The sequence below is a fragment of the Atractosteus spatula genome, chromosome 3 (genome assembly GCF_055471065.1).
Source record: "Atractosteus spatula isolate fAtrSpa1 chromosome 3, fAtrSpa1.hap1, whole genome shotgun sequence".
Taxonomy (NCBI): Eukaryota; Metazoa; Chordata; class Actinopteri; order Semionotiformes; family Lepisosteidae; genus Atractosteus; species Atractosteus spatula.
In genome coordinates this window covers 54,467,261-54,611,439 of record NC_142708.1, presented here as the reverse complement: position 1 = coordinate 54,611,439, position 144,179 = coordinate 54,467,261, and the positions used below count along the sequence as shown (strand labels likewise).

General features: G+C 35.8%; 2 protein-coding genes across 2 annotated transcripts; one reads left to right on the top strand and one right to left on the bottom strand.

Moving 5' to 3' along the window:
* Nucleotides 1-584: 584 nt before the first annotated feature.
* Nucleotides 585-13,388, top strand: ggt6 (gamma-glutamyltransferase 6). The gene is made up of 4 exons (XM_088911923.1): nucleotides 585-902; nucleotides 7,059-7,411; nucleotides 7,902-8,015; nucleotides 9,798-13,388. The coding sequence occupies exons 1-4, from the start codon at nucleotides 778-780 to the stop codon at nucleotides 11,045-11,047; spliced, it is 1,842 nt and encodes a 613-aa protein (XP_088768049.1). The 5' UTR covers nucleotides 585-777; the 3' UTR covers nucleotides 11,048-13,388.
* Nucleotides 13,389-23,869: 10,481 nt separating this feature from the next.
* tmem8b (transmembrane protein 8B) lies at nucleotides 23,870-114,115 on the bottom strand (the record flags this gene model as incomplete). Its single annotated transcript, XM_088911150.1, has 12 exons — nucleotides 23,870-24,879; nucleotides 32,294-32,410; nucleotides 33,240-33,386; nucleotides 35,150-35,328; nucleotides 37,131-37,273; nucleotides 38,069-38,192; nucleotides 39,556-39,652; nucleotides 52,128-52,516; nucleotides 90,026-90,294; nucleotides 93,176-93,309; nucleotides 104,847-105,054; nucleotides 113,922-114,115. Coding segments are annotated over 12 exons (2,337 nt in total), but the record flags the coding sequence as incomplete, so codon positions are not given.
* Nucleotides 114,116-144,179: the final 30,064 nt, after the last annotated feature.

Genomic DNA, 144,179 nt, shown 5'->3' with positions numbered 1-144,179 from the left:
CAGAGAAATTAATTTTGAAATAAAGGTTATTTCTGACAGTTTGATAAGGTCAGGTCTAATCAGTTTCAAACATTCATGGAAAATGACAGAATGTTTATTCCTGCTTCTGCAAACTGACTGAGACCAACACTATAGTCATGCTAAGTGTTCTTCTGAGTCTTTACAATGTTTCAGGATTCAAATTACAATATACTGTGCATAAAAGTAACTTGCTCTCTTTAAAATCATAATTTTTGAAAGAAAAGGCTTCTATAAGGAATTTCAGACTTGCATAATTATTTCATATGGAGTGAACCAACACTTCAGAAATATTGCGCAATTATTTTTTATGCTATTTTACCTTGATATTCCTGAAAAAATCCTGTCTCCCTGTATTAAACATAATACTCTACTTTCTTAATTTAGTTTCGACGATAGTGAGCTAGCATCACAAATTGTAATAATAACCGTGTTTCAGTATGTGCAGATCTGATCTGTGCTGATAGCAACATATCAGAAAAGAATATTTTGTGACAAAATCGACCTCGTATTCAATAAACAAGAGCATTCACAGGTAAGGGAGGGGTTTGGAGTGCAGTTCGGTTACCGTAGAAACATATGTGACAGGTGCAAGGCAGGAAGAGGTAGGTTAGATAACCCAATACACATGCTGTACTTCAATGAAAGTAGATAATGAAAGAAAAACTAGATAATTCAACAAGATCTCAATAGGAGATAGAGCTTTAATAAGGTTTTCTAGATTGCTACCTGAATTTAAATAAGTTCACCACCAAGAAAATGGTTCATGGTAGCTCAGTTCGGTACGAGAAACTGCGGAGTGAGTGTCCTGAAAGTGGCGAAGAACAGGGAAGTGACAAAGACTCGGAGAAAGAAGACAATGAAGTCACAGTGTATTTATATCCGTAAGTTATATGTTGTCAATCCTATGGCATGTTCCGAGTCTCGAAATATACATTTTATTAAGCACTATAGAAATTTACGGCTGACTGTCCTGCACTGACTCGTAGTAACTGGCATTAGGTTTAGTCTTGAACTACGAAACAAGTTAGCTTATGTCCTTTGCAAGAAAAACGTCCTTGGAACTTTCAGTTACGTATTATTTATTTAATTAAAATTCGAGTTACATTGCATAAGATTTTACTATAATAAAGTTTCATGATCTATACTACAGGTGTAGATTGCAGTAAATACAACATTGTTGAGACGTTGATACGTGTACGTCATGTGCTGAAATAGGTGTTTCCGTATGTTAATGTGTATTCAATAGGAACAATAGTCTTCAGATGAAACCAGATGAAAGCAAATTTTGTAATCTAACAACAGCCACTTCTGGTTAACTTGTAAAACCGGCATACACCGAGGAATGTCTCTTACCAATAATGGCAGGACAATGATTCAGTTTCATAATGTACACGTGCCAGCTGCTGTTCGTCTGAAATCACTGAATTCCAATCAACATGTCCAGTTATATACTGTACAGTATGTCAAATATCTAAACGTGTTTCTTACGAATTTTAATAACAACGTCACAAATTAGTTAGTAATACAGGAAAAGTACTTTCTACAAAACTAAGACAAGATATGACTTAATAATACATTCTCTTTCTACATGCATAAAGTTGTTTGATTTCTTACTGTATGATATGAAACACTTACAAATATACAGTACTCTCAAATTTCACTGTTCTGATTAGCTAGCTACCCATTTAGTTGTCCAAAAGAAGCAAAATCCAGTCAATGTCAAGGAAAGGATGTACATCATAACCTTTTCTGTATTTGCCCATCCCTGTTTTATAGTGTGTCAAAACATTCTCTTTGTCCCAGGCCTTTAGCTTGGGGTTTTATTGACCTCTCAAGCTATTTATTTTACAGCTTTAACAAATAATTTGTTTGACCTTCCACAGTCCTGGGTGTACTTGTGTACTTGCACATTGTAACAACAGATCTTGCTCTCCTGATAGGAATGCCAAATATTCCTGCCAAGTTTAATTTTGGCATCTGCATAACTTATAATTAAGTTATTACATTTATTATTTATTTCTTATTATATAACTTAGAATTAAGGAGAGTGTGCCAGTTTCAGAGGCAGCCATGCTTCCCAATTCAGGCTGTGCTTCACAAATGAGGTGGTGTGATTTGTAACCTCTACAGTTCCTCTTCTCTCTAATGGTTCATTTTTTTACTTACAAGCGAATTATGAAACATTTCATGGCTAGAGGCTTGGCCATCTCTTGAATGGATTCACTTGTCTTTATTGATTACAGTATGTTAGTAATGATGGCTGCAGGAGAATGAATTCTGAAGTTTACAGAAACATTTTGTCTGCTACCTGTATGTACTGTAATAGATATTGGGCCTTTATCACAAAGCAAGACAACTATCAAAACACAGTTAATCCAAGCAAGGAATTCAACAGGGAAAAAAAGAAAAATCTTAGACTGTCCGAGCCAATTGCCAGATTTAAATCCAATTGAGCTGGCATTTTACCTGCTAACAAAAGTAAAGTCAGAATCTCCCCACTCAACGAGAATTCAAAAAGTGATTTCAGCTAATTCCATAATTTGGTTTATGGAAGTTTTGTTGGGCAAAATAGGTCCCAGGTTTCATGTACTTACTGTTTTGCTTCAAAGAGATGCACAACCAAACCAACTCTTAGACTCTGAAATATACTTAGTGAGTTTGTCCCAATACTTATGGTAACTTGAGATAACTGGCTTGAATACAATCTATGCTTTTAATTTAATATGGTAAAATGTAAACACAATTACCCCAAATAAAATTTATTTTATATTGTACTTATCATTAATGTTAATCTTATGATCTAAAATACAAATTGCTTGAATGTAGAGCAGAAATAAAAATGTTGACTTTGCTGTCGCTACACTTTTAGAGGGCACTGCAGGTTACTTTACAAATATCTTTTTGTCCTGAGACTCTAATCTACACCTCTGAGTTGTATATACACTTACTGTATATGGTTAGTGCTAAAAGGTTTCCATCTCCTTGGCAGTGACAGCTGTGAGAGTAATCTTGCAATTTTAAATTGCACATTCTTTGAAGCTCCATTATTATTTTTAATGATCATTTTATAACATAGCATCACAGTATTTACATAAATATCAAAAGACATGACCAGGTTATCATTTTGAAACTAATTTAATATTAACATATTTATTACTGTATGTATGCTCTCATGTACAGTATACTCACACAACAAATGGGCTGTTACAGTAGATTGTTTGTTGAGGTTTTGTAAAGATTGAAGTTGATTTTCAGTGAATAAGTGGATTTTACTTTATTGTAAAATGTAACACATCTAAAAGCATGTGAGTTTGAATTTTATTACATTGTATAGTTGTTCAGCTCTTTTGCAAATTTTGTACAGGATGCTGGATATTTTTAATATTTAACATGCAGACCTACAAAATAATTGCATCTGGATTTTACAGAGCTTCACTTTTATCAAATGTAATGCACATAATAGAAGCTGAATATAATAGTTATGCTAATATTAAAATAAAGCAACAAGCTGGAAATTTATTTTATTGTGAAATTTATGTAAAAAAATCAAATTTATGTTTTGAACACTAAAAAAAAACATTTTTTAATTACACCACATTTTTAGCATTGTAAACTCATTTAATTAAAACTCTTCCCATTTTGTCTTTTCTTGCATTTAAGGTTACATCATAACCATTGTTTTACAGTAATAAGACTGTCGAGTGAGCATGCTATTGGAGGATAACAGGTTTTGTTCAATGATTGAAGGCAGGCAGTAGGGATAGTCATGCCTTGCACTAAAACATCTCAAGATATCTGTCACATGAATTCAGTGAATCTGACTTGAACACATTACTCACAAACTATAAAAATATCCAGTAACAATGAATTGCAATTATAGTTAAATTCTGAATATATTTGTTAGCCGCTCTGGAATTACTGCAATATTACAGTATGCTGTATATAATTTACTTTTTGAACGTGAGGTGGTCATTCTGATCCAGTTATGACATCATGGAGTAATACATGCAAAGCATGCAATTAAAAAATAAATGCTGACAAAAGTGAGTCTTTTGGAAAATGGTGTACAGACAATGAGCTAGTTACTGTACTGTATATACTGTACATGTTTGTGTGCCTGATTGTGTTTTTTTATTTTGTTTTTGTTTCTCTTGAGTTAAGTTACATTTTAAAACTCAGTTCCTCCTAACTTAAAGAGGCATTTTCTTTTCATATGTGCATTAATATTGATGTCTCGGTAATGGAAGAAATTGTGGTCCAATGAATATTTTGTTCTTTTTGTTCCCTATAATTTTCATTTACGTAGGTGAGCTGTGCAGTTGAAATGCTAGAAGAAGCCTAAAAACAGATACTCATGTATATGTGACAAGAATGAAAACGTTTGTTTTTTGGTAGGAATTGTTGCTTTTCATTAAACATTCTCCACCTTTCTGAGAACATATACTAAGTATCAAAAGAACGTATTAACTTATTACAACATATTCAATAAGTTAACATTTGAAAAATGACCAAATATTTTGTAACAGAGCACGGACCTTTTATTTAACAGTATTGACCAAGTTAAATTCATTTTACTAGTCAACATTTGTCACAATTACAGGCTAGTAGTAGATGTGGCCACCACTGGAAATTAAGCATCTGCAACACATGCTTTACACCAGGATGTTGACTTGTGGGATTCTGACTTATTCCTCTCATAGAGCATAGATAACCCTGTGCCTATTCCCTGCTCTCTGAGCCCTAGATAACACATGTTGTCCCAGCTCATCCCAAAGATGTGCAATGGGGTTCAAGACTGGCAATAAGGACATCCAAGGTACGACTGTTAAATTGAGGAAAACCTTTGCTACACCACAACATAAGGATGTGCATTGTTCTTCTGGAATGTTGCCACATCAGGAGCCTGGAAGAGCAGCAGTTGAGGTCCCACTATATAATCAATATAATGTCATACAGTCAGGTTGCCCATTATCACTATAAGTGTAAGAACTGGACATTCCTGGTACTCCTTATTGATTGGTGTGTTGTACAATTTGCATAATGTTCTTCAAATCCACAGTACATCACATTTGCTGTTCAAGTCCAATATTGTAGTACAGTATACAGAAAACCTTTATTAATCATTAAAGAGGACTTTGCTCAACTATTGTACTAGACCTACTGATGGCACAAAGGCGTTGTTTTCTTGTTAAGCAGGGCATATTGGTTTCTTTCTGAGTTTATTTTTTTTTATATTAATTAAAATTCAAGTTCATCACCTGTGCCCAATCAGTAGTGTATCATCAATGAAAAAAAGATGCCAAAGGAATCTAATTAATATAAAAAATCTGTATGCCTATTTTTTATTACAGTACTTGCATAAATAAATTGAGATAAGATAAGATCACTTTATTAGCTATATACAATTTCTTGCATTAGGAATTTGTCTTTTCACATACCCCAGCTTGCTCTCCATGAGACACACAGACACAGAAGCTTGGGGTCAGAGCGCAGGGTCAGCCATTGTACAGCACCCCTGGAGCATTTGGGGTTAAGGGCTTTGCTCAGGAGCCCAACAGAGTAGGATTCCTCTGCCGGCCGTGGGATTTGAACTGGCAACCTTCTAGCCACAGGCACAGAGCCACCACTCCGCCCTGTATTGTGTATTATATTGTATTATTATTTTTATCTGTTTCACAATCATAAACAGGGAAACTAAGATGAAATACTGAAACTAACTAAATGAAAAATATATTTCAGTATGTTCCATTATATTTCATTATACTCATTACATTTAGTATGAGGTTAAACATGCATACATGATGCATAAGTATTATCAGGAGTCCAGCTGCCAAGTTAATTTAGACAAAATAAGAAATTCTTGTCTGGTTCCTTACATGAGTTATATTTTACGCTCAAAATTGCTTCCTCAATATGTAAATATTTTTATATACTGGGATTTGTTCTACTTTATCAGTCCTTCACTGTATTTAGTATTTAATACAACTTCATTTTAGAAATTGTCAGATGTGAATTTTCTGAAGGAAAACAGTTTATCAGTGTATGTTTAAAAAGAAAACTATTCACAGCATGATTGCTGCATCAAATTCACAATAATTGTCTCGATGCTTAGTCAGAAAATACATTTCATGTTTCTATTTTAAAAGGCACAAAAATCCATTTTGATATGTTAGAAAACAGCCAATTATATAAGCATTGAAAAATGTGTTAGTATTCAAAACATAGTTTCATATAGTCTAAAGTTTATGTGTATATACTGTATAATATACAGTATGATGTTTCTGGCAACGTTAGATTGCAGAAAAGCTTGATGTGTTCTTACTGTAACTAGGTATCAAGAGTACTGCTTTGGGGAATTTTCTGATGTCACATACTGTACTGAAACTCAAGACCAATGAGAAAAAAGGCACATTTAATCTAAAACATGCATGAAATATAAAGGCAGATTATGTTAAAACTAAAGCATTTGGTAGAAGCATATGTCAATCAGAGTTGTATTGGAAACTTGAAAGTATTAGAGTACTGTATATAGTACGGAAGATTAATAAAATATATTATTTCTGACATACATCAGATTTCCACAGAAAGGTGGTGGTATTTGTAAAAATTCAAACCAAACAATAGAAGGGGTCTTTTTTTACTAGCATTTTTACTAGAATTTTGCACAGTTTTGATTACTTGATTACATGTTATTTATGTTATGTTATTACACGTTACTGTTATTGCTATTGTATTACTGTCTATTGTCTTATCTTCTGTCCTATTTATATACTGCACCTGAGTGACTAATGAGAAACACTTTTCATTATACTTATGCACCTGTGTAGGTATAATGACAATAAAGTTGAATTGAATTGAATTTAATTTAATTTCGAATCTTGATGACATGCCCTCTCATCCCCTCTATTTTTCATTGCCATTCTAAAGTGTAATCCACTGTATCTTGATTGTACTTCACTTTTGTATTTGTAAGGAAACACACAACTGCTATAAGCATCTTTATTTGTAATCCCCTTTCTCACTTCTTGATCTTACAGATTGTCTTCACAGGAAAGAATAAGACAGAAAAAGAGAGATACTTGGATCCGGATAGCTGCAGCGGTAGTGCTTCTGACTGTGGCTATAGGGTTTGTCTTTTATGAGTTGTATGGATGCCTGGAGCCAGATAGTGACTCCCATAATCACACAGCACCTGCGGTGGATCATTGGAACAGTGAGAAAAAAGAAAGTCATGACCATTATCATGATGGAGGAGACCATCACCATGAAGACGAAGAAAGCCCAGAGCACCACAGCCACTCAAGAGAGGGGACAGATAACTCTGGAGAATATGAACATGACCACCATCACTCTTCTATGTATCATCATGGTGTACTGATTACTGACTCAGGTGGGTCGTGTAAACACATTCTAGAATTCATTCCTCAAAATCCCTACTGTACTTTTTGAATTATACTATTTTTTTCCCACATTTGTCTGTGCAGTAGAATGTAATGCAAGGTTTTTGTTTGTGGTTATTTGGTTGCTTGCTTGCACCATCTTTTAAGCATGTTGAAAAAAAACTATAGATTCTTTCCCTTGCATGAGCACTGCAAATATTCATTTAATAAAACAGTCAGCACAAAAAGAAACTATTCTTCTATTCTTATTTTCAACTGTGTTAAAAATGTATCTCAGTCGTATCTATTTGAAATGGCACAATACCTTAGTATTGTGTTGAATATATACTGTAGGTGTTTTAATTCATACAGTATTATTATTTTTCTCTTTTGAATTTTTTTCTGGTGCAATGAAGTTTATTTTAAAACTAGTCTTTCACCACAATTAATTCTTTAACTATCCGTAATGATCTCCTGAAAATTGTCACTCTTTCATTTTAGCTGTCTGTTCAGAGGTTGGCAGAGGAATTCTTGTTGATGGAGGTAATGTTGTGGATGCTGGAATAGCTTCTCTGCTTTGCCTTGGAGTAGTTCATCCACACACAGCTGGAGTAGGTGAGAAACTTCTCTGTTGGCTCCTGTATTACTCTTTTGAAAGTACTTACTGTATTTGAAGTTCAGTTTTAAAATTAAAAGAGCTTGATGTTGACATTCTGCTCCCAATTATGAATTCCTGTTTTTTTTTCTGAAGGGAGAAACATCTGTCCTAGTTTATTATGAGACAGGAAAACATTTGAATGTCTCATTTCTTTAATTGTGTAACATAACCTTGATGAATAAAGCTAACTCGTATTATTAAATCAACCAATTTGAATTCAATTACAAATTAAAAACATCTCAACATAGCTTTGTAATTACTGATCCTTTAAAATGTCCTAAGCATTGTAGTCAATTGAGTTGTGTACAATATGTGTCCAGCCCTTAGGAATACTACTGTATATTTATTGAAGCATTTGGCACAATGCAGGGCTACTCAGCTTGTGGTCCTTCTAATCTGTATCTCTGCAGTTTTTGATTACTGTCAGTTTTTTATTACTATATTGATGCCCTTAATTCTCAATTAAATAGTTAAGAATGTGATTGCAGCTAAATCTATATTGAAAAAATTGAAATGTACTAATGTAACAACTTAAATATAAATAATCAGTAAATTTCAAAATATATTAAATACATTTATAATATGTAATATATTATATTATAACATCAAGCATGTATTATTTAAAAAAATTAAAGCTGATTCCTTGGTTTTGTACAGTATATCAGTTTCATTGAGGATACTTCTATGTTTTTTTAAATTGTAAACACCTTGTTTATTTTAAGCCTGAACAAAACAGAACACTGGAAAACACAATGATGATTTATTGGCCCCAAGAGAACACTGGTATCATTCCATTACAAACAATTTAATCTCTTAAGTGATGAGCTGCTGTTGCTGGGGTTAAAGTTACAGCTTCTGTAGACTTTCTTTTCAAAACTTATTCAACCTGTTTTTAATCTAAGTAATGCAAGCACAAGCCTATTATAAAATAAGCATACTGTAGCTTACTTAACTTTAGAAAAAGACTAAGGTGATAATCATGTGTGGGATTAATAAAGAGTACAGAGTACGGTATAGAGTTCACATTCATAATCTCAAAGGGATAGTAAATTGAATTGTAATGTAAAGCAATTACTGAATGTTTTTCTTAATATTACTATTATTTTAGAACATATGTGCTATTCAGTTATAGTAATCAATTTACAGACCTTTTAAAATTATGTTAACGTTATGTTTACTTCACAGCTGTCAAGATCAGATTTTGATTTTTATGGGATTATTCATCAATCATTTTAAAATCAATCATTTTTAGTAGCTTGATCATGAACTGTGTAGTTTAACTAGCTTTCTCTAGGGCCAGGAGTCCAAATCGTGCAGAAAATGATTTAATGGGAAGTTACATTAGGCAGATCATATTATGTTAAAGTAAGGGCATGCATTGAACAACCCAAGAAATTAGGCAAATGCAAATATTCAAATAAGAAATAAAAGTGTTTGAGGTTTGTGGTTATATGCATGCTATTTTTGAATTATTGATTCAAAACTGAAACTGATTGGTGTGTAAATCTGATGGTCTCAAACATTTATTTGTCCAAAAGTGGTCTATTAATTTCCAGATTTCTGGGGTCTAGTACCTTTTTATTGGGTTAAACACAATGTCCAAACTGAATGTGGAAAACCCCAAGCTGAGCTGCTTTTAAAACAGACAAGGTGCTGTATATGAAAGATGTTTGAAACTGTATACAGTATTAACATTGCAGAAACTTTAAATATCTAAATATATGTTTTTTTTCTTCAAGGTGGTGTGTTTTCAGCCATACTTTTCAATGCAACCTCTGGAACATCAAAAGCAATACATTCAGTTTGTCCTGAAACATCTTCAAGCACTTACAATATACCAACTGTTCTCCAAGGCCTTAAACTGCTCCATGAAAACTTTGGCCATTTAAGCTGGGCAAAACTATTTGACAGTGCAATAAGACTTGCAAAGAATGGATTTTCCATTGATGAAACACTTGCAAGTGCATTAAAATCCGACATGGAAAAAATTAAATCCGATTTATGTGACCTTTTCTGTCATAAGAACGGTAGCATAAAAGGTCAAGGTTCTAAAGTCACTAACCAGAAGTTATCTGAGCTGTTGCAAACTGTCAGTGTTTTAATGGAAAATAACTCGCATTTCTCAGAAACACTTGGCATGAAATTGGCTGAAGATCTTCCCCAGACAGAGAAGCCAGATTTTGTCAAAAATGTTCAGCGGTGTAAAGGAGAAATCAATGACCCTTTTACTGTGAAAAAAGACAAATATACTGTCTTCACTGCTGCTCCACCAGTTTTTGGAGGGATAATATCTGATATATTAAAAAGAGCTGGTGAGCACAACCTGTCTCTTCAGAGCATTGCAGATCTTAACAGCAGAGCTTCTTCATACATCAATCTCTTAAATGCAGCCAAGCTAATTTATAGTAATAGCCTGGCTATGGAACACCAAAGCCCTGGAGATCTATTTGCATTAAATACAGTGGGGAGTCATATTGGGGTACTTGATAGCAGTGGTAATGTTTTAATAATCTCTGCCTCACTCAACAGCTCATTTGGACTGAAGCAGTTCTTACCTTCCACAGGAGTTATTCTCAATGATTTCACTGTACATTCTGCACCTAACATGCTTTCCTGGAATTGTCTTTCAGTTCTGAAGTTCCAAGATGATGATGAGATCATAGGGATAGGAGTTACAGGAGGAAAGTCTGTGCCTTATTTAGTGACTCAAATTATTATCAATAAAGTACACTATAAAATGTCTTTTCAAGAGGCAGTACGTGGTCCATTTTTCCATTTGGAAATGACAAATCCCAAATTGTTTTCAACATACATATCTGGAATATCAAACACCTCGGATATTTTTAAATTATTAATAGACAAAGAGCCACAAATAAAAACAATGGATGAGACAGGTGAGGACTTTTTGGCTCTGATATTAGATTCATACGCTGGTCATGTAGGAGCATTTGGTATTCCTCCAGCAAATGCGCATTCTGATGGGTATTAATGAAAATAAATCAATTCAAGAATGTAAGACAAAATCTTTTGTGTTTAAAAAATATTTTATTACCATTTATTGTTAATAGTTTTTAATCTTAATTACTGTATATTAATAGTTCATTAATAGACGCTACATGCAAGTACTGTAGGTATACTGTATGTATTTTTTTAAGATCCAAGATAATGTTTTGAAATTCTCTTTAAATATCCTTATATCAAGAATTTTCTACAAATGACACAGTGCCCTCAGGTAAAAATAAGCATGCATCATCATGGTTAAGGTAGAGAGTTCTTAGAAGACTGCAGGCAAATAGTCTGACCACAAATTGGTGGACTGCTGTAAAAGAATTCACATGAAGCATTATCAATGTACTTTCCACTGTAGTGTTTATTATTAAGAATGTATGGCAGAAATGAAAATGTAACTGTTTGGATATGGGCATAAATGTTATATTTCACATAAAAAGGAAAAGTTAATGTTCAGAAATTTCTCATACATATTGTGAAATATGGCCAAAGGTCTATTACGCTATCGGGTTGTTTTGGATCTACATGTCCTGGAGCCCTTGTTAATTTAAGGTACTGGCGGTGGTATCATAAACTCCAACATGTGCGAGGACATTTTGGTCAAACAACTGGTTCCCTCTTCCAAGAAATTCTGAAAATGAACATTCTAGCCTGACAACAATTTGATGTATTCATCCAAACGAACAAAGAAATGATTATCTGCACACAAAGTCGAAGATCTCATCCATCCATAATAATCTCCAGATCTCTAACAATGGAACATGTGTGGCCTGAACTCAAGGGGAAGTTCATAAGCAGGAACCAAAGGGTCTGAAAGATGGATGAATGGTCAGAAATCCCCTCTCAGAAGAGCCTGAACCTCACATTACACCAGAAGAGGTATCTTGTCAATGTACAGTATTCCATGGCAGAGGAGGATTTACAAAACAATAACCACAGGGGTGTGAATGAATAGGACCCTTGTGTTTTCTGGACTTCAATTATTTTGAACAAATATGACGAAAATACCATTCTAGAATTCGTTTATGTAAGAATAATGATAAAACTTGTAACTTATTCTGTTATACATTTTTGTTGTGTTTAATTGGGGACATGAATCAATCTGAAGAACATTGTATTTTTATGTTTGAAGTGTTTTTGAATACTGTGAACAAGCGTTGTATTTTTTTTGTTTGTATATATATTGTATATTTTTACTTATATTGTATTTTTAAATATTATGATCATTTTAAACATTAGAAATTTTGAACATGTCCAGTTTTGCAAAGAAGGTAAGAAGACAATTCCTGAGCAGAAGTGTCCTCGTTTTCTGAAGCAGATCATTTCACATTAGATGTTAAATGCCATCATAAAAAATGCTATACAACAGTTTAATATCGTGGTTAATCAGTTAGAACATTACTTTAGAATCTATGTAAGCTGGTCTGAGTGACAACAAAGTTAGGGTTATTGTAGTGAATATAGAATGTGCCCTTGGCAATATGTTATTTTTTATTCCCTCAGTTAAAAAACTGTAAAAATGGTTATCTTTTACAGCACAGATAAAAATCTATTTTGTTTTTCATTTAGTGGTATAAAGAACTGGAACAGCAACAGATGAGAAATCAAACAAATATTTGAGTTTCACCCACTTTTCTTACATTTTAAATGGCTAAGATACAGAAAATAGAATTTAAATACAGTACAGTATGTAATGTAGTGGACAGAAAATGCGCTACTGAACTGATTTTCATCAACTGATTTTCATAGTAATGTGGAAGAAGGACAGAAGTGTCCTTTTTGTCAGAAAGAATATCATTTCTGATTTGATTAATTTATGTCTGTATCCATGCACTGATGTTAATGCCTTCTACTCTATAATTGTTATTTGTGAATCAGTTTGTTGGGTTATTCCTTTCTCTTTTTACAAATGCCATGTTCATACTCTTATACAATGTTATTCTTGTATTATTTTACTTATAGGACTACTAATTAAGGTCACTTTCATTAATGATGAAGGAAGATATAATTGTATTATACAGTATTTACAGGAATAGGTACTGTTTATTTTTAATAAGAAAATGAAAAAAGATACTGTTATTTCTATAAGGAATGAACAAAGGAATTCTTTATTCATTCCTTATAGAAATGAATAAAAATGTAAATGAAAATGCAAAGTCGAAATGCTGAATTATTTGGCTGGAAGGAAAAAACGCCAGTTCTATTGTACAGTACCACCTTTTTAAATGTTTATACATTTTACTGTTATGTTTAATTAATAATTGCTTATTTGTTTATTGTTGTAATTTACTTAACTTAAATAAAATATACTTTGATTTTTTTCTTTGCTCTCAGTAGTGCTATTTGTTGAAGTAAATGAAGGCTTTTTATTTACCACCGTTTAATTTTGAAGGTGGCTTGGGAAGCAGATACTTTCTCTGTGTAACTAAATACAGAGGAATAATCATTCTGTGTTATTCTTGTTAAGGCCTTTTTTGTTCACAATAAACAATGAACAAGAATTAAATTTGTTTGAGGATAGAGGCTGTAGGACAAAGAAGCTACTGTAGGTAAGGCATTAACCAAGGGGTAGCTGCAAAGATGGGAAATGGGGCAGAGGAGGAATTTTAGTATTATACAGTATATATAGCTTTGAGAAATGGCATAAGAGATGATTATGATTTAGAACAGCAGACGTGAAAGCCTTGGTTTTGTCATCTCTTCCGAACTTCCAAGAACTTCCATTTTTAGAAGAGCAGAACCCGTGGGGACTGGGACATACCCAATTAATCTACAGGATGAATTTGAAGTTGCCTGACTCAGGAAGCCTGAATACCAGGGTTAGCATCCCTTGCCTGAGATTCAATTTAAGATCATTACCAGGTTCGGCCTTATTGAAGCTATGGAGATAAAAAAAAATGAATAGCCTTTAAGGCGGTATAGCTGTTAGCAAAACTTGAATTTAAATGTGTGTAATGATTCAGAAAATTTGTTTTTACATCTATGGTAGCGGTTTTAATAGCCCACACATAAAATACCAGGGAAAATAAACACTGCATCATATTGATAGATTACAAAATCCTCCCTGGAGCATACTATACTTTACAATTTTTATCATCCTTAAATCACTGTGAGTACACTATCTCTTTTGGCATGACTTTGAATTTCAATTGATTCATTGTACCTTGCAAAAAGTCACAGTACATATTTCCTTAACTTCATCTATCAAAAAAGGCATTATTCTTTGAAAAGCTATATGTTTAAGTAGTATTATATTTTTGTGAAGTGTTCTTACCATGTTTCTTCTGATTACATTTTTTATCTTTAATTTTTCTTCCTCTTTCCTCTTTCCTTATTACAAAGATAATTAAGCTGTGTTTTTTAAGACCACTCCAACACGAATACTTACACACCACAGCAGCCTTTGTATTTGCACAGGAGAGAGAAAATCTGTACACTTGTCCTCCAAGACACTAAACCATCCACTTCCATCTCTTTTCATTTGTACTCCAAGCCCATGGACCTCACAGATTGTTGTATTTACTGATTTTGCTCCATCTAAGCCTTAATTCGATTAACACTGTACTGTATTTAATTAAACCTTTTAAGATTGTTCTCATTTCTGAAACAGCTGGTTATGTCAGGGTTACATAAACTTTTCAAATTTAAATCTGTACTTTCAAAAAAAGCTGGGGATTTTATAAGGATCATATTTACAGTAGATATGTTAAGGCTTTAATTTAGTTCAGGAAGAACAAAATCCAGAAAACAGAATTCTCCAATACTGATTTGTGAAAGCAGTAGCTAGAGCAAAGATGGACATTTCTAGTACTAAAGAGCTGCAATCCTGCAGGTTCTTTTCAACTTGCAACTTTTTAACACCAGAAAAAGTAGGTGATTAGATTTTTCATCCAAACAATTCAGCCAATTTGTGAATTAAGGTCATCAGAGCACTGATACTGTACATTATAGGACCTTATAGCTGTTGTGAACTGTAGGTACCCAGTTCCCAGCTAGAGCGTAAAGTTCTGGATCGATCCATTGATAACACTGCAATTTAACCACGACATGGAGGTCACTGTTGCATGGCAATTAAGAATCCGCAGTAGACTCAAGTACACACAGGATCACAAGTTTGGGAAATCTTAGTTATAATAAACTAATGACATAACCAAAACTGTTCTGTCTGTATTTTAGGACTCAACCTGAACATGCAGACACCCATCTCTGTATCTCTGTCTTTAGCTGTATTTTTAATCAAATGGTCAAGGCTTTGAAACATACTGAATGGGTGGTGCTTGCTGTGACTGCCCATGCTGTGCCTTAACAAGGTGAATTTAAGACAACATATTCTGTCCAGTTAAACAGTAATATAGATGCTTCAGCATCTTTCCTGTATTGATTTCTTTGAGTACTCTGAAAGCTGAACAATGATGGGATCCGCCACCATCTAAGAGTAATTATTTGCTGTAACATCGGGGGGAATTTTTTTCCCATTTAATACAATGCACTAATAAAAGCATGAAAAACTACCACTTTGCCTGTCATTTAAAAAGCTATTAATCGTTCTAGGTGAATTGCTTCATGGCAATAATGGCTCTAGAAAGTGATTAAAATGATTAAAAAGAGGCACATGCAATAGTTGCTTTATTCCTCACGCTGTGATTGGTGTGGCTACTAAGCCCTCTTGCTAATGTTTTTTAATTATACTTTTATTTATACTCGCAGCACATCTTACAGCAATCAAACAAGTAAAAAACTTTAGCAGTAACAGATATACCGCAACAGTGAGAATACATAAACATTAAGGTTGTCATTGTCCGGATTGCATTTTTTCAGTTACAGGAGGCTCCTGAATATTCAAACTGTCTCTCAATAACATTTTTTTCTTCTTCATTCCACCCTTTGCAAACTGTTGTTAGCTGAGCACTAGGTGCTATTCTTGGATTGCTTTTGCGTGAAAAAGCAAACTAGTAATAAAAGGTAATGCACCTTGGTATTGAAACAATTTTCTTTGTCAAAAAGCTCATTTTTGGGGATAAATTGCATTTATTTTTTTTTTCATTTAGTATGGAAATGGAAATGGATACAGACATTTAATTGTAATACTAATATAACACTAAAACACTTTTGAGAACCTGTAAAATTGTGTTAAATGTTACATTTGCATGTGGTACATGAAATGTTTTGTTTTTAAATTATTTAAGATTTCTCATGTACAGGTACCAACAGATTATCTTTATTTAAGAGTTAGAGGCATACTGTATGGACCAATCAAATACCAAACAGTCAAAGTTTGTTCAGTCTAACCTTCAAAGGTGAGTAAAACCTTCAACAGACAATACAGTATCTGTCACAAACCGCACGCGAGCACTTAAACATCACCGCGTACCCACGAGCACCTCTCACCGTAAACTTTCCACTCACTAATTAATCAATTATCATTCCGCTTGCTCTTCCCTATTTATACCCTCACTCCACTCAGTCTCCCCTCCCTGCTGAGGTTCCCTCTTTCAAGCTTAACCCTCGCTTTACCTTTTTTTGGGGGAAAGAACATTTTAAACCTAATTGTCTTTTGGCTCTCGAAACCCTTGCTCAACCCCTTGACTATGGCATCGCTTTAAGTTTTTAGTATTTGGTTACTTTAGGAACTTAACGGAACCTTAATCTACCACAGCCTCGCATAGGGTCCTAACCAGTAGGTTTGCTGCAACTCCTGACAATATCTATTTCTTGAGAAGGCAGAACAACTTGTGAGTGCAAATGAAGTTATTGTTCTTTGACCATGTTGCAGCCATGTTTTCCTGGGCTTTACAATACTGGACCATGGGATTACTATGATCTACTGTACCTTGATCAAGGCTTCTAAGAAATGTTTACCGTAGTGTGCCATGGTACTGTATGCGTATGACCCAGTGTAATAAAAAAGTCATATAAAAAACAGGAAATTCAAGCACATTTCCCTTGCTTTAATCATGGTAAAATACAAAGGTCTTGAGGAAAAAATTACAAGGAAAACTTTCATTAGGGTCTTTATTATATCACTATGAAGCCACAACATTGCTGCAGATGGAAAATCTGCACAGGAAAATGTTGGGAGGAGGGCAAGTTCATGGAAAACAATTTACAGCTCCATTAATGGAAAAAAATATTGGAAGATCATCTGAAAGATTAATGAGCAATTTTAATATTGCAATATGCTGTGCACTACACTTAAAAATGTGTATATTTTAAACTTTGGTGTACCCCTTGATTCAGTAAAAAAATCACTATCAAAGGCATCTTAAAAGAGTGAGAGATTTCATATCAGTCCCCCGTTATTCAGACATGTGCATTTATATGTTTCCATTTTTCCACTGTGTGTAAATTACTTTTCTGTCAAGGATATATGATGACACAACAATTAGAGATAAAAAAGATGGGGGAAGAAAATCAATGGAACTGAAAAAAAATCACAACATATTTATAATTACATCCTGCAAATTGATCGGTGGAATTCTGTCTGATGCTTTGAAATCTAAAATCAAACCTCTCAGTTAATAGCTTCTTTGATGTGATGGTTTCTGAAGAATCCATTTCAAACATTATCATATTCATCATTAATCACGAGTTTCATGTTTCCATTTTACTTCACCTCGGCTCCAATTGAGAATGATGTCAAAACTACAAGAAAATTACTAATGGAAACCATAAGGAGAATAACTCTGCACTTAGATAGTGTGAAAACATTCACAGCACCAGACAATAACAGGTTCAAAAGCAATTTCATTATCTTATGCATGTGCTTTTTAAACAACTGTTTTGTAATGCAAATATGGCTATTGTAAAGTGCATCATTTTCTTTTCTTAAATTTATATGAAAGTGCTATTATCTGATAACAGCCAATTTGTATAAACATTCGCCTATCTCATTGGTATGGATGGTAAGTGTCGACTCTGATTACAGCTCTCAGAACTCTCGAAGCCTGCTGCTGCTGTTTACCTACTTTTTAAGTTTCATATAAGAATCTATTTTACGAAACAAACTACAGTACAGACTTCCACAGTTTCCTCTGTATCATATTGCCAAAAATAAAAGCATTCTCCCTCCTGTGTAAACCAATCAAAATGAACAGTTCATTTTCGTATTACATCTAAAGATAAATGACAATTACTGTAATTTTAAAGTGTGAAACTGTTTCTATAAGAACATAAGAAAGGTTACAAACAAGAGGAGCCCTGACCAGCCTCTTCTGCCATTAGTGGTTAATCAATCTAAATATTTCATATAGCCATTTGAAGAAGCTATGGTACTGTAAATTGCGAACAGTTTATAAAATGCACACACCCGTTTGATTGCATAATATGGTAGTTTTCTACCTTTAATTAGCAAAATAATAAAGTCAAATTCAGTTCAAATAACAGCTTGTGGTTTATTAAGAACTGATATAAACCTGTACAGTGCCACCATGTTCAGTTTCGGATAAGGTAGGCTTATCATTGTAGGACTGTTCTTACTTTGATCATCATGTTTGTTAGTACTACAATTTTTATATTAGCATACTGTAAGTGTATTTTAGTATTTAACTGTAGCTTGCTGAGCTTGCTTTTATTAACTTACATTAAAAGAATTTTGTTCCTGTATTTTCTCCATGTTTATCTCTTCAAATAGAATGCCTTTTAAATGCCCAAAGCATTGTACACATAAATAAAAAAAAAAAAACACCTCTGTTGTCTCTAGCTTAACTGACATCTTTATACAGCACTTACACAAAGCATGCTTGGTGCAGTAGCTGCTGCCTTGCAATGCTGGGTTCAAGTTCTGGTTTGCTCTCTGTTTGTATGTTCCCACCAAGTTTATGGGAGTTTCTCCAGTTTCCTTCCACAGTCCAAAGAAATACGGGGAGATCTGGGAGATCTGGGGAAATCGGCCCTGCTGTGAGTGTGTGAACGTGTCTGTGTGTGTGCCCTGTGATGGACTGCAATGGACTGGCATCTCATTCAGGGTGTATCCTGCATTGTGCCTGGTGTTTGTCAGGATAGGCTCCAGCTCCCCCATGACCCTGTAATGGATTAAACAGTAGATGGATACTTATACAATTACATTCTCAAGAGCCAGACTTACATCCAATGATTCTGTGCTTGTCTGTGTATTATTATATTATCCAATGAACTATTAGATTCAGAAAAATGTTCTGTAAGTTCTTACTTTTTTGTGGAGCTATTACATAATTCTTCATGCAATGTACTGTATACATGTTTGCCTCGTTTAAAAATGTCATCTGGTTTCTTGTAGTTTTCAACAGTTGAACTTGTACTTTTATAAAGGGCCATCATTTCTGCCAGTTTTGTTCAGTTTTTGCTTTTATACTCTACACGATACATGCTTTACATGATTCTGTAAGTAGTCTCGCCAGTTATTACAGAAATAATTATATTGTTCCTGAAGACTTAATGAATTGGATAACTTCGTGATATTTATTTGCAGGCTCTGATAATAAGCATGTGTTTTTAGCTAACCTTTATAAAATAATTGTGTATCCAAAATAATATAATGCAGTTTTATTAAAAATCTGTACTTGTTTTATTGATATTATTTCTGTAATGGTGCTTTATTTTTATTCAACTTTAAATTGAATTGTAAATTGAATCCTTGCATATTCCTCATTTTGTGCAGTTTGTACAGGAAGATACATTTTAGTTTTACTGCATTTACCATGTATAAAGTGAGATGATCCTAAATACAATAAATCTGAAAAAAGGATCAAGCTTGTATAACCAAATTATTGAGTATCATTCGTTCTACGATTAGCATTCATAAGTGGGTTATGAGGATTGAGTACATTATCATTATTCTAATCAACAGACAAATAATAATTATTTTGATTATTTTGCAGATTGTGTATAGGTTGGTTGTATTGGTTAATAACAAGTTTCTATAAGCTGTTTATATGAGTACTGTGAGCATAATGTGATGGATGTTTTGCGAATTGTGTAGATTAACTACCACACTGAGAGATATAAAAGGTACTGCAGATTAAAGCACCTAGGATTAATTTATATGTTAAAGTAAACACTCTGTCATTAAAAGGTCAAAGAAAACCAACTGGTCAGACTAATTTGTTCTTTATTGCCAGAAGTGAAATATATTTATTTATTAGTTTGCATCTATCATTTATCAGGTACAAACCAAATGTATAGGCCAAATTTTGAAAAAAAGTTCAGAATAGCAGACAATAAGATGTGTGTGTAGAACTGCAGAAAATGTCTAAAGGTTCTTTTGGAGAGTGAAATAATTAGCAGTTCTCTTAAGAAAAGTGCTTTAATATTATGTTCTAGGCACTTTTGTTCTTTAATTCTCACATTTCCTGTGTTTCTTGGACCATAGTAGTAGGTTGGTCCACATTCCATGAGTGATTACAGGTGCCACACATTGTACTATCGATTTAATTACATCTTCACAGATATCCACGGAGATAAGGGACCACTCAGTCTCCAGCACAATTATGCATTAGATGTGGGTAGTATTTCAGTAAGTTCTCTCAGCCTGAATTGCACATGCTGTGTTCTTATCCTGCAAACCCTTGAGATTATCAGAATTGACAAATTATTCAGGTCTGCAGTTACCATCAGCAATGCAGCACAGGGCACTTGCTCCAACAATTATGCCTCTTGTCAGGTCACTTCTTCTCTACAGCCTGAGTAGATAGCAATGATTACAAATTTACTGTATTGTATATCTGCATTTGATAAACCAGCATGAAGCTGCAGAAGTGAGCTGGTAAATGTTTCTCAGGCCCCAAGCCCTGCCAAGAAAAAAAGGCAACACTCAGATGGAATGTGCTCCACCACTTATGCTGGGTGAACACATTCCCACACAGATGTTTCCAGATTTTCCATATGAGAACAGCTTGCCCTGAAGTGGTTCAGTGTTACTAACACGGGTCAAAACACAATGGGTCCTCAACAGTAAACATCTTCTGTTTGTTCATTTAGCCACTCTTGTTTTTCTTTCAAGTGGTTGAAGCAGTCTGTGAGGTTCTCCACTGACCCTCAACATTGATAGTGATAGACTGCACACAGATCCATACAGGATCACAGGATTTTAATCTTTTTTGGGGGGTTCTGCAGATCATGGTGCAGAGCAACCTTCATTTTTGCATTCACCTGGTTGATGAAACAAGAACTGTGGCCAGTTCTACTGATATGTAATGACCTGATCTGGTAAGTTCCGTTGAGTAGATGGAGCAGTAGATAGAGCAATTCCATGACCCTGCTGGTGATGGAAAGAAGAGAGATGTGGCAGGAGCTGCTGAGATTCTTTGGGAGTTTTCTAGGCTTCAGGAAGACATTGAGTGCTGCCAGCCTGTTGGCAATTTTCTGGTTCTGTACAGAAAAATGTGTCTCCCTACCATTCCCATTCCCATCAGCAAAGTTTTTCGAGAAACTCTGAAGAAATGTACAATAGTTCACTTCTGTGAACTTCCAGTTTTCGGTGTATGACAGCATTGAAGTCCTCCACAAAATATACAATGGAGAGTGTAGATTCTTCTGGGTATTGTCAGAGGCACTTAATGTACTTTACCTTTTTTTCTATTACACAGCACATGGAAAAAAGTTCCTGGTCGTATATTACTTATATTATTTATTAATAATGAAACATACCAGTTGCTGGGTTATTAATACTACATTAGACAGTTTGTGTTGCTCCTATGGAACTCATACTGTATATATACAATACTTACATATTGCATGTTACAGCATCTTCATTTTGCTTTAAAAAATATCTGTCTTTGTAAGAGATCTCAGTCCACTGTAATAACAACACCGAAGGTTTAATAGAAATCAATTTTTGACATTAATGTACTGTACGGTGGATTTTAAAATCAGATTTCACAGTCAGATTTGGTGTTCAGAATAGCCTCTAATGAGTTTAAATACAGCCAGAAGTGCATCTAGACAGCATAAAATGATAGTGAATTTAGCTATTTTAATATGCAGGAGTCATACAGTGTTTAACAGAGAGAAAGATGAATCTCCCTTGGCATGCATTAGACCACTGCCAGACGTTTCAGTGTGTCAAAGTCTGTGTCAAAGTCTGTCATTATCTGACGTCAACAAGCCAGAAATGTGACTGAGTTGCCTTGTTCCAAGCATCCACTTTTCATCAGGATCAGCTACTGGCAAACACAGCAACGTAAGAGACAGTCCCTGAACACCACAGAACTGCAGCAACACCTTCATCAGGCTGCGGGGATAAAGTCTTTATCCAGGCAGTGAGAAATCACTTTCACGGTGCTCAGTGACCTTACTTTGCCTATAAACATCAAACATCACCAGGAAAAACAGAATGATGTAGATACCAGTGTCCTCAAGGTCTGGGACTTTCACGATGGCCACTGCAGGCCTCCTCAACAGGACCTCCAGGAGCCTAGAGTCTTTCTGCTAGAGGAATGGGACAATATTCCCCTGTATTTCAATACAGTATGTTCATCAAAGTATGAAAGTACGAACCAGAGGAGAGGGACCAAGACAGCACTGAAGCAAAATGAAACCAATTTAAAATTAAAATGTGAAATTTAATTCTTTACCTCACAAATACTTGCATCGTCTGTGCCTTTACTTCAGTTTGACTGTTATAATGAGGTTACTTGATTGTTAATATGCTAACTGGGAATGAAAGTTCAATCAGGTTTGTTTTATTCCAGATTTCTATATCCTATACGTTTTGTATGCACTATTGAAAATGAGAGAAGTGTTTAACTCTAAACAAATTCATAGTTTCTTGGTAAATTTGCAGTTTAAAACAAATCACAAAATATTTGATTCCGAGTGCACATATACTGTATATGGGTCCTGGTCCAAGCTGATATTCTGCAACCCTTTTTGTATTTTGTTTGCTTTCTGGGGAGGGATACCCCTCACATATTTTTCACTCTCTGGGAGGGGTTACTCTTGCAGATCTTTTGCTTTCTGGAAGGAGAGGGGGAGCAGGGATGTTGATCATTCTCTGGGGATACTGAACTTGGATGCAGGCACATCTTTTACATCACCCTCTCAGGCCAACCCTGGCTTGATTTCACAGCATTCAATTTCTTAGTCATATTTGTTTATGGGATTCCTTCTGTTTCCTGCACTATTGAGCTTGTTAGGAATGTTCTTTGATGACAGATTTTGTATGTGTCCTCAAACAGCTTTTTGATGCTGTAGGGAATAAGATTTCTCAAAGAGAGAAACCATGTGAGAAACCACACTCACTGGAAGTAAACCGTTATACAATTATACCATTGTTCATATACCAATACAGTTTGAATCCTTGGTTAAAAGTATAAAATTATGGTAAAATAAAAGGTAAGGTTGTAATAAGGTCTCTGGCAATAAGTATTTAGGAAATGGCTTAGTATATTTGTTTTATTGTAAAATGCAGTTCTTTGCAGTGATTGCCCCCAAACTGCAATACTGACTGAAGCTCACTTTGATATTCAATATTTAATATTTAATATTGTGTCTATATGTACAGAACAGTTCTTAAAATAGGATAAATCTGCCTGTGTTAAAACTCATTTCCATACAGTATTTACATAGCTTCTACACTTTGGAGTCTAAACAGAATTTTCAATTGTATTGTATTTATTGCTTTAAGACACTTACAGTATGTAACAACGGTAATATCTGAAATCCATCAGGGCAGTAAGAATCATTAAATGAAATTATCCTGCCGTGATAACTTTAGTTAGGAACTTTGGTGTAAATCTTTGTTTCTGCACAAAGTACACTGTGACTCTTTAAGAATTTTCCGAGTTACTTGCAAGGAAATGCAAAAATAAAGAACAAAAGCTTGAAAACTGTAAAAAAATGTTTATTCATTTTGTTTCCAGTGCTACCTTCCCAGTGCTGGAGACCTCCGGTTATAAATAGCATACTGTACAATACAAGTTTTTACCTAAGCTTTTAAACAAACTTTTATCTTTTTTTTTCTCTACTTTTCTGTATCTGACAACTATACACATACAACACACCCATAAAAGCAATAAACTGCAGTCCAACAGACAATCAAACATACCACAAAAGGGAACTAGTTCTTACTTTTAAACACTGTGATGCTTAATATAGTCCTACATATATATAAAAATGTACAGTATGACATTGTTTGTGTCTCAGTGCAAAAGATATATCCAAAAGGAAAGCCGTGCCCTTTTAATTTTTTGTTCCTCCAAATGAAATTCAACATTTGGTCTATTTGGAAAACATCACATTAACAATAAATAATACAGAACCATTTTACAGTCACTGTGAATTAGCAGCAGTGGTTAGCTTAAATTAAAAAAAAATCAAAAACTATAGTGCCTTATCTTTTGCTCAAAAGTCAGTAATAAATAAATCGTAATAATAAATAATAATTATACCCCAAACCCGGTGTCTGTGTTGGTTATTTACAATGCTCTTCAAGTTCTCTGGCTTTTTTCCTAGTTCTAAAACAATAAGAAAAGGCAATAGCAGTCTCTGAAACCGACAGTATCAGCTTGTACAAATGCTATTAATGGATACAATGGCCGGATCAACCAGGCCCAGCTCCTCGTGTTCATTGACACACAGCTGATAGCCGCAGCCCCTCCTCCTCTGAATGGGAGTGACTTTGCCATCGGGCTTGGCACGAGGTGGGAGAAGGAACCCCACGCTGCCAGCAATCAGCATGTGCCAGATGCTGTGAATGTAGAAGTAGTTCTCCTCCGTCTCCACGAAGGCGTACAGAGCCACGGCTGAGGTGGCAATCATGGTGCCAGGAAAGAGGTAGAAAACCCATCGTTTCCAAGTGGGTGGGTAGCAGCGCCGTCTTCTGATCGTGCGTACAGTCTGAAATGAAATCCGTTAGACAAAAGCTTCAGAAATGGCTTTCCACTGCTGCCTTTTTCTCATCATGGGCATGATGAGAAGCATTAACTACCAAATTAAAATTAAACCTGCAACTTTAAATGCATCCATGCTAAAAATGGCGAGTAAGCCTCTGGTCTCATGACAGGTTGCAGATTTAAGTCCCTCCTACAGACCTTACTGTGGCACCCTTGAGTGAGGTACTGTACTGTTCAAGACTAAAAAGATTCCTTAGTTTAATACATGGCAGGGAGAACAGATAGAAAAATCGACTTCAGGGTCCATTGTTAGGGTGTTAGTTTTTCTTCTTGATAAATTTAATCTTATCTTTCCCACTTTTTATTAAATCCTTCACCCCACTGTTACCTTGAAATTTAACCAACGTTTTTTTCAATGCTTGATGTTACAGTATTTTTGTTACTTATTTGCTTTATTGCCAGGGAGAACTTGATAGCTTAGAGCACTAGTGATGGGAAAGTAAAGAAATACTACAGCATACATACTGTATGCTCCTTCATTTCCTTTCCTTCACACATCGTCTTACTGCCAAGTGAGTAGTAACTAGCACTCATTTCTAACTTAATCAACCGGCATTTTAAAGCATGGCAAGGAAGGGATTTATCTACAGCAGTAAACAATTCTGCTTTCTGTTAGGGTTTTTCCCCTTCTTCCCAGACTCTATGTACTTTCTTCCTTCTCTTAAATGGATGGAGGGACAACATACTCCCCCCTACACACACACCCCTTGTATTGAAAAAAAAAGAAAAGCAGTTCTAGTGATAATAAACTGAACTGGTGTTAAACTAAATACAAATTGAAAATCCTTTAATTTTCATTTTGATTTTCTCTATTGGTAATTGCAGTCTTAAAGATATTTCAAAACACTTGTGCCAATGTCTGCCAATTCATATAGTTCATGTACTGTATAAACCCCATATAAACTGTAATGAATAAGATAACATTGGTACTGTACCAGTAACCAGTACCAGCAAGGACAGTAAGTGTCAACTAGTAAGGATTAATTGCATGGTTATTAATCAGAGGTTTGGTTATTGGTTATAACTGAACATAAAAAGTGTAACTGGCACAGTTAATATGGTGTCAACAACATTGCAAAGTGCTTGAAACAACTCATTAGTTCTACACAAGACATACTGTAGGGATTAACATAATCCCTTGTTAATTTTGAATTTCTCTTTTCATCAATTCCAAAATGATACTCACCACCAAATTTCCCCCAAAACTTGACAAACATGAAAGTTGAAATGCTGTAAAACACCTATACTACACTTACAATAATCTTAGAGCTTAAATGTGAGCAATTATTAATGAGTTATTAAAAAAATTAACAGCAATGCAAAGTCAATTAACTACACTAGAATAAAATATATTCTGTACAATTCTCACTAATGTAAAAATAAAACCAAGTTTTGTTGACATTATAGACCTTGGAAAATGATTTGTGGACGTAGGGGAATATTCTGTCATCTTGATATTTTTTATATAATTATCCACTCATTTTTTTCCCTAATCAACTCTAAAACCTCCTATTAGTAGAGCAGCCTGTCACTGAAATTGTATTTAGCATATGTACCGACATATTTCAAGTAAATCACCTGGGCACCCTGATTTTAAGAAGGTGGGAGGATTGAAAATGAGCAAGAAAATAAAAAAGCAAAAAGTGAACTCTGAAATCAAAAGCTTTTAAGTAGGACAGCTCTCGATTAGACAATTCAATAAAGCCTTCTTTATGACATTTAAAGACTTGTTACAACTCTCGCATTCTTTGTCACTCAATAATGCTCGCCCCCACTGCCAGAACTTCCTAGCACAGCGCCCACACACTGGCTTCAGTAACAATCCTTGGTAAGAGAAACTTTCACAAATGTTAAGTTTCATACAGCATTATCTACATTCGGCCTTCAGTCCTTGCTTATATAAATACCTCAGCTGAAAGCTAGCTTATTGACATTGTTTGTGGAGGTACTTTAATGTCGTCCTATTTCTCTTTTTTTTGTGCTTATTTTGTTTGCTTTTTTCAAAGCTGCAATTTGTTTTCATGTGCAGCTCAAGGGATGCTATCAAGGAAGTCATAATCTGCACCTTAATTAGTTCTCTTTCTTTATTATCTGCCTACAAAACGTAGAATGATTTCAAAATATTTAATGAGGACACCTGTGACAACCTCTTATTAGCTTTAAAAGATACACAGACAGTAAAGAAAAACAGATTCATTCAGCTTTTGGTTCATACTCAGACTAGTAATATTGACTTGCTTTTGTAAATATTAATTCTTTAATAATGTGCTTTTGTAGAAGTTTCATGCAAATTAGACTTCATAGGGAAAAAAAAACATGTTGCACCCCCATAAAAGAATCAAAATAATTAGACTGTTTTTTTTAATTAAGGTAGTCTATTGTCAGAGTCAGTACTGAACACAAAATACTTTTTAACTTAATTACCTAAGCCACCACTTATCTAATAGATAGCTGTAAACACTTGTAAAGTGTGTTTTTTTGGGATCAGACATTTGTACAATATTTGTGCATTGTATTATGTACTGTACAGTATATAATGTAGACTTAGACTGCATGATGTAGAAGGACAATTTCTTTTTTTGTGTATATGTATAGAGACAGTCTATAGAATTTTACAAATGGCAAAAAAACATACCAATTCCACATTCATGAATGCCTCATGGAAATTACAGGAAAGTCATTTAACTTTGATAACTTTCATTTAGCCATAATAACTTTGAGAGATGAGATAAATAAATGAGCCCTTAATTAATGAGGTATATCAATGTGATAATACAGACCTTTACTGAGACTGGAGTATAACAGGCCTCAAGCCATGATGTTAACGCAAACCTTTCATATCTTTATTACCATTTCTGATAATGAAAAGGACTTATTCTTTGTAAAGAAAAGTCTGGAATTGTTTCTGCTAAATCAGGCAGGGTGAAGAGCTAAGGAAAGAAATCATTGGTCCCTACTGTTGTTTAGCCTTTACTTCTACAAAACTAAATAATAAAGATTTATTATGAAAGATTAGTTTTTATCTTTAAATTAAAGTTACTACCTGAAGTTTGGGAGGGATAGCAAGTCAATCTCACACAGCTGTACCTAATCACCATCATTACGAAACTATACATATACTGAACTCCCTTTACGTTCATCTCAAGCATCCCTCCTCCACCCCATCTCCACCTTGCAGCTACTCCTTGTTTCACTAAGTCCGAATGGAGTTTGAACCTCCTCATCCTTTAGCCAGGAGGCTGCCCATTAACCAAGTGGGTAAAGCCATACTTTTCTCACCAAGTATTCTAAGCATTCACGAAGCTTTCAAATTCATGGATGTTGTTGTCTCTAGTAACATAGAGTTCTGGTTGGCCAAACACATTTTGTCATGGAAAGTTACAAATATGTAGTTAGTGCTTTTGAGACAGCATTGCCTCTTTGTTCGAGCACAACATCACAGATTTAAAAGAGAGTCACAATCCATACATGGGATTGCTAACCATGTCCCTGCAGAGACACAATCCAGTGGGTCTTATAATTCACACTGAGATCATTAGTTTGTGAATGTGTTTGGAACACATGTGGGTTTTCAACATTTGAGTCAGTTAATGGGTTCAATGAAGTCAGGGGTGATCAGCTGTGGTACTTGAAACCTACAGCCTATCGGTATTTTCAAATTATAATCACTTAATTGACTCTAAATCATTTAATTGAACAAATCATCTGCTCAAGTGGTCAAAACAAAATTGATCGAAGTACTTAGATTTTGATTACTTAAGGGTGGTCCTGGTTTGTGGTTCTCCAGGACCTAAGTTGGCCATCTCAAATGTATACATACTGTACAGTATAATTGTACAACTTGTTCTTAGTACATACTGTACCTCACTCTGTTGGCAACACTTTAATTGTCTTGGTGTTGTGTGATATTTGATCCAGACTGTGAAAGACTGGAAGTCACAGTTCTTAATGTGGTTAAGAATTATATTCTATTACTAAAAATGTCTGAAGCAATGCCTGCTGTGAAGATGTAGTTTAATCAAATGCTAGACATTATAGTTCATAAAAAACTTGCAGTATAATTTTGTGTTAGTCTCTCTATATAATTAAATGACGGGAGAAGATACTGGAGTATATATTGGGTAACTGTAATGCCTTTGAGATTAATATACTCTGTATTTTGCTATTTTTAGTGAGACTCTAATGATTTCCAAATCTAATTACTTAAAATCACAATGAATGAGAATTTACTCAGTCATACATAAATGTGTGCAATATCTATACATACCTTTGGAAAATCAACAAAAATAACACAAACTAATGTCACAGACACATTTCAGTGTGTGTGTTTAATTGTGTCGAATTTTCAGTTTTCAAAAGAACTTTACCCCAGTACAGCTCAGTACAGATTTGTGCAGCACATGTGCATTCAAAAGAATTAGGCCAACATCAGCTGTTCCTCCTTCATTTATTTAACTTCCTAATTGACGTTCAAATCAACTTTTCCAGATCAGAATACTCTTGCTTCAAGGTTCAAAGTGATAAAATGAAAAGTAGGAGTTTGACAGTCAGGAGCTTTAATAGCACAATACAGTAGTTTCCCTTTAGGTTTTAAAGCATTACACACTGCCAATGCACCTCACCTGCAAACCTTTTAGTTATGTTCCACTTTGAAGAGCCATTTATGATGCATCATACAGTAACACCGACAACAGGTAAGCCCAGTCAAAACCCGTGGGATGGGATAAGGAAAAGTGAACTAAATCCATTTCATAACACTGCAGTGTAAAAATGTTGAGAAACTCAAAATGCACTTATTTGATTCTAATGTTTTGTTTATAGGCTTTGTTTGTTTTTCTTTTAAAATGTATATTTTAATATTCTTAGGTTATATATAAAATCTGGAAAGCTTCCCTAGAATTACTAGATAAATGAATGTGGAACATTAATGCAGTCCAAGGTTTTACTTATCACATAAAACCAAAACTGCACAAGATATAATTCGTTTTCACTATGTTATACTTTCCCATCCAATTTGTTCAGTTTCTGTCATATCTCAATCGTCATGCTGGACTGTCACATTAATGAAAACAGATTTCTTCTTTCCAGTTGAGTGACCTATTGTGAGAATGTCTGTGAAAATTCAAGACACAAGGCCTTGTGAAAGCATAGGTTCACAGAAAATAACCTTAATATGAGATGTGTGGCACTCATATTAATGTAAAACTCAACAGGCTTGATTCTTTGTAATTTCCTGCGTAGGAAAAAAAAGACCCTTTGGCCTAAAACAAATGATGACTTTCATCAATTCCATTGTCATGCATTTGTCATTTAAAATTGTGGCCTTCTGGGGACTTCAGATTTTAGAAAACAGGAAGCTGTTTAGTGAAATTAACTATTTAACTAGCCTTTTACCCATGGGACCTGTAGCTTCAGCTAAATAAATCTGATACTATTTGTATCGTCTGGCCCCAGTGGTGATTTTTCAGTTTCACAGCCTCACCCTACACATTCTGGCAGCCGGGTGCAGATATGTTCAGGAGGATAGGGAAGCAGGGTACGAGAAAGGGTGGAGGGATGTGGCTGGGTTTGATCGGTTATTTAATCTCTAATTTGACTCTCTGTGGTCATTAAAAATCCCAGGGCGTTTCTCGAAAAGAGTAGGGGTGTAACCCCGGCGTCCTGGCCAAATTTCCCATTGGCCCTTACCAATCATGGCATCTATGAATTGGCTTCATTACTCTGCTCTCCTCCCCACTGATAGCTGATATGTGGTGAGCGTTTTGGCGCACTATGGCTGCCGTCGCATCATCCAGGTGGATGCTGCACATTGGTGGTGGAGGGGAGTCCCCATTACCTGTAAAGAGCTTTGAGTGGAGTGTCCAGAAAAGCGCTACAGTATATAAGTGTAAGCAATTATTATTATTAATTAATCAGGACTTAGGTACTGTTCATGTGCAGAACCAGAAAATAGGAGAGATTTGGCCAACATACTTGATCAGAGCAAATACAATTACGGCTACAGAAGAAAATATGATAGGATTAAAAACGGGGTCATGAGAAAAGATCAAGGACTAATAAAAATCATTAACTGTGAATCCTAATTAAAATAAGGAACATTTTACTGTAGTTTCCCTTTGAAGGCCTTTTACAGTATATCTCATATTGTATCCAGGTAATTTACATTACATTAATTCTATACAAAAATACTGAATTTTGAAAAATAAAAATTGAACAAATGAACAAGTAGGCAATGAAAGAAAAAGAAACGGTAGTGCTAGCTATTTATTCATATAGATCCAAGACATAATGGTCAGTTTTGTACCTTGAAAAGAGGTTAGATTTTAAGACTAGAAAAGATACTTTGCACAGGTTGGTTTTTTTCCTTAATCTTATTATCTTCTTTTAAAAAATTGATTTATTTAGAACACATACAGTGTATGAGTTGTAGACATCCAGAAAAACACAATCAAGTGAGTTTGTTAGTGTGTAAATAGCAGAAAGTACTGAGTAAGAAAGCCATTTACAAATGGAGTGACACCCAGAAATGAACTGTTAATCACATTAATTCACGCCTAACCTTCACCACCTGAAAATGAACTTTCTAGATTTATCAGCGACATTTGACAGATGAAGTTAAATGTGTCTCACTATAAAAATCTCCATGCTTGAGTTTTGGTAATTTAATGCAATGTTAGAAGAAATGAATGTGTTGCAGTACTAACAATGTACAGTAAGTCAGCAGGAGTGGAAACGAAAAAAAATTGCATTTGTGGTGAGTGCAGCACAAGGGGACTTACGTTCAGACTGCATTGGAAAATGCTGAGTAAAAAGTGGTTTAAATAAAAGTTATTTTTCAATATCCTCTTAGTTCAGAAAGTACATTGGTATCCTTCAAACAGTCAGGATAAGAACATGTTGGCTTGTGATGGAACTAAAGTGCATGACTAATACAGGATAAAAGAAGTTTAAATGCCTTTCAGAGAGTTCATGTGCATTTGTAAGATAAATGTGCTGTGTTATTATGCACAAACTCATTTAAATAAAATGTATTTAGATGAGGAGTATCCAACAATAAATGACAGGCAATTATGACATTTTAAAAAATTATTTGATAAGAAAGATCTCTTGCAGGAAAATCAAGAGTTTTTAGGCACTTGTGAATAATATGACTATCTTAATATTGAATACGAACAAACAATAGGTTTAACAAAAAAAGCTGGTTGAAATAAGCAATTGCTTATTCTTCCAAGATCCTTTTACTGTTCACTCACTGTGTAATACGTGGTATTAGAATACATAATTCTTTTTAAACATAGTTCGCCAAAAAACTTGCTTCAGAAAGAAGCTTTTCCCAGGCCTTATGACGGAGCTCTTACCCAAGCTATTGCCATAATCCCTAAGGCGAAAAGGCTGGGTCCCAGGAGATTCCACAGCCCATGTCGGTCCAACTGCAGTGCCATGGACAGCAGCATTGCTCCAAGCAAATACAGCACCTTTAGCAGAACAAAGAAAGTCTTGGCATTACTGGCATTTGAATATATGTACAATACACATTTGCATTGCACAGCCCAAAACAAATCCTGTTCATGCCATCTGCTAGTCCCCAGGTTAGGGAAGCCCAATTCAATCAGAGTAACTGGAGAGCAGTCAATCAGTCTGTAACAGTGGGAGGCATTATCATGTGCCAGCAGGTGACTGGTGGAAATATCTTCCCTGCAGAAAAGCCATGTGCATTTTGATTAACCACCGGGCTTCTCAGTGCAGGCCCTCCTTTGCAACCTAGCGGCTGCCAGACAGTTTTGACAGAGGCTGTTCCAAGCTGTTGAGGGGAGGAACAGAATGATTGATCTAAACTCTGAGGTGCCCTGAAACATTCACACGCATACACAGGAGATCTGAAACGACATCAAAAACAGTGCTTTCTGGTATTTATGTGACAGTATAAAAATGAGTGATTACATATAATTTATGATGGGTAAAAATGCAAGATTGCATTGTAAGAACTTGTCAACTTCTCTGCCTTATACATACATTTATTTTTTTTTAGGATTTGCTCTACATTTTCTAGCAAGGTGCTGCTATTCATTTGTTGCCATCTTCGATTCTAAAAGCATAAATCAGAAGTGCCTAAAAATATTTTAGAGAGAATTTGAAATAGGACACATCCATCTGATCAGCAAAACCAATGCATTTGCAAATACATCTACTTCTCCAGAATGCCAATGCAATCAGAAAATGCACAAGTGTTACTGTAGACTCTCAGCAAGCCGAAGATGAAGGAAAAGAATCAGAAGACAAAGAAGAAGGTTGTACTCAATTTACCTGTTTAATAATGGACTTCAGTCTTGCCATGGCAATTACTGTGACCCACACAGACATGAGTGACCCCAGGAAGTCACAGAACTGCAGCACATCATACTCCATTATACAGAACACCACAATCCCAGGCTGGTCACAGGCATGGTAAAACTGAAAGCAGATAGTTGGACAGAAAGAAATAATGTTAATTAACTGTAACAATTTGCTATACATAACGTTCTCAGTTTCATTTCATTTAGCATTGAAGTGTAACCATAGTTGCCCCTACAGTGAGAAAATCAGTTTTGACTCTTTACAAATGGAATGTGCAGTATACAGAGTGGAATCTAAGCACTGTCAAAACATCTCTATAGTTTCCACTGCACACTGAAAGGGAGTATTGAAAGTGGAAAGTACTGTATATGAAGTGCATTATTAACATTTTCCCAGCAAATTTAGGAAAGTTACTTCATCAGAAGAAATAGAAAAATCTCCGAAATCCCAGAGACCATTTGTACTTTGGCAAGTTACAATATTATTATGCTTGAAATATCAATCCAATGTACCATAAATTACACAAATATCCTAGGCATTTCTGTGTTGACTTCTGTACAGTATGTGTGTAGACATGAGGGTTTGAATGTATTTTCAGCATGAAGTATTGTAATAAAAAGATTACTAATATTTTTACAAAAAACGGGCTTCTAATTTGAAACAATATAAGAAAATCATACATCATTGGACAGTATTGGACTAAGCAGTGATTGAAAATGGTTAGAAAGTACCCTAATTGTTTATAGTCATGTTATTTATTGTCAAAAACATTCAACGCAACTTGATAAAATGAGATGGCTCTGAGTTTTAATGACCTTACTTGTTAGGTCCTATTTGTGTTTGCACCATATTTTCTCAATCTATAATCCCTCAGATGTGGAACTGGAAATTGCAATAAATGCTAATACTATGAATATTAAACAATTATAGTATTATACTTTTAGCATACTAGTACACTGCTTTTCAATTAAAAGATACAATATAAAACTGTTTAATTAAAGTAAATAATTTTGGTTTAAAAAGCCAGTTGGAATTATTCTGTCATGTGGCATTAGGTTAAGTTCAAATAAAGCTTGTACTCATCTGCTCATGTTAGGATGTGTCTAGATGTTTCAAATATGTGATTAATATAATACCCACCTAAGCTAAATCTCCAGGCAAGAGTTTTTTTTTCCATCAGACCTCTAATAAATAAATAGAGCTTTTGTGGTCTAAACACCAGTTCAGTACTTTAATTGAGTTTTCCCAAATAAAAATCATAGATAACCAATATATGCATAAAATGCTCTACATTAGGTTAATTTTGCAAAAATTAAATAATTTAATATTTAAATTCAAATATTAATATTGTAGCAATAAAATTAAGGAAGAAAATGATTAAACTGTAACTGTGGTGATTATTTTATTTTTTTATTTACACATACAATTCGAAGAAATGTTCTGAATCATTTTACAAAAAGGTAATGTTTATTTTTCTTTCCATTCTGCATCTTGCTGGAAATTAAACCTTTGAAGCTTTAGAATTACTTTCAGAAGATTGGGAGCAAAAGGCTTTTAAACTAACCCCGTTAATGGAGTTACAGTGTAACACCAGGACATAATTTAAAAATTCTTTAAACCGAGCGATTATATATCTTTGCCCAATAAAAGGGATCCAATGTTTTCAGATAACTACAGTCCATGTTCAGTGTAAAAAGCCTAATTTAATGGCACTGACATGGACGTGTGTGTCATCAAACTGTCAGTCAAACCGAACGAGTGAAAAAAGAGTCTCAGCTGCTGCTGGTTAAGTGGAATCAAAACTATCCTCTTCTGTTCTGTGGTGTGGTTTGTGGAAAGGACTGCGAGGCTGAGGTGAAATAGTTCATTCATGCACTCACTGTGGAAAAAAACATGGTGAAGATGTAGACAGAGGCCTCCAGCAGGTAATGACTCCGGATGGCAATCGCCACCGGGGGGACAAACATCAGGTTGCTGAGACAGAGCAACAGGGTGGAGAGCAGCTGGAAGCCATAGGTGTAGGCCTCAGAGTTATCGGTGCAGCCCCAGCCATCCCACCCTGCACCAAGGAAAGAAGGTAAGAACACCTCAGTGCTTTGGAAAAGCCGCATTCTACACCAAATTGGTCAGGCTGAATGTTTATTTGCAAAAAGAGCATTGTCTCACACACCCATTTATCTTTTTCCACTATTGTACATATCCTGGTATCTGTAAATACTGTATAAAGTAGAGAGAGAATTTTGCCCTTTTACTGTTTTGGACATCTTTGGTTTCCCCACACGGCTGTCGTATAAATCTCAATCTTTTGGAATGAGCAGCGACACAAGACATCTGAATCACCTACAAGTTCAGGCAACAAGATAAAACTGCATTTTGGTCTCTGGCTGTTTTGCACAAACTGTTGTTTTGCATGTGCATTATCCTTACGTCAAAGATAGACGTTTTAGTATGATGTCATGTTTATTCAAACAGTTGTATAAGTAGTGTGTGCATCAGCTACAAGTACCTATTGAATTCACAGTGTGCGAGGTACATAAAATTACCCCCACCCCTATTTTCCCTGTTATTAAGTCAATTACAGTATTGCTGTTAACCCGTATTTCCAGTTGGTTTGTTTTGTGCCTCTATCATTATTATATGGTGGTTGCTGGACGGTTCTAGAGTTGTACCAATGGAGGGGGCATGAGGACTGCTCAGCATCCACATGCTGTTAGCGGCTGCAGTTCAAAACATGAGAAAACAACTGATCAAATTATCAAAATGTGACAGTTTTTACTTTTTAGAATAATAAAAGGGAAATGTAATTTTCAAATCAAACTTGTTTGAAGTGTTATTTTTCAAAGGGTAACAGACATGTATTGTACATGTACAGTATTTCATTGCTTGCTTGGTGTGTGAAGAAATGCCTTAAAAAATGCTAAAACATTTCCATGTTTTATAAATGGCTAATCTTTACAGGATACTTGAATATCAACATGCACCTCCCCCAACTAACTGCACTTGTTAATTACACAGATATTGAAACAGATTAGCAGTCATACTTTTTTAGGGATGTCAGAAAAATAAAAAAAAATCTGCCGTCTGAATAACAAAGCTCCATTGCTATGTGTCAGATAAAAGAAAGATGTAATGATTGTTAAATTTAGAGCAGATGGTGACTAAAAAAGAATAATTAACCAGCCATATTCATATGCATTAATGGCAGCACAGTTTACAATATGTATCCAAAGGGAAATAGTCAGACTTAAGCGCTGTATAATTTAGGTATAATTGAGAAATAGTAATTTGCATATTTGATGACATTATTACAACTCTTTCCTCTAATTAGGCATTTTTTGATGAGCTATTTTTTTATAAACAAGAGATGAAATGGCAAATTTAATTGTATAATTTACCATACCCAAGCCAATTATCTATGATGGGCATCCCATCATAACAACAAAGCTAAACAGGGAGATGAAAATATCATTGTGATTAAAATATCATTAGCTTTGATGTATAAAACGTTTTGAAATGTTAAAACGGTTAGAATTAAAAATAAAAACAGTTATATTAAACTAAAACGTTGATGTATAGTTTATATATAACTTTTTGAAAAAATTTTATCCTGTTAATTGATAAACACAGCAAAATATAGGAATATATGTTTTTCTTATAGGAACTGTTTTTTGCAAAAACATTAAGATATATATACTTTCCAACTACAAGAAACTCACCACTCTACAGTAGTGCTATGAGAAACTGGGATGAATAACAATTTCTATAGTTAAGTTTAGTTGCTAAAAGAATTCCAAGAAAATAACGACTATTGTCAGAGGCCTGATCTGCCTTTTTTAGAAAAGGTAAAATATTTTTCCTTACCTGCTTTGCATTCACATGCTGCATACAAGTAATTGTTTGTCCGCAGAAGTTTGCATTGTCCATAAGTCCCACAGTCGTTGATACACGGAGTGAGATATGACCTTAAGTACACTTCAGCAGTAACATTGCTGCATGCTTCAAACCTTTAGAGAAAGCAGGGAGCCATGAATTAATGCACAGCGACAGTCAGTCCATATGATACCTCTCTTTCTGTCTGAATTTGTTTACAGAGGAAATGATTTTCTAAGCCTCAGTAAGCTCCCAATAAAGAACAACATGGCCTGTATTCTAAGCATGTTGAATAATTAATTGCACACTACTTTTAGACCGCTTTATTATTTTCCTGATCTGGTAAGCAGACAATGACTGTGTCCTAGGCCAAAGCATCATTCATTTCCTCACTGAAATATATTATTTGGATGCTTCTTTAGTCGTTTATTTAGTTTACATTTGTAGACTTTCTGTACAAATGGACTCAGAACAATGTGTAAAGCTTTCACATTTACGTGGCTCAACTCACAGAATTCTTTACAAAAAAAAGAAATAAATGAGATACATACAGTAGGAGCTATTCCTAGCCTTATTTTGTGCCACAGCTGTTTTGATGTCAGTTTTATTGCTTTATGTGAAAAATCAGAAGCATTTTCAAGCATTATGAAAATAATGCTTCCCCAGCTGTTTGATTTAAGTGCTAATTACCAATCAGCATAATTTTTGCATATTATTAATCAAATTAAGTCCTAATGACGAGTGATAAAATCCTGCCCTTAAATAAATAAATAAATTGAAAGTAAAACTGCACAGATACGGTACAGTACTGTAACTAATCGGAAAGCTGGTTTCCATCTGTATTTCATAATAATCTTTCACTGTGCAATAGTGCTGCTTCTTAAGTTGGCATCATCTTACACTCTCACATGTGATTATGGGGATCTTACCCTCGCTCTGTGGCACAGAGGGAGCGCAGGCCCAGGTACCAGGTGCCAGTCTGTGGGTAGGGAATCCTCAGCTTGGTGATATTCGAGGTAGCATTGAGAGAGAGAATGAACCCTGCTGTGGACTCTTGGAACAACAAGTAGAAAATGGAAAGAAAATACTTTTTTTGTCAGCAATGACAAAGATCCAGAAATTATTTTTCTATGTGTTGACAGTGAATTCAGGGTGCAAAAGAAATAATTCTGATGATTATCACAGGGAAAACGAGATGTAGAGGGAAAAACAGTACTTGACATGTTATACTACTTGAAACCATAGTTACATCTCTAGGATGAGCTTTCTCAGGGAGTGAAGCTCAGTTAGATTTGAAGAAAATAATATATCTGTATTAACGATATAATCTGGGCCCTCTGATCTCTGCTTTGTTGCTTAGGCTCCACTTTGCAGTTTTGACTCAATCATTCAATTAACTGGGGCTTATTTAAATATCAATTAGGCCATTCGCATCTAATAGAGTTTAATCCTGTTTCAGATAAAGCGTTTAAAACAGTAGGGAGAATTGTCAACTCTGGTCCAGATACTGTAGTACACGATCCATCTCAATAGCCCCAGAACACGCTTACAGCATCCCAGAGACTGCTACAGCTAGGGATGCCTCTGATGGCAAATCCATACTTATTTGAGTGATATACTGTAGAAACTAATGGTTTATCCTAATACTGTAAATAACTTGTCTGAAACCTTCATCCAAGGTGACTTGCAAGAGTTACACATGAAAAATTACAAATGCAAGTTAAAATCTTCTGTGTGCCATAAACACTTGTTCAGTAATGTACATGATGCAGAATAGGAGTTTATGTAGTGGCAGAGAAAAATCAAATAAAGGGAGTTTAACACCAATAGAAAGCTGTGTAATGATACAGAAGTATACTGGAAATACAAAGAGAAGTATTTGATATTGCAATGATATTGCAGCCTTACAATTGCTAATAGGAGCAAGGTCTTTCATAGATCTTAGGCAACAGGTTTTGGCAGAACATGGGTGTTTTGAGGAAGTATTGGAAGCTTCTGCGAGAGACTGCAGAGCTTTGGGTTATTAGTAGATGGATCTACAGTAGGTATAACATCCTCCTGGGTGTCTGGTATAAGGAGAGAATGAAAGTAGAAAAGGGATGGAGGCATCAGAGCAGTGAAGAGAGTGGTAACCCAGAACAACCTGAACTGGATAGTACAGAGATGGTACAGGGATGGGAAGCCAGTGGAGAGTGAGAAACAGGGAAATGGATTGGCATAAGGAAGACAGATTGATGACAAGATATAACAACAACATCAGAAAAAAATATAGTAATATTAATAATATAGAGTATTAATATAGGGTATACTGTACCTAGATACAGTAAATGGTTCCATTTTCAGATTAGAAAATACAGTATGTTAGCTGTGAAAGCTGAAGTTGTATCATTGTATAAATAATAAATGAATGTCTTACCCGATTCACATTTCACTGTTGAGTTGTCTGATAATGACAGAGGCATGCCATGGTTGAGACAACCAAACACTGTGATATTTTCTCCTTTCAAAGACGACTGTAAAAAAACAGCAACTCAAGTCATAACATTTACTGTACACCACCTATGTAAAGGTGGTTAGGTTTAGTGGATATGTATAAAAGCCTACTCAAAAATGAATTATTTGACTGCTTTTATTACTATTAGACCAAAAGAAAATCCTGTTTTAGCTTTGAGGAAAGAAGTGCATAGCAGCCTTTTCTCTTGTCTTTAGACATGTGAAAATGAAGAGGTTCGGAGTCCAATTCCCAGATCAAATGCATTATTTAAGCCCTGAATTCATGACGTGGAAATTTCAAGGAATTAAGACAGTGAAGAAAAAAAAGTTGTCTTTCAAAATAGATCACATCTTTTAAGGAACTCAGACCAAGGAACCAAATTAGTTAGAGCAGTGATAGAAGGTGATTAAAGGTAAAGCTCATTAATAATTAACACTAAAGAAACTATGGGGATGCCAGCAGCCCCAGTTAACAAAGCAGCAAATATGTCCTTCACTATGCAGGTCAGTAAATGAGTACTTGAGTACCATTATTTGAAAACCAGACAGTCTTTTATGCATTTAGTGACAACATTGACTGTACTATTGTTGTACTGTAAAAGTATTTTAACAACCATTTTGATTAGAATTTTATCATTTAACTATACTCTCACCTAGACATACTTTAAGATAATGTTACAAAAAGTATTAATGTATCAGGCGCCTTAGTAGAAATAAGATCCAATGTGTTAGACTACAACAATGTTTCTGTTCCAAAACTGGCTATGAAGAAGTTTTGAAATATGCAAATACATATCTCCCAGGAATGCAACAAAATGGCTTGGAGTATGAGCAACATTACATCAGTGACTCTGTTGTCAAGGCTTCTGAATCATCCAGGTGACTGGAATGTCTTCCTTCTTTCAGTTGTCAGGAATACAATTTGCTTTTACTAAAGCAGGATGTCTGGGAGACATGTATAATTATAACGTTTTTCAAATCATAAATAATCAAATTTGAAGCAGAGGTAAGTCATGTATTAGAGGTCTTTAGGGTACTGTACCACCAGGTTTAATTCTCAATTAATTTTCAATTGGACAAAAGTAATATGATTATGATAAATTGTTAGGAAATCAGCTCCTATCACACCAAATTAATGTGCATTAAGGACCATAGGCTGTGATGAATTCTGAGATTTTAAACTGAAATTGCTTGGGTAATTCAGCCTGCTACTCATGTAGCACACACACAGCATTGGTTTGTGAGCTTTTTGAACTAGGTTCATCAGTGCAGTGTGGGACAGTGTTGTCTCTGGCCCAGATGAAGAGCAGAAGGTAAATATCTAGGAATTGAAAAGTTATCGTAATATCCAGAATATTTCCACATCCTCAGAAAGGCCAAGACAAACAACATCACTATCATCCGTACGAATTAGCATACTGGAATAACTATTTAGAGGGAAAGTGTAAAAAAGATTAAGATAATAACTGGAATAAATACTTGGGACATCGCGGATTATGGAATAGAAGACCAAGTAGTGAGACTCAGCTTCTAATATTTTCTATTTGGAGATGACAATTCAGCCAAGGCAACTTGATAAAAAAGATATGATCATGTACTGTAAATACAGTAGAACACTAAGCAACCACACTAATTTGGACCATCACAAGATGACCTGCAAGAACTAAAAATATAGCCTTTAAGTACAGTTTATGTACAGTCTTAAAACACAGTTCTGGTAAATTCAATACTGTAGATTTTGCCTATTGTGAAAAAAATAAAAAGATTAACTTCGCACATATGGAGAAGTTGTTATACAAATTTTGATTTGTATAACAGTGATTACACTGTTGCACTGATTTGCGCTTATTTGCCCTGATTGAACAGTGCAAAAGAGAGAGGAAGTGATTTTGCACTTCCTCTCTCTTTTGCACAAATATTTTAACTGCTTGTTTGTGTGCATCTTTTCTCACACCCTCCCTCCACCCCATCGTCACCCTTGCAGCTGCCTCCACAGTTTCTTCCTCACAAGTGAGAGGGTTTTGGCAGATTCAACCTTATGGACAAGCCTGTCATTGCCTTAGCGCCAAACATTAAAATATTAAGTATGCAATTCCTTTATATTCAATATCTTAGAGTGTCAATTAGAATTTAATCAACTAATCATTGCGTTAACACAAACAATAAGATTAATAATACAGTATAAGCATAAGACTACTCAGAGTTGGGAAACTATAGATTGTATTAAGGAGTTTTGCCAGTTGTTGACCATATTTAAGATTATAGTGATATTTGTGTCAAGTGAAAGCAACTCTTCTCTTACCCTCTCCATACTCTTTCATTTATTCACATTTTTAGTTCTGCTTGAGGAATAGCAAAATACCAAAGGGTGCTATTGTAAAAGACATGCCAGCCATGTATAGTTGACCAAAGGCTAATGAAAATGAGCAGTCGATAGCTATCATGTTTATTTTACTTAAATTGTGTTTATTTTACTTGAACATAGGGTTGCATCTGATATACAGTACCTAGGAAATCGTGCTTGCAGATATGCCTCACCTATCTCACAATTAACCAGATGCCAGTAGTTCAGTATGAAAAAAAACTCACAAGAACATGAGTTCAGCAGCTGGCAGATTAGTATTGGAATGTAAAGCTAATTACAAATGAGTCTATAACATCTTTAAAAAATTTTTTTTCTATCTAATTCACACTATATTCCTCCTAGAACTGGTTTTACTAGATACTATTATTGCAGGATTAGAACTGTTGTGTTTTCCATTGCCAAAACATTCAGAAATTAAATTAATCTTATTATTTCTTAGTCATCGTTTTATAGGTTTTCATATAACTCAGTGGTGTCAGATGACTGTGGAAGGGCCGATGTAGTAAGATTAATGAGTATTCAAAAAGATCTTTCGAGCCCTTTATAATCTACTTCTCTGGTGCAGGCTTTCAAAATAGAATATACTGTATAAACTTGCCTGCAATTACTTTTGTAAAACAGTTCAAGGCAGGAATTCATAATACTGTACAGTATGTGTTCCACAGATTTTTCACTGATAACACCTTATAATACAGTAGGCAACTCTTGAAAGCCAAGTCTAAGTTACTGTAAATATGAATAATATGATGCAATGTAACACATGTGGAACAACACCTGGCATGGGAGTTCTTAGCATTTTAACAAATTAGAAATGGAGATATTAAAATAAGTTTCTTCTCGCTTAGCATTGGAAAATATCTTTCTTCTTATTTTTTATGAAGTATTGAATTTGCTGTGCTTTAACCAATAGAACCGCTTGTGAACATTTCCAGACATTGAGGAGAATGAATAAATTGACAGCAGTTAATACTGCATGCAGTCACTGGAATTTTAGAGAATAACAGAAGGTATTTCATATGACAAGGAAAAAAATAGTATTGTCAGTTATTAGACCTTTGTAATTACCCATTCAGGCATTTGAGCTATTAACTTTTATTTTCTTTCATTTTTAAAAAGGCAGACATACTATAGATGTTTAAACATATTCATGCATAATATCCGCCTGAGCTGACCGTGTTCTCCTTTAAAAAGAAAGCTGTCTGTTTTATGCTTGGCGTAGTAGACTGTAAAAGAAAGATGAAGCAGACTGCTAAGGAAATTGCTCAGCTACTGAAGCTGAGAAATATAAAAATAGAAAAACGAAAAAAAAGTCCAAAAACACAATTACATTACTTACAGGAGCAATACATGCCAGTTGTGCACAGCATTATAAATTTGAAAGCACTTCATACTTTTATATCCAGCCATCCATTTTGCTGGGTCTTTGGATTGTGGGAGGAAACTGGAGCACCCAGAAGAAACCCATATGGACATGCAAACTCCACACAGATAGCACCCAAGGTCTGGAATTGAGCCCACATTCTCAGGGATGCAAGGCAGCAATGCTAACCACTGCACCACGTATGGTAATATTTAGGTATCAAGGTTATGCACTTGTGAGCTGAACTATCCAAAATAACTTGCAATGTAATAAAGGAAAATCAAGGTAAGATCTTTAGTTGCCTAAAAGGAACACTGCATAAAAACAACAACATATTTTTAATTCACTTTGTTCATAAATGATTTCTTGTTTGCCTTAATCACTAAAAAGGTCATGACTCAATATAGTGAGTCCAGTTTTAAACTCAATACTGCTAACTGCATTTATTCAATTTTTTACATTTTCATGACTATGAGCCATGCTCAAAAATAACGATCCCTATCTTGCATTAATGTACCAACTTCTTGTTTTGTTTACTGTAGTTATTGTAACGAAAAATAAAGCCCCAAACCAGTTGGACACAGCATGTAGTTATGGCAACACATGCTTTTCAGTGACTGTAACACTGACAGCTGTAAGGAAGGTTAAAATAAGAAAATGTTCAGTTAAACATACAGTATGATGATTTTCAGAGCACTGTACCATCTTATATGGTTTCAAGAGGAAAAACAAATGCGAATCTACAGTAAGTTCTGCTTTCTTTTGTTACTTTAGCAAGAAGCAATAAAGATTATGTCACGATTATAGTCCCCCCTCCTTAAGGGTGCTCCAGCCCTTTCACTAAGACTTTATTCTCTGCACCTGTTCCCTATTCCCAGCCCACCTTAAAAGCCAGGCGCTGACGCTCATCCGGGCTCTGCATCTGATTTCCATATCATGCGAGTCCGGGACCAGGAAGCGCCTGGTCCCGTTAAGGTTTTAACCTCTGTTCCCGTTCCTGTTCCCCGTCCGCCGGTTCCGACCCGGCCTTCGTGGTTTTTAATTCCTTCCTCTGATGGATCTCCTGGTTTTGGACTTACCTTCATGTTTTGGATACTCTATGGATTACTCTTTGGGATTGTTCGCCTCGGCCACGCCACGCCTCCCCCGTGCACCAGCGCACCTTGGACACGCCCCCTTGTCTTCAGCCCCGTTTTCCTGCATGACTTTTCCCTAGTGTTCCCCCACTCCGTCGGACTGTGTCGTCCGCATAGGGTCCGGAAAGAACTGTTCGTTACAGATTATTTTCATGGTGAAACTTCTTTCAGAGTGAATACTTCTCTATTTCTGGCCTTGTAGAACTATCTTGTGACCAAGAGGACTGCCTGCCCCATAGCAATCACTTTAGACTTGGTGATGACTGAGTCAACCTTGACCTAAAACTGTCTATAGGAACCACTTAAAGCATTCTGCTGAAAGATACAGAACCTCAGTGACACAATGTTCTGCTCTTCTAAAGCTTTTAATGGCTCTCTGACCTCCATTATACCTTAAGTATTTGAAGGTTTTTACCTTACTTGTATGTGTTTTAAAGATATCTCAGGATAATAAAACAACATCTTAGTGTTATTATTAATATTTTTTAAGTCTTGAACAAAAGTCATTCTTGGAAAAGAAAAAAAATATCAAGTCAAATGCTTGAAAATGTAAATAATACTAAGATTTTCATTTTATTATTCAGATGTATTTTTTTAGTGAGCTGCTGCCACAAATGGATGCATTTTCCAAGCCTTTGTTAGGTGAAGGGGTTGATGGCAAATACACTATTGCAAGGTACCATTAAAATACTAAACCTTCAGTTATTTCCTGCCTGTACATGTCTTTCCTATATTTCAATATAAAATCCAGATTTTAAATTGATTTAAATAGTTTACTAGCTAGCTATTTCAATTTTAGCTACAATAGAATGGCAAACACAAAGAAAAAAAAAGCTTTACTAATTTAGCACTGCTGCTTCATACCTCTTGGGTCCTGGAAGATGTTTTATTCAGAAATTTAATTCCAGAATAAATCATCTTCCCCAAAAAAACTCTTGTTCTCCCCCACTTTCCAAAAGCAAGCTGACAAAGTTAACAATTGTTTCTAAATTATCCATGTGTGCTCGTGTTTGTAAGTACAGTATAACCAGTAATGTAGTTCATGTAGTTCTGCTTTGCACCCTAGGTACCCAGTATAGTGGGTACCTCTCAGGCTTGTTGTGAATCTCATTAGAAATCAGTCACTGTTTAGTTTCAACAAGGTTTTAGGAAAGGCTCCAAAGCTATTGTCAATATGTACTTACCTGTAACACTTGGGGTTGTTCACACATCATTAGCAACTCCACAGGCAACAGACTCAAGGCTGCTTTCCGGTAATCACCTTATAGATTTATCTTTTTTCATACAATATCCTGAAGCATTTGATATACAAGTGCTTCAAAAATCTAGCTTTGTATTGTTTCATTGTAGTGGAAAATGAGTGCACTAGCACATTGCTCAGTAATTGGTCCACCTTTACTCCACAGATTTGATAAAGAGATAACTTTAAAAGATACTTATTTAACCTGTTTGAAGTAGGCGTTTGATGAGACTTTGTTGCTGAGCCTTGGCCTTTTTTTCATTTACTCTTGCTCATATCAGCTCATTAGTGTCAGGTAATTGCCTTTTCAGACTACAGCAGGTTGAATTCTTATGGCTGTCGGTTTCCATTAATTAGCATCTGGCAGAGCTCATCCAGGGAGCAAAGCTCTAGAGTCTGTGACTGGCTGACATCCAGCCCAGCCAGATTGTTCCCCCTTCAGTTCTCCCAGTCTCCCATAACCACCCAAAGGCTATACAAACAGGAAGTCATGTACCAGATGTGGCCTAAAGAAAATACCCCAAGCAAAATGTCTTCAGCGACTGTGTATGTATAAACACACAATTTTCTTTTGGGGGCTGATTTCAATCAAACATCAAAGAACAGTGGCTAATGAGAGTCAAAAGAGTTCCAGGTAACAGATCATAGCAATCCAGATGTTAAATTCAAACATTTGCTTTTAAGTCTTCATATCAAGTCTTGTTTAGGGTTGTATTGCATTTTTTTGGAGAACAATAAATTTAAATCTGCTAAACAGCCTAACAATTTATTGGAAGAGTAAAGTATCATTGTTATGCGATTTTGTGAATTGACTGAAACTTGCACTTGACGAAAAGGCACATAAGAATATACTTCCTTTTATTGTCCTATAAGGGAAATTGGCTTTGTTAGGTAGGTAAAAGATGTAACACAATATACAATACATTTAACACAATATGAACCCATTAAAAAATAAGAAACATGCTCATATGATGAAAAGGAAAAAAGATGAATAAAGTAAAAAGTTCAATTCAATTGTCCAAATGAAACAAGCTAATAACAGTGGGAATACAAAATAAGTTAGTTCTATTGCACTTTAAGAGTTGACCAGACTTGAGTAGTTTAAATCAAGATGAAAGGAGCTTAAATTCACTGTGCAAGGGGTGGTCATGACAGTCAATGATTATATTGGTCTTCTGCACTATTTGTTTGACATAGATGTCTGACAGCTTTAGCTTTTGCTGACTATCATCACTCTCCTGCTCAGTCTGTTTTTATTGCGTGTATTAAGGCTACTAAGAAGGTACAGTATGCATGCTATGTGTGTATTTTATAATCTTTCAAGACTGAAATTTGCCCACTAAAAACCTCGAGCAGCTCATTTACTGCATTCTTTATCTATTACCTGTTGGAATGATGGGTGACATGTCTGACTACTGCCCCTCCCTAGAGAAAAGAAAAATGCTGACAAGTCAGGTGCCCTGAAAGCCACTCTGTCCAAGAAACAGCCCCAGTGCTGCACAGACGCTGGGCGACAGTGAGCATCTTAAATCATTACTCGTAAAACTGTCAATATAGCTATGAAGTGGACATCAATCATGACAAAGTCCTTGGTAGATAATACCCAGATGGCAGCATATGGCAGCAGATGAACTCATTTGCTTTACACCAGTGACAGATATTCAAATGTTACACTTAAATGGAGTTAAATTGTGGTTTTTCATGACCACATTGTGGAATTCTGTCTTTCATAATCCCTCCGGCTACACTAAAACCCATAGATTCAAACTCCTTTCAGAAACTGCTGATTGGACTTAATGTGAATTGGCCATTTATTCAAGTGAATCACCATGCAGTTATCTAATTGATTGGAATAAATGCTTTGAACCCTAGTCAAGTGGGACAGGTGAGAGTACCACAAGCAATCACGATAAATTATGCTTAAAATGAGGAAACGATTAATGCACTCTACTTGAGGAGTTACATGCTTGTTGGTGATTGGTTTGGCTTTAACCTACTGTACTTTGCTACAGGGGGGGAAACCTGCCCTTTAGGACAAAGCAGTCAGAACCTGCTATAAGGGGCAGTTATAAGGGCAATGGAGATGGGCTGGTGTAGGATTGTTGAGCAGAATATGCTGGAAAGGAGCATCTGATGTCTCTCATTTACATGGAGGGGGCAGAGGTGGCTGGTTGGATCAAGGGTCTTGTCTTTCTCTCAACCTTGTTGTGAACTCCTTCTACATTAAACGTACAGTAATATGGTCAGAAGGAGCACATAAAAACGTTTCCGAAATAACCACATGTAAGACTTTGATGCTTAAAATGTTTAGGGAGAAATGGAATACTAGTGTGTATTTTTTCTTTAAAATACCAATACCAACAATATACAGTTTACATAATATCTTTATGTTCCTAAATGAATATTGTTTATGACCTTCAGATGCCTTATGCTCCTCTTCTTTTTATGGTCAGCTATTAAAAATTCCCTTTAGTGGTAAAATTTCATATAAATATTCAATACTAAGCGGATTAAAATGTGCACAGTAAAGAGATTAAATGATTAAATCTTTTCACTACCGATCAATGCACCACGGGTGCCCCTGTCAGTCATTCTGGCCAGCCAATCACATACCGCGGTATGGCGCGGTGGCGCACGCTTAGTTGCCCGCGGTACGGGTTTGTACCGTGCATTTTGAATGGCTGCATCTGTAAGTGTCTTTGAATGTCGACTTACAAAACTTTCCATTTTAAACAAAAGCATTTAATCTTTTTTAACACACTTCTACAGGTGTTTATTTGGTGGTGGTCCAGAGTTGAAGCTGATATCTTGGTTACTTCAGCTGGATGAGACCTTTGGATCAATTAGCTACAGTGCCAAACAGGCTAGATGGTGCTTGAAGGCCTCCTCCCATTTGCAACTGGTCTTATGTTCTTATGTCCTTTAATAAATGTTTTGGAATTTCATCTTTAAAATAATAATTAAAATTTAAACTACAAAAATTAAACTTCTGTTAAAATGTAAATGCCAAATGCCAAAAAAAGTTTTTAAGACTATTTCTATTATTATTTACAGAAGCTGGAAAATTAGCCATGGCTGGCACTGAGTTGGCACTGTTTTTCATTCTAATCATTTACTGTATATTCCTTTCTAATTGTACATTTCAGTCAAAAATAAAACTGAGAAATAAAACTGGAACAAACAATAAAGAGAATGAGAATGTAAATAATGGTAAAAGAGAGCTCTATGTACTGTAGTTTGCTAGTCTTCATAGTTATTTTCCAGATAATTCTTCATAGCAGAAATGCCAATTCCTTTTATGTCTCTGCTGTCAAACATATCTATAAACCCTTATTTTCAGTTTACAAAAGAAGATCTAGGACTGTGACCTAGCCCAGATTCTTTAGTGACAATCTCTTTTCTGTATTTTAACACTGGGGTATTTTATGAGAAGAACATCTCTACAGTGAATGATGTACAGAACATTTTATAGGTTACTGATTCTGTATTTTTATTTTCTATACAATTGATCTAAGTTTATTATTTTTTACTTTGTTATTCTTATTATATGAGATTGGCCTTCAAAATATTTCAGAGAAAAATAACACACAGAAAAACTCAAATATACTGGTATTTCTTAATTTAGTCACCTAAAGAAATAAACATACAGAACCATAATATTTCAATATAACATGGAGAATTTCTTTGTTTAGTTGTGCCGAAAGCTGGCAACCAGATTCTGTTATGCTGCAATCAGTTTGTTCTGCCTAAATTATGTTCTGCCAGCTACATTTTCTGGGTTTGTTACATTTATTTGCATTATCGGACATAACTGACCTGTAATACTAGAACCTACATGTCCAAGTAGTGCGGTTGTTTGACGTTAATAATAAAAAACACTTTCATTGCTTTCTCAGCTATGAAGACAGGCTCTCTTTAAAGAGTTTTGCTTTAAAAGCTACAGTACCTTAGCTGCTTTAACTGTTTAATTAGTATGTTTGGTTTGTTAAATTAACTTTTATTGGTGAAAGCAATTCATAAGAGAAATAACGATATGTAGCACTTTTATTTGCTAATCTGCAAGTTAAAAGTGAAGAATTCAAACCAAGGTATGCTATGTGAAGTTGAAATTGTACCCTGCACTAGTAAGGAACTCATTTACAAAACTGTACACAATTTTGGTCATCATATACATTGCTCCAGGGAAGACTGGCCAAATAAAATCCAGGCCTCAAAGGAATATCCTGCTGTGACATCCTAAAAGAATAAAATCGTCTTAGTCTGAAACAGAAAGGACTACGAGCAGATCTGATCTTAGTGTTCCAAATCCTTTAAAGCACCGACAAAGTCAAACCAAAGAACGTCTTCATGGTTGGTGCAAATCAGAACTAAGGGGGTATGCTTTATAAACTGAGGACTAGAGGCACTTCTTTAAACAAAAACTTGTAGAAGTATTTGACGACTATTTTGGCCAAGCTGATACACATGTTTTTTTCAAGAAACAGCTAGATTAGATCCTTAGATCAATTAGCTACTGTAGCAACATACAAGCAAGATTGGCAAAATATTCAGAATATTGAGATAAAGTGTTTAGTCTGTCTCTTTACTGTCATTTTTAAAGTTGATATATACTGTAAGAACACTACCTGTAAATGTGCTAATTAGATACTTATTATGAAGATATTTCTTATTTTTAATTTCAGATCTTTATGCTTTTAGGAAAACAACTTTCTGTGAGAGAATAGTCATACATCTGATTGTACAATTTCAGAGTAATCTTTGCTAGAAAAGAATAAATGATGAATTGTGAGAGAAATTGTAGTAGCCATTCTGCTGTGCTGAATTCATCACAGCCTGACTCTGGGAGCAACAAACATGAAGCTCTCTCTATGAATATATTTGTAGTGAGAGAATTTGCACATATTGTACTTATTCTACTGATAATTTCATGCTTACACAGGGATTAGTCACTATATTTAAAATTTTAACTGTATCTCAGTTAAATGACCCAAAAGTCACAAGTTTCACAACAAAAACTAAACAAATAACTAGGAACTTGATGTGGCTCAATGGAATAATACAGTATGAGAAGGTTCTTAAATACTGTGACTATAAAGAGATTCATTGTTGTAGACTTACCAAACACATAAATATTAAAAAATTGGTAGATAAGTAGGTATGAAAGCAGCAAGAATAATATTATTGAATAGCAATAATACCTGTTTTCATCTCTTGAGTTCTGCACAAAAATGCAAATTAGATTTAGTGTACTCACAACACACCAAACACTGACTGACAGATAGACAGATCAGTTTGAGTTCAGTTCCTATTGGGTTTCATACCAGTGGAATTCATGTCTATGGCATTCATAACCACTAAATTAAACCTGTTAGGATGTAGATATTAGTCACCAAGGGCTTCTTTCTGACACTTTTATTAATTTAAATGTAGAACAGGATTTAAGCACGCAAATCTCCATCCTTCACAATTGTCTTATTAGGAAGGTCTCTGAAGACAAACTCTGATGTGTTTTAAATGCAATAAAGGCACTTCAAACATTTTTTGCACATTAAGGAAAAAAATGCTTATTAATAATGTATAATATTTTTTTCAAAATGTCACATGCAAAAATGAAAGATGGCTTTATAAAAATGTTCCGTGAACATAATTAGTAGACCAAATTTATAATAGATGATTTTGGAGTTAGTGTGTCACAAACAATTTTATAAATATTATTTTTTCCCTATTGAACTCCATCTATAAACACATACTGTAACTAATTGTTTTTTTTTCTATTTTTTCTTCTATTTTTAGGTTGAGAGGTGAAAATAACGTGTGGTTTCAAATTCAATTTTTGGTTGGACTTTTCATTTCTAAAATGTACCATTTTCATAAATGTGAGACTTCATTCAATGCATTCAAAAATGAACCATTAATGTAGAAGGAGCGTCTTCTACTGCATATTTTTGCTGTTAATGAATGCCATTGCAAGCTTTCAGAATATCCCATGTTTGTGTCCAGGCTGATTATCTCAGGATATGACTTTTGGGTGGGTTTTAATTCACTGTACAAACTATTCAGAAAGCAAAAGGGTAAATGACAGAAAATGAGAAAATGACTTCAGTGATGTGTTGCTTAAAAGTACAATGTATTTTCAGCAGACGTGAAAGCATTGCGTGGCACAAATTTTCTGCTAATACTTGCTCAATTCTCCATATTTGTGTTAAAATTTGTGATTAAACTGCAAGTAATTTATGCAAAAGACAACACACAGAAAAGGATAAATTAATTACTACAGTATATATGACAAGAGACATCACAAATAAGTAACAAAGCACAATATATACAGTATGTATTTCAAACCATTCCTGAAGTATTTAAATTACAGTAAATTGCTTGTAGGTCTTTCACTTACCACATTCAGTTTGAGCTCCATGTTCAAGACTCCACCGCTGTCTAGGACAGGCATCAAGTTGATAGCAAAAACAGCCGCTCTGTCAGGCGGGATGGAAATATTTGGCCCGAAAAATATATAGAAGTGGACAGAAAAAGTGTCCAGCTCATTTCGTAGGGTTGGTCTTATGGGCCAGCATTTGTTTGCATCTGATGTTGGGGCCAAATAGGTAGTCCCCTCTTCAGAAACAAAGACCGGACTTCTCTCCGAGATGTTCTGGGACACGGGAGGCAGACCAGCAGCAGGAAGGTTCTCAGAGAGGGAGAAGCCCAACACAGACCCGAAAGACTGGGGCATGTTGAGAGCTGAACTCGGTGATCCTCCCTTTGTAATGCTGGGCTTTGAACAATCTGGAAAACAAGATGCCAGATGTAAAAAGTATGGCTAAAGATGCCAAGCAAATCAGGACTTGGTATATTGATGCCACTGTACATTTGACGGGAAGGAATCACATCCATATGAAATGTGATATCTCATTGTTATCTGCAATTAAATTGTGTGCCAAAACAAGACTGTAAATATATTGGGAATGTTTTGGACAGAGAGCTGTGCTCAGGAAGAAACAAAAGCCACCAATGCAGTCAACAATGCTGAAAGCTGGTCAGAGAGCAATATGTGAATGGATGCTTTTTACACTTCCCTTCCCATGTTTGAAAAAAGCAAGCTTCTGTTGTTGATTCCCTCTTCCTGTGACAGAAAAAAGTGGGCTGGATAATATGGAGTATACAGACACCACTGATGTGCCCTCAACAGAACACCCACAAAACTGTTGAGTTCTTTGAGACCATTATGTTCATTCCACTAGTTGTACTGGCTGCACTGGGAATAAACCTCTAGATATGATGTTTCTAATGAAACCTAACCTTCATGTCTTTGGGACATGGAAGAAGACCAAAGCACCCAGCCAAAGCACTCACATGAACACAGAGAGAACAAACAAGCTCTGTACACACAGATGCCCAATCAGATGATCAAATGTACTATAGGACACTGGAGGTGTGAGACAATAAAGCTAACCCTAGGAGAGTACCATTGTCACGATCGCTACTCCCCCTCTTAAGGGCGCTCCAGTCCTTCCTTGTTTTCCCTCATTGCTTACACCTGTTCCTTATTCCAGCCGCCCTTTAGTTCCACCTTTAAAGCCAGATGCAGGCGTTTGCCCGAGGCTTCTCATTGAATTCTGCTTCGTGAGAGCCCGGGGTCCTGCCGCGTCTGGCTCCGTCATGGTTTTAGTTTCCTGTTCCTGATTCCCTGTCCCGCCGGTCCCGACCCGGTTCTTGTTTTTAATTACTTTGGATGGATCCCCTGGTCTTGGACTCAACCTCCCATTTTGGATTTCCCCTTTGGATATACCCTTGGATTGTTCGCCTTGGATTCACTCCCCCTGGACACCTGCACTCCTCGGACACGCCCCCAGTCTTCAGACCCTTCTCCTGCATGACTATTTTCCCTAGTGTATCCTCACAATTCTGGATCGTGTCGTCCTCATAAGGCCCAGAAAGAACTGTTCCTGACAACCATACTTTTAAGTATGTCTTTTCAGGCACTCTAATAGTACCTATTTTTGTAAGTGAACATAGACAATGGAGGAGGTAAGGATATACTGTAGTTACCCTAGGAACAGAAAAACTATATAATTTAATTTACCATCATGAAATTTAAATATCAGGGATGGGAATGGCAACCTAAAAAGTTGCTGCACTCTGAAAAATTCTGTCTTGGTTTTACCCTTTCAGTAATCTCTTGTTTCAATTAATTAAGTGAATCCTAAAGCATATTGGAGCATCTCAGCTTGTTGATTTAAGAACTCTTGGCTCCTGCTCAGAATTTTCTTGTTAACAAACCATAACAACTCATGACTCAGTCTTGAATGACAATAATTAAGACCAGAAGGGAAAGTTTGTCATTAAAATCTTTATAACAGTACCGTAATCTAAAGAGTGAAAAGGCAGTGTTTTACAAGGTCATTTGCAGAAAGTGTACAATTAGAAAATGAATATGCTGTGAAGTCAATAACCCTGTGCTTGAATAATATAATAACAATAGCCATTATTGAAATAAATGAGAGCAGTTTACAAACTGAAGAAAGAATATGAGCAAAAATAAAATCAAAACTAAAAAATAGCCCCCTCTAAAATAATAATCCTCATGAGAAAATATATTTTGCTGACAGTTTACACAAGACGTTGAATTTACAAGTCATGTGCAATATTGCATGTAGTGTATTGTGTATGATTGGAACTTTACCTCTTTCACAGTCATTGGGCAGCCCCTCATCTACATCCATAATATAGGACCATAGTACCCCCTACTGTGGCCATGGTGTCAGGGGCAACTCCCCTTCAAACACTGGGAACATTGGGGATATTGTCTACTCTCATTCTCTAGCAACTACACCTGTTCTGAGGATATCTGTTCTCCCCTCTGTAGCATTACCAGTTCTGGGAACTGCAGCTCATTCCTGTTACTGAGAACTTCCCACCCAGGCAGTGCTGGGAATGTTACACCTTGACCCAGTTTCTTTTTTTTAGGGAAAGGACTTCCTGGTTTTGTGTGTACCCCATTCTGTAGACTAGAGAAACAATACATTTTTGTTGATATGGGCTGAGCAACGCAACAAATGTAGCTCTGCTCTGCATCATGTTGGGATTTGATCACAGTTGCTGGAGTATGTTTTCAGCATGATATTGAGTGGATGCTGAAAATGTATTGAAATGAATTGAAAGTATCTATTGAAAGCGTGTTACATTCATGTTAAGCCAAATGCACATGTTACAGTTAAATGTGCTTTTACCTTCATTTCCCCTCATCTATCCACTTTCTCCTGATAGAGGCCTGATACCTTGTGACTGACAAATTGACTGAGCACCAAGACTCAAGACTCGCTCTGTTCCTCGGTATCACTCCTTTGATCCATCTCATTGGATCTTCCTTCTGAGCCCAGATAGCAGGCACAGAACCCCACATAAGAGACACAGAGTCTCAGCTTATTGGTCTTCCTGGTAAATTCTGATGAATCAGGTGACCACAGGCAATAGATCATTCCCCACAGCCTTATGGGGAATGTAGTTGAGACAAGGACCTTAATCTTGCTTCCTCCTACTTCCTTCCTTAAATGGTATTAACAGAAACATGACTTTCGTTTAAGACTTTGAGGCTTTTCAATTTTACCCTCCTAACATTATGTTTTTTAGTTCTGTCAGAATAACACAAGTTAACAATTACTTATTAAAGGAAAGATTGCCCAAGTGCAATAAAATCTTAGATTCTGTTCCTTCAGCCCTTGCCCTTTAAGGTTTCACAGTCTTTAAAGTATCTTGTTATTCCTGACTAGTGGGCCCTGGCAAGGGGCAGTGGATTTGCCTTTCCCTGTCAGAAAAAGATAAAAAGCAGGTAGAAGATGGGGAAGAAAAGACGCTTCAGAGCACAGAGCAATAGCATGGAGGTTGGAGGTAACTTTACAGCTCCTTTAATTGTCATTTATTGGATGTGGCCGAATTTCAAATGTCAGCTGGGTTTAGCAGACACTGTTTCAAAAATTCTCACAGGGGTTTAGAAGGTAAGTGCTCTGCATACAGTAAGACTCATCACTCAGTCACACACACATGCTTGACATGTTTCTCAAATTACATCTTTTTGATTTAAAATTAATTCAGGCCTCTACAAAATGCAATGATATTGCAGCTTTTCATATCCCATTGCTGTATCAAGCACAAGTTCTCCATGGCATGGCTATAAAGCATCACATTGCAATAGGTTTCAGATACTCTCCGTTAAAGAATGACAGTGCATACTGTACATACAAATGTTAAGAAGAAGCTTGGTGTGCTCCAGGTGGAACATGGCATTATATTTATGGCCAACTATCTTGCCACATTATCACTTTAAATGGATTCAGATTAGGATGAGGCCAAGTTGTTTCTGTGGCTAGTTTGTGAGCCATTCACCTTTGTGAAAGAGCAGACATGCCCATAAACATATGCTGGGAAGAGCATATGAACAGGTCTAGGAGTACTAGAAAAGTGGAATTTTGTAATTGTAGAAGTTTTACTTTGACTCGGTCAATGATGTACTGTACCAAACACCATCCATACGTCTCTAAAGTTTGTAGAATAGTAATGTTACATGTGATGCTCAAGGCTAATGAGCTACAGCCATAATGTACTCAGTTTCTTTGAAATGAAGGCTCTGACTCAACCTCACTAGACAAGCACCATCTAATTTTGTCTCACGGTTATGAGCTTACTTAGATAATAACCTCAGTGTTCAACTTTTTCAGTGCATCTTATAATGCTTTTAATTTTAATCTCATAATTGCTTTAGCTGTGGTTTCATATGTTATTAACATGAATGTGGTATCAATGTGCTTTATGACACTGGGTAAACAATGTTGTACTATGAAACTTCTGTTTTGGTACTATATACTATATATATATGGTCCAGTTTCGTATAGATGAAAACCTGTTAAAAGAAAAATGTATGGTATATCTTAAGTATGGCAAACATTAAATCAAACCATGATAAATTCACCGCAGTAAACTGTCATAGGATTTAAGCAGTTGGTGATTTAAGAGACTTGATGGACTGCTGACATTAAAGACTGCAGATGCCCATCGCTTTTCTAGACACTGTCTATAAATTTTACTTAACTTTACTTGACTTAAATGAATATAAATACTAATAGGAGTCATAAGCCATGTGTCAGCACTAAATCAGTGTTTCATCTTGTATGTCTTAATCAGATTCTGAAATACACATTTGCTTAACATTTAAAATTAAGTGAATGTTCATGTTTAATTCATTCTTAACTGGGAAAGTCATATGAATAGCTCATGAATACATCATAAATGAACTGCATTTCGCAAGACTCCAATAGTAAATGATGTATTACTGAGTATAAAATTACACTTTAAAAACAGACATTTATTGTGAAGTATTACCTAAGTTTGTCTTTTTCTACATCAAAAAAAAAAACACAAGTTCCATTAAATTCTGGCCTGGCCAAGCTATCACTTTTATCACAAAATATTATTGTCTTTCATGATAACTGTATTTGTCTAGTTTCTAGAAACACGTTTTGCTATTGCAATTTAAGGGAATTTGAAACTGAAGGATGAATGGTAGTAACAATTTAAGAAAATGTGTTGGGATTCTCTGAATTTGGGTTCCTGACCACCAATGCATTCTTATTCAATTCAGAACAGTAAACAAAAAATTGTTGCTCTGCCCACTTGTCCACCATGTTTGGCATGATCCTCTAATAAAGATAACAAACGGCAAAGAAAATACAAAACAACAACTTTTTGATTTGTGTGATGCTACAGCAGTATATACATTTAATTGGCTTGTGACACCTATAATAATTTCAGTCTGTTAGAGAAAGTAGGGGAGGCAGCAACTCCTCCTATTGAATGAAATAAATGGACTATACATATTGTGTTGAATATTATATAACTAGAATATAATGTAAAATTAAAGCTTTATCATTATTAAATTCAGCTTAATTAATGATTGCAAGCACCTAGTTGTAGTTCCCATAGTAGGGGTGATGGGACCTCCATCAAACTAGGCAGCACTTCATCAAAACTCAGTTTTTCGATAACAAACTCTGTCTCTGTTGTGAATTCTTTTTTAAAATTTGTTAGGAAAAATGAAAAATTACACTATTCAGGTGATTGTAGCAATTGCTTGCAGGTTTAACAACATATGAATACCTCCTTGACTTCTCATCTGTCTACCCTTCGCCTCGCAACTATTACTCATCTGACTCTGGTCTTCTAGATGTCTCCCAAGATTATTTACATTCTTTGGGTGACAGGGCCTTCTCTTGTTATGCCCCAGAGCTCTGGAATTCTATCCCCAAGGGTATTGGAGAGTCACCTACCCTGAGTGCATTGGAAAGTGTTAATGAGGGAAGGTGAAACACTCTTGTGAACTACAACTAGTCAAACAACATCAATAGCACTTATGTTATCTGTGAAGACATCTGGTATTGCAAATTACTTTTCATAAAATATATTAACCCTGCAGCAACACAAATAAAATTCTTTACAGGGAGTAATATTATACTCATAAAAAAGTAAGGGACTTTGATCATTACATAAGTCAATTACTTAACTGAGTTTCTGAAACACTTTTTAATATCGAAGTACTGTAATTGATAGATACACTTGTATTGTTTCTACAATACATCCCTTTGTACCATACTGTATAACCATAATATTTCACATTTAGATCCATTAATCCTAAGATCAGAACCTTTAGGGAATACTTCAATCATTTTAATTGCTTTTGCAATTTTGTCTTTACTTTTCAAAAGAGTGTTTTCACCTACAAGCTGACTAATTTTAATGTCTTTACCATCTACAGAAAAGGCCTTTGAGTCAGGGTGGTTTACTATGCTTAAAGATGACAACTTAACAACAGTTAAAAAGAGGATAAGAGGCAGCCTTGACTTATGTCTCTCTTAACTGTGAAAACATTTTGGAGATTTTGAACTGCAGTACAAAAGAGCCATTGAAGCATTTATAAACATTTTAACCGTACTCATCAAATTTTAATCAAAATCAAACTCTTCTAGTGCAGTCAAACAAAAATGTGAAGTGCAGTCAACAAAAATGATTCTGTACTGAGATACATTCTGTATTAAGATCTAGAAACAAATTCAGAGCAACAGGTTCTGGAACAGGGACAGGGCATAAAACCAGGATGACGAGGCCAGGCACTCCAAGCCCCGGCCTCAGATGGTCAGGACGCCATGATGAAGCCTATGACGTCAGATCTCTCCTGGACCCGCTGGTAGGCAGGCTTCTGGGCGTCCATCTCCCAGTGCTGAGCCAGGCATAGCGAGGACACCCAGTTTAAATAAGGAGACAGAACAGGAGGCAGGTGCATGTACTCAACTAAAATACGAAAGGGCCGGAGCGCCCTTAAGAGGAGGGATTACAATCGTGACAGATACTGTATTTTCCTGTGGTCAACTGACACTCCTAAATAAACAGACTAAAATTAATGAATGATTTTAGATTCAAACACAAGTTTATGAGGGAAACTAATGCAATATTTCAAAATTTGTAAATGTATTGACAACGTTTAACATTTTATACTCTAAGTGTATTTTCTGTGTGTGCTGCCTGAATGCAACACCCTACACTTGCCTACTGTACATTGAATGTCACATGGTATTTGCACAATCTAGCACCCAAATCTATACTCTTAATGTACAGTATTTACCATCTGTTTCCTGGTCAGGAATTAACAAGTTAGTTAAGTAAATTTCTAAATCAGTTTTTAGTATTCGCTAGAATAGTAAACCTACAAATGGTTTTCTAGTTTAGTTCTATAACCTTTCATGACAGAAGTACAATAAGTCTTATTGGTCTTTAATTAGTTCAGTCACCCTTGTTATACATGGGCACTACATTAAGAGTCAATAGGTAGTACTCCTGTCTAGATTGTTGGAAGTGTTTTGTTAATGGTCTATAAATTCTATCACATAAGTACAATTGGAAGAATACCATCAGGACGTGAAAGATTTGTTTATCTTAAGTGCTTCTAGTCCCTGTAAGATTTCTGTTTCCTCTATGCTACAGTAATATTATTTACTAAGGAAATTTTCCTTAGTCTGTCATGGCCGCTGCTTTTCACACATTGATTTACATGCTCATGGGATAAATTTGGTTTGAGCTTCAAGCAGAATGTCTTTAAGCTTTTGCCATCCATTTCCTACTGATTTCATATCTATCCTGTCCTATTCTGCTCTTAAGTTCTGTCACATTCCTTTGAAATCAGCTTTTCTGAGATTGTTAAACTTTGTTTTAAATGCTACAAGTATAGCTACAAATTATACTTCAAAGCTTACTTTACTATAAATACAGTTCCCTAAAGGTTTGTTGTTCTGACAGTGTCTTGATTGCTTTAAAATACCTAATCAATACAATCATGCCCTTTGGTAGGTGTTCCAACAAATGCCAATATTCAATTTCAACTACTGACATTTCTGTTTATTTTTCCCAATCTGTGAGAGAAAAAGTCTAATCTCCTATGAGAACTACTTCTTCTTTTACAGATACCCTGGTTTCATTGTATAAGACTGCATTATAAGTGATGTCTGAAATTGTTGCTTTGTGGTATACTCCTCTTGAATATATTTATGGTTTAAACTATATAGATTTTAAGTGACTTGATTCATTTCACTTTAGATGACCCTTGTTTAATCTGTTCTGCATTTTATTCATAATACTCCTAACATTAAGTTATAAGCATGTAATTATCTGGTACTTTAACAATTAGATTTTTAACTGAGGTTCTGTTTTGCTCAGAGCATGAATCAGATTGAGGGTAGAGTTAGGGGGCCTCAAGGTTTTGTAACAGACAGCTCAGATTTAAAAAAGCAAGGTAGGTCTGGGGAATTTGAGACAAGCAGAGGCATAGAGACTTTTGAAGTGACAGGTAACAGCTGTCTCATCGCCTGACAATGTGACTTTGCATGTGCTTGTAGATGATTCAGATGAGGTGTGGTAGGTTGGACTATGGAGGGACAGGAGAGAAGGAGTGCTCTTGAAACTAGAGGTGGTCATAGGCCCTTTTACTCTTGTAAATACGTTCACTGGGTATTTATCAGTGAATGACAGATTATTGATTGATTATTTGAGGGCACATTTTCATATGAGGAGGGGGCAGAGGACAGCTGCCAAATGGGTATACAGTGGGTATACACTCAAGTAAGTCAGATGCAGAATGTTGCTCAGGCACTTAGCCATATGAGAAAATGAGGAAGAAGAGACAGTCAGGTTAGTCCTGTACATCCATGGGGTAGACACAAGATGCAGTCTGCCTGTCTTCAAAAGGGTTTTCACACTGATAAGACAATTGGGAGTTAGGAAGCAATAAGAAGGGACATCTGAATTGATTATTGAAAATCACTGACAATTTAGATTGGGGGAGGGGGGGCATGATTTCTTAGGAGTCTTATTGTGTAAAATGTGCTAAGGCTCTGAAATAAAGCACCTGTGCCTGGCGTTACCATCATTGTGAGCTTTTATTTGCATAGACCCCCAGCAGACCCCTAGAACCAATTTATATGAAGATCGGGTTCATCACATAAAGCTGTCAGGCTGAAATAGTATTAAAGCTGTCTTACCCAACACCTAGTCTTTAGATTTATTCTGAAGTGCACAGTAGTTGCATGTATGCAGCCTGAATACACAGGGCAAAAACACGTGTCCAGGTCATTCAAAGTGCATAGAATACACAGAAGTCCTGAGAAAAAAGCTAAACAACATAGTCCTTAGTGTTCCTTAAGGAAGAACAATAGGTGTCCAATTCATTGTAGATAGATGTTAGGGTAGGGACAGAACAATGGTATACTGTACATGCAAAAGCACAGAATGCACAGAGACATGGAGAAAATGGAGATATGAAAGCATAAAAGGATTGAGTGCAATATGGTATAGGTGCATGGACCATGAAGAAAGGTGTGCAAAGGTGTGTTGTGCACAGAAACACAGAGAGAACAGTGACATGGGTGGTTGTTGCATCAGTGTTGCAAAAGCAATCAGTGAGAAGAAAGAAACATCTTTTGTATCCCCTCATTGGCAACAAGCGGGAAATCTTCAGCAAGAAGTGAATGTTTGGTTGATATGAAAAGGGTTTTTTAATGCCTTCCTGATGAGAGAGACAAAGTGTGGAATGTAGACTAGCTAGGAGTAGGGGCAGAGGACAGCTTCCAAATGGATATTCACACACTGAAGCCAAACAGATACATAAAGTAGCTCAATCGCTTACCCCTGTGAGAAAAGGAGTCCTACACATCCACAGTCCTACCCATCCACGCTCCTTACTGACCTATCAGACATCCCTGCCTAGAGGTCAACTGACTTCAAGCATTCTTTCAGGACCCTATGCAGACAACACAATCCAGGGAGGAGTGAGGAAAACACGGGGAAAAAGGCATGCAAAGGGGCTGGCAGGAAAACAGGGGGCGTGTTCATGGTGCACTGGTGTTCGGGGGAGGTGTGGCCGAGGCAAACAGCCCAAGGGAGTCTGAGGCAAATCCATGAATGTAGCAATAGTCCTAGACCGGGTGATCTATCCTAACGAATACGAACAAAGTTAAAAGCCAGAGCGGGATCCGGCGAAGGGTCGGGGGAATAAAAGGGGGGGTAATGGGACCAGACGCTCCAGTCCTGGACCCAGATGGTCAGGACGCCGTTGTGAAGCCTATGCCGTCGAGTCGCTCCTGGACTCTCAGGTAAGTGGGCTTCCAGGCGTCCATCTTCCAAAGCTGAGCCCGGATTGACAGGAACAGGAGATGAGTATAAAACAAGGTTGGGCTGGAGCATCCTTAAGAGGAGGGGTTTACAATTGTGACATCAACAATATCTCATTGATGGGTGGCTACTTTTCAGAAAGAAAGGATGCTTTGTTTCAGAGTTGAATTTAAAGATCTCAGTTATTATTGGGTCAGTAACATCTCGTTTCTACTTCATCCATCTATCCGTTTTGTAACCACAATATCCAATACAGCACAACGGAGAAGCTGGAGCCTAACTGGCAAGCAATGGGTGCAAGGCAGGACACGTCCCGAACAAGAAACCATATACAAACAAGATCACACTCACAGCAGGGCCAACTTTTCAGTAGGAGGAAACAGGAGCACTCAGAGAAAACCCACACAAACACGGGAAGAACACACAAACTGCACACAGATAGCACTCCGACTGAATCCAGGCCTCAGCACTGCGAGGTAGCAATGCTGACCACTGCACAAACATGCTACCCTCCCCTACTGTACTTCATTAGAATTAGAAACAAATATGGGTTCTCATTGAAAGAACTAGTATAGACATTTTCTCATGCGAATTGCATTAGTAATTGTGAGAAAAAAATACTGTGTATTGCCTGATGCAAAAAATAATAAGTAATTATTTCCTCTACCCATTTGGTCATAGGCCTTGGCTAAATTCTAACATAACTGATCTATTTCTAGTTAAATGCTCATTAGTCTAATTTCTTCATCAGTTATTGACCTCACCTTTAAATGGTGGGTGTAATTGATTCATGCAATTATCATCAATTCATTTATTTTTTAATTTCTTAATTGGGGCACAATAACCAAATCTCTAGTACAGAATTTAAAACATGAATTTCCTTCAATGACGCCCATGTTGTTATCAATTAAAAATTCAGCCACTAAATGCTTTATGTTGCTATTAAATATGAAATCATTCAGGATCCAATTATTAAATTTCTAATACCTTTAAAGGCTATTTGTATCTTTGTCTGAGCCAATAAAAATAAAGTAATTAGTTTATGATAAGATATGTTACTGAAACATACTGTATGTGGTGTAATCTTACAGAAATCCAACCACAAATCAAATCTAGATTTCAGTTCTAATGTTATGGGTCCAAATATATTCCTTTAAAGGTAGGCTTAAGAAATGCCAGGAATCCACAACTGAAAACTATACAGTATCACCTTTTTACTTTTGTCATTTTTTCTCCCACACTGTTTTGTCTTCTGGGGAAAAAGCCCCTGCAACATGAAAATACTGTAGTTATCCCTCAGAAAGACACTTTTTCTGGCGTCTTCCCAAATCATATCCCTGTAAAATTTAATTGTCAGCTAGATGATAATGGTACAAAGTTTACTATCATTTCTTCCCAACATTGAATAGTATCCACTGTGCCAGACAATTTGAACTTAATCTCCTGTAAAATGTATGCTAGGGTATTAATTGTTAACTTCCTTAAATCCTTGTTCTTGGGTTGTTTAATCCATGTAATCTGAAACCTCAATCTCTTTTCTCTGTGTTTTGCCTTAGCAACTACTGTACTTGCTTCAGAGGGATATTTTCTTGCATGAGAGCTTGTACCTTTTGTTCCAGAGATCTGATCTTATTTTGATAAAACTTAACTTCAGTGATTAAATGCAGACATATTGTGTGTGCCTGCTCACACCATTTAATGCTTTTCCCACAACTGTTTCAGTGACAGCTTTCTATCCTTCGTAGCCTCACATTTAGCACTCAGAGAATGTATAGATCGTAGGTTTTCGGCAGAAGTGATTGACCCATACTATACAATACTGTATGTAAAATATCTTACTTCCACTGTGGATCACTTTGCACTTATAAATGTTGGATTGTATTTCCCACTTACCTGCACCCTCCATTATTTTATGCAAGTCTTTTTGTAACTCCCTTACTGCTGTTTCTTTGTTTAACATTCCCACTATTTTATTAAATCCATCATATTTGTTTCATATAGTTCACTATTAATTCCAGATTTTGACATTGCATGTACAGTACAGTACAGCAGGCTCATTTACTCAAACTCATTTCACTCTATGGGAAACATTGTACCTGTAAATACCTGTCATACAGTACCTGAATTCATAAGAAATTCTTCTTTCACACCTGAGACACAGAAGATTTTCTCTACGTTCTGCTCTTGCACACTTGGAGTGGTGAGTTAAGACTATTTTATGTGTTGAATATTTTAATATGCAACATTGGAATGCAACCTCTGAATATATCAGTCACATTCAGTTCCAGCAAAGCGCAAGGCACTTGTTTTCCAGTTTTTATTGTGCAATTCCATTTTTTAAGGTATTCACAGACAGTGAGCGAATAAGGATATTTTCACAGTAGTTTTAAACTGTAAACATGCATATCATGAGGAGATGCCAGAGCTTCAAGTTGAGAGGCAAGTTCCACTATAAATTAAGCCCAGTGGGTAGTACAGAGAGAATGACAGAGAAAAAACATCACACAATGGACAGAGATGGCAAGATGCCACATAACCAGCAGACAGATTTCCCAGCATTGCAACACCTCACTCAGAAAGCTGCCCTTTATATTCATTTACCAAGGTAGATTCTGAAAACTTCCTTTAGAACTGTGGCAGAAAGGACTTTCTAAGCTGTTGGAACAATCTTTTCTTAGTTACAGGCTTAAAAGTCACACTGCCAGATTTAGTCTTCCATTCTAGCTCTCAGTGCTCTCATTCCCCCATTGACTGGCTGTACTGTACCTGCATCTCCTTGGGAATCAGCAGCCACCACGGCGCATTTATGTAAAGTCATGGTGGGAAAAAAACTTCTCAGAAAATGGCCCTAAAATAGCAACACTTGACAAACAGATGATGTAGGGACTCCCCACAGTGTAACTGTCTTTTTTAACCAAAACATGTCTTTTAAATAGAAAAGTACCAAAAATTTTCATTTTGGGTCTATGTTCACCCTAGTGGAATACAGAATAGAACAATAGTCAAACACAGCTCAACACAAATATGGGAATACATTTTGTGTGTGTGAATAACAAAATCTTAAATTTCAAGGACATGTTTCAGACATTCTGAATGAATCACCATAAACCGGGATCTCTATTTAGATTGTTTTGCATAAACTTTTTTTTTAGTTAGAATGCTTGTTCTATTTCTAAACATAGCTTGGAATCTTACAGTTACAGCTTAAAGTTTCTTCTTGCTTTTTTATTTGTTCCTTATTTGCTGACATTTCTGCTTTTAGACCATTGACAGATCCTGAAAGTTGGCAAAGATGCTCCTTTCTAAAAAGTATAATCAACTGAAAGTGATTCACAGGATCAACTCTGGTGATCGGAGCTCCTAACCAATCACACCATCATGTAGTTCAGTCACACATTTATGTCTTGCTATCTCTATCATATTTTCGACACATTTTACAAGTAGCTACTACAAAAGATTTGTGCAAAGCTTTAATCCAAGTCCTAACCTATACACCATATTTCATATTTATAGCCTTAAATTTGTTTGTTTCTATGTATGTTTGTCTCTTGGCAAATTGGCATTTATGTTGATAGTGTTTTAACTTACTGTCCTCTCCATTGTTTCTCATCTAATATTTATATTTAATATGACATTTCAAAAAGATTCCTAGATAATCCTGTCCCCCTGTATACCAACTGGTAAATGATTAATGAGTATCATTATGATGCTTTCTTTAAAACACAATTTAGCATTCATAACTTTTTTGAGAATACATAATTATACTGCGAAACCCAGCATCTTGGCTCATACCAAGAGGCCCAGTAAAGAAGATCTGAGGCAGGATAGCTCCAGAAAGTAACTAGGTGCAGCTGTTAAATTGGACACACCTGAGCTTTGATTGAGGGATACTCAGAAGAGTGTGTGGAATTCCAAAGAAAGGAAGGGAAGTTAGGATAGGTGCCTCTGGAATTTCCCACATCCTTTAGTAAATCGGAGTTTTATAAGACAGTAACCTGAGGAAGACAGAGTTAGTCTGAGCCTGATATTTAAGAACGAGACAATGTCATATCATAATGCCTGCAACTGTGTCAGGGTAGCAGTGTTTGATATTGAGTGGGGTATCTGGAGAAATGAGGTCAGGCAGACCCTATGGAATAACTACTGTATTAACTAGGGAGAGCATACCCTAAAAGAAAGGTGTGTGCAAGATAAGAATAGAGGAAGATTTGGAAAACTAAGGAGTCTGTTTAGACCATGCCCCAGAATGGAACTAATGTACAATACCAAATGTTGGTGGGGGCCAACCTGCACTGACAAAGTAGTGCCAAGCCACTGCAATGTGAAAAAGATAATTAGACAATGCTGGTGTATGTCACATTTCATCATAGGAGGACGGAAGATAGAGTTGTCACATAATCTAATAATATTTCTTTCCTTTACTCAAACTGTCTCCATTTCAATTTTTCTTTTTCTCATTACCATCCAATTATTAGATCCCCCCATCTGATAACTGAAAGATACAGGTCACCAAAGTCTTAGTTGATGTGAAAATTATGCAAACATGAAGCACGCTCCTCAACTTATTCAGTGGATTCATGGGTACATATAGTATAGTGTTTCCTTGATGATTCCATTAGAAACAATCTATACCACCATAGGTTGGGATTTCTACAGAGCTACAGGCTAGAAGCTTTTGGCTCTGCATATGTATCAGCAAATTATACATACAGTATTATATCGACAGGCAAGTGATCCCTAAGCACTTAGTTACTGTATTTCTACCCCTAATTTCTTCATTCATTTCTCTCAGAAACCCAGATTAATATTAGGACAAAATATGGATTTTATCAGTAAAGGTTTAAGCAGTGAAAATTGGAATGTTAATTACTGACTTTTGCTGGCATTCTGTGGGTGACCTCAAAACATCTGAAGATATTGGTCACCTGATCCTCAAACACAAGAAAAGCTGAATTTGTTAGAGTACAAGAGTAGATTCTTGTCACCTCTGTAAGGATTTATGGCATAAATTCATAACTTATCTTTATATTGGACCCAGAGGAGTACTCCAGTCAGTTTTGATTCACTATCATCTTCCCCTATTATTGCTCCAGATTCCTATGTTCACTCCTAGGCACAGGAAGGGAATAGGAATCAGTTATGTATTATCTGCACCAGCTAATGAAAGGCACAGTGGGTACATTATTGATTTAAAGGCAGTATGTGAAAAGAAGGATAATGTCATTGAAATTAGCAATTCAGTAGTATGCCTGTGGGGGATATAAAGTACCACGCGGTCAAAGGTATAAAAAGAAAACCACTTTTTTTAATTGCCTCTTTTTATATCCTCTTGGCAAATGTCTAGCTTCAGCATACACATAAATTAAAATGGCGTGTACAATAGCATCTGGTATTGAAGTTTACAAGCTCTAGTTTAATAGAGAATAGCAGACAGAAGGGGTTGGGTTTGATGTTAATAGCAATGGCTGCTATTCAGTTTCACTTAAGTAGAGTCCTTTTATGACTGGATTTGGAAGGATGTTCAATTTGGCTGCAATCTAGGTGGTATCTAAGAAGCTTGAGAGTGAAAGAAACTTCATGTATCATCAACTCTTTGTTATGTGTTTTTTTTTCTAATTTCAACACGTCTTCCCCTTTCACAGACCAGAAGATGACAGACCCTGAAGCAAAGCTATTCATTCCAACTTCATTAAATTGAAGACACTAAGGTAGAGAAGGTCAGTGTTTCTTTACATACAGTATTTGTTTTTATCCAATACAGTATACAGTGTACAGTACCAATCGGTATAACCCACAAATGTGCCCCATTAAAGACAACCTATCAACTCGGACATGACACATAGAAAAGGCCAGGTAGTGTACACCTTCGAGACAGAAGGCAATCCTTTCTCATCTGAGAGAGTCTGCAGAACCTGTAGAAAGTGCTTCAGTTGGGTAATACTGGATCCAGACCAATGTCTACACTTCAATGTCGGAAAAGTTGCCAGTTATAAGAATAAAACTGTGTTGTACTTGCTGATTTACTTTGGATGGTCTTAAACCACTGCCAGTGATGTGTCCAGTGGACACTCCATTGTGGTAGGTCCTGCTTTATTAACAAAGCAAAAAGAAGCCCTTTAAAAGAAGGGTGAAAAAGGCAAATCATAAGTTCTGCTGAGTATAAAAGAGGTTGGTAGTTGAAAACAGACCCTATCATGAAAGATCAGAGATGTTACAGAGCGTAAATCGTGGTGAGAGAATGCAAAGCAGGTAGCAGAAGGGAGAACCTGGTCATGAGAGTGCTATTAGCCCATAGGAGGTGAAAGAAATCAGTGAACCCAAAATGGGTTATTCCAAGAGAAAGGAGAAAAGAAGAAAGAAAGAAAAACAGTCATGACTGCTGAGTGGTATAGGGAGGATATCCTGGATATGTTAGGCATGTAGCCCTAGAGGCAAAGTAGTTGCATCGAGGAGATGCTCAGAATTGGTGGGCATCAAATTATAGTTTCATGGTGAACAACGGAGCTCTCCAGAGCTGTTGTGAAAAGCGTAACCTCAGGTCACTTAAAATTCCAAATGAGTAATCGGGCTGGCAGGTTACTGCTATTCACATGAAGGTAAAGTAGTGAAACTTATCCTCAGGCAGGTGATAAGAGCTCTGTGAAGCTATCCCCAAGATATTAGCAGTGGCCTTCCTAGCATTGTCTTAATTGTGCAGAAAACAGCACAAGACCTCTATTGTCGATGAGGCCTTAGAATTTAAAGAACACAGTTTTAAAACTTCCATTGAAAACACAACTTTGATTCAGTCCATGTTTTTGTCTCACAAAGTTATCATTTGAGAATGTTAAGGATGGTTTGAAAATTTTATTTCATACTTATTGTGTAAAATGATGCTCAGTGGGTATTGTTTAATATAATTTAAGGAATTCTTCTGTTTCTTTAATATCCCTAGTAGTACAGCAGAATATCTCCAGCAGAGGTCAAGTGAAATACTGCAGGCATAGAGTCTGTGAATACAGAGTGAATAATTAGTTTTGTGTCACTATGGTAACACTATATATTACCGCTGGAGGAGAATCATAATTTCATAGAACTGGTATGTACAATAGTAGTGGCCCTACAGAGGAGCAATAAACCACAATGCAATTCAGCTCCTTCCAGACAGTCTTATTACACTCTTGGATTTTGTCTCATAGTACTGTAATTCAGAATAAAACATAATTAATGATACCTGTACCTGTTGTACAGAAGCAAGTACCACAGTGGAATTGTGGACCCACAATTGCCCTGCAATTCAACTAAACCAGCCTTTAAGGCATACTGTATAATTAGGACACAGTAAGAGTACATTTCATATCTAGAATGATAAAGGGAATGCCAGACTTTGCTTTTCATTCAACAAAGAATGAAAAAATAGCCAGCAAACAGGCACTTGTATCCTTAAATCCTCTGAAATAACCATAGCTAATGTCATAACCACTTTCAAGGAAAATAATTAAGTTCAGCTTTACAGAACACTTCTGAATTCCATTTTCTTTCATATGAAAAACATTTTTGGACTGTGCTGAATAAAATTTGTTAGTGTACAGTATTAGGCTAGACATTCCAATCTTTTTTTGTTTGTATGCTTTAATATTCACTTTGAAGCCTGCTGGTAATGTTGCACAATTGTCAATCAACCTGAAATATATATTTTATAACTTTATAAATATGTTGCCATTGCTAAAATAAACTTCATTACATTTTGTTGTTTTCATCAACATTTCCCGTTAATTATTTATAGTTTTGAAATTGAGATGTACTTTTGTCAGCACTTTGTTCTCAAGAAAAAAATCTATTTAGGACAAGAGGAATTGTTTTCTTGTTTTTCAGTTAGGGGCGGACTGCTGTCTAGTGCTGTTTTCCTAGGGATAATTTAGATTTATTACAGTACCTTTCCAACAAGGAGAAACATCCAGGTGGAGACCCTGGGTCACGTTTACAAACGTCTTAGTTTTTCACATTAGAAATTTAACATGAATAGAACACAAAATTATATTACATACATGTACTTCCATATTGTGCTCATTTGTAAACACACCTTGTTTTCAAATTGGTTTGTCTGCTTGTACGTGATAAACTGAGGCTTCTTTATGCTGACATCTCATCTTTGGAGATGAAGACACATACTGTAGCAACAGAAAATGATTGCAAGTCCCTTGGAAATAATTACAAAATCTAAAAACTGTGCCAAGTCAAATTCAGCTTCACATAACATATCTGTGAGGGCAAACACTCATGCAAATTTAATCTGCAACATTTCATTTCACATTTCTGCGGGGGGGTTAAACTGACAGCTCACACAACACCATCATCTGCAAGTATTTGCCAATAACTACTATATTAATGAAATGAAAATCCACTTCTTAAACTTACGTACTGAACCTTTAATGTCCTCTTATCAGTCTTGCAAAGAAACCCATACGGTTTTCAAGGGAACAGCCTTTTAATCCTGTTCATGTAGATCATTGTTTGTGTTTGTACTTCATGCCTATTGAATATAACAAATTCTCTTCCACATTAGGATTTCAGTGAAAGGAAAACCAATTAGCAATGCACATTGTGCTGATTTATAATTACTTCACAAGTACTCCACATTGTTGCTGCTCACATACTCTGTGCTTTATTACTTACTGTACCTCGGCTTTTCATTAAACGTTTGACAGAAACAACAAATGAGTTTTAAAAATTGAGACTGACTTGCACCCTGGTGCTGTCTTTCTTTTGCCATCACCAGCAGAGTTACATTGACAGCATGTCAAATGCTTTCCATAGAAAGAGGACATTAAAAAGGGTGTTGTGAAAGAGAAGAGACAGCTTATAAAATGTTTAAAAGTGTGTTTATCTTCTGAAAAGACTGAGGAGCCAGCAAGTACCCCAAGTTATTGGAAGGGTTTTTGGCTTGGAATCAAAGCATACATTATAGCAGGTATCGGTTGCATACCTTTACCTTTTTATTACTATCCTGCCACAAATAAAGTATATCCCTTATACAATTAGGTACTGCTCTGTAGATGACTTCTTCTTCATGTGTCATAGTCATAGCCTACAATTTTGTTTTTCTTTTGAAGGAGTGAACGCCCTGGTAATAGTGTTTGCTGCTGTATACAGATATTGGTCACAATGCCATCTTGTCTTATCTTTGGTTTGCTTCATTTGGAAACAGACATGCTATTGCTTATTATAGCTAATAATTTTGGAATTAATATTCAGTTCACAATTTATTGCTTCATCCTTTGTACCAGCAGAGCAAAGATGCTGTTAATATACTGTAGAGGCATACAGTATTATATTTACACAATATACACACTATAAAAGCACCACCAAACTGTGCAATGTCTTTTTAACATTGCTAAGCCAAACGGTGAGAAGAGGGGTAGACATGTTAAAAAGTGGAATGATGCAGATCTCATTGCAAGATAACAGACATGTGCTTAAGTATCCCAGGTCAATCTGGAACTAACCCTAACCCTGGCAAAGCTTGGCCACTTTATATGCTCATCTTTGAGTAGTCCTGGCCACAGATGGCTAATGATATAGCAAAATTCAATTCAGCTAACTTGACTAGAGGGCTTTTATCTGCTTTGTCAGTGCAGACCTTGACAGCTTATCATTTTTATTTGATTATTATTTGTTAGAGTATTGTTCTTATTGCTAATTATAGCAAAAGAGTATCCATTTTGGGGAAAAAAATCCAATTTAATCAGAAATGAATACCTCCTTTCTCATCTTTGTGGTTCTGCTCTCAATACTTTATCTAGATTGCAGCACATATAATAGTTAATCCCATTTCATTCATTGGCTTCTAAAAGGATCTTGCAGGAAGCAGAGAGTGCCTGATCTCCAACCAAGAGCATGAGCTTTGCAGATTTGGTTCCCAATCTGGAAACTGCACATGTAAATCAATTGTGTGTTTTACATGGAAGGTTGCAAGCACCTGTTTTACTGTGCATTTCCAGCATGATGAGTTTAAATAAACATGTCATTAAAATACCATGTTTCTTCAGCTCCTGTATTTTCCTGATGCTTTCTGTTTATTTTAAATCCTCCTTTATTAAAGTAAATTGGGGAGTTGGTCCTATTCAATCTGTCTTTTTTTCTTTTAATTTTTACGGTACAATACACATATTTTGTAACTTATTCCATTTAAATATTCTTATATTAATAAATATATATATATACTGTATTAACTTGTTTTATTATTGAGAACACCCAGGATTTGTAAGGAGAATTGTAAATGTGCTAACTCTCCATTGTATAATGTTATTGAAATTGCAATTTACCCCAAAAGGAAGAATATTTATTAAGTTATTTTTTATTTCAGTAAATCCTTGGATATCCATTTATCTCCCTTATATGATGCATTCTGTGGAAGACAATCAATAGTGTTAATACTGTATATCTCATAGTAGGATCTGAGCAGTGAATCCTAATGATATATGCTTTTGAGGTCTTCCATTCCAAAATGAAAAGTGCAATAGTCTGTTGAACCTCCTATGTTTGGGGAGGTAAAATTACATCCTATCCTAACACGTTTATGGTCTAACACCAGGGACTGAGATTTAGTATTGGCACTCAGCATTGATATACTGTAGCACTTCTCTGGACGCTCTTGTCTAATAAAACTTTTCAGGTAATACAGACAAACCACAAAAATGCATTTGTGAAAAAGAGCCCTACAGTAAGTGATATTTTCAGCTTTAATCCACTTGATTTTAGGAACTACTGCCAGGTCGTGTTTTCTCATGTTTTGCATGGAAACACAACATCGAAAATTCTATTTTTATAATAAGAAACATTAAATTTACAAAAAGCTAAAGGGTAGTAGTGTCTTTCATAGACTGGCGTGGAATTCCAGGGTTATCTGTGCTGCCAAATAAAGCATTGTAATGAATATAATTGTACTGCCATTCAGTTGTACTATCTTGAAAAATGTTGAAGTCTTTATCCTTAAGTTTCACTCTAAGAGCTCAGCAGTTTGGATTGCTGATTTACCATCAGCTACTGCCAAGAGCATTAACTCTTCCCAGCAGGACACTAAATGCTTTAAGTCCAACAGCTCCAATTGCCATAAGCAATTGTATTTTTTTTATCAAGGAGATAGGCTGTCCAGACAAGATACAAATATATACAGACATACAGAGGCTGACACCTTAGGCTGAAAGGCCATAATAGTATCTGGCATAGCTTTGATGTCAGACCCAAACAAGCACTCTGAAAGGCTGTGGGCTGTTGGATCACATAGAAGGAGATACCCAGAAAGCTTAGCAAAATAAAACCACTGTGGGGCAAAAAATAAGTTATTCTGTCCATTATATGCCTTACACAGAAGACAAAGAAAGGTCTTAAAGAAAAGTTTAGAAACATGAAGCTATGATTTTTTCTTTTTTTTCAAAACTGGTCCCAATACTTTAGTGCTTCACTTTTCGGTACAAACCATAAAAATATTGCTATCCCCTGGAACAACTGCTAATATGCAGATTATAAATACTTAAATTTAAAGAAAATGTTTGAACTGGAAATTAATGTACGTATTTAAGGGAGACGCGTCATTCAAGATGCCTACCATAGCATGATTTCCAAATCATAGTCTGATCTTGTCCAATCCCAGAAACGATGAAAGGCTAATGTGCAAGGACAGGAGAAATCCATGTTGCTGACAGTGATGCTAGTTGACACTACTATGGTGATAAAGAATACAGTGATGTTGGATGTGCTGGCCCTCAGATGATATGTTAAGCCGCAGTTAAGCCACTTGGCCTTCAAAGATCCCATCACACAAAAGCAGTGGAGTTAACACTGGTGTTATGGCTGAATTCTACTTTGGGCTTGCAGAGTCTGTTCCTCAACATCCTCAGTTTCTCACTTTGCCAGCTGATCTGCCGTGTAATAGGTCTACTCTCACATCACCCAGGTTGGATGCTTCACTTTCTGATGGATGAAGCGGGTCTCTTCCTGTATGTAAAAAAAACACCTACTGTACACATACTGTACAGTAGGTACCTTTGATTTGGTATTATTTATTTTAAGAAAACCTTTGATTTTGTGATAATAAAATGTATGAAAAATTTAACATGCAACCTTCCATGAAAACTGTTGATATACAGTACCTGATGATCCACTGTACTTCTATAAAGCCAGAATTTCAGAGTAGATTGAGGTCACTTGCTACCGTACTGTACACTAAAAAGTGGTTTCATTCACAGTACAGCTTATGAGTTGCTATGCATACTTAATATACTTCATATTTAAGAAGGAATCATTATAGTTTGCTACATACTAAAGATCTCCGTGCCCTTCACAGGAGTAGTTAAATTACTATAGCACAGAGGGATTCCTTTGACAATATGTAACAGCTGTAGTTCAAAAGACTGTTTTTATTTCTTTCAAAACACTCAACTTCACAGAGGTAGCCTCATCAGTGACTTCTTTTAAAACTAATGGGAATCACTAGTTCAGATGACTCATGCGTCACCTGCTCTCAGCTTCAATGAATATGTGTAGGATGCTATTAGAGGAATAGTTATCTTCTGGCAACACAATCCTGGAACTTTTCCATAGTTGAGAGGAGCTACAGTACCTTGAGAGGAGGAAGTCCAACAAAAGCATTTAATCTATTTAATTGAAGACATTCAGTACCTCATCTCTGTCAGGCATGTGCAGAATCACAGGATCACTGTACGCTAAACATATACATTAAATAATGAATGCATATAAGAAATCTAGTTATATGTCAACTAATTGAAAATGCTTGGTGCAGCCTGATGATCCACAATAAATTAAAGACATAGTAATTAAAATCATAGCTTCTAAGCTAACATGATGATAGAAAGGTCTCACAATCTCAGTCAGTTTTATTCGAACCTAATGTTAACAGAAAGCATTTTCACACACATAAGATGAGGGCTTCCTGTAATATAACTGCTTCAGTGCAAAATCTTTTTTTGTCAGTTGAAAGTGATTTCAAACATTTGAAAAAAAAACATGGAATAGTAGACGTATCAATCAATGCATTTTCTGTAAAATAAATATACAAGATTTATTTGATAAAACTCAATTGAGAGTTATATGCAAAAAAGCAAGTGGAAAAAAGTAAAATGAAAGTACAGAATTGGCAAACACAAAACCCCTTTCATGAATATGAGTTTTACATGAGATTTTAGAGATGCTATTGATTCTTGCTAATCTTTGTCAATTGAAAATGCTATGAGGCACTTGCACAATACTCCTGCTTTTTCAAAGCTTAAACTTCTATTCCAAGTAAATTGCCAAGGATATTTTTAGATTTTTCATTAGGGTCTCATCCTTTTCTTTGACACTAAGGTACTTTAAACAGTATGCGTGATAACTTACTCTAGATGTAATTCCTCTTCGTTGTGATAATACCCTGTTTTGTTTTTGACCATTTTGCATTTCTCTAAATTCAATCCAAATCAGAGCCAAGCCTAGTGGTCTCAAAAGTTTCCCATTCACCCATTCGATACATTGAATCCTTTCATTTTAATTACTATTCTGTTTTCACTAGATCTTGAAATTGATAAGTCACCATTCCAATTTTGTGTACACCTGCTGTGTCCCAGGTTTCTTCAGCATATTCTTTTTTTTTCCTTTTGGTGGCAATATACGTTTGTCATGCTAATACCAAAGCTGTATCTCAGGTGGAGACTTAAACAGCTTATCTGCAACATACACATTTCATTTTTTTTTTCCTGCAAGGACTTTGTTTGGAAATTATAATACCTGCTGTTTATGGTCATTGCATTGGTAATTTTTTTCTCTTATACCTATGAATATTTAATATAGCATAGAGCAAACCTACAGTACAGTTCAAACTGATTTCCTCATTTATAGTGTTAGTTACACTTTTAGGTGTACTGTATATGCTTCTGCTGTGTTTCACCCAATACACAAGTGAAATGGGTAAGCTTTGGGGAATAGGTCTGTGAAATAAAACACAGCAGTAGAGTATCAACTAAGATCAATTTGTATTTGATGTAAGTATTCAATGTAAGTATTTGATATTGACAACAATGTCTCTCCTTATGAATCTCTCTCCCATCCAATGCAAATACTTTTCAGTCTGGAAAGCTAATCAGAGGTGGGATCTAATACCTACCCAGGATCTTTAGCCTCAAGCTTATACATTTTTGAGATTCATTTTCTCCTCTCGTTTTAAACAGAAAATGTGTAGGCTTTGAAAGACGTTTAATGTATTTCCATAATCATTATGTAATAACCACATACTGTTCCATAGACTATACACAAGTGAGATTCTATATAAAGTTTTATGTAGCTAGGTTTAGTTTTATTTCTAACAATTGATTAATTAATGGTACAAATAAATTCCAAACAAAGCACTTTGTTCTATTGTGCTGCATCACCAGTTACTAATAGTAGTAAAATTAATCTAATGCAGCATGTACTGTAGGAGAAAAAAATCCTAAATTGCCAAGACATGAAACTTATGCTAAATCAAAAAAGTTACTCTCACATTTTGTTTATGTCAAGGAGACTGAATAGTGTATATACATGACATGCAGTATTTTACACTTGTGAAACTACTAAAATATCACAGAGTAAATATTTCTAATTTCTTTTACATATCTGATTTCAAATGAAATAAAATAAAAAATGACTGCTTGGGTTACAGATATCTGATAACAGGACTCTAGTTGTGAAAATAACACACACAATTATCTATATATTAAATGAATTATCCCTCCACCCATTTTCTAAAGTACATTATCCAATACTGGGTCACAGGAAAGCCAGGGCCTAACCAAGCAAGCAACGGGTGTAAGGATGCTAGTCCATCGCAAGGCACAACACACACACTCACACTAGTGCCAATTTTACAGAAGTCAATCAACCTATTAGTACAGTATGTCTTCAGACTGTAGGAGGAAACTGGAGAACCTGGAGGAAACCCACACAAAAATTGGGGAAATCATACAGCACAAACTCCATGAAGGACAGCACCCCAGGGTTTGAACCCAGGGCCCCAGCACTTTAAAATGATAATACAGTGCATTCATGCAAGAACGCTCATAGACATCCATCCAAACAAAAAAGCCTGTACTGTAAATACATCTTCTTAATATTTTACCTTCATTTTAAAAAAAAACTACTTTTCAGCAGTGGCATGGTACAGAAGCACCGCACAGAAAATTGAATCTCTTCACAGTATCTCCTTTGAAAGCAGTTTACTTCTTCCAAAATAATGTAAGATAGTTCATTCAAATATTACAGAGCTCCGCTTGCTCTGGGTTCCAGTTTCTTAGAACACAGTGCACAGAAACATGTCTCAGGTGTACTCTGAGGTGATGATTTTCTGATACTTGAGAAAAACAAAGATGAAAGCTTTACAATCCCATGAAACCCAAGGGATAAGTGTTCTTATCTAACCCTAAGCTCAGAACTCCTGCAAAATCTAAAATTGCCACATTTTCTCTCGTAAGAAAATGTTGTGTGCGTGATTCTGTCAACATATGAGAAATATCGGAAAGACAAGGAAGATCCCTCAACATGAGGAATTCTCTGTTGAGGTACAAAAGGAAATTAAAAGAAATACAATTTTCAATCAAAGAAGATTTCCAGCACAATTTACTGCCTGATCTGCCTCAATATCATTTCTTCAGAAAATCACCGGGGCTTCAATTAACCTTACCTTTATGGTTGAATCAGAAACCAAAGACTTGTTTTAGTATTAAATTACCACTTTATGCCTCCAGACATTAAACATTTTTATATTTATGCCTTCAAACATGAAATATTTTGATATTTAATGTATGTTCACTGTATAACAACTACAGTAGTTGCTTTATTTGTAGGTGTTACTGTATATCATGTAGATTCCTTAATGTTAATCTCCACTCTTAACTGTAACTGTGTGTAATAAAATCTTTAGGATTGTATTTGTACAGAATGTAAATAATCAGTGTTGTGCCACTCAGGAGTGGCCTCTGTCATATGAATTTATATATGATTGTGTTTTAAAGGGGAACTGCGACACTATTTCTGTATTTCAGGGTTAGAAAGAATTGGCATTGATGCGTACATTTCAAACCATAATGAAAGTAAAACATAGACAGCAACATACAAAACTTCCCATTTACATCACAAAATAGACTCAATTTCCAGGTATGCAAAAGTATGCGATTTCGAACAAGGTAACCAAACTTCCAGTGATGTGATGTGACCCTATTACATAGTGAACAAGTAATCTTGTCAATACCTCTCTTTTAATCCAATAGAATATTGCTCTCAATTTGGAGACAGTTTTGCCAACAAATGCTACTTACTTGTTCACTTTTCATGCACATCACATTGGAACATTTCTGCGGTGAAATGGCTGCTGCACAGCCCGTACTTATTCGCTTGTACTGTACTTAAAATGTAATGCTACACATTACAATAGTCATTTCAGTAACTAGTGAGCAGGAAGGGGTGCTTCAGGTTGCAATTTGCACAACTGTCGCACTCATCTGTGGCAAGACCAGGGGTTTGCGACAATATGTCGACTATACAGTACTTTCACAAATCCAGTTTGTGCCTAATGGGCAATTTGTACAATTTTGTTACAAGATTTAATAACTGAACTGATAAATTGGAACTTCAGTTCCCCTTTAAGAAAGGACATTACCAATCGAGTCTATCTCATGATGAAGATTTGGGAGTGGTGGAATAACAATGTGATTACTCAATGTGTAAGAAATTGGATGGAAAATGACCCAGCTATCCATCACATTTAATTTTTTCATACTGAATTGGCAGAGCAGAAAGATTTTTGTAAAATGTAAATTTTGGGGACGCTGCCTCTTTCTCACTAACATGCCCTCACTCTGTTTACAGTGATTTTTTAATTTAACTTAATATTTCTTTTAAAAAGAGATTAGAAAAGACAGTAATGTATTTATTATGGTGGCCTCCTGATTCCTAACTGCATGTAAGTATTTTTTGTAATTTGACTTTGTTAAATATCTGATCTCCTTGGTGTAAAGCATAAATTAAGTGTTTCCTCAGTAGAAAATGCAAGGTGTGATGCACAGTAGTGGTACAGTATAAAAAAAATAATACTTTCATAATGATATTTATTAATATCACATATTGCCTAAACAATATCTAAACAATGTGTGTATAAAAAAAAACATGGTTGAATTTTACACACCCTCATTTAATTATATGAGGATAATAATCCTTTAGAAAGTTGAGAAAGCAGAGTACCAAGATAATGTTAAACAGCAACTACAGTATAACATTACCATATCTTTGGGAGCAAAAACCTTCAGCATCAAAACAGTTTCAAGTACTGTAAATATTTTAAAAAGCAAAATGAATTCTGAAGTTTACAGAAACATTTAGTCTCCATATGTAGAGGGCAATGCTTCCATACTTATTGATTGGCAATAAGTTAATGTAATATGGCCAAGGCAAGTAAGGCGATCATCAGTCATAAAGGAAATCAATCTCCAGATTTAAATCCAAATGAGTATTCATTTTACATCATGAAGAAAACATTGAAGTCAGAACTCCCCAATAAGGGGCTTTGATGGCTCAAAGGGTTACAGATTTCATTCAATTATTGTGTCAAAGGTATATGCACCCAAATGCTGACTTTTACACTCAAAAGTGAATGCATCCCCGTACATACAGTACGTGTGTCACTTGAAATCACTAGAATGAACACAAACATTGTTTTTGTGCTAATATTATCAAAAATATAAATCGATTAACTGTAAGGAAATATAATATTTTGATATTGATATAGCAGTACGTTTGGGCAATGATGTATGTTGTCCTTTGCTGGATATGCACTAATAATCTTTAACAACAGAATCAGAAATTCAGCAACAAAAGCTACTGAATGTATTAAGTAAATTTAGTTTGATGATTAAAGGCAGCCCATGGTCCTGTTACAAGACTGGGTTTTCTGTCCTTGATTTTCTTTCTCTTATGACATATATTTTTCGTTGACAGGCTTGTCTATACTTTTATTTTAGAAGTGCTATGACTTATATATACATATACAGTAACTGTGTTGCCTCCATATTTCAGAGTCACGAAACATTTAAAAGTAAGTAAAACAGCTTTTGCAACGTATCACAACGTTTTCATTGTCATGTTATCTGGGGGAACATTGTGGCACAGAGGTTAGCAATTGCGAATTGCTGCCTCACATTGCTGGGACCCCGAGTTGAATTTTGGACCTGGAGTGCTACAGTATCTACAGGGGGGAGGAAAAACCTCATTTCACTGTCAGGAAACCTCCGGGAGTCCACGGCTGAGAGCCCCTCCAGTGTATACAATAAACTTTATTGACATGTGGTAGAGGGAGCCGGTAGTCTCTCATGGACCGTGACAGCATCCCTTCCAGAGTGTATCCCACCTTGTGGTCATTGTTTGGTAGGATAAGCTCCATGTCCTCCATGACCATGTACTGGGTGAAGCTTTTAGAAAATGGATGGATGTTAACTGAGTCACAATATATCTCAATATGTATTCTTTTTTAAATGTCATTTTATATACAGCACTATCTAAATAAGCCTATAATCTACATTAATGCCTTTGTCTTTGTTCTTGCTTGTTTGCTCTGGTAGAGTAAGCCCTTGTAATTAGTTTATGGAAACCAAAGTACTGATTGTTTACAAAATCCTACTTCAGTAAACTAATTGCTTCAAAGTAATTAAATCCTTGGTTTGTTTCCATATTCACATTAGTTGCTGACCATGAATTTCCAGTCCATTAGGACAGAAGAAACAAGAATCATTGGATATACAATCTTTCATGTCTATAATACCACACAGATAACCTCTCTGTTCCAATGTTTCCAAATGAGCAATTATTACAGTCATTAGGTAAAACTCACACCTACACATATGCTTTAATTAATGAGTATCACCAGGTCTTTAGACCACTGATACTGTAGTGTGCCACTGTTTTATATTGTGGATAGACAAATAAACTTCAAATTTTACAACATTTAAAGAGATACTGTTCCCAATTTAACTTATTTAACCATTATAGACGGACCTTTGTGGATGACAGAAAATATCTATTTTGATTTTTAAAACATTAATTCAATGTTTTTTTTTATAAAAGCACATAATCCTCCCATCAATCCATTATCAGAAAGGTCCTCTCTGGTAAGGGCAGCTTGGAGCGTATCCGAAAAGTATAAGGTGTAGGGTGAGCATGTGAGAAGGACTGTGGAGAAAATAACAATCTTGAACATCCAATCAAATCTAGGCTGTATACTTTTTTTGGAGGGGAGGGGGCAGAACACCCAGAGAAACTCTAAACCCACAAACTCCTCAAAAATTCCGAGCCAGCAAATTGCAGACAATGAATAACTTAAATAAACTTTTTATTAAATAGTTTCTGATGGAGGAAATTGCAGTAGTCTACTATTGTCCTGAACCCCCGGACAACCAGTTAATTTTCTCAGGTAGTGATTTTCACATTATGATTTCCAAACAGGGATAAACATAGTCATACTTTTCATTAATGGAATGTAAACTTCATTGCCTCTTACGTCAAGAGAACAATAGAAAGAAGTAATGGATGTAAATAGAGCCGGTCCAGGCTCCTGTGAAGCGTAGTTCTGGACCCTATGCAGACGGTATAATCCAGAAGTAAGTGGAAAAGGATGATGGGGTGGAGACTACGAGGATCAGGAGGGGTTGACAGACAGGGGTGTGTGACGATGGTGAACTGGTGATCGGGGTGTGTAGCCAAGGTGAACAAGTCCATGGAGTCCAGAGTGGAAATCTGGGATGAAGTCCAAAAGTCCAAAACCGGGTGATCCAACCGAGATGGGACAAAACAGAGTTAAAAACCAGAACGGGATCCTGAGCAGTTACAGGGAATAAAAGCAGGATCATGAGGCCAGGCACTCCAAGCCCCAGACTCAGCTGGGTCAGGACGCCAATACGGACGTAGGGCAACTTGATGGAAGGTGGGCCTCCGGGCGTCTGTCTTCCAATGCAGAGCCCAGAGTGAGAGTGCCAGGCTTAAATAAGGCGGGGCAGGATTGGGGGCAGGTGCACGTAAATAGCAAAATAAGAAAGAGCCTGAACGCCCTTAAGAGGGGGGATTACGATTGTGACTTGGAAGTAAATATCTTGTGCAGTAGTGATATTATAAAAACACACCTTCACTAATATTCTTCTCTGTTTCTGCTGGAGTGTTGCTTTGGCTGCAGCAAAGAGCTGATCGAGGAATATAAAGAACAGGTCAATGCAAAATGCACTCCAAAACGTCTTTTGCAATAGCAAACTTGAATCCTGTTAAATGTAGTTAAACACTTTGATTGATTTCCATGGCGCTGCCAACATTTAAGAAATTATTCTACATGTGTTTAATGACTTTATGTCTTTTTAGGAGCTTCAGATCTCATATTCAGCATTATTACCAATCATTATTACTGATTTTATGAGGAAGCATGGTAATACCAATAATGAATGTCATGCATATTTTTATGCCCATTAACACTTTGGTTTCAGGCTGCAAATGATGAACATTACATAGATGGTCTTCAATTTGAACTAAACTATGTAGATTATGATATGACATAGCTAATGTAGATGAAAAAATACTGTAATTTTTAGGTCAATGATGATATTTAAAATTCTTGCTGATGATGTTCTGAGGGACACTAGAAAACAGAGCATGTTTTAATCTACAGTTTTATCTTATTTCAGTTTCATCTTATTGAGCTGACATGGCATTCTGAGTCTGTTGCTATTGTTTTATTTATCAATACGTATTGTATACTGCAGTTCCTTCCATGCAGTATCTTGCCTTGTTCCCATTTTCTGCCAGTTTAGGTTCTGATTCACCATTAATCAATATCCCTCATTGAAAATTAAGGAATATACTGATGTACAGTACAGCGCAGTATAATACAGTACTGTATATGAAATATACTGCATTTTGTACTGTAACTCAATAAAGAGTTTTTTTTTTGCTGTGCATAATCCACACTGAAGATACATGATAGAAAAGTGAAACACCAACATACTGAATAGAAAATCAGCCTAATCAGACTGAATCAAGTCAAAGCTAAATGTTCTGTCATGAATCTTCTGAAAAGATTGCCTTACACAATGCAACAAAACAAAAGAGCCTTTTTTGAGGCTTATCTTGACCTTGCAGAGAATATATTTTTAAAGAGATAACACTTGTAAGTGAAAACCTTCAGTAATTATAAAGATATCTTAAGATGAGGTCTGCAATACAGAGGCTAACAAAGACAATGTGCTTGACATTCACCATATCATTCAAGCCTTTGCCTGATATTTCTATTACTACTGATGATAAATCACAATCATTTGATGATTGTAACCATGGCACATTGTCTTGGAAATGTTTTTGAAATCCCTGGCTGTCAACTTCAATTTAAGCTTCAGAATATAATTCAAAAACAGACAAAAAAAAATCTTCAAGGTCCCAGTGCTTTCATGAGAAAATGGTTGGTAAAGTTGAGAATCCAAATCACAGGGTAAAAATATCATGTTGAATACAGAGTGTACTGATACCGTACAAGAACCAACAAATTATTAGAAACACTAAAATTCCCAAAGCTAAAGTTGGATTAAAATGAAAAAAAAAACATCAAAGAATGGGAGTATGTGCTTATTGGTGTTGTGATTTGAAGATATGTTTTTACTAAAACAATTAGAAAGTGGGACAGTAAATACAGGGAGTAGCTTGTCAGTCAAATTCCATTTTACAGTGTGCTTGCATTGTTCTTGGCCCACTAAACATTGTATGCTTCCTTTTTTTCATTGTCTACTTTCTACATTTGTTTTAAAGCATAATGAGCTGTGATGCTCATACAGTACATCTAGTTGGATCTCAGTAGGATGCCATGTTCTTGCTAAAATGAATCTTACTAAAACTTGAAAACTTGAAGTCTTACTGTACGTAAAAAATACAATGGAAATTTGCTGTATAGTACAATATTTACAGGAAAGAAGTCAAAGGAATTTGATCCAGTGAAATGATTGATCCATTTTTCCAAGATCTCCAACAATTTAAAGGATTTCTTTTTCTATTTGTCTTAAAGACAAGCTGTTAAATAAAAATGTATTGGCCTTATAAGAACATTATTTGTGTCAGGAAAAGTTCTCCTGCATCAACAATCAGCCCTGAAAAATAATCTTGAAGATGAGGTCTCATACAGTATGTTTAATTTATGCTTTCCACCAATGCATTCCCTGTGTATAATCTCCATTACTTGTAGTGGATTTCTTATATGGAAGAGACATTTTTAGATTTAAAAGAAATGTGTTTTAATTTGAAGTAGGGGTGAAAAGAATTGAAAATAAATTCCCCCTTTTACTTACCACAACCATACAAGGCTGTTGGTGCACTATGCTGTACAGCAAACCTGCTTTTGTTTTACTAGTAGACTATACTGAATTGAACAAACTTAATTCATCCTCAGATTTCAAAAGATGTCAGATCTCATGAAGGCTATAAGATTATATAAAACCCTGTGAAATGCAGCTGCTGTTATAAATAATGAAGTACTTGGTTTATTAAGGAAGCAATGTTGCAACTAAATATGTCACATTTCAAATAAAAGTAAAATGCAAAACCTCTAGGCTCAGTCAAAATAAACCAATAATCGAGGAAGCAACAGCTTGTCATTTATGATAAAAATTCTGATTCATCCGAGTCTTAAAAATAACATATTTAAACCATCTGCTGCATCTCGCCAATTGAAATGAATCTGCATTATTTATTCCTCTTATATTCAGAAATAAACTGTGACATAAAGAAATTGCAAAGATGAATTGTTCATTTTCGATTGAAGAAGCCAGCTCTGAGGGCATAAAGCATTTAGCTTCTGATGACTGTGTAATAGCCCCTCATTGTTTATGAATTAATGTTTAAATATTTAAAATTCCCTCAGGAATGGTTGCACTTATATCACAGATATATTAGTCTTTGTTAAGCACCAACACAACTTCTGAGTGTCATCTTAACAAGAAATCATATTAATCAACATGTCCTGCAGCTCAGAAAGATACAGTATGCATTTACTCATACATAGAGCAGTGGCTACATGATTGCTAAAAACGAATGCATGAGACCTGGGTGGAGGTGAGCACTAAGACTAATTAAGTCAGCTTAGCCGTGTGGTTAACAAGGTCTTTTCTTTGGGGAAAGGATTGCAAACCTTTGCCTTCTACAATTAGAGACTGGCCCTGGGCAGAGAAGCCAAAACAAAACAGGAAAATTCAACAGGAAAAACATAATTATTGAGTAATGCAATATCTGCATTGTTTTCTGATTTTTTTTTTTTAAATACAGCTTGTGGTAAGAATTATTATTAAAGATCAACCAATTTATACTTCAATTATGTTTTCATCGGCTGCAGAATTGAATGCAAAGAAACATGGCTGTGCCATACCCAACACCATCCGCTGGAGTAAAACAACAACAACCGAGATATCTTGAACAAAACAAGAAAATCACTAGCCGTAAGACAGTTACACCATAAGGGTGCAGTCTTATCAGTACTTCACAGTAAAGTTCATGCAAGGTGTAAGAGAAAGAATCAGACCAGGACTCAAATGGTTCAGAGGCATTTTGGAGTATACTGTACATCTTAAGGCTCTGTAGAAATTCTACATTGCATTGCATTGCAGTAACAGTCCTCTGGGGTCAAATTTGTCAAAAACAGTGCTGTTCTAGAGGGAAAGCCCCATACTAGTCTGAAACCAACAAAGTAATGAAGGTTACAAGGGCATGGAAATAATGCTTTGTGCTATGCAATTGTATCTGATTTCATTTGAAAAACTTAATTTTATGTGTTTAAAAGGAAACAAAAGCCTACAAAATTCAAGCCTTGAATTCAAATCCTGAGTATATTTGTCTCTGTCTCAGATTGGCTGATGTGCTGTCCCTGCTGCGATCCCAATATGATTGCTGACATAACTGAAACATGGATGTTTTTAAGATCATATGTAAAGCATTTGTATTACTACCAGCAAATTGTCTTATGTCAACTATATTACAGGCAAATCTAGTCATTTATTTTAAGACCACTGTCATGTGCATAATAATTCTAGGAACCACTTCTGGTCTTTTTTGTCTGCTGTCTTTGAATTACTATATTATCATCATACAGTATTTTCAGAAATCATTACTGTTTACTTTCCAGTCACAATTCATTAAAAAATTTAAATAACTTCAAGTTACAAATCATTTCCTAGTGAAATAATGGATTCATCCATTATCCATAGCCTAACATTACTCTTGCCTAACCAGAAGGTGCAAACAAAGATATATTAATAATAATAATAGCAGAAATAAATACATTAGTTTTGTCCCTCTTAACTGCTCCCATTTGGAAAAGAAAGGGCAAATGAATAATACCTAGCCCTGTGATGTGGCTGAAGACTGTATGATTCATTTTTATAATATTTCTGAATAATACATTAGGTAAAGCAGCTGATTTGTGTTGTGATCCATCATAAAAGGGTAAAAATAACACATATTTCTCTCAGAACCTCAAGGAACTGCCTTTTGATACCAGTGGAAGCACTTTGGATACACTCAGAATGAATAATTTCCTGGTAATAATTTATTATTTTAGTAGGTAATAATGATTTCCCCAACAGTACTTGAGTGACTCAATTTGTGGCTTCCTCGTGTTTATTTATCGATTCATCTCTCTTTATTAAGATTAGCAAAGATCTTCTGTCATCGTAAATCAAATTAATTTACAGTCACTTATGCCCTTGCTTAAATATGATGCTAGATTACACACAAATCAATCGTGCAACAAATTGTTCACAAACAGGAAAGAGCTCTTAGTGCAAACAGCATTACTTGAAAGCATACAAAGCCGATGAAGACTTAAGGAAATCCATCATATATAAAACAGATGATAACTCAGTAGAACATTATACTAAGGTAATCCTTAATGCTTCATAAATTCTCATTCAATAGGTATCTGTGCATTGTGGCTTAGCAGGTTTAGCATTTTAATGACCTACTCCAAGTGAAGCAGACAGAGGCTGATCATGAGTTATTGTTTCCTTCAAAAAGTCTTTTAACAGACCTGGCCTGTAACCCATTCAAGACCATTGTATATCTTTAAGCTGGTACAGTATAATTCTTTGACAGCACCTCACTCATAAGGTTCCTGGGAAGGAAACATATACTGTTAAAAATAAAATAAATGTTTTCTTTTGAGAAACAAACAGAAAAAGGGCAGAATTATAAATGAAAGAAAATCTCATTTAAATATTTTCATCCTTCAGTTTATGCAATGGGTATTTTCAAAACATCCATGTTTCGTTTCTTGTTAAGAGTTCCTGTGCCTTATTGGATGGGACAGAACATCAAGGTTTAGCTATTAGCCATATAATGCTTATAATAATTGTGGACATATTAGCAGAACTGAATCAAGAAGAAGCACTACTGAGTATGAATTCTGGAGAAGTGCTCTGTATGTGATGAGAATGGAGAAGGAGTGCATTCCAAACAATACATTAAATGAGTGGGATAATTGCCTTGAAGGAGAAAAGACAGGCAGGACCAAAATAAAACTCAGAGTGGTAGGTTATGATCTTGGGGTTGCTTATGTTAATATATTGAGAGATTGGGAGAGCACAACTCACCAATAGTGTAAACTATGAATATGTTCTGTATTTAAAGAACATGCTGATACTGGTGAAGACATTGAATACAAAAGTGCATGGAACAAGTGGCAAGATCTCACAGGAGTGTTGTATGATCAGAAATTGCCACTGAAACTGAGAAAAAAAGAGTACTGTATGTGAAGCACAGGTGAAACCCCTACAGCATCAGTGAATGTTGAACAGACAGCACGATCAGAAAGTGAGTGCAGCAGAAATAAAAAAAAATGAGAATGCACAGACAGGGATGAGGTGTAACCAGAACTGATACAATGGGAAATGAGGATGTGAGACAAAACATCAAAGTGCCTCCAAACAGCTAAGACAATAATAAGACAAACAATGAGACAATAAGACAAAAAATAGTTCAAACCAACTAGGATGGTATGAATGTGTCACAGAGGAACCAGCAATTATATTGAGAAAAGAGTGTGAAGGAGAAAGCATCTGTTAAAGAGTGGAAGAAGAGAAGATGAAGATGTTCTTAAAAAGCCATGGAACAACAGACCTAGTCTGGATTTGAAGGAGTGTGAATTGAAAGAGTAAATATTGTAGAGATCTATGCAGGCAGTGATGTCATGTACAGTAACCCACCACATAAAGAAATGGTGGGGAGCTTTGAAGAAGTTGCTTGTTAAACTTTGCCTTTCTCTTGAGGATATAACAGAACTCTTCAGTCCCTGAAAGCAATTTGTGATTGCCAGAAATAACCTATTCTCCAAGTCGTACTGCTCAGTATGACAGTTGTGTAATGAGTCAGCAACCAGTTTCATTCAATTGTCACTTGATTATTACTCAGTGTCTCCAGGGGTTCACCTTAACATTTCTGCCAACATTTTCCCGCCAGGTTAAAGAAAAAAAACTGGCAGGAAAAAATAATTAAAACAAACAAAAAACAGCTGTAGGATCTGTAGTTAATGGGAAGTGCTGAACCGAAGGGATAAACTGAGAAATGCCTATCTTTGTTTAGGAGTCGTCTGTGATTGAATTCTCATCTATTTTGCTGCATTTATTACATTTATCATGTAGAGTAGGGATGGAGATTCATCAACAGCTTCAAACAGTCAGTTGTAACATTAAATGAGAGAATAACAATAAAGTCATTTGAAAGACAAGAGTTTCATTTGCAGTTGAATGCTTCCATTAGTCACCAAGATTAAATTGAAAAGTATTGGCACCATTTTCTTTTATTCCACATGTATAAGACCTGTATAAGATAATGATCCCAGAGTATTATGTACTTTACTTCAAACACAATCTCATTAAATTTAAAAAAAAAGTTTTGTGCTGGCTTTGAATATAATAGAACATACAGTACCACAACTAATACCAGGCATATGCTTACAGCACTTAGCAAATACATCTTAATAAAGTACTAATAAATCCCTGATCAGATTCTATAAGCTGCTCAACTTTAATCTTCATTACACTGATCAAAACAATATTTTAACAAAATTACACAATGCAGCAGTCAAAACACTTCTACAGTTGCCATATTGCATATCCATTGACATGCTAACCCTTTCCAGGGAGTATTCCCAACAGATTCCCCTAGAGTTCAACACACAGAAATATTTAACACCACATTGCAATATGGGCAGATAATTCCCACAGCAAGACTACATCTCTGAACATTTGGAAAAATCTGGTTGACATTAAAAGGAGGTGGAAAGCCATGCTACATTCCATCATTTCTGATGAGAAATGCTCCAAGGCCACCTTTGGAAACGTATTTCTTTGGCTGCGTTTAGAAACATGGAATTACCGAAGCTTCTTCTAGTGTGATTTTTGTACAGTATCAACAAAATACTGTCATCCAGATCTGTTCTTTCTAAGCACAAAGCAAATGAAAAAACACTGTGATATAAAATAGAATCAGTGGCACACGTGTTATTCCCTTCTGGAGGCTTACCTTTAACTTGCACTCCAATGAAAAAGCTGACATTGACATTCCCCACGTATCTCTCCACCAGAATGTAGTACCACTGCTCCCAAAAGGGAAGCTGGGTCTCCAGCTCGCAGCTCTTGCTCTCTTTGCAGTCCAAGTAAGTGGAGTTATGCAGAGGTGGGGCTTTGGCCCTGATCTTCAGGAACACTGGGCAGCTCTCCACCGTCTTGTCTATCGTGCTACAGTTCACAAGCTGCACCTTCACTTTGGAAATGTAATTTGGAATAAACACTCTAGGAGGAAGAACAGAACAAAATACATGACTGTACAGTAACAACACATGAAAATTGCGATGCTGAATCTCAACTGAACAGTACCAGAATAGCAACTGAACATACAATATCATGTAATTCCTTTGATGTCTGAAGAGGCTGATTTTGAATTCAGCCCTGCTAATGTAATTTCCAGTGGCATGAAGAGTAGATTGGCCGTGTAATTACATGAACAGGGCTTTAGGAATTAGTTCATTCCTGCGGTATTTAGTTGAAATTTATTATGAGTTAACAGCCACTATTTTAAAGCATTACCCATGACCCCTTAGTCTCAGCTGCAGCAGTCTCTATTGTTACTGTTGTAAGGCAATGTGAAATCAAACTTTCTTTTTTAATGACATCAATTTTAAAAATTAATGTCCTTGAGACCATTAAGTGCCAGAGATTGGAGAAGTTCCTTTTTCAAAGGTCAACAGATTTAAAAAAAAAACTAAATACTGTAATTGCATGACATACACAGAAAAGGTGAAGTGGTTTGCTATTTTAGCACTCACAATTTTCCAACAGAAGTAATAAACAGATGTTGAATGACAATAAAAGGCATTTACTCTGATTTGACATTTACAAAGCATGATGTAGTTATTCCATTTTTAATACTGTACATATAAACTGTACTGTAGATCCAATTTGAAATCCTAAATCCTAAATCTTTTCAATCCTAAATTGAAAAGGTAGAAGTGTTTTTGTCTAACTTTATCTTGTTTTTCAGACACATGTGACATGCCATAAAAAAGTCATAATAAAAACGGCATTTTCTGCTATACATCAATAAAAGTATACATATTTATTATACAATAAGGGACTAAGGCCAAAGCAAAAGCTGTTTTCTTTTCTGTATTAATGAAGAAAATAGCACTGGTGGCAAGGAATTTGGAAGTGAGTGGTGCATTAGTACTGGAAAATGATGATATTTAAATAAGACTATGTAGAGTATTTATTAACAAAATCGTTAATATTAACAAAAGCCAAGTTTTGTTAAAAAGCTTTTGGTTTTGCTGACAGAATGAAATGAACTGACTGTTTTGTCTAATCTTCTAATTAAACAACACAAAACATGAGAAATGTGGTGTACATGCTTGGTCACATTATATTACAGGAAATGCACTAATTGTAAGTTATGTCTTTGAATTTTTTTTTCTAAATTAATCTTTCATTTGTATGAGTTTAATTAATATTTTGGGTTGTGCTTTGCCTTGGCATAACTTTTGTGACTGATTAAATGAAACAAATTCACTTCACCTTCAGACTCATTCTTATTCTGGTGATAGTCATAGTTATTACTTTTCTGTTATTAATTCAACTTGAATATGCTCAAGGGAATGCAGTTAATAAACTTGCTGAAATTATCTGTGTGTGTGTTTAGTGTGTGAGTTTCTGGAAATTGCCTGACAGGTTGATTATAAAATTGCTTAAGCTGTCATTTGAGTCTATCTGCGTTTGACAGAAGAAAAACAGGCCTATTGAAAAAAAAATCTGCTCATCAGAGAATTAAAACAACATTATGCATATCCTGCACACTCCTGTTTTAATATATCTAATTGTTTGGATTTCATATGCTCAAGTTTATACCATGTTAGGGTCTTGCTAGATTTCAAATTATGAAAATGAACACTTCAAAATACTATAGTGTTATTCTTCAATTTCCCTATAGAAATCAAGGGCACATTTGTATTCATCATTATAATAAAAGATATATGAAACTGAGGTTTCCTCTTTTTTTGTCTGGAAATTGAAACACTGTCATGTTCTTTTTAAATTATGTCCCCCGTACAGAAATCAGCTTAACATTGATTACAGTATGTTAAATATGTTTTTTTGCTGTTCACTTCAATATATAAGTTATAATTTATTTCTTCCTTTGTTACAGTAGTTTCCTTGGATTGATTTAGCTTACCTGTTCTTCCAGACAATGAGCGAAATACTCTTTAATATAACAATTTTGAAGACTTAAATAATTTCTTTCATCTTTTATTAAGTACAGTGTTTAAATATTTCCTCTTAAAAATACATCATGTCATGACATATTTATATCATGTAAACATACAGTATATCACACATTTTCATTCCCAGCTTTCACAGTGCATTCATGTCTTTTAATAAATGTATGCTCCACTCATGTTAATAAAATGTCATACGTGATTTTTTTAAATGGTAAATTACTTTTACACAGGCTCTGTACCATTAATGTGAAGCTTATCTTTTAGTTCATGTTTATCTCCTTGAACTACCATGAACATTTTGAGCTTAGAAAATATGTTGATTGTTCATTGCTATTCATTTATTGAGTACTTTGATGAAGCATACAGTAATCATATAAGATCTTGACTCAACCCCAAATGGTTTAGATGTGCTTCAACTGAATAGAAAGAATAATATGAAATTGCAATAATTTGTATAACCTCAAATTGAATATTGACCTTAAGATATACTATACATATTATAATGGACCATAATAATAATATAAACCTGATTAATACTGTATTTTGTTAAAGTGTTCTTGCAGTGATAATGCTACAGTAAATATCATTTGCTGAACACAGAAAACATATAACATTCCTGTAATTTCTGTTGTGTCCTGGTAGGAGTTGAAGCCACATAAGACAACATACAACTTCAGCTAATTGTAGCTATCAACTGTATATACAGTACTGTCCCAATGTAACTTTATTAAATAGACAACATCAAGACTGATATGTTTGTAGTGTTGGATCTGTAACTATTACAGGCTACCCTTCAATCTCTGTAGTCTGAAAAACAACAAACTTTGGTATACATGTACAGGTATGCACTTGTGCCCTCTTGTCTGTAGTATTCCCAAGAGATGTTAAATACTGCCACTTACTTGTAAAGCACCGATCTGTTGTGTACTGGGATCATTTGCTTTATCAAGTATCCAGGATACAGGACAGGAATACCAATCAATCTCTGCACAATTAATTGGGGCTGAAAGAGGTATTGGCATTCTTCATAGAGCCCCTGCATGGGAATAATAACAACATATGTAAAAATCTGTTATTCTCGTCTGAAGATATTTATCTGGCCCTGAAAGGAAATTCCATGCAATCCAGTAATTCCACTGTGATCCAACAAACCTAATGCAAGTGTTCTTTTACAATGAAAACATAAACTCATTCTACTTCATCTACTGTAAATATTAGGCTAACAGATGTAAACATACATTATTATTTGTAATACAACTGAATTATGCCTATATCGATATTTTCTCAAATTCTCGTAAATACTTTCCTCCATGCAGTTCATAATTATAAATGGCATGAACCAGGTTTCCTAATAAAAATGAAAAATGCTAAATGAAAAATTCTAGTAAGCTTTTATTAAATCAATTTATGTAAATTATGTGTCAATGACAAAACAATAAATCACTGAGAACATCTTGTAAAACACTTCTCACAGTATAAAATACATAGTTTAAAAAATCAATGATTTCATGCAAATTCTGTAAAGGGTGCAATGTGAATCATATTTTATAAATAATACATAATATTAATGTAAAATAAAGCAAAACTTTGTATTCATCTTAAAAGCTTCTATTTTAAAAGAATTCTTGCAAACACAGCAATGTCAGACATAAAGACCTGAATAACACAGAGGATGAAATGTTTTTTTTAGGAAAAATCCACTGAGAGATCTTATGTCTTAAACAAATACACAGTTTAAGTATTTCTGTTATATATGTTCTTCTCCCCAGTCTCATTTTTACAATGCATACAGTAGATTTGTCAAATAAATAACATTGTACAGTATGTAATCTATTTTGGATTCAGTATTTTGAAAAATACAGTATATTCTGTCTACACTACTATATTGTTGTTGTTATTAGATAATTTATTGATCCCGTGTGTGGGAAATTGCAGAATTATTATTATTATTATTATTATTATTATTATTGATGCTGTTGCACTAAGAATAAAGAGGTTAAGGAGAGTATGTCTAATCAAAAGATAGGGAGGTACAGTAATTAAAACACTGTGGCATCCATTTAGGTAAAAGTGTGTTACAGTATAAGCCTTTAGGTAACCAATACGAATTAAGAATAAGCACTTGGGAAATGTGTTGGTGTGTGTAAAAAATATATTAGTGTTGTTTTAGATTTGGTGACAGTTCCATTTGAATTTCAGGGAACGTCATTCGGTGTGAGAATGTCATGATGCAAGCACTGTATATTGTGCTCATCAAATCACCATGAAAACAACCATTCATCATTAAGATGCCACTGCTGATTATTGGAGAGAAGAGCTCAGCACTTGGAGTGCTAAACACTGGGATATAGCAATAGCTGTCACATTCATGTTCACACAGCAACCATTTCTTGTCTATTAGAATATGTTAGGATGACTGGTTAGTTATTTTGCTTAGACTGTTATTGTAATGGGTACAGTGGTACAGTGCTTAGCATTTCTGCTTCACAGCCTTGGGGCCTGGGTACAATTCCAGACCTGGGGTTTTATTTGCGTAGACTTTGTAGGTTATTCAAGTGTTCGTGTGGGTTTCCTCCTGGTGCTCTGGCTTCCTCTCACAATCCAAAGACAAACTGGTAGGTTAATTGGCTCTTCCGAAAACTGGCCTTGGTGTAAGTGTGTGTGCTTGTGTCTGTGTGTGCCCCGCAACTGACTGGCATCCTGTCCGGGGTATACCCTGTCTTGCACCCATTGCTTGCCAAGATCCCTGTGATGCTGGACTGGATAAAATAGTTTGACAATGGATGGATGGAGGTTATTGTCCTCACTCTGGTACACCGTTTATTACCTCAGTAAGACAGGATGGGAACATCTGTTTTTAAAACCTGCTCTCACTTGTATCTGGCCTGAGCTACAGAAAATGCTGTCACTGGGATTTGGAACAGGACAATTAGGGACGGAACAGTCTGAAGATATATGGCAGATCATAGTTCACAGTGCTCTGGCCCAATCTTTATTCATCAACTTAAAGTTGCACAACAATGCTAGGCAGCAAGTGGTGGTAATAGTGGTTATAAAAGCTTGTTAATAAAAATGTTATTTCCAATTATGAATCAAGATTTAAGACATGTGTGGGGTGTAATTAACCCTAAGCTCCTATAATAATTTGTTGTTCTATACTGTATAAAAGTCTCATTTCTTAATACAGCTGTACTCTATATAGACATCTCACATCACTGTTCCTTCCATTGACCCTGCCTAATGGTAACCATAACCCTAGTTCTAGGCAGTGTGGTGCACAGGTGACGCACACAGAAAGGTCATCTTCTAACATGACAATTTTCACACAGGCGCAGCCAAGACTACACTGGCTTTCTTTGTGCACTCAGTGTTCAAGTGTTAGATTTCAAAGCGAAGGTAGTTTTCAGAACCAAATCACAGATTGTAGGATACATAATATACAGTACTTGATATTTTACAATTGCAACAGTTCCAGCACTACAGTATATTATCTGTTTACTCAACCAAATCATGTCTAAATAAATGTCCTGGGCTATCCTGTTCCAGTGATCAACAAGTAGATCTCGTTGTTGATTCACATTCTGTTAAATGGGACAGACAAGGTTTTGACATCCAACTTTATTCAAATATAATTACATCACTACTTTATTCCAAAGACAAAGAATGTACATTACAGTGGTTCAAGTAGGTAGCAACTTCAGCATGCATAGACTGCAAAGGAACAAGTAAAGGCTTATTCCATGCTTAAAAGAGAAAAAAAGAAACATAGCATTTCGGCTGTGAAGCCTTCTTCGGGTGTCTCATTCTTTCCATGTACATTACGGTATGTACCTGTATGAGGTAGACCACACTAATTTTTCACGCAATTAAACATTCCACTGACATGTGGAAGAAGCAACTTTAACCAAAAATTTATTTTGAATGCAACAAATGAGAAAGCACATATTGTTAACAATATCTTTTAGCTAAAGAAGTAACATTGCAAGACTGAATATTTAGATCTTTTGAGCTGGAGTGAAATTAACTATACAACTCTTGTCCCTGCCTGAATGGTAATCTCATAATTTGATCTTAATGAATTTAGAACCACAAAGCATGTCCAATGTAATTTCTTTAAAAAGAAAGGAGATTTAAGGAGATTAAACAAATAAGATAATGTTGGACTAAAATTAAATATGTACTGTTGTTCTCTGCTGTATTAGAAAGGAACAGTTCTCCATGCCTGAGTTACAAAGAAAATTACTGGCATACATATGCCCCAGAGGTACTGTATATGCACCTGGCCTGCCAACTCTGCAAGAAACTCCATATAGCATAATGATTATTTTTTCTACCATTCTACAGCACTAAAGTAAAATAAATGACTTTATCAGCAGATTGGAAAAATACGAAAAGAAATGTGACCTTTTTGTTACTGCTTCTGTGTTCAGTGCTGTTTATCTGTGTGTTATACTGAAGTCACATTTTCTTCTTCTTCATAGATACTATAAGACCCACATTTCAACAATACACAGGCATAATAATACATTTAGAAAAACTGCATATACAGTATACAGTAAGTGATCATGGGAAGCAGCAAAGCATATCAGAAGCACGGTGAGTCTACAGTACATTGCAAAACTATAGATGGTAACTTTTTTGATTATAGACATATTTCTGGAATATGTATGTTCAGTATCTCTGACATACATGAAAAAAGTGATCCTGCAGTATTGCATATTCTATAATAATTCTTCTGACACCTATATTTGCACTGAAAGGCCTTTGAAGTATTTTCATGAATAATGTTCTTCTGAACAGATGATATCAGACCTTTGCAGACCTCTCCATCACTATATTAATCATGACATGGGGAAAACAGCTGCTGCCAACTGCCTGTGGTGTTTACTCTTTTGTACCAGGTCCTTTACAAAATAATGATATTCCACCAATGTATTATGATGAAGGGATCATCTTTTTGTTGATCTATTAGTGTGTTTATAACCTATAGACAAGAATCCCATATTTAATATTTTGGTAAAAACCCAATCAAAAATATTTTTTTTTCAGTTTTAATCAACAAACCCACATTAAGAGTTATTAACCCGTGCACAGACAGCATGTCATTATTTTTTGTGCCAATTTTCATGTTCACTGTGACAATTTGTTTCAACTTATTCAAATTATATATAAAAGGGAACCACCTGTTGTGAATCACCCTGTACATCTTTCCAGTGCTCTCAATACCACCAGATTGCCACATGGGGATGGGGTCAATCTTGTTTTTTCAGAGCCTTCATGGCCAGTATTCCTTTCCATCCTGCTATAGGTACAGTATGAATACTTTATTTATTTTATTTTAGACAAACTCAGATAAGCGTTACTCTACTCCAAATTGGTCACAATGTCATTTCACTATCAAACTACGGTACATCCTAGAGGAGATACATAAAGATCAGGTCAAATCATCTTCACTCACTAGCTAGCTAACTACAGGGTAGCTACACATTCCATCAGTTATTATACTGTACTTAAAACTCTCTTGTTACCTGTTGTAGCTGAAGTGTGTACTGCTGCAGGATGTACTGGAGTTCCATTGTCCATGAACCTCATGTGTAGGTGTTAAGTTGGCCCTTATGGATATTAGTCTTTCATTTCAAATTGCCATTTGGGCTTATTGATAGGCAGTTTCGAAAGCATCAGCAACTTCATTATCATCCACTATGGTATTATAACAGAGTGAGCTGTTCTATTTTTAATTGTTTCTTGTTCTGACACAATAATGAAGCAGTGTTTTGCTTCAGTTCTCACTGCACATGCCTGTCGTATTGCTATGCCATCTAAATTCTCCATTTCCTCCTCATCATTGATTGGTGTCTGCTAAATTTTCCTTTTGCACTCAAACTGCTGCCGTTTGGGTACTAATTCTGTATCCACCTGTTTGCTCACAGAAATCAATCAAAGACTTTACATTTCAAGCTCAAGCAATGGTCTTTATGGGGTTTCGTATTTAAAAAGGTGTATCTCTGTAGTGGATTTACTGTAAGTAGATAATGAACCCTTTCAGGACAAAAATACCCCCTCTGAACCTTTCAAATCCACTACTGCTCCTTCTCCATATCAACATCTCCCTCTCATCCCGACTTGACATCTGCTGTGGGACTTAAGTCCCATCTATCTTAACTAAGACACTCCTGCCTGCAAACACGTGTTAACATCTCAGTCTCACATTTACAACCTGCCAGGGCTGCTTAAAAGATGCCAATGTCTGTTTCATTTTTTTCATATCTTTCATATGCCAAAAATCCCTCCAAGTTTCCTCTGCTTTCCCCGTTACTGTTCTCTCATCCTTTCTCTGCTTTTGCATTTCATTGAGTTCATTGTGTTAGTTTCCAGGTGCAGTCTTCCCATCCACTATACTCCAGGCCCAGCTATCTCTGTGTTCCTCCTTCCTTCTGGGGTTTGACTGTCTCATCCAAATGGGCAAGCATCACCCCTCAAACCAAACAGGTTAATGCAAACCTTATACATACAGTTCTTAATGGTTAACGACATGAATGTGATCTTATTCTTTAAGTTCAGCGCTCCTTTGCTTTGTTCCTTTGAGAAAAACTGTCTCCTCTTGGCCAGGGATTGACTCTCAAGCTGAGCATGTTAACACCAAACATTTCTATAAAATGCTACAGTATTTCGTTCCTCTAATCTTATTATTATAACTGTCAGAAATTATTGATCATTATACCCCTTTAAAGGTTATCAGCCTTCTGTACAATCAAGACATTTGTTCCCCATGGATACTTTTAGGGATTTCGACTTCCTAGGCCAGTTGGCAGTCCCTCAGACTCAGTGGGTTAATGCCAAAATATCAATATCCTTACCACAATGGCATTACTGGATTTTATCTATATCTTCACAAATTCTTTTTTACATTTAGATTTTCTTTTACTTCTCTGGCACGCTTGTACACAGTATGTAGTTGTGTGAAAGGTGGAATGTGTTGTATTAAGCAATAATTAAAACTGATTTTGGAAAATAAAGAAAGTAGACATTTTACTGATCTGTATATGCCCAATGAACTTTGGGTAACTATGTAAGGAGAAAACTCAAATAACGCTGCCATTAAAGAACAAATTAGAAAAAGGGTCCCATCTGCTATTTGCACAGAGCCGAAATCATAAAATAAGGCACAGCTGGTGTTGTAAAATGCAGCAAGGGTTTTATATAGAACCACCATAGAGACGTTCATGCATATGAAAGAGAAATTTGTCATCGTGTAATATAATGGCTTTAACTCCTTTTAAATTTATGATTTTATAGCTCTGAGAATGTTTTAAATGGCAGGTTAGACCAATACAGCATCTAAATTTTAAGTAAGTTGTAAAATAGAAAAGATCATCACTGCTGAACACAAAACATTGATGCCAGGCTGTTTGTGTTTTACATTCAGTTGTCTAATTTGCCACTACTTAGCAGTGCAGAGATTTGCTTTATGTTCATATGTACATAGTGACCCAGTGGCTGTTAAGAGAGGCTGAAAAGATCATAAACTCAATTAAGTTGTGCTAGGTTTTTGAATGGATTGTTTTTTAAACTTGGGCTAACACTCGTATTCTCTGTTTTTTTTTACTTCCTAAAAAGATTCTTAAGGTTATAAATGTATAACTCAATTGAGAAAACAGACACAATCATTTAAGTGGAAAATATTAAAATGCTGGGTTCCAGGAGAAAGCAATATACTGACTTACAGTATAAATTGAAGTATACATAACTTAAGTATCATTTTATAAAGAAGGTACCTAAACTGCACATTTAATTTAATCATGCTTAAAGGACTTTCAGGACAAAGTAAGAAACAAAACTTGAGCTAAAAGAATCTTCACAAACCAAGAATCTTTTGTCAGTTCCTATGAAAATAAGATTTGGCTTTTTACCTCCAGTAATAAGGTCTCAGAGTCCAAAAGAAAAAGAACCATTTTGCAGTCAATTATCTTTGTCTTTTAGGATTCTGCTTATTTTAATCATGCAGTTATCCACTTGATTTTCTTAGATTTATTCATAAGATTTCAACTCTTAAGTTGACATTTTAATCATCTCCTCTGTTTCTGAAAATCCTGTGCATTATACAAAGCAGTATCCCTATATGGTTTACAGCTGAATTAAGAGCTGAACATTATTAATCCATTTCTCTTCCACAGTATTATAACTACAAGTTTCCAGTGATCAAGTCACATGAAGTTATAAAATTAAGTTCTTTTCAGTCAGTTAGCTTGACTGCCATTTAATGCCAACTCATTGCTCATGTTCATCATAAAGACAAGCAGGGAGACTTACCAGATTGTAATGCCTCACCAGTTTCAGATCAATTAATAAAAACATACAGTAAACAGTATTAGTTGATAGATTTTACTTTGCATGCCACGTCAGAATAAGTAATGAGTTCTAAACAATGGTAAACAAATTACCAAAAGTGACTAATTACACATTTACCCCTCCTTCTTCTATTGATATTGGTTTGTTGTTGTACTAATGAAATCTTTTTTTTATTGAGAAGTCACTTTTCCACAAATGTATACCATCTGTCTTTGTCTATGAAATTGTTAAAGGTCTCAGTTGTCTTGGGCGTCTGTATTAAACTGCAATGTGTTGGACAAATACAAGTCTGTGAAACATAAACCATTCCGCCTTTAGAGGATAGCACCTTTTACAAGAATCCAATGACAATCCCACCCTTATGTACTGTATGTGTTTTTGGAGTTGTGTCTTTACAATAAAGATTTACTACCAGATTTGCAATCCTGCATGTAATCAGTGAAGAAGGAAACAAGTATTGAGCTATGATACAAATCGCAACAGGCTTTTTTCTTAGGGAAATGGATCAGAGTTTGAAATTTCACATAATTCATCAGCTTCCATTTGGACATAAACAGATTTTCATTTCAAGAGAAAGTGAAACCAGAAGAAAACTTTAAAAAGCATAACTGCAGAATCACACAGGAAAATATTACACGTACGTGTGTAGAACCACTTCTATAAAGCTCTTTTAATGGTATATTGTAGTAAATTGTGTGCCTTCTCTGCTTCTTTTTCAAATTTTTACATTATATTACAAAATGTTTAATCTAAAAGAACATTAAAAGCATACAAATCATTTACATTTGGGGGGGGGGACATTTGTTATGTAGAAAGAACCTTCATGAATTTTTGAGGAAGGGCACTAGAATTATTTGCTTATAATATATGGATTGCGTTCAAGAATAATTTAAATTTAAATTTTACTGCAACACCAAATATGTCATGATTTCATTCCTTGAGCTTCATTGCTCTGATTGGAAGCACACTGTATATTGGTGAAATGTCTCATCTAAAACCTAGTGACGATAAATATCACAATACCTCTCCTTTAGAGCGTGTTAGAGAATGATTGAAATATTCAATGTCTTCAATCATACAATTCTACTCCTATGCTATTAGTTTGCTAAAAAGCTTTGGTCTCATAATCAGATTACCTCATGTTTGATGCTTATAATATGGTCTCATAAATACAGTAATAGCACTTCATGTTTGATTATTATATTGGCCTAAGATCAAGATTTTTTACAAATCTGGCTTTGTGCTCATCTTGTGTAAAATACATACTGTATGGTATGCCATTTTATTATGCAATGATCCTTTTAGTACGTAGGTGTTCCATTCAGTCAGAAATGCTTTGATGATATTACATGGTGGTGTAACAAATTCTTGAATAGGACAACATTGACAAATCAAAGTGCCTCTTAGCAGAAGAGGTTACTGACGCAGAAAACCATTTCAAATACTGCAAAATAAACTGAAAGGTAACTGTGCAGGTTGTAACAGATATGTCTTGGGGGCCCACCAGCATCTCATTAAAACTGTATAAAATGCACATGACATGAATTACATAGACAAACTACATTTGTATATTTATAAACTACTGTATGTGTATAAACTGTGTATAAATTGAAGTAAAAAGTTATAACTGTAAAGTCATCATGCTCATGAAGAAGTTTGCAAGTTCTGATTATCTGAATAGTCTGAATAGTCATTTTCATTTTTTATTTGACCTTACATTAACATTTCGTACCTCATACTACACTAATCTGTAACATCGCTTTAGACGTTGATGTTAATGTTAATGTTAATGTTGACTTCTTTAAGTACTGTAGGTGGCTTAGCGTGCATGGTACAGTAGTTAACATTGCTGCCTCATAGCTCTAGGGGGCAGGGTGTGATTCTGACCTGAGAAGGTTTCTGATGCTTGGATTTTTGCATGTTCTTCCTGTGTTCTTGTATCTGGGCCTTGCACACTACTGTATGTTTCTGCTCTGGGTTATTATGACCTTACCAGGAATGAACGGCTTTCTGATGGTGGATGGAATTCCTCTATTTTATCCTTAATGCTATATAAGGGGAAAAAATAAATCAATGCTCTCTCTGGTTAAATAGATAAATAAGACTTTTAAGGATAATAATTATTATTTTAGGGGTCTTGTTTGCCATTAGCCTAAACTGGTAAAGGGAGATTATTTCTACAACATTTCACATATCTTGTAGCCTAATGGTACTTTAAAAAAGAGTTACACAATATTCATGTGTAACTATGTCTGGTAAGTGCCGAATGACATCAATTAATAACTCAAATACATATTCTTCAGGGGAGGCTTTTAAGCCTGCTATATCAACTGCACTAATTATTTGTGCCTTCAGGAATTGGCTAGGAGCTATGGTAATTCATAGGTAGCTTTGATACTCTAAATGGCTAAAACAGCCATTGTTCATGGTTAGTCTTAAACCTTTATGTACAGTATTAGTTGCTGTGATAGCTATATACTGTATGTATTGCTGTACAGTAGTTATATGATTAATAATCCATCCATTTTATTATTTCTTTATCCAATACAGGGTCATAGGGGAGTCAGAGCCTAATGTGTACTAATATGGGTTATTTCCTGAAACAAATAAAGAAGGAGTGTTGTTACTGAGAACTGGTCTGGTAGAGGGTGAAATAAAATAGATTTGCATTAGCCAAGCTTTCACCTGTTATGTTCAGCCCCTGCACAATGTACAGTATAAAGTGACAGCTTTATATGTGCATTGCTGAATACACAGAGGCATATTTTACTCCTTGTTTTATTCAAGCAAACATGAAATAGCTTTCCCCGGAAGTCAACTATGATTAATTAAAAATGGCATCTCTTAATATTTTAATGATGACTTTTACCAGAACTATTTTATTTTTACAAAACAAAGAATCTCAACACAAAACTACAGTGCTTTTCCCCAGTCCCAGATTGCAAAAGCAGCATAATTTTGAAATTGATCATAAATTATAGCAGGCATTAGAGTGTTTAAATTGGCCTTTGTTTACCATGTTCAGTTCATTAGTTCATAGACTATTGGATTACTGTTAAAGCCAAGAAAAATTACCATCAGGAAATGAAAAGAAAAAAGAAAATATTTAATTTTACTCCAAAAACAAGCATTGTGCTTAGAAATGTTCTGTCGGAAGAGTTGTGAAAGCCTTAAATTGTAAACTAAAAAAAGCCAAGATTAAACTTACAAATCACTAATAATTAGAACACAGACCGGCAACCAAGACTAACAATGCCTACTAGCAATATTGCTGTATTTGCTGATAACTACAGCTTTTGTTTGTAAATCTCTGCAAAGGAAACACAGAAGACTTATAAAAACCCCAAAAGAATAGCTTCTGTACTAAATTTCCTCTTAGATAATGATTTAGTGTTACTTCAATCTGCATTCTTCAATGCACAAGTGACTTGTAACCCCTAAATACTGTACATAACCAAATTGACTTGCCAATAATAGTTTCAATTCAACGTATTATGGTTCTGCTTTAACATAATATTAAGTACTGCAATGCCTAAAGGATTCAATTCCTTTCTGTGTACAAACATCATGTTAAAATCTTAGCCAATCAGAACTACCTAAACACAATTCTTTCCTACAATGAAGCACTTACACATACTGTAAAGTAATGATAAAAAATAAAACTCTGGCCTAGATTATCTTAAGGAGGCTACAGAAAGCTTGGATGAGTAGTGAAATAGAAGGTTAAACTCTATACTTTGCTTAAACCTAATGTCTCTGTGTAACTTTTTTTAGATCCTTAGGTCAATTAGTGTGTCACTACCAAACAGACTTTATAGGCCAAATAATCACTTCCTCTCATTTGTAACCTTTTTATGTCAGCTTCTGTCTTAGGCCATTCTGGTCAGGGACCCAGTAAGTTTCTTAATGTAGTATATCAATTTCTTTTTTTCAAGAAAAAGAAAACATTTCTCTCTTAAAAAAAAGATTAAGGTATTATTCAAAAGCCATTTACATGACATGCAGGTATGGCATTTCAAAATTTCATTAGCATAACTTATAGTTGAGGCCATCAGGGATCAAATATGTAGGGGAAAATCAATAAGAAAGGTCATTTTTGTCATTGAAAGTGCAGTGTGTACTACTTTTGTGTTAAATAAGGTGTGAATAATCTTTAGGGAAATATATATTTTTTAATCATTCTTTAACTTTCCTTAATTATTACATTACTTTAGCTGACGTTACCTTAACAGAAATCTTTCCTTCATCCTTTGGTAAATGTGCAGCCAGGAACCAGTCTCCAGGAAGAGGACTGGTGACATTGAAGACACCAGTGGTCCTGTTGGGTAGAGTCCAAGTCAGGGTAACAGCAAACGACCCAGGAATGATGGTGTCTCGAGGAAACCGGGTGCGAAGGGGGTTGATAACAGGAGGTGCTCCGGATCTGAAATACCTGCAGCCCAGAAAGTGACAGACCGTAAGCTTGCGCATCAACTATGAACACGATAGAAAGCTAAAATGAAACAAATAGAAAAACAGTGACTTACGGTATTTTATGAAACAATTTTAAGTAATTTTACAAGTAATTGACTAAAATTCATATCAAAGGGAAACTGCATAGTGTTGAATAACAGTTAATTCAAATGTTATTATTAATATCATTATTAATAATAAAATTTAGACATACAAATGTTTATCATTTCAAAAGTATCTTCTTCAAAATAATGTCAGACTCCTTAAAAGGCATAAAATCTTGATGCTCTGTCAGGAATTATAAATGTAATCTTGTCTCTTGCAGGCCTAGTCTGGGAATCTGAGAAAATAAACGTCTGAGTGCTTTGAAATAAAATAAAGGCTATTCAGAAGATAATAATTAGACTTATTCACCTGTATGCTTAAAGTACATTTTAACAACCATTTTTATCTGTATTTATTGAATAATAAGACAAATGTTTTCTTTGGTGAAAAGATACATTGAACAAATTATAATAATGTTTTATTTACAAGCGATTTTTTAACAGAAAGTAATGTAGTACACACAGGAGTATAGTCTGGGTGACTGTTACTCTTTCATTAGAGGCATATTGTATAAGGTGTGAAATAAGAAAAAATAAAACAGGTGTCTGTTGAAGTTTGTACCTTCTTGATGCTATCCTTGTTGGAAGCAAAAAATAAGTTACATCCTTGGTATCTGCAAGCTGGTTCATCAACTTCCCATATTGTTAGACTTTTCCTGGATAGTCTTAGAAGGATCTGCCACAGTACCAATGTGACTTGCCATAATGCAAACACATGATAGTGCTAACTGACAGCTAACTTTCAGAGGATAGTCTTTTTAATCAGAACACACTGTCTTTAGAAGCACTCCCTGAAGATTGTAGGATTAATGCCAGTTTTAAGGGTGTCTATGAGAAAAAGAAATCTATGCCTGTTTAAGGGTTATATTTTTGCTGTAATCCTCAATTAAATGCATTAATGATTGATTAATGTGGTGGGCTGATGTGCTTTTCTCTGATGAATCAAGGTCCCATTAAACATTTGAATCCCATTTAGTAAAGCACCTCATTCAGTCTGATTGTAGCCCCAAATCCTAGCAAAACTCGAGCTGGAGCTCATTGAAGATCAGCTTCAAAGTTTGAGGAGGTCTGCTGCTTTGTGATGAGGTTTTGATGCAAAAAATGTATTTTTTTAAAGAGATGAATACATCCCTTGTATTAGGTATTTAATCTGTGACATATTTGCTTGAACTCAGATATAATTTGAAATGGATAATTTATGCTTTTGATTGCAAATTAGGTATGGTAACAGTATACGCTGTACTGAGAATACTGTACTGCATTACAATGTCTGAAAACATTCATGTCATGTATATGATTTCTCTGGAGCATACATAGAAAGAAAAAAACTAATTCTAGGTAGCATTTTTGGGGGGGAGAAGCAAAAAGTAATTCCAGATCATAAAACAGCAGGTAATATTACAGTGTTGTTGGAAAATTAATTTTGTTTTCTTACAAGGTAAAAGACACTTAAATTAAAATGAACTTGTAGTGTATTGACATGGTCTTTCAAATTAAGTTTAGACAGAGCTCCTTTGTCCTTATGTTCATAGCCAATACTGAAATGAAAGGCCAGAATGATAAATATTTGTTGTTTGCCTTAATATGTTTTTTGATATTCTTAATAAAACTTGACAACTCTCATTTGTGATTTCAGGAGCACAGATCTGTGGTATATCTTAATATAGAGTACTACAGTATGTAACACACATTGTAAAAGCAGCTACTGCAGTTAGTTAGTACTGAAAAAGCAATTTCAATCAAAGATGCAGTCTTCTGTCTTGCTGCTTCTTATTCCTTATGCCCTCTTTACAGTGCCTTCTTGAACTCTTCTTTTCTTTATTTTATGTATGTCGAGATTGAGCTACAGCATGTCTGAAGACTCTCATGAGAAATCAAGCTTTCTCTCTCACTCCTCACCCTTCTGTTCATGCATAACTGTCAACAGAAAAACCTGAAAGCTAAAAACATTTTTGACAGTTAAAACTGTCAAAAGATAAAACAAATGTAACCTAATAATCTTATAAGCTAATTATGAAGGGGTTCTTCTTAGTTATTAGGTGTTCTACCAGTTCAAATGACTTAATTGGGGATTAAAGGGTCACATATTGTAGATTGAGAAGAGCAAATGGAATTAAGAACAGCGTTTCGGTAAACCCTGGAGAAGACTCGTGGTGGCTTAGGGATAAATTTCCTGTGATTTCTTCCCTCCAGAATACATGGGGCAAAATCATTCCTGCTATATCATTCTCTGTAAAATTGGCACATGTTTGTTATGACCCAATTAACATCTCACCCACACATTAATACTGAATTTATAGGAGTTCCTTTCTTGACCTACATTTCCCACACTCCTCTTTATACCAAGCACTACATAAAAACCACATAATTGAATCAACTGCTGTGAGCAGCCAGAGTGATGTTCATACTCTTAAAGGTCAAATATTATTAAGCTTTGTAGTTTATTTGTTAAAGGCCCGTAGTAGAACTATAAACTATAAATAAACTCAATTTATTTTCATGGATGAATTTCTTAAGATGTGTTATAATGTATGTTTCCTACCAAATCATATAACTTAATTTTAGAACAGCAGAAAAAAGTCTTCAAAAACCACTATGAAAGTGTTTCACACTTACTTTAAGGTTTTGTTTATTTCAAAAGCATAAAGTGTGACATGCTGAAGATTTAAGTGAACGCACCGCTAAGATCACTTAGACCATACAGTACATTTTTTTTCTAACAAAATATAAATATGATTTGTTCTAATACTAAACTGAAGATTAGCTCAGGAAGCTGGATGATTGAAAAAATAAATGTTTACTTCTGTGGGTTACAAAGGGTTGTTTGTTTTTTTTACATAAAATATTAGCTAAATGAAAAGTTAATGTTAGCTAAACGATAGTTCTTCCAAATAAACTGCAGTTAGTTAAAAGCCTTTTAACTACTGTACATGGGTCCACTTTCTTTAATAGTATTGTTGAAGCTCCTTAAAGCAGTTTAGTAAGGCTTTTTTATTCCATTGTCCCATTTTAGTAGACCCGGATTTTAGGAAATCTCCCAGTAGCATCACAAGTATTCAGTTGTGAATTTAAAACAGGAGCTTGTTATACAGATTTTGACTGAAGCAGGGAAGTAGCAAGGAATGTAACGTGTTGGCTTATGCCAGAAAAAGGCTCTGGGAAGAATAATATGATTGTAATGCATGTACTGTAACTCCTTATTCATGTGTGGAATTCAACTAATTCTATCAGTGTCTACTGTACACTCCATTAAGTTGAAAAGAATTCCTAAGAAATGTTGTATACTGTTGTATATTTCACTTACTGATGGTGCAACCAAAGTATAGCAGCCATTATATAATTTGATGGCTTTTTTATCCAAAGTGTCATACAATATACAGGTAATTTCACTCTGTACAATGATGGATCAACATATAGTACATACCGTACATACAGTACCATACTGTACTGTATATATCAACATACCTTAATTACAAGTAATTGTAATTAAGTTACATACTGCATGAAGGCTGAGTGATCTAATCAAGGTAGATATAATACTGTAAATACGTTTGTGCTGTACAGTATATCACAACATATTAGAAATATAGTACAGAAAAACATTCAGAATCAGAATTACAGATTAGTTATAGAGCAAATAGAATTATACATTAGTTACAGAGCAAACAAAGAACAAGACAATAGATTAAATTTACTGTACAATCACGAATCTTAAGCAAAATGTAAAGTCACAAAATTATATGTTTACAGTCCAGTAGATGGAAGTTAGTTCAGTGTTGGTTTCAAGGAAGATGAATTCTGAAAATGGATATATACAAAATAAAGTATGTGACTATTTTAATTGGGATGCTACAGTGGTACAGAAACGTAAAATATTTTTAATATTGATATGTACATTTGAGAAGGATGCTTACATTACACCAAAAATGTAAGCTACTTGTATCTTTGCATCCATAACAAAAATACATTAATGTGGAGTTTACTAAATTAGGGCCCGTGCTGTTGTCTTGGCTGAAAACTACAAAAGAAAGCATCCAGAGTGAGGGGCAGATAATTACATGTCTCATGAAAGAATTATCTAGACAATAAAATCTTCTGAACCACCCATTGTACTTTTCCTACCGATCCCCTCCTTATCTTTTCAAAAGAAGCATAGTTAACTCAGTGTTAACATGACAAATAAATGTTGTAGATCACACTGTACAGATTACACAGGATGCTGTGCAGAGAATTTATAATTAATCTAGCTCTTATATTTTGCAATAGGCAGAGATATAGAAGGATTTGTTAAACAGAAGCAGCAGGATGACTGAATCGATGGATAACAGCCATGGCTGGCTGCTTCAAGATCAATAGCTCTTTCTTGGATTCAAAATGACAGCTCCCATTAAACACAACATAGCTGAAGACTTTAACAGTTTTATCAGTTTTAAGGTTTCACTGGGATTCGAAAGCACCTGTATTGGAGACTAGATTTCTGTAAATCAACAAGACAACATGTTCATGGGGAACTGGAGAAATCCCAGGGTGATGCTCAATATCTTTTGAATTTCTGGAGTCTGAGTGGGATTGCAAGAGCAGGATACAAAAAAAAAAACAACTCCCAAAACTGTTATTTGTAAACAGCAAATGATCTTTCCTTAGTTTTAAACACATTTCTGGTAACCATGAAGAACGAAATAATAAGAACACTGTGCCTTTTGTAAAATGAAGAAAAAATATATTAATTTCACAATACTGGGACAAATGTTTACAGAAGCAAGCTGCGTGTAAAGACTTTATATACTGTATACTGTATATATAGCAGATACATTCACGTGGTCTCAGATATGGACCAACAGGAAGACAGTTTAAAGCATTATCCACCCATTACTTTACTTACCAGTTTTTACAAATAACAGGTTGCTATTACCTTTTGATAATATGTAAGAATGTACTATTTGAGTTCCCTTACTTTATACAGTATGTGTGTCTTTACTTTGTGATAGTAGTCCTAGGTCTGAAAGTTCATGTCATATGTTTAGATTTCAGTGAAGTCATTTGGTTCATGGCACACTCATTCATTTCTAACACTACAAGAGAAATCATTGATCTCTTTTTGGTTAGAGACAAGCAGCTGGAGTGAGGGGATCTGTTAAAGCGAGGATGTCACTGAAATCAAGAAGAGCCATGGTAAAGCACAACAAAGCAGGAACATCTGCTGATTATCCATCGACAACTGAAGGCTGGGTATGGTGATGCAGCCAAATTTACTAAATAAATCAGATCTCATCTACTGAATGGCATTTCTGTGTGAATATGTTTTTGACCTTTCACAAAGCTTTTGGGCATGTCAAAGCACTCTTTAAGATGGGTGCCAACCTTCTTGTCTGCCTGATCACAAATGGATTAATCATTAAATGAGAAAAGAAAAAGATTTAATGCAGCAGATTCGTCCACTCAAAACACTCAGCCATTGGCAGACAACCATTTTATGTGTTTTTGGAAATCAACTTTAAGCAGTTGAATTACCTACAGTACATTGTAGTTCATATTTGGCCTCAAAATATCATTTTGAACTCCAAAACATGAGGTTGTCACAAAAGACTGTTGGCATGTATGTACCAAGATCTAACAAAATGGAATTAATTGAAATAGTTTTTTCCTGCTGCATCTATTTACAGGTTAAAATAGGCCAAGGGCATTAAAGCCAAGTTAAAGCCAATACGGTGATATGGAGGTTGCTTGACTACAGATTTTTCCATTCCTTGCAATACATTTACATAAACATAGTGTGAAGCCTCCACTAAGGGATGCAGAATTGTACATGTGACCTTACCAAATCAAATAGATGGGTGAATGCCTTCAAAACAATATCCTGGGACTTCATTTGCATCATAGTACTTTAAAAGGAAATGAAGAAACTCATGAAGGCCCAAAGGATTACATTATGCTCAGCAGTAAAACAAGAACACAACTGGAAGAAGAGTGTAATTGGATGGTATGAGGAAGTGTATTTAGGACTGATAACAGGAGGCATTAGTGGTGGGTGGAAGGTATCTGGTACAAGATGTCAAGCTACAGTATGCTGCTGAAGCCAATTCCCTGGGATCTTTTGAAGTAATAGCTGGATAAGACCCTCAGATCAATGAGCTTCAGGCAACTAAATGAACATGATGGGACGAATGACCTGTTTTTGTTAGTAAGCATCTTATGCAGATTCCTGGTTTTCTCAGTGGTATTCACTTTAACTGAGGATCAGGTAAGCCAGACAGGCAGGTTTATTTGGTCATTTGACAGGAATATTTACTTTGAACAGTTGTATAACTGATATACAGTATTGAAAGGTAAACAAGGTTCAATATAAGCACAACAATCTGTGAGGAAATTGTTCTTGTTTGTACACTAAAGGAGAAAAAATTACCTTGCATCCATTGCTTATCATCCTCAGAGATTATTGTTGTGCTGAAGATTCTTTTCTGTGAGAAAGCGCTCTACAGCGTACCTTATGATCATTAGAGAATTTAATTTGTAGAAAAATATTTATCTGTGCCTGAGGAATAGGGTCATGTTTTTGTTTCCTGATGTATCCTCGTAAAAGCTATAAGGAATTACAGTAAAAAAAAGTAAATTAGAGTAAATTAGTAAAGTATAATTTGTTTTATTGTCAACTCCCTTAGGACACACATCTCAAACTCAGTTCCTGGATAGCCCAGTGTCTTCTGGCTTCTGCTATCTTCTGTAAGCTCTTAATTGCATATTTGGTGTGATCAATTAATGGTGCAGTCATAATTGTATTAACTGATTTTATAGGTACCTATACATAATAGTATAAGGAAGTTAAAAAGAAAGGGGACCACTGTGCCCATGTAGCTTGTTTGATTGCTAATCAAGCCAATTATCATATGCACCCATTGTTTGAAAACCAACAATACATCACATGTATTCAATGACATGACTTAGTAACTTAGTAAGTCCTACTGAATAAATGTACTGTGTATCACAATAAAAATGAATTCTTTAACTTAAACCTCAGGTTGCAGCAACAATCAGACTACATACACTGAAAAGGATAAGTACCTATAAGAACTGAATTTGAACGCCCTTACTTAATTTGTTCAAACAGCCATGTAGAGTGTATATTTTACTTTAAACCAATTCTGCTGTGATTAAAGTGTAACAATCTTCTTATATTTACTGTAGGTTGCTGTAGCAGCAAATGATTTTCAAAATTTTGATTTTTAAAATTGAATTTGATTTTTTTTAATTATAAACCAAAAGGAATTCATTGGTAACATATCTCAGTAAATCCCAGTTAAAAAATAAAAAAAAACATTATCAAATCAGCTTACATGGACTCTTCCCATTCTTGACTATTGTTATATTTTTATAATCAGCAGTGAAATATGAACCAGAGCTAACAAGTGAACCTACATGGAAGTACATTTAAAACACAGAACAGGAGGCACTTCATTACACAAAAGGTAGTAGGTAAATGGAACAAGCTACTGTAAGTTGTTGAAGTCAGTAGTTTGGCTCCTTTCAAAGAATGAATGTATGAGATCCCCAAATCTGTTAGCTACTCATTACAAAATGGACTAGATGGGTCAAATGGCTTTCTCTCATTTGTGACTGTTCTCACTTTCGTATTCTTTGTGCAGACAATCGTTTATTTGTGTTCACTCTTGAAACACATTATTAAAAAGCTCAAAAAATAGTTCATGATATTCAATACTCCATTATAATTCTAAAGTACTTTAAAGTGATAACTCTTGATTATTAATAGTGTGTTGATGGTTATCATGACAATAAAGTAAAAAACTGTGGAGTAGTTCTCTAAGATACTGATGAATGGCGTTGATGACCCTCCAATGCCTTCTCACAGATTTCTGTGCTATACATTACAGTTATTCAAGGAAATGTTTCACAGGTGATGTAAAAATAATATACACTATGTCAGAGGGAATCAGTAGCCATGGTTACTCCCACCAGCACAAAGTTCCTCTTAGTTTCCATTTGTCTCCTTGTGTTCACTGTTTTGTCAATTTGTGCTCAAGGCATTTTGTTTAAAGCTGTTTCGTAGCTTTCTGCATGTATAAAATAAATGATTTCCAAGCTTTGAAAATATACTGTACATGCGCATGCTAAAAAAAAGCAGTGTTTTGAAGGTATTGCCATGCGAAAGACTCATAATTCTATTGGAACATGAGATTGAAGGTATTTATTTCACATGAAAACTAAGAACCAGAGCTGCCAACAAAGTCTGAAAAATACTTTGCCTGTGACAGAACAATATGTTCATTATTTAAATGTACAGGGACTGAATGACTTAAATCTGCCAAAGTGTGTAAGGATATTCTCAAGAATGATGTCAGTTGTCTCTTCATTTTTGTATTACCTGTCAGCATAGCATTAAAATAATGATTGTCACTTGACTTTTGGAATTTGAACAAGTACAGATTCATCTTTTCTGGCTCCACCAGACTACAGCCATATAGTATATTGTGATGAGCTTATTACACATTTTTACAGCCTAAAACGTGAAATGACACTATTGTCATAACGCATTTGAACATATCACTTCAAGACTGATGTTCAACCTAACAGCCTTGTAGTAAGAATGTGCTACACAGTTATGTATAAATACAGCATAAATAAGTTGGGTTTTATTGCATGTGACTTAAGGTTAGCTTCTAATGAAACTCCCCCCCGCTCTTTCTATTCCCTTCTGTCACTCTGAGCACACTGAAAAGGTCACACTCACACAGTGACGTTGCGGTCAGGACAACTGTCTCCAAATGTGCCTCCTTGCTCTTTGAACGTGATGAGGTTCCAGACAGCCACCACAGTGTCATCAGGCACATTAAAATGGAATAACTCTACGCTGGCAAATGACCGGAAAGCATTCAGTTTCCGAGGCGTCCGGGTGAAATAATCAGTCACGAAAAGGCAATCTAGGGAATGGAACAAGGAGAAAATTAGTTAGATGAAAGATGACTTTTATTCCTGCTGTGAAGGGATGGACAAATTAGTCCTAATGCTGTTTCAGTGACCTTCTCCCTAGAACCTTTGCTACCGATGATTTAATCACAGTTGATTTGGGTCAGACTTCTTTGGCTCAGATTCATATCCTGCCTATATCCAGGATTAATGCTTTTTCATTTTTCACCACAAGGCAGGGAAGAGGCACAAAACGACATTTTCAATCTGCTTTAATGAACCAAACAATCAAGAGCCACAATCATCAGTATGCTGAATAGTCCTTTCTCTTTGTGTGGTTTGAGGGGGGACATCTACTGTGTTCATCCCAGCTGTTCAAATTAAACTAAAGGATACATCCACAACACATTTACATTGCTGGTGGTTTCAAATAATGCTCCATGAAATCACTTGTCACATCATTTATGCATAAATCCTCAAATGTTTCAGATTGTTGTGTTTTTTACAGTGAGAGATTTTAGTATGGTTCTTATTCACTACAATTCTTTTAGTCCTGAATACTAAATACCAAAAACTAGAATTGATCTTGGCTCTATGTATAATATTAAATAAGACAGAAACACTTACAGTATAAGGGTTGACAATTAAAATACTGTATTTATGTCAGCAGGTAACAACCCTGGTCATGATGGACTGTTGTGTCTTCTGTTTTTTTTTTTCTGCACCCAAGTTCCTTATAACAGGATAATTGATTTCAGTTTCCTATTTGGGCCACATTTTTAACCTTGAATGGAGTTTGTAATTGGTATGAATCCTATACCATTTTGAGCTTCAGTAATTCCCTCATTCAATATGCTGGTTTTAGTAGTATTATAGAAGCTTGATAGACTTTACAATAGGTTATGTCAGTATATTTTAGCATGTAATTACAATTGAGGCAATATCTAGTCATTTAATACTGGGTATATACTGTATATATTAATAAAAACAGCTAACATATTAATGAAATCCAAATAAGAAATGGAATAAACAGAATAAACTAGAGATTTATATCAAAGTGTAATAACATTCTCAAAAAATAATATCATGGAAATAAGTTTTGTTAAAATATTCATCACATCAATAATTCTGATTGTTACTACATTTGCACATAAGAGAATTGTTATCTGATAACTTTCCAATTTACTATATTTTATAGTTTTGCTGTGGTTTTCTAAGGTTTCAATATTCACTGTGCTCTATTACACTGGACCATAGGAATAATATATACAGTATATATTACTGTATATGCACTATACAATGGATGTCGTATAATCACTCCATGGTACCGTTTATCGTGGTATTCTCAATGTCCAGTTTAGTTAAGCACCTTGACGGCTTGTGGAAACCCTAGGAACCCATTGAAAACCCAGTATATTTTAATAAGATGGTTATTTCTTCCTTTTGATTCACTAAAGTCCTTCAGCTTTAGTATTGTTGCATGTAGGGTGAATATTATGCTGAAAGAATACAAAAATATCTTCTGGGAGGCACTGCCATACATTAAAAGACATTCTACTCTTATAAATATGTCTGTTTTAACTTTAATCTCCCTTGTGTACACTAGCAGACCAACCCCACACATTCTTATTATGCCTTTTATGTTTTACTGTAGGCATTACACAATATTCTATCAATAGTTTCTCATTGCAAGTACTATTTCCTCTTGGTTTTGAAAAGACAAAATTGAAAAAAAATGCTTCACAAAACTTTCTGTTTCACTCCTTTTTACTCTTCTGACAACTCTGTATGAAATAATGCTCTTCAAAGCATTTTTGATGGTTTCTGCCTGTGAAGAAAGTCTTTTAGCTGTGAGTCTCTGCATCAAGACCACTTCACACTTCCTTTCGATGTGGTGACATTTGATGTGAAACTGAATTCAGCATCAAGTTGAGTGCTGGTTAGGAAACAATTAGCCTTAGATTTTCCAGCAATCAGTAAGTTTTATTTTGTTGCTGTTTTCTTCTGTCTGCCTTAGGCCCTTTCATTTGTACAGCTACCAGTTATTTACTGTGTCTGCTCTGTCTGATGTGAAACATAGTTTTTTTCAATTTCCCTCAGTAAATATAGATGCACATTCTTTATATTTATTCTCTGTCCTTAAACCCAAGAAAATCCATGCTATACACTCCACTATAGTCTTTTAATCTATTTTTTTAAACAACTGGACACTCAGCTTTTACTGTAGATCATATCCACATGTCTCTGACCTTGTTTGAAACAGATACAGTACGTTTTGCATACAAGTCAGTTGTATATCTTAGATCTGGTGATGCAATATGCAGTTGTGCTCAGAATGTTATAACCATTATGATTAAATGATGATTGAAAAAAGCAGTTTAATGTAGTCTGAATGTACTGTATGTTCTTGTTTATTGGATATTTTGTTAAACTATTAACATAGCAGTGGTTGCAGCAGCCTCTGTTGCCAACACCTCTCCTTCTCCTTGCTGTTCAAACCCATACTTTTAAAATTCACTCCAGGTTTTTAACCTTTTCAGTCTAACAAATATCCTTCCCTTGAGAGCAGCACAAAAGGTTTAGCAGTGGCTCATGACTGATAGATTATAATTGTCCAGGATAACATCTGTAGCTCCTTTATAAACTAGGCTTCTAAGGGATGCTTTTTAATCAATTTCTACTATTTACAATCTTTTCAAGGTACAAACAATAAATTACTGTATATATATAGTAAATTATTTTTTTTATTTTTTTTCATTTACACGGACTACACAAAACAAAGCCCACTTCTTTCAGAATTTCTCCTGTGCTACCTAATGCAAGCAAAGTCTTAAGTCTAAGTGGCTCCTCAAATTCTAAATAATACACCTTTCTCATGCGTCAGACAATGGGTGCTGACAAGTCTCATTTCAATCAAAATCAAGTGCAATTTGAAAGCGCTCATGCTAATCACTAGCCTTAACACTGTGTGGCAGGAGTCTAAAACATCCAGCACAGCAAAGAACGTAGACATCATCTACATTTCACCTCCAGGATTTTACTCTGCATTGTGCTGTTTCAGCTGTCCCTAGTAATAATTTCTAGAAAAAAATTAATGGTTGTGGAACGTTTCGACTAAATTGAACTTCTCTCAAAGGTACAAGGCATTTGGATTTAGACACACAGATAGATCATGTCTAAACTACTTGGTTGAATGGACAACAAATATTCTACTGCTGTCTGTAACATCTGATAAAAACATGAATGGATTTGCAAGTTCAGCAAAAGACAACAGAAAGTCCTCTGACATTTGCTGTTGTTTTAACTCAAAATTACAGGAATATCACATAGGGTGTATGTTTAAGGAACATAAATTCCTTATTACAAACATAATACAACACCTGTAATAAGGAAAACACCTTATTACAAACATAATACAACTTTGGACACTTGGTAGCAGAAACAGACAAATGTCAATTCCCTGTTTCCAGTGGAAACATATAGAAAAGGACATACTGTAAGAATGATAAAAAATTAGCTTAATTAGTTAGTAACAGACAATTTCTGGATGAGCTCTCAGAACATTTCATTGGAAGATGACAATTTGTGTCAATTCAAGCAGCAATTGTGATGATATTAAAAGATTTTGAATAACTAAAATACCATTGTTTGAAAACAACTCATTTGATTAAGGACAAAAGTAAATATCATGTTTTCCTGAATCTGATGCCTCACAATGTGTTGTTTTGAGGTCATGCTATTGGTTGAGGCCTGCATATTCATTTCTTCAGTCTCATGCATTAGAAATTTGAATGATTTTTAGTACAATGCTGGATTTTAGAGAATTCCAGCTATCCCGTGTAAGTGTTTCTCTATATAATAATGTTCAGATTATTAAACCACATTACAATGACTTGTATACAAATAAAAACACACATTTCCAGCATGACATACTGTACATACTGTACTGTAACATACATTTATAAAGAAATTAACATAAAGTAAAAGAGAAAACAATAGTACAACTAAAAATGATAAGAAAACCAAAGTTCTTTGTAGGTCCTAAGGAGTCCTGTCCTCAAAGTCAAATAAGCACATTAAAATTAAAATTGTATTTGACTGAAGGTCATATTCCATCTGCTGCATCTCTTCTACAGTACTTCAATATTTAATGGGTTGTTTCACTAAACATGCCACCCAGCATTCTTTTCTAAAATGGTCCATATTCAACTTACACCAGTGGGCTCTTATGTGTTCCGCAGGAGGTTAGAAAGAATGGAAAAGAGGTGCATAACATTAATATTATTTTACTTCCCTGTTTGTATTCTTTGAACGTATATTTCCATTCCAGGAAATTCAAGATTTCATATGAAACCTTTTCACACTTCGGAACTTATAGGGTTTTTTACATCATCAATGGAGAGCTGAAGGCAGCTTGCAAGATTCCTCCACGTACTGTTAGGATGGCTACTTATTTTCACAGAGTGCAAACAGTCTAGCTCAGACGCCAGGCAAAGAACTGATCAGCTCAACCTGTGTCTCCAGTCCTCCATTTTCGAAATCACTTGTGGTGAGGTGTGAAGATAACAACAAAATTGAGCATTAAATTGAGAAATTAACAAAATTAAGCATTTTGAGAAGCCACCCTTAAGGCCACTTTATAAATAACGTTTATTATTATTATTATTATTATTATTAAAATTAAGAAAGCTATTTCCCACATTTGAACTAGCAGTACATTTGCTTACTGAGCCTAACCATGGACTACTCTGAACCCATCCATCCCCAACGGCATTCAAAGAATCTTACTCTTACTCTTTGCTACCCCACAATGAGATCATTTCTATCAAGTACTTGTAGAATTCTTTTAATGCAACCTTCAAATTATATGACCTGGGTTTAAAATGAGGTTCAAAGTGTCAATTAATGCTGTATGGAAATAGCCCCTGCCACAGGCTATTGTTAACAACTGTATTTCTAACAATGAAGAGCTGGGAAGGTATCCAACAAAAGATTTCGGATTCTCACTGAAGAATACAGCCTTAATGCCTTCAATAACTTTTTTAAAATTGTGACATGGGCAGTGTACACGTACTTAAAAGTCAGTCATTTACAGTTATTTCATGAAAAAGAGCTTCTTTACAAAGTTCTTTGGAAGAATTACTTGCTGACAAAGACGTAGCAGAAAAATAGACACAAAAAGCACAATTGGTGCTAAGATGATAAAAAATCTCCAAGCTGAAACACTCACAAGTCAACTCTTGTTTTGCAAAGCATAGCATAGGGGAATAAATATACAGTATTTTCTTTGTTTTTACCCTCTCTGCATACTGTAATTCCTATATTTTCAGAACAAATCATGGAGATCTGGTTCAGTCAGTATTTTCGTCTCTCGGATTAAACATTTAGCAAAGTTTAGGCTTGACAGGATAGTTTGTGACATAAGCATTACTGAATTACTACTGGATCACTACACTACAAAAAGGTGATACACACAATTCATTGATTTTAGATGAGCTGACACAGTGTTCCAGATATTTACCAAAATAATTGGGTAGAAGAAGAGAAATAGGATATGCAAGAATGTAAAAATGACAGAAAGAGTACTGAAAAATGTTTTTGAGCCAAAAATATCACTTAAACATTCAGCTTGTAGCAGATCTTTAAATAAAAAATGATATCTTGTGTATGAAGCCAATATTTTTTTTTAAATATAATACCAATTCTACCTCTACCTTTTGCATGAATATAAGTCGTATATAAAAACACAATTTTATGTTTGAACAGTCACAGAACGTTGTTGAGAAAAGTAGTCCAGATCTGTAGTGTATTCAGGGACTCAGAGGTGATTGTTATACAATCATGTATACTACATGTTAGAGTTCCTAATAAAATATTCCAAATAAATAAAAACTAGGACGAGATGTATTGAGAATTTGCAAAGATACTGTAAGGACTCACTGTCTATCACTGAAGAAAGAAGGAACTTCTTACAAACAAATTAGTACTTAATCGCTTTTTCCACACTCTTCAGCTGCCTCATTGCAGGTACATTACAATGTTCCAGTATTATAGTAATGAAGTGAATAATCAAACACTCACTATGAATTACCTATACAATCACATAAAGAGATACATCATCAATGGGATGTACCTATACCTTTAATTGAAGCTCATAAAGAAATTAATTTGTGGTAAAACTTGAAACAGACTCCATTATTATTCAATTTAGAAACACTTAGAATACAGCATATACAGTACAATTATGTATTATAATATTGCAAGATTGTATAATTTTGAAATGGGTTTTTTACTTTATCTATTATAATTTTGGGCATGTACTGTATAGTATTAAACAACAAAAATATGTTTGTGATTGTTACAGTATGTAATTACCTGATTTTGTAATTGATAGGTTTGGTTAAGAGTGATGGATTCACCGACTTTTGCTTCTGTTTTAGCACATTATAGTGGAAATAATTTAACATCAATAATTAATTAGGACTGGAACATTTGTGTAATAAACTGACATATTTTGCTTTTAATTTCTGGGAAAACAAAACAAACCTTGTGACATTTAGACAGGAAGTAATGAATGGTATCTCAACGTCTGCTAATGAAAGAGTACAATTGTCACATAGTAGTTATACATGATGAAAGAGGCACAAAACAGGAAGCTGATGATCCAAAAAAAAAAACAACAATGCTGTCGGCTTCATGTCCCTGAAATACTGCCAAAGTAACAACAAAAAGAAGAAATATTAATAGATTCTATTAATTTTCGCTGGTACAGAGGGGGTGTACAGAGGATACTGAGCTGAGCTCTGTGCATCACTTCACGTTTGTAATCAAAAGATTGCCAGAGGGGACTCTTCCTCTGTTCTTAACCAGGAACAGGTGGCAAACGTCTCATTTGAGCCTGTTTATACAGTACTCTGCCGATGGGGCTTAGATTTGAATAGTGAACCTCAAGGGTCTGGGGAGATTTGATGCCCATGGGGGAATGCTAATTTTTAAAAAGTTTAGATCCATGCATCCACCGGGTCAAAACAAGGATTTTCCACCCTCACTGCAGTTGTTCACAGAAATTATTTGAAAGGTTTCCCTTCATGTTTGATTAGCAAACTTGCCAAAAAATCATCATTAGGGTGACTGTGGAGAGAATTGTAAAATGGCAGATTTACAATACATTACCTTTTAAATTAAGTAATGCACCTTCACCAGTGTACTGTAAGTCGTGTGGGTTAATTACCCAACAGGACAATCATAACAAAAAAGGTTCCAAAAGAATAGGTGAATATAAATACCCATGCTTATGCTTTTTGTTCCATGAAGTTACTAATATGAAGTGACTTCTTGGCTTTTGATAAAAATCACATATAAAACGGAATTCAAGTCAGCACTCCCCAGACAATCAGTTACGTTGATCAGGTGTTTACTTGTTCCGAAAGACAGCAACAACAGTTGATTGATATTATGAGTTTACTGAGCATTGTAATTGCACATCAATATTCGCTTAAGCAAATTAAGCAAAATTCATTAAAGCTTAATTTGCACAATTGTTTTGCATTTGATGGCAAATTTAAATCCTCTCATGTCTCAAAGTTCCTCAGTGAAAATAAAAGGTGAATAGCAGTCATTTGGTCAACCTACAGTAATTATTAGTCACATTACCTGTTGAAATACAAAATCTTAAGAAGGCATCTAGTACTCTATGTTAAGCCTTTCAAAAAATATTAATGCTATAAAATTAAATTAAAATTAAAATCTTTCGACGGGACCTCTTTGAAGCTATATTCCCAAAGACGTTTTAACCATCTTATATACTTAGGCCTTATACTGTAGGCCTGTTAACGTGGTCTTTTCTGTATAAATACATGAGGAAACAGGAGGTAAAAGAGCTGTTATGCTTTTATGATACAAACAGTAGGTCAAGTTAACAGGCTTACAGAAGAACTCTTTTACTTTTCTACTGTTCTATTGGTATTTGTTACCATGCAAACTGCTTGCAATTGGAAAATCTCTTGTTTAAAATTTCTACTGAGACTAGTGCAGACTGGCCCTACAGTAAGCAATAAACATGAATGGAATTGCCATTACAAATGAAGTGTAATGAAAACTTTGGCTACATTTTTTGCTTGATTTGGCTTTAATTAGGCACATAAAGTCTCTGTCACACAAAACCTGAGATCAAATATTGAGTTTAAAATGTGCAGATATCTTTGATTTTATTGAGGCATAAGACCAAAACACAAATAAATCCCAGAATATACAGTAGTTCAAAGTACACTCCAGCTGTGAAGGTCACACCACTTAAGCACCAAAGCACAGCGTCTCAAAGCGTTTTCCACAAATATGGTGATAGTATTATTTTTTTCTGTAGGCTATAAATATCCACATAGGCCGTACAATTGATGAAGGATAATTTGCACATGGCATATAAAATAAACCACATATGGTGTGATTTTGTGCGTCTGTTATTTTTTTAATTATTCCTTTTAGCATACGTACTGGTATTCTACACATGCTGTTTTGGAACGTTTGTATATATAGGCCTAGATCTCTTGCAGGATTAATAACACAGTGCCTTAATAATATGCATTGAACTATGGAAGTTGATATATTAAATGTAAATATGTTTCATATCCAAAAAAGCATGCCACTGGTAGTTTTCAATTCAATCAATAACGGTCCCCTAGATCTGTTAAAAAATGTTATTTGAAATGTAATTTAATGTAAAAAAATGCAAACAATAGTTTGTTCTACTATTAATACATTAAATTTCTTATCTTATAATTTATTCTTTGAATATAAGATCCATGTTTCCCAATGTTTTTGGTACTGTATGTAATGCTTTGCAATTTAACCTTTTGTAATAAAGTGAAGTGAAAATGCCCTAGAAGCAGCTTCATGGAATTGGCCCATCTTGCAATTAAATAAAGGGATAAGTCACATATAAGGCTGAACAACATTTATCAGAGCCGGCATTAACACCAATGGCCATTAGTCATTTAATGTAAATTCAACAGAAAGCCATAACCTTTCACGCAAATTACATCAGGTCATGCAAAAGGTCTTTGTTCAAGGAAATCCTGCCAGATTGCACAAATCATGCTGGGCTGCATAGATCAGTTATCTTCAGGGACATATATAATTCCTTAGGAAGAATATTGGATTGAACAAAGATAGTTTGTGGAAAGCAGATTTTATATCTTAATTAATCCAAGACCTGTGCTGTGGATTTAAGACTGCAAGCAGGGATCGAACGGGTGGAAATCTTGTTAAAAAGAAGCATAGGAAAGTGTTTAGAAGTAGATGTATCCTTTTCCATGACACTCCACAAAGATATGCCCATTACCATGCCCATTTAATAAAAAAGACTGAAGTATGAGAAGCCTCTGTCCCTCTGTCTGTTTCATTTACACAAAAAATATATTTTTGTATTAACACAAGTTAGATCACCAAGTTCAATCCTCTAATTAGACCAGATGGGATTTAAGAGGGTTATTTCCTTCTCTGATTTTCTGATGATTCTGGCACTGGGCTGCCTGCAAAATATCAGCCTGCTAACTTTCTTTGTCAACAGAAGACAGAGCAGCTGCGATCACAATCTTTCAGCAAGCAGAATGGTACACGAGACAGCCTTGACAGTTACCCCAAGAGTCACCACAGGAAATGTGTGCAAAGGAGCTATTTCAGCCTTTTCAGTCTTGACTCTGGGGCAGAGGAATGCAGCACTATTTCCAGTAAGCCACAAATATAGTTATGAACACTGTCCTGCCCTAAAATTTAATTATATATACTTAAAACAGGTACTGGGCATGTAGTGAGAATTATGTGTGTCTTTTTGTATCTTTAGATTGAAATGTAGTGGAAAATAAAACTGAAATAATAAGTTATAAGAAATAAGTTATTACGTGTTGGACATTCCAAAAAAATCTTTCAATTACCTCCAGAATAGCGGTCTCATTGTGAATACAGAAGCTGGTATTAGTAACCACTGGTTGTTATAAATGACTCAAGAGTATAATATGTGCATTTGTATTTGTATTATTATACAGTGTAGTGTGCTTTCACGAGGCACCAGTTCTGTAGGGGTTTGGGCATTTACTGGGACAATTATTAATTGTGGCAGTAAATCACAAAATGATTCTTTTAATGGCCTTAGAATCCAACCATGCGATATAACTCAAACAACGCACACACACAGGTACTAATACACAAGGATACATTTATTAATACATAAAATATGCATGTAAACCTAACAGATCTTATCGTGAGGGTTATCAGAATACAAAAGATATATATTCATTCAGTTACAAAGAGTTACACATATCAAGAGGACATACGTTCGGTATATCATTCATTTAGACCGTTTCGTAATTGAACTTGGTTACAACTTCTACATTAGATACTCAAAACAAGTACATAACTCTTAGGAATTAAATTGATATCAACTGGTTGGGATAACAATTGAATTCTCGAGCAGTAATGCAGTGAAGTTGAATACTCATCCAATCTCTGGGGATTCAGATCTCCTGCAGGCACAAAGAAGCAGTTGCAGGCTTGTTGCTGTCCAATCCGCGCTCTCTGGCTCCGTGCCAGGCTGTGCTGTGCTGCTTGCGACGGTGCGCTGCTGATGCTCTCTGAAAACCGGCTAGTTAGTTTTGGCTGAAACTAGCACAGTTGTGCACAGGAGAAAAGATGACTGTGGGTCCCAGCAGGTTAGGAAGAAGACCGGTTCGTTCCTGATGAAGCGCTAGTTCTGAATAGTGATTCAGCTGTCCACAGTTCCGACCTGTTCACGAGGCTTGCTGCTGGTGCTAACCTCGGGTGGATCCTTTGGTTACTCGTGGCAACCTCCGCTCTCGTCTCTTAGAACAAAGCAAAGTTCTGGCACTCAGACACACTGGCCGTTACGTGTTGGTCCGGGCTGAGTCTGAGGATGGTCAGGAGGCGCGCTGCGAGAATGTCCTGCCCTTGGGAGCCTTTCTGCTCCTGGGCCGTCCTGCCCTGGAATTCTTTCGCACCCCTGGAATTCTCCTTAGAATTCTCTTTAGAATTTCTCCTCAGGCCCTCTGTGTTGCCTGTTTTTACCTGGAGGAACTTCAGGTTGTTCACTGGCTGAAAGTTTCATGGGCATCAGAGACCCACGTGGGTTACTCGGCCCTACCAGTTCCTGATTGGCTGATGATGAGTAACCATGCCCTCTGACCTTGGGGTTGTAAACCACTTGGATGAGGCTCTCCCTTGGAATCTTGCAGACTTTTAGGCGCCAGTGGATGACCATTGATCATGATAGCCAGGCTTAGCTAAGTGCATCCCCATTTGGGAGCTGTCCCTTATCAAAAGAAAACATCTTTAAATCAGCCTGCATGAATAGCTTCCCTGTGGCTGCACCACAGAGATGAAGAGAGAGATGGGGCCTCATTTAGGAAAGCACAGCAACACTTAATTCTGTCTTATTAATAAGCCTCGCCGCTACAACAGTATTCAGCTATTTAGAGTTCATCATGTTGACTTTGCTGTTTTAGAAATTTAATGAAAACTGGAATAATAGGATGAGGCTAGTCCAAGTCATAGTCATTTTAAAGCCTTTGATTATGAAAACAACGTGAATGAGTTGAATGAATTATGTTGTCATTATTTGTGCAAAATATATCTTGACAAGTACATTTAGTATTTAGCACTGCTGGTGCAGAATGCAACCTAATATTCCACTTGTTTCTGCTACCTTTCAGCTGTTGACATCTGACAATACGGAGAAGCTACAATTTAAAACATTCTATTTAAAGGATTTGAGTCCTAGTTTAAGAGAGATAATAAATAAAATTAAATGTATTGGTTTATCTAATTGTACACATTTAATGTGAACAATGTTTATTTTATTGTCTTGAGTAAATGTAGCAATTGAGAAAACAGAATTGTAAGTATTCATGCGAGTTCTCTAAAACAGTTTTCTTTCAATTTTTTTTGTTTAAAGGTACACTGTAATCACATGGCAAAGTGAAGTTGCAGGTGTCAGCAAAATAGAACATACCATACAATTAAGTAATTAGCCTTAAATCAATTACATGCATTGGGTTAATCATATGTCAATAGCCAGCTGAGGCCTTGATTGAGAGACACCCCTTTGCTACAGTTGGAGCTAACACTTCCATAAGCTACCAGTGTGTCAAATGACAAATGGCTCTGACACATGGGTATGTCAGAGAAGTGCATAAACTAATCTTTACTGTGTGTGGCAGCTAGTGTATTGATAATTCAATTGAATTAATAATTGCTGACTATAACTTATTATGCAGGGCTAGCTGGCCAAAATAAATCATAAGCCTGAAACATCTATAAAGTATCAATCTAATTTATGGACATTATTGTTCATACATGCAGATGGAATATAGTTAAAACCGATGTTTCTTAAATCCCTTTAAAATTTAAGGTAAGATTTTTTTTTTAAAGTCTCATTTTAGAAATATTCACAACACCTACTGTACCGGTAAAGTTTGATTACCTTTAGGAATTTTCTTTTTAAATGTTGAGCAGAGGTCTATTGGTTCTGTAACACTGGGTGCAATATTCCTTCCTTCACTGCACATACTGTACATTAAAGGAATGCTATTAAGGTTATACATATTCAAGACTTTATGCCTCCAGTTGTATGATACCCCACAGTGTGTCCTCTGTCACATTCATCATCATATTTGGTTGGTGCTGAGCTCATCCTTTTTTGCCTTATTGGAACTCCCAGTGCAATGCAGAGATATTCTCTTCTGCAGAAAGCCCAATGGGACTTGCAGTGGAGATAGTAACAGCAAATGTTGCTTTATTATCAATCAACCAAATGATTTATCAATCAATAAACTAACATTTACTTGCGTCACATAAAAGCACACATTGGGCTGTCAATGTCATTTGTTTCTGTTAACACAGCAATATCTCCTGTTACAAATGACAATACATTGCACTAGGGGGTTCTCATAAAATGCACAGAAATAATGAGATCAGCTCCAAGTGCAATGAAGAATGATATAGAAAACCCACAAGTTGACTTTATAAGGCTATGAATATGAATAACTTTGCCACTGTAATGTTGCAAACACCTGTTGTGTTCCTTTGAGCTAGGGATACTGTATCTCAACTTGTCCAGTTTAGTTGGGCTGTCATGTGACATTTGTTAGGTATCATAATCACATCACACCTTAAATATGAAGTCCAGAACTGCAATATTAGCTACAGTAGGTTTCTTTCACTACTTTGTAGCTTTCGTTTAATAATAGCAAGATAAATCTGTCCCCATACCAGATCTGTCTCCAGAGTGTCTTTCAGAAAGTTTTGTCATTCAGTTTGCTTGAAGTTGTTTCATTCACACTGACTAGTTAAGTACAGGCAGTAAGAAACTGCACTCTAATTACCATTCTAAAATACCCCAGAAGTATTTCTTTTAACACTACAGCAGGAATTATTTTTAAGTCTAAAAAGGAACTGAAGCACCCATACTGTCTGAACCAACGCACAAATATGGTGCACTTCTCCAATCAGTTATTAATCTTTCTCCTTCATCAGATTCCGGCCAGCAGGCATACTGTATCACTCTGCAACTCACAACTGGCAACCCTGAAGCTAAGCAGATGTGATTCTGGTCAGTAACCTCCTGGAAAAAAACTAAGGTTGCTGCTTGAAGAGGTGTTAGTGGGGCCAAGCAGGGGGTGCTCACCCTGCGGTCCATGTGGGTCCTCACCCTGCAGTCCATGTGGGTCCTAATGCCCCAGTATAGTGACGGGGATACTATACTGTAAACAGGCATCATCCTTCGGATGAGACGTAAAACTGAGATCCTGACTCTCTGTGGTCATTAAAAATCCCAGGGTGCTTCTCGAAAAGAGTAGTGGTGTAACCCCGGCGTCCTGGCCAAATTTCCCATTGGCCCTTTCCAATTATGGCCTCCTAATAATCCCCATCTATGAATTGGCTTCCTTACTCTGCTCTCCTCCCCATTGATAGCTGATGTGTGGTTAGCGTTCTGGCGCACTATGGCTGCTGTTGCATCATGGATGTTGCACATTGGTGGTGGTGGAGGGGAGTCCCCATTACCTGTAAAGTGCTTTGAGTGTAGTGTCCAGAAAAGTGCTATATAAGTGTAAGCAATTATTAATTATTATTATTCTCTTCCAGGTGTCCAGTTCTCACAATTGGACAGGAAATAAGCTAACAAGAACAACTTGTTGTGCTTCATTTACTTTGTATATCTCCTTCTCAACACATTTGTCTACAGCAACATTTATACCAGCTGTTTAGACAGCAATGCAAATGATCAAGAAGTCACTAGTTTGCCTGCTTCTTCCCACCTTCAGCAATGTAAAATACAGTTACTGTAAGAATGTGTTCATAATAATGCTCTTCATAATTAGCACAGCACTATCAGCTGATGGAGGCTATTACCACCTTGATGGATTAAAAAACAGGTGTCAGCTCTCTGTGAGGTGTTACTCTGCTTCCAGCTCCACTTGGAAGACCAAAGACCAAAGGGTTTTGAAGCTTTGCAACTGAAATACAAATGAGGGACTTTGGAATTCCATATATTGCGTACTATGTAACCCAGAAACTGTGTTAAAAAAGCATAAAGATAATAATCGCTATTAAAAAATGATGCTTCTTATCACCACTGCTAAGGATCAGTCAGATTTATTAACAATAGGAAAAATATTACCTCCCCCAAAAAATAACATTTTATTATAATAATATAAGTGGTGATCTCACTACCTAATGCAGTGCATTTTTACAGTTCTATACCCCTAAAAGGAGGAAATCACAGCATTGTAAGCCTCAACAGTTTTGTTGGTTTTGTTGGCAGACAGAGTGCAGCTGCCCTTTGCCAGCATGTTGATGAGGTGTGTTCAAATTATGTAGTAACAAGCTGATTGCTCAGATATGTAATGATGCAGCAGTAACAGCAAGAGAAATAAGTAGCCTCTAGAGACATCATGCACTTGGACATTTCTTTTGTCCATTTTGTGGTTCAATACTATGTACACAAAATATTTTAAACATACTGAACTGTAATGAAAATAACTTTTTTTTTCAGACATTTAGTACATCTGTTACGACCCCAAGTGTCTAGGGGTAAAGGGGTGTAACATTTAGGATAATTCTTTTGGAAGCAGGGGGGGGTTTGGTGAAGGACTAGAAAGCGTGATAAGAAGGGTAAGGAACTAGAGTGGTGCCAAAGGAAAGAAAATAACAAACAAAATGGAGCTGACTAGGACAGTGAGGGAAAGCTAATCTGACTACAAAAGAAAACCCGAAACACACGGTCTTCGGCATCTTCAACACCCTAGCTAACCTGCACTGACTACCCAAAACCATACAAGACAAATGGCACTCACCCGTACTAGTCTAGTGTACTAATACAAAATCAACTAAGTGTGTAAGTGTACCCAACAACCTAAACTAACCTTATATACAAAAATTCACACAAAAACACAAGTGAACCAGGAAGACAAATAAGGGAAAACAAGAGTAATAAACAGGAGCAGGGTACAAAAGAACACAAAAGTTGAACATGTACAGTAACACTGGGGCAAGGTAATGGCAAAACAAGGATGAACACACAAACAAACGAAAGTACAAAGAAACTAACGTAAAACCAACAAAACAACAAAGCCGAAGCTATACGAAAATACACACAAACAAAGCAAAACAAACCAACAAACGAAGCCGAAGCAATTACCAGAAGCGAAGCGAAGCGAAGCGATAACCAAACGGGACCGAAGTCAAACGAAAGGCCTTTTCTTCCTGAAAACCTCCATGTTATATACTAAATAAGATGTGTTCTGATTGGCTAATTGATGATGACATCAACTGAAAGTGTGGTGTAATGGTGGGCCAATGGGGAAGGTGTAACGAACAGTTCTTTCCGGACCCTATGCGGACGACACAATCTGAAGAAGTGGGGGAACACTAGGGAAACGTCATGCAGGAATACGGGGCTGAAGACAGGGGGGCGTGTCCAAGGTGCGCTGGTGCACGGGGAAGGTGTGGCCGAGGCGAACAATCCGAGAGAGTAATCCATAGAGTATCCAAAACATGAAGGTAAGTCCAAAACCAGGAGATCCATCAGAGGAAGGAATTAAAACCCACGAAGGCCGGGTCGGAACCGGCGGACGGGGAACAGGAACGGGAACAGAGGTTAAAACCTTAACGGGACCAGGCGCTTCCAGGTCCCGGACTCGCACGATATGGAAATCAGATGCAGAGCCCGGATGAGCGTCAGCGCCTGGCTTTTAAGGTGGGCTGGGAATAGGGAACAGGTGCAGAGAATAAAGTCTTAGTGAAAGGGCTGGAGCACCCTTAAGGAGGGGGGACTATAGTCGTGACAGTACGCCCCTCCTTTTCAGGGCGGCTCCGAAGCCCTAAGAAAAAAAAAGGGGAGAAAAAAAAACTGATGGAATCCAGGCTGCCAGGGTGCCGTCCGCGGGGTCCAGGTGTTGGCTCTGCATTCTGTAACGAACAGTTCTTTCCGGACCCTATGCGGACGACACAATCTGAAGAAGTGGGGGAACACTAGGGAAACGTCATGCAGGAATACGGGGCTGAAGACAGGGGGGCGTGTCCAAGGTGCGCTGGTGCACGGGGAAGGTGTGGCCGAGGCGAACAATCCGAGAGAGTAATCCATAGAGTATCCAAAACATGAAGGTAAGTCCAAAACCAGGAGATCCATCAGAGGAAGGAATTAAAACCCACGAAGGCCGGGTCGGAACCGGCGGACGGGGAACAGGAACGGGAACAGAGGTTAAAACCTTAACGGGACCAGGCGCTTCCAGGTCCCGGACTCGCACGATATGGAAATCAGATGCAGAGCCCGGATGAGCGTCAGCGCCTGGCTTTTAAGGTGGGCTGGGAATAGGGAACAGGTGCAGAGAATAAAGTCTTAGTGAAAGGGCTGGAGCACCCTTAAGGAGGGGGGACTATAGTCGTGACAGAAGGGAGAACAATCAAGTGTTCGCAGTGTGGACATAACAGAAAAACACACACAGAACACACACTGGGATGTAACAACATCCTATAGTGTACCTCAGCCACAGGTTTCTAATTGTGCTTGGTGATATTAAGCTTGTGTTTCTCCTGAGAGATATTTTTTGTAAAGACAAAACTGATAGTCACTGTGCTTCAAACCAAGTTGAATAATATGAGGTTTAGCATTCAGCAGATTTGAGTATACATAAATTTCCACAAACATCAAAAATGTTATTAATTTGCCAGAGCTCTCTGTGGATGAATCTGTGAAAAGAGTAAAACTTCAGATGGCCAAATGTGAAAGGGCCTTTTGTAAGTTTATTGATAACATCACTGAACAGCACACTGTTAGATTAGAAAGTGTTGAAATATTAAAATTCCACCAATTACTGAATCCACAACTGCATATTTACAGAATGCCAGAAACAATTCCCTACTGATGTTGCAAAAGCTCTGCAAACAGCTTATCAATATTTCTGATACTAGCAGGCTCTGTTCAGAACTGCGTTCTGTGTACAACTTAGATCAACAGCAAGAGAAGACTGCATTCTACTTCAACAAAACAAAGCATACATTATGCTGGATGTACAAAGTTGCTTCTCTAACGTAAAGAAACTGATAGCATTAATGATCACTCCTACCCTCTGGCTATAGTTGAAAGATTTGTATTCAGCTCTGAAATGAATAAAAACATTCACAAGTTATACTCAGGCCGGAGGAGGCTTGTCAGGTTTAACCCAGATTTATAAAAGGAAAAAAAATTGACAAAAAGTCATGCAATTTACATGTTCTTTGTGGCTATAGTCAGCATTAAAATAAAGATCTATTTTCATAGAGATAGTGAGTGAAGCAGGTAGTCTCACCAATGTATGAATTATAAATACCCTTCACTGCAACTAGCAGTGGGGAAGTGCATGCCTTGCACAAATGAAATTTCCTGACACAGAACTGGAGAGTTTGGTACAAGAAGTGCTTGCAAACAAAGATATGCTACACGCTCATAATTCTTCTCTGGGACAAAGAAATAAAATATATAATGCTTTATTGCAAATAACAAATTCAGTTGACACTGCTCAAAGTGGAGGAGATGAAAGAAATGACACAATATTTGGAGGCACCCTAAAAAAATCCTCATCAAAGGAGCTGGCACTGTGGAGAGAGAGAGGTGAGACCCCAGCTGTCCCACTGAAGGCCACATTTTATTTTTCACTATAATGTGAATCAATTAGGTTTCTACATTAAATATGATGCTAATTTTTGATACATTGAGATAATATTAACAAAGAAATATACTAAAAATGAAGAGTCCAAATTTAAGTTTTTATGTATTGATGTTCTGATAAAGACCAACTTGCCTCATCTGGGTTTCTCACTGTTTCTTGTTAACTTGAGTAAACATACTTTTGAGTAGCCATCTGTTGAACTAGTGTGAATATTATCTGCTAAATTTAGATGTAATTATTTAAAATAATTCAATTTAAATCTAAACACCTAAGTAAATTAAATGTCAATGCCTAATTAAATTGAAACTATATTGAATCTATATATCGACACAGACATGCGTTGGGCTGGTCTGAAAACAAGCTTCTTTTCACTTGTAAGATGTATGGCCATCAGAAAGTTTCCAAAATTATCATGGGCCCAATGAGGCTCTGTGCATACTGACATTGCAGCAAGAGGTGCCACCTAAACAGTAAGAACAGTGAGAAATGTCAGCCACTGAACCCACTATTCCCTGAAAAGAACTCATCCCAAGGAAATGTATAGTGGAGAGCAAATTCACAACTGGCAGAAAAAAAATGATTCCCATAATTTCATTGAGAACTGTGATTATTTTGTGGCTTTGGATTCTGGAGCTTCGTGATTTGGTCTTGTAATCAGAAGAGAGAAATTCCAATTTGAACAGGCATTTTCTTTATTATTCTAGATTGTTTTTGCTCACACAGATGATGTCTCCTTCTTTTTGCTATTCAGCCACATCTATTAGAAGAGGACTTGCCCATATCGTTTTTGCCTTTTACAGTATGCCTGATTGTGGTTACACCTCTTTGACTTCCTTAAAAATCATGCTGTCGTCTCCTAATCATGCCATTGGAGATCACTTAAAGGCAGGACTGATAAACCAGGTAGAATGTATAATAGACCAAAATTACATAACCTTCCAGTTACTGAAAGGCTTTCTTTCAGAAACATCCCAGATTTACATTCCTATGGGGGTTTCACAAACAGACAATATAACAGTGTCTTTTTACTATTGTGTGTTTTAAGAATCACATCAAAAACTCTCAACCCTGAGTTCCACTCTTATGGTCATAAAGCATATGCAATTTCTTTAGAACTCCTCCCATTACTCTTTTTGTAGTCAGAAAGATTAGTTAAAAACAATTTTTAAGTTTTTTTAAGTTTATAAATTTTTAAGTTTATAAAGTACGCTAAACAAATATAAATATTTGATATTTCAGTAAAATGGAATTTACACTGAGTTTTGTATTAAGTATATTTTTATATAAAAGTACAAAACTATTGTAGTAAGCCTATAGGAATTAACACCTTCAAGTATCCCAGTACTGATATCATTCTGCACATGCAGTATGTAAAAATAGCACTTAATAAAATGCCTAAACTGATAAAACCAATAGAAGCATATAATGTACAGGAACTGTAGAACAGCAAGGTTTGTGAGCTAAATCAAATATTTTATTGTTCACCCAAGGATTTGACTTTAGAGAACATATCCTGTTTTACCATACTTACAGTATGTCTTTACTACCCCCCAAAGTAAGTTAAGTCACTTACAAGTGGCTACTTTACAAAATACCAGAATATTCTATTAAATGAGGACCCTGAATCACTCATTGACTGCATTTGTGTTGCCCCTTTTCATTTTCTTTTATCTCTACTGAGTTATAGTATATATTTAGGGAATATCCATTGATCTGTGTACAAGACAAAAGCACTCTAAAATGGATTCCACCTCAGGCATCTGGAATGCTCACTTCTTATTTAACAGCAGTGAAATGATTGCTTTTAAAAAGTAAACTCTTTTTTGTTGTGTTTAATACTCTTGGAAAATGACATTCCAAGCCCAAATACAGTATGTAATGGAAAAAGCGGAATCTCTCTTAAATTACCTGATGCTAAATTTCAAACACTGCATGGCAAACACTTGAATTAACAAATCAGACAACACAGATGCAATGATGAATCTCTCTTAAATTACCTGGTGCTAAATTTCAAACACTGCATGGCAAACACTTGAATTAACAAATCAGACAACACAGATGTAATGATGTGTTCCAGATTTAATTTGCATCCTCAGCATGTTAGAAAGAATAAATGTTTGACTTTCCTTGGTGGTTATACAATATACCAAAAAAGAGGATATATTAAGAAAAAAAATGATTTTGATAATTAATTCTTACCACCCTGTTTTGTTATAAATTGAACTGAAAATGTCCCTATCACATCCTGCATGAAAACTACAATTAGCATAATTAGCACTGCACTAAATTACTATGCTTGTTAGTTCCAAATGCAGCAAACCTTGTCTTTCAAGAAAGAGTAAAAAAACAGTACAAAAGTTGTAAACAAAAAAAACTACATTTTAATTGCAATGAACTCCACAACATCACAGCCTCCATAATGTTGCTGATACAGTGAATTTCTACAAAGTAACAGAGTTGTCATCCTAATCCAGTTAAGTAATGTACTATGCGTTATCCATACTACACTGTTAAACAATCACATGAAGTTAGTACAGTAGCTTATTCATAAATAAGAATGAGAAACCTTTAACTGATGAAGATGAAATGGATATTAAATTATGCAGTGGAAGCAGAACAGCATACAAACAGCATATGACATACAGTACTACTGTTTATTTAGGATTTCAGAAAACTTTTCATAAAGTTCCTTTTGAAATCTTTTCTCTGAAATGATTAATTCTCAAACTGCAAGTGGTAGGCTTTCAAGGTAATGAGTGTACTTTCACTGCGAACTGGTTAAAGAACATTAAACTGAGTACAGACTAACTATCCTTCTGTATCTAAAGTCTAAAGAGTCAATAATAAGAACGAGAAATAAGAATAGGTTTTCTCTTTCAAGACATTCTTAAGAATAACTGGGTTTATAATATGTTCAGCATTTGATTGTATCAATACTGCATTCTTTTGTACTGTACATCACAATCATGCCTGGGCAATTCAGTTATATTCATATCTTAAGATTTCAAAATGTCTTCCTAGGAAATCCATTTTTTTTATTCTGAAGGTTGAGTCTAACTCTCTTGTGAATCTGATAATGCTATGCTGATTAATGAACAGCAGAGGGATGGAAAGTTTCCCTGAGACCCAACAGAATAGCTCTGAGCCTCCTCATGATTTCTGAACTGCAATCAGCAAAGAATGGAATAACTTAGGACCATTGCTACCGACATACAAAAGTTTTGTGCGTGAAAGTGTTTTGTTAACTGTTGAATTTGTCCATTGTGTAATGTATTTTACAAGACACATCAGTGTTGTAATATATTGCATATAATTTAAAATGTCCATACTTATTTTTAATTTCAAATATTTCTTTCTAAAAAATTGAATGCTTACATTGTAATTCTACATAGAATTTCCTTTTCTCTTAAATTTGTTTTTAAAGAAACATATTCACCATTAAAAGATACATAATTTATGCAGGTATACCCTTAGAACAATAAAGTATATGTGTTTTCAATATTGATTAATTGATACACTCAAGTGACTTGGACTGTTACTGTACATTCCATTATTAGTGAAAGAGTTGACTGGGCACAGGTGATATGGTAATTTAACCTGTCAAGTGTCAAGGCTGGTGAAATTCAAGAAAGAAATGCACAAAAATGAGCCAATATACCTTGTATATCAAGGGGGGAACACCTTAAAGCCAAAAGTACTGTATGTTTCTGGGTTACCTAATTCAGTCCACACTTGCTCATTGTCTGGAATGTTCATAGCCATCAATTCCTACCTGGAAAAATGTTATAGCCCATAACATTCCATAAGTAATAAGCCATACACATACTGTAAATTACACATCACAATTCCTTGCCAAGATCAATCACATCATCGTGCTCATCCTTCATGATGATGTTCGCGCTGCCAGGTCTAGAAATGCCAGGATGCAATAAGTGGTAGAATACCGTGTATCCTGAGTGCAACACACTCCATTGAACAAGTCCTGGGACGTAATGCCTTTTTGAAGGGTTCACCCTGTTCTGATAACCTTCCAGCAATGCATGTTCTCATCCTGCTCATGTACTGTAGCAATGAATTTCCTTGTGTGATGAGTTTATGAAACTTGTGAAATGCCAAGCATAGACATGGATAGAATTGATTGACAGAATCCCCATAGACCAACTTAGAAATGAGCTGGAACATTGTGTATTATATAGTACTCAAACACAGATGAACTTTCACACACATGTTCAGACTGTCTCTAAAAGGAATGAGACAGAACCCTACAAAACACTGTCTGCAACCTTATGCAAAGCATGGATGTTAGATGTAGAGCTTATAGAGTTCCCAGTGGTAGCCACACACGATGCTGGCCTACGGCTTTCAGGACAGAAAGCTTGTTGATCAACTCCCTTGAAGACAAATGTTAAACTGCGTAACTAATGTACCTACAATATGTCATCTCTGTTCAATAAAATGCCAGTATTATCTGGGAAAAAAAAGAGTTTTGTCATTTTCCTGATAATAACTTTGTGTCTCAATAACGCCATCAATCATAGCATACAGGACATTCTAGAACCTGACATTTCAGGGATAGGCTGCACATCCACCCAATGGTGTTGGTGTCAATGAATCTTTTCAAGGAGGAAAGTATGTATGAGACTAGCAATGCATCTTTTCAGCTCTTTGTTCCTGGGTTCAGTTCTGTATTGGAGCACCTTTTGGGGGCTTAAAAGACTAAGGAGTTTTGTCTGAAGCCCCCTCCTTTTTAAAGACATGCAGGGGAGTAGTACTCTGTGTGCTTAAGAGGTGCAATTCTGGTTGTTACAGCCCTTACTAGGAGTAAGCAATGTTCTGATGACAGATGGATTTTATTTTGTTTAAAAGTGGGAGCAAAGGAATCTGCTCAGTTGCTGCATACAGTATGTGTAACAATATCATTTCTAATCTCCTCTTTGAGTTTTTTCCATAAAAATGTTATAGTTGTTATAGTTGTCTCCACAATATGTAGTAATTTAATCTCAAACATCTGAATGTTGAAAAACAGCAGAAGTATTTGTTAACAGCATTGTAAGTGAAATTATTGAATGTAATATATTTCTGTGTAAATTAAATTCAATTGCATAATTTTGTATAATGCTTCCTGGTCAGATTTTGTAGTTTATTACACATTTGTTTTACTGCCTTTCATAAAACAGACGTTTTGCATTTGTCATTGTACAGTATTTGCATATGTGATGTACAGTATAGTTATAAATGAATGGCATAGTTTAATACAATTACTGGGAATAGTTACCATTGGTATAGTATCCATTCATTTTCTAACCTCTTATCCCATTTCAGGGTTGCAGGAGAGCTGGAGCCTTTGCCGGCAAGCAACAGGCACAAGGCTGGCTACACTCTGAATGGGATACCAGTGTATTGCAGGGCGGCATTTGTACAGTATATTGTGTATTTCAAATTAACTGAAGTGATTGATGTTTTTTAATAAAAAAAACATTTTCCTTTACCAACACTTTCCTAATATTTTCTTTTACAGTACCTCACATATTGATTTGAACTCATTTCTGTTTATCCCTTCATTAATAACTGGGAGCATATGCATCGTCACTTTTGGAAAAGTCACAATTGGGGTTTTGAATGACTTCTCTGCTGGGGTAAATCGGGCGGTGAACTTACCAGTATAGTAAACTCCCAAAGATAACCTGATCTCCAACAAAGTTTGTTGCAGTTGTTATTAATTTCAATCCACAGTTGTAAATAATCTTCAAAAAAGTACCACATTTGTTGTTTTATTTTCATTTTAGTCCTCGAGGTTTGTACCAATTCTGAATGTTCAGATACTGATGCAGTATATTGCCATAGAATAAAACAATTTTCAAGCCTTCCAATGCATAGTTAATAATTCGAGGGCTGGATTTTTTACATTTACGACCACTTCAAAAGAAAAGTCAAAAGAATGTGAATACATGCCATTTTGAAATACTATTGTGGGGAATATCATGAAGCACAGATAAGTGCGCTGTCAGTTGTTAGAGAGAGCTCTTGAATGCACCTTGGCTTTCTGGAAAAAGATATAATGCTACTTTGTTAATGCCTTTTATGAGAAAAAAAAAGGAGGTATGGACCACAGGAGCTACTGCAAGAATACTGATGAGAACCAAGAAAACATGCACAAATGTGTACTTATTCTTTTTGCATGAATCATGTCAAAGATGATTACTATATAAGGCATTTTTTTACTTTTGTGTAACCTCTAGTGATAGTTTTAAGTGAAAATATTGAGGTACTAAATTACAAGGAGTCATCTGTGCTATTAGTGTGACGAATGCAGCTCTCCCTGCCTCACTGCACTGATCTCTGTTTCTCCCTCTCTGAATTCCTCCTTCTCCTTCACAGCAACCTCAGCAAATCAGAGGCATCAGCCTGAGAAATCCGGGTCATGGCACTAGTGTGTCTCATGCAGCTCTCCTTACCCTTGTCAAGATTCATTCCCTGTTGCTCACGGACTCTGAACAAGAACAGCGCAACACCAAAACACTAGGGTCTAAGTCTTTAATGAGCACTGAGATGCTTAACTGTAAGAGAAACAATATTATTGTGTGCAAGAGGGAAAAAAATCAACTACACTTATCAGTTCTTCTTATATTTAAAGTTAGACAATGGGAATTCTTAGAAATGTTTGGATCTACACCGTTGTTAATTGAGTTGTCACAACGGTGGCCATTATTAAAAATGTATTAATACTTAATAAGGATAATTGGCTTCTGGGAAATTTGAGCCTGGTGTGCGTGTTTGCATTTGTGTCTGCCCTGCAATGGACTGGTTTCCCATCTAGGGTGTATACTGCCTTGTGCCCATTGCTTGCTGGGACAGGCTCCGGCTCCCCCATGACCTTGTATTGAATAGGTTAGAAAATGAATGAATTTAAAGACCATTCTTGGGAGGTCACTAGAACAAACCATTTGAGGATGGTACAAGACATAAGTAGGAGGGACAAGAGACAGCTGAGAATAATCAATATACAGTGTTGGTGAGAAAGAGAAAAAATGCACCTTAAATAGGTTACACAGTGTATGACAGAATATAGAAATCTTCCAGGTAATTTGCGTACTGAAAAGACTAATCTACTGTATCTAACAAAATAAACTTCTCTTGTATTTTGATGTATGATTTGGTATGGGGAGAAAAGTTTCCTTTTATTACAATTGCCTTTGGGAAGTGATTTTATCCCATGTAGGATGTTTTATCTCATTAACAGGCTCTGCCTTAATCTCTCTGCCTAAATACTCTCTGATAAAGTATTTGTGCTTCATTTGCAGATTTTTTTCCTGGTTCTTGTCACGCCCAACATCCCTCCCTAGAGGGCGCTCCACTGCTCCCATTATTGTCCGTGTGATTAAGCTCTCCAGGTGTACCCTTTTAGCGTTATTATTTATAGACCAACTCCTCCAGTCCTCGGGGCTCATCATTAGGGTAAGATGTCGCGAGGCCCGCCTAGCACCAGGAAACCCTACGTCTATCTCCTGAGGGCAAAGGCCTCATCCCCGACACCTCCCGCTTCCTGAGCCCGGGGTCTGGCGGATCTCGCCCCGTCACCCTTGGACCTCCATGTTTTGTTTGTCCGTGTTCTCCCCCCTCCCGGGGATTTTAACTTTGTCGCGTCCCAGGATGGATTCCTTGTTGATGGACTCTCGGACTGTGCTTTGACCTGCCCTTGGACCCGTTTGGATTTGGATGCCGTTTTGTCTTCCCTGTACACTGTCTCACGGACTGTCACTATTATTTTGTGCACTATTAAACCCCTGTGTGTTCCCTTTTACCACGCCTCCTGTTTTCTCCAGCTCTTACCGCATCGCATAGGGTCTACTACAAGATCTGACATGGATTTCAGTCCGTGTTCGTGACAGTTCTGTAAAAGGCTGGGCTGAAGCAGTCACAGTCGTTTGCAAATAAAAGTAGTGGCAGTTTTGTGTTTGTCAAAACTTATGTATTATGTTCAACTATTAAGTTCATTGTCTTGTATACTACTCCACTACCTCACTGTGCTGGGAACAAAGAAACCATGTTCCTGCAAGTATTACCACTCAGTGCTCAGTGCAAGCTGGTCTACAGATTTCTCTTTCGGCATTTTAGCCTTAGTAAATTCCATTATTTATTATCCATATTGGGCTCTCTGAACAAATCTGCAACAATTGAGTGGTCTCCCCAGTCCACAGTATACAGTAAGTGGGATAGACTTCATTTGTTGATTTCCTCTATGTTTTAACAATGTGAACTTTTGCAATATGTTTTGAAGATCAATGGATGAGAATGTGAAAAAACAATGCATTTATAAGAACCAATATGTCTGTGCCTGACTTTTTAAATGTACTGTAAGTGGTCATCCTCAACCTTCTGTGACGCAGACATGATAAAAGATTGATTTGACTGATTAATGATATACTTACATGGTCTTATTGGGTGAGATACATTTGATAAACCATCACTCTAAATGTGTATAATATCATCCACCACAACTGTCACGATCGTAAGTCCCTCCTCTTAAAGGCACTCCGGCCCTTTCTTGTTTCTGTTCATTCCTTGCACCTGTCTCCTGTTCCAGCCCCTTCCTATAAGATTACTTTATTGGCCATATACAATTTCTTACATTAGGAATTAGTCTTTTTGCATACCCCAGCTTGCTCTCCATGAGACACAGACACACAGACAGGGAGAGAAGCTTGGGGTCAGAGCACAGGGTCAGCCATTGTACAGCGCCCCTGGAGCAGTTGGGGTTAAGGGCCTTGCTCAGGGGCCCAACGGAGTAGGATTTCTCTGCCGGCTGCGGGATTTGAACCAGCAACCTTCCAGCCACAGGCGCAGATCCTTAGCCACAGAGCCACCGCTCTATAAAAGCCAGACACTCCTACCAATCTGGGCTCAGCTTTGGAAGATGGACACCCTGAAGCCCACCTACCAGGGGGTCCAGGAGTGGCCCAACGGCATAGGCTTCGCAACGGCGTCCTGACCATTTGGGTCCAGGGCTTAGAGCGCCTGGCCCCCTTACCCCTTTTATTTCCCCAACCCTTCACTGGATCCCGCTCCGGCTTTTAACTTTTGTCTCATCAATCATGGATGGATTACCCGGCTCTGGACTTTTTGCTCACCCTGGATTTCCCTTCGGACTCCCGTTTGCCTTGGCCACGCCCCCCCGAGCACCAGTGCACCATCGACATGCCCCTCTGTTCGTCTAACAGCCCCACTCCCAGTCTTCTCTCCCCCATGTTTGTTTCACTCCCTTCCAGATTCTGCCGTCTGCATAGGGTCCTGAAAAACACTTCCTGACAACCACAGACTCTTCTCTGACTAGATACCTTTCATGTTGAGGAATGAAACATTTTGTTCACTTGGGGAGGTAATCATGAAGTAAGAGGAGAACACATAGTTTAAAGTACTTTCTGTCTCTTAAGAATTAACTGGAGTCCTGATTATTCCTATGATCCTTTCCTGATTTCTGATGTTTACAGATAACAAAATCTACATTTTAAATGGAATTACATGTTTTCTGCACCATAACTATGAAAACCATTCCATAATAAATGATACATACCTTGAACACCTTGAGATCTTACAAAAACAGGATAGCACTTTATTTTACAGGTAAACAACAACCAAGGATCTACTAAGTAATGTTTTCTAGGTTTAATTACAATGAAACAATACAAAAAGTATTGGCATTTGCCAAATAAAAGTGAATGTTTGCCACAATTGTAAGCACTATTGCAACCATGTACTGTAATTACAGAGCTACATCAATTCAGTTGCAATTATAACAAATCAATGCTAAGAGTACTTTTATTTCCCTAGTAAAACAGAAATACCATGATACTTTGCAGTAATAACATAACTACTGCAAATAATAATAACTAATAACATAAAATGTTAACAGAAAAATTAATGCAACAGCTGCATTAAGCTTAGTTAGAAATGAACATGGTCTGCAAAGGAAAGACTCTTATAATCCACAAAAGCAAAAAAAATCAACATGCATGTAATAAAATACGTCACTAGGGAGCACCACACTTGAGTTCTGTCATGTACGCCATGATCATTTTTAGTCAGAAATCCTGGCGATCAATATTTGCGACAGAAAGAAATTCAACCATGAAACCAATCGTTTTAATCAGAAGTGAAGGCTAAGGTGAAAGTTTGTATCAGAAGGACTTTCCTGAAGTGTAGTATTTGTTGTTTAAATCTACAACTGCCAAAAAGTTGTCTTAGATTAATAAACTCAGATTGATTGTACAGTATCTCTTTGAGTTAATTTACAACATTGAAAGGCAGAAAAGTTTGACTGCCTCCAAATCAATGGTTCAGCTTTTCATGCTAGATTTTATTTTGCATAATAATTGAAGACAATTAGCTCTTATGGAAACCTACATTTTTTAAAAAATGGAATTCCCAAATAATGAAATCTCATATAGTTACTGTCACATTGAAAGCATACTGCAACCATATTTTACTTCAAATAGTACAGTTTTCATATAAAAATAGGTTTCATATTCTGACAAAAACATGACTATAATATTAAAAAATAACTATGTACTGTAATTAGACAGTTATGACAAAAGTCAACAATTATTATACTAAATATTACTTGTAACATTCTACACAGACTAATTTGTATACATTACCACAACAGACACACTGTTTTGCAACAACTACAGTATTTTCTGAACAACCTGACAGACAATCAGCACAGTAATATACTGTTTAACACTCAGTTTCTCAAAAGAGGTCAAATGTGTTTTTTTTCTTTATTTGGGACAGAAATTGGAGAGATGTCCTAAGCTGCTTAGAGTTGCCATAAGGAGATAAACATATGTCAGTATGAATTTACTGAAGTTAGGCTTATGCTTTAAGTAACATCAACCTTCAACATGTATATTTGAAATGTATTATCACCACAGCAAATTGTACAGTGTCTTTAAGGAAAAGCACACCTAAAAATACAAGTACTGTATAAAATTGTATCTTTTGTATCTTTTGTATCTTTTGTAATGTATTTAGATTTAATATTCTTTATCATTATAGATATGTAAAGTTATGTACATTATGACAGTGAGAGAAAAAGTCATATTTTCAGTTTTGCTTTGCATTGAACATTTTAATGTGGGAATATTAAAGCCAGTGTTACATAAATGGTAGCATCTTTGTTGAGTCATTATTGAATAATGTCAAGGTTTCTGAAACATTGCAGAGGAATTAATGATGAAAGAGGTCAAAATAGTAAAAGGCAGAATTTTTGTACACTGCATTGACAACCTCTCTCAGTCTCAGTTATCCTGAATACGTTTGTTAATAGAGCTATAAAAAAGACAAAGAGCAAATGCTTTCTAAAGCTGTCTGTGCTCAAAACAACTCAGTCAGGATTTTTGGCAAAAGAAGCTTCTATTCAAAGTTCAGTGATTCACACACATATCATTTTCTCATACACTTTATATTGGCTTGGGCACGAGAAGACAGGAGAGAAGCCCAGCTGCAGTCACAAAGCCCTTTTCCATTGGAAGCCCTATGGGCTCCTAAATCTCACATGTTCTTCCCCTGCCAGGGGAAGACTGCTGGGTCGTCTCCATCTGCTGTCTTTCCACACACCGTTCATGCTCTCACTCAAGCATGCCAACAATACCACTTTAGCATCCGCGACCAAATACCCTTGGCCAACCTGTCCTCTCCACTGTCTCCTAGCACCCATTCAACAAACACCCACAGGCTTCTGCAGCTTTCAGCCAGTTCACTGTCTATCCTCAGCATATTGCTGCCAATTGCAACTGGCATCCTCTACTGCTTATCACCGGGCTCTCCCTTAGAGTCCAGGAGGGTGACATGGACTCCATTCCAGCTGC

Coding starts and splice junctions, on each gene's coding strand:
- ggt6 (XM_088911923.1), top strand. CDS start 778: ATGGTTCATGGTAGCTCAGTTCGGTACGAGAAACTGCGGAGTGAGTGT. Junction 7,412..7,901: donor TGTACTGATTACTGACTCAG/GTGGGTCGTGTA, acceptor CTTTCATTTTAG/CTGTCTGTTCAGAGGTTGGC. Junction 8,016..9,797: donor TCCACACACAGCTGGAGTAG/GTGAGAAACTTC, acceptor TTTTTCTTCAAG/GTGGTGTGTTTTCAGCCATA.